Source organism: Larimichthys crocea, chromosome III (assembly GCF_000972845.2).
Source record: "Larimichthys crocea isolate SSNF chromosome III, L_crocea_2.0, whole genome shotgun sequence".
In the NCBI taxonomy this organism is placed as follows: Eukaryota; Metazoa; Chordata; class Actinopteri; family Sciaenidae; genus Larimichthys; species Larimichthys crocea.
In genome coordinates, this window is record NC_040013.1 from 11,016,894 (window position 1) to 11,161,072 (window position 144,179).

The following is a 144,179-nucleotide window of genomic DNA, read 5'->3' on the forward strand; positions in this document are numbered from 1 at the left end:
AATGCCACTTTAAAGATTTTATGCCACTGGTGATGACATATTTTACTCCACTGTTGAGTGATATAATTCATTATGGATACAATCTAAATATACCTGTGGTGTCAAAGTGAAAATACGATTCAGATCAGGCACAGCTGTCCCAGATCTTGGAGAGGAGCTTACAGTCTGCTGAGTGGCATTCATCTGCATACTCATTCAAACAACTCCAGATTCTTAGACTCTCCTCGCAGAGCATTACACATCGTTGTCAATCAGCCTCCCCTTCTCCATCACCCTCTCCTCCTTGCGCACTAAAACGAGGAGGAAATCATTTATTCATGACACCCGGCATCTAAAACCAGTATTTCTGATTCACAGGAATGAGAAGATATTATTAGACACACAACTCTATGCCCTAATGCTGCAACATTTTCATTCCCAGTTTGAGCTCGCGCCCACAGCTCTCTCTATGGTGTCCATAGCAGCTATAGTGTCTCAGCCCGGTAAGGCTATGGCAGTAACTTTTTGCAAACATTTGTCAAACATTGTTGTAAATGTGTGACATTGTGGATCAGTTAGATGATATATTCAGTAGAACGTTGGCTATTAGATAGTACACATAATTACACACATCTCTGACAAAGTGATGGAAATACTGTGTGAATCATGGAGTTTCATAACCCCTCTTAAACCCTGCTGCAGCAACATTGCAGATTTACTATGATAGTGTTTGTGGGAGATAATTAGTCTTTTAGCCATTACTGAACCATTACCGACAGTCATTCTGAGGATCATGAATTAGCTCATCGGTCTGATGATGAGAATCTTCAAAACAGCTCAGTCATTTGATGTAACCTGATGCAACTTTAGAAATTTCATGATGTCAGCTAAGTGAATCCAGTCGCCCTCGGTTCAGCATTAAAGGAGCGCTCCCGCAATTTAGTGTTGTACTTAGATGAGGTTGCAAGAAACAGATTTCAAAAAGAATGGTTAAAACTGCTGCATCAGAGACTGAGATATCCTTTTCCCCCTAGTATGAGTCATGTTCCTAAAGTGCTGCATCTTCGTTTGACTTTTCCTACCGGATAAACAGCCACATCATGCAAACCCAGTTTGTAATAATTTCTTCTATAAATTTATTTCGTTTACATCTTAGACTTTAGGAAGCTCCCACAGAGCCACAGATACTGTACATAATCATAACTGAATACAGAAGATGGCACCTTTCCCATCCAATGACAACAACAGGATTATAATTAAAGTTTGTTTGTTGTTTGTTTGCAGTTCAAGGTGTCAACAGTTTTACAGATATCTCTAGTGGGGGCCCATGGATACAATGTTTTTTTTGTTGCTGTACTGCGAGTGGCCACTGGGCAAAATTTGAAACCAAGCCGGGCCCCACTATTCTGACTGGTTCTGTTTTATCTATGACAGATACCATACAGCAGTTCTTACAGACTGATCAGTACTTAATCAGCAAAATATAAACTATAGTGGCAACCTCCGTGGCTGTGAACTGAAGCCTGGTTCAAAAACTGTTTTGGTCTCTACAGCTAATTTCACGACAACTGTACTGACTCTAAACAGGCAGGACTGCCACCACACACTGAGCTTCAACGGCTCTTTAGAAACCTGTCACGGATAAGCCGTCCATTCTTTGTATTGTCAGTGACAGAACCTAATGTGTAAAATTGCTGGACTGTGCCTTTAATCCACATGCACTTACTGTAAACTCAAAAAAAGATGTTAATGTTGGCTACAATGCTTGCAGGTGGAAACAAGTGACTACTTTGTTATTCCTCTTTATCCCCAAAGGGACATTGTGAGTTTTTCTTTCAAACAATCAGTGCTGGCAGAATAATGCATGAGAACATGTGTTGTTCTGGGAACAGTGACATGAATATTATAACCACACTGGCATGAATATTTTAAGCTTTAATAACCCAGTGGATCAATTGACATTAAAGGATAAGTTCGGCAATATATATATATTTTTTTTCTTATAGTTAACAATGAAAAGACCAAACCAACAATCAAATGATCCCGGTAATATAAGAATTCTTTAGCATGATTTAGTTTATTTTCCTGTACAAAAGAGCTTCATTGTTGTCCAAAAACTATTTAAAAAACATCTGTGTGCCACACTTTTGCCCTATACGACATGTTTCTTCATCACCACAAATAATTATATTTATATCAATCCTACAACCTCAACAAACTAGTCATAAGGGACAGCTCTGTCCTGGATTGCCCCCTAGACTCCATAGAGGAAGTGTCCATCATGAACAACTCCTCTCACCTCCTGCATGAGACTGTGGAGGCCTTAAACAGCTCCTTCAGTAACAGACTGCTACTCCCACCATGTAAGAAGGAGAGCTACCACAGGTCCTTCACTCCAAGTCAGACTCTTTAACACCAGCATGCATTTTTTTTCATACATTTCTTATTTATGCGTAATTTCTTATCCACTTGTATACGAGCTGCTGTGATAAGTGAATTTCCTCAGTGTGGGATCATTAAACTCACATAATCATACTGTCAGTATTCATTGTACATTAAATCTGCAGCTGGAAACAGTTCCCAAGCAGTGTCCAGCTGGTTTTGAAGTTACTCAGCCTTTTTCAATTATTAAAGTATATATTTGTGACCCATTTTAAAATAAAATGTCTTCAGTAGGTAGCAGTGGTTAGCACTGTTGCCTCACAGCAAGAAGGTTCCTGGTTCGAATCCCTCGGCTCGGGCCTTTCTGTGTGTTTGCATGTTCTCATGTTGCATGCACCTAACAGGTTAATCTGTGACTCTGAATTGCCCATAGGTGTAAATGTCAGTGTGAATGGTTGGTTGTCTCTATGTGCCCTGTGATGAGCTGCAACTTGTTCAGGGTGTACCCCACCTCTCTCTCGCCCAAAGTCAGCTGAGATAGACTCCAGGTAAAGTTGGAAAGTGTTGAGAGCTTCATGTGGTTTGTTGACAGTAGTATAGAGTATCTCTAACCCCTTTAAGGTAGCTGGGAATAAATGAGAGATTCTGTCCTTTTAAAACATTTTTCACGGAACATGGTTCAATATGTATACCAGTTTAAGTCGCATTGAAAGCTTCCAGCAGTCGTGTCGATGGTTTTCTTCTGAGGCTCATGTACGGGAATAAAATGTCCTGCTAGTTGCTCCAGTGGAGCAGCTTAGCAGCCCTACAGTGAAGGACTGCAGTTATTCTGGCATCTCCACAAAGTAAAACATCTATCAGGCTGGATACACCTAAAGAAAACAGCAATCTCAGAAAACTTTGTCCAAGAAAGTAATTTTTAAAAAAATAATTAAGAAGAAAAGAGTGAAATCAGTGAAGCCGTACAAACACACCACCATCACCGCCTTTCCCAGCGATGAAAATTTTGTTGTTGCCACGTGAATATTTATGAAATGTCTATTGGAGTGCTTCCAAGCAACACAAATGTGTAAAGCTCAACCCAGTGATAAATAAATCAAAGCTTTCAGTGGATGAGGGAGACAGTGAGTGAGCCATGTCGCTCTTCACACAAAAGCTATTCTGTTTTGCTCTCAAACAGAACTCAGACGCTGTGGGTGGAGAAAATCAATCTAGGCAACGTAGCACGAGAGAGAAGAAATGGGAACCGTGCGAGGCTTTGATTATTGTGATGGACTTAAAGTCAGCTCTGTGAAAGCCACTTCATACGTCTCTGCTGTTTATCAAATCAGAAATGCATTTGCATTACATTATTGTGGCTGCTTTGTAGGCCACAAGTGCCTAGATTTTTAAGAATTTGACATTTTGATGAATAGATGTATTTTCAGAGAAACCACAATTCAATCTGAAAGACACATAATTAACTGAAATGCAGCTGTCAGGAGCAAGAGCTTCAGTGAGTCAACAGAGCTGTCTGGGACAGATAGCCTCTGTCCGCTGGGCTGCGCTTCTTTTCAGCAGCTGAGGAAAAACCCAACAACAGTAGTATTAACAGAAGCGGCAGATGATACAGGGTTTAGATGACTTGTGCCTTGTATTTCAAACTGAGCTCGCAGAAAGAAGAAGCACACGTCCATAGCAACCAGGCTGTGCGAGTGTTCAGTCAAGGTCCCTCAAAACAAAGCACATGGCAGGCAAGCCTGTAATAACTTGCATCAGCCGGTTTTGCCGCGCAGCTTGTGCTATTCAACATGCAGTTGCAAAAAGTAGCAGCTGCCTTGAAAAATGAGCACATGAATCTAGTGCAACAGGAGGTTATTAATACATATATTATGGATAATCATGGCGCAGTGTTTTTCCATCTGTGGTGTGTGTATATTGGCATATAAGTCCAGTGTAGGAAGTCACTGTAGACACACGTCCAAAAAGTTTTTTAGCACATTTTCAGTTACACCTGTGTGCTCAGTAGATGGTGCTGCTTATCTCTCGAGCTCTTTCTCTTCTCTGATTACATTAAACGTGTTCAGCTTAAAACAATGGAAGGTAAACTAGTTTAGTTTTAGAAGTCAAGACAGGCTCACAGGTTATTTTTGAAGGTTTTTTTTAATTCAACAGATGTCAAGTGCAAGAACAGTGTCTGCTTACAAATACCAGAAATTAATCACCTTAATAAAATACAAGAGGTGCGAACTGTGCTGAGTCTGAACCAGATGGAAACGGTCTTCAATAACATATATAATAAACAGCATTCGTATAAAACTGAGCATAAACAGAGTCTGCTTACAAATATCAGAACTGAATCACCCCAATGAAATATTAGAGGTGTGAACTGTGTTGAATCTGAACAGAAACAGATTTTAATAAACTGAACAAACGGTATTCTTATCAGGCTGAACACAAACACCACAAGCACTATTTTGCATGTAATACCAGTGTGTTACATAACAAATAGACAATTGAGTTGCAGATGTCTTTTTCTACAGGATTGGCACTCTGGTGATGATTAGGGATCCCCAAATCACACATCATACACTCGAGACACTTTCATCTTATTTTTCTTGAGAGAATTCAAGAAAGAAAAAAAACACAATACAAAGAAGTCACTCGGCTCTAGATAAACACTTTTCATTTGGTGGAAAAAACATAAAAAAAATACATTAATATGCACTGGAGTGCACATAGAAAAGAAGGCTTTTAAGCTCTGCTGCCGTCTTGTTAGTTTTTATTTTCAGAAAAGCAAACCAAAAACTGCAAGAAGTTAGTTTTAATTGATTTCTTCCGCTGACAGCACAGCTATAACTCGGACACAAAAATCGCCGATGTGTATTTTGTTAAGCAACACTTGAAGGACAAAGGGAGAGGCAACAGTCGGGGGCTGCTTTGCTGTCTACTAGAATTTAAGTGCTCATGGTTACATTCATACGATACGGGTATGTGCGTTCAGCTTCTGTGTCTGCATCAGTGTATTAGCAAAGCTTCTGTGCTAGTGGAGTGTGCAGGAGAAAAGTTGCTCACTGGTTGTGGCTGGACTGTGGCTCAGTACTAGACTCTGCTGTGTCTTCAGGCTCACGATAGATTTGGCTGAGGTGTTTGACAAGGCTCTCCAGTTGAGGGTTTCCCCCAAACTCTTTGATGAGGCGGTAGGCCTCCACCTCCAGGTCCCGCAGAGTCTGGCGGGTGTAGGCGAACGAGCCTACTTTCTCCAGGTAGTCCACGCAGTATCGCTTGATGTCCATGTTCTCCGTGCGCTGCCTCAGGATGTTCTGAACCTGGGTGCTCTCTGGACGCGACCATATGGCATGGATGGTGGGGAAAGAGAACTTGCCCTCGGTCAAGTCCTCGCAGAAGCTCTTGTTCTCGCTGTAATCGCGAGATCTGAGGTTGCAGTAGTCGTCGCGGATCTGAAAGTAGAGGCCCAGTGTGTCCAGGAGGGGTTTCAAGTCCTGTTTCCAATCTGAAAAGAGCTGCATCAGGCCCACGGCCAGGCCAAAGAGCCCCCCAGTCTTCTGCAGCACCATGTTGCGGTACTCCTGCTCAGTGGGACAAGTGTAGGTGTCCCTCCAGTGGATGTCCAGGCCCTGACCGCGGTGCAGCTCCAGCAGCTGCCGGGTAAACACCCGGACAGCCTCGGGATGCTCCATTGTCAGCACTTTCTCCAAGCCCAAGAAGTAGACGTAGTTGGCCGAGTTGATGACGGAGGGAATGCCGTAGATGCTGTGGGCCACGGGGAAGCCTCGCCTCAGTGTGGAGCTGTCCTCGATGTCATCGATGAGCAAGCTGGCGTTGTGCAGCATCTCAGTCACCTCGATGACCACCTGGATGGAACACAGACATCATCATTAATTATGCAAACAATACTATGAATTATATTTCATAGTCGTTCATGTTTTTATGTTTTGCTGACTTGAAGTGATGGAGCTGTTGCAATGACACGTTCGCTGAGGGAACTTCCTTTTCCTGCTCATGTCTAGTGACAGAGACAGTACCAGGTTCTCAGGAGCTGTGTGTAAATTATGCATTACAACTTGTATACAGCAGGGGGTGCCATGTCTATACTCTTTCCTGTGCTGCTTCACTAGTCAGATCCTTCATCAGCAGACAAAATAGTTGTTGCTGAAACAAACCAGGGAGTTAGTCAGAGGAAATGAGGAGTTCAGCGAGAGGCACGCTGCAGACGTCGGAGCCTTTTCAGATTCAGAGATTCACTGCTGGACAACAGAGCGCAGTGGCCTGATGAGCATAGAGAAGATGTATTCACATGCTTGAGCAGCAACATGCGACACTAGAGGGCACTTCAGGGCTCAGTGCTTAAGCCATAAATGCCAAGTGTATTGACAACAGCATCGACCATAACACGCATGCACTGCTGTGGTGAGACAAATGCACCAGTTCTTTTTTTTTTTTTTGTCACAAAACAGCCAGGGTTGCCATCAGGTGTCTGCTGTCTTGAGCTGGTCGTGCAGCCTGCTGGAGTGCTCCGCTGATTTAAAAGACAAGTGGTGTTGCCCGGTAATGAAAGCTGTTTGTATGAGGCTGGGGAGCACAAAGAGAGGCTCAGTGGGTCAGGCAGATGGCCAAAGCTGGGCCAGTTGAGCATTTTATCCGCCAAACACAACCTTTCCTTCTGCAGGGTCCCGACACTCGCTCGCCCTGCAACCTCAGTGAGCCACTTACGAGCGAGGGGGGTTGTGGGTAAAGCTACAATGAACGCACACATAAACGCTGTCTGCAGAAGGTCTAGTGGCTGAAACGTCACATGGCTTTTTACAAATCAATCATCATGGGAGCGTTATCTAGTGTGCAGGCTTTACACATAGCGGAGTATTATGTAGCCAAAAACATACTCAAGGATTCTAAAGTTAATTGCAAACAGACTGTGGTCTCAGGATAAAAGGGACAAGGGCGCAATCAGGACAAGATTTGCAATTCACATCAGCGCCTGCCTCAGATAATAACAGCTGCGATCAAACCCAGACACAAGGACCGACAATTTTCAAGTTTTCAGCTCTGAGTGTTCAGGGTCGCCAACGGATCGAACTCACCAGGCTGTTGCTGTGTGATGCTGCTGTTTAAGTGGCGAAAGCCTTCACTGCTCCGCAAGACTTCATTGATTATCACCAGAGGTTACCGACTCAGAAACTCAATGTTTACAATCAGTAAGAATGCAGGGACTCCTTTCACAAACAGCCGAGTGTACGGAGTTCAATATACTGAGGGGGAATAACTCTAAAGAAGAAGAAGTGTGCATATATAAAGTGTCATTTAGAGAAACTACACCGCCGCAAACACACCTAAGTCAGACTGCAGGACTGCTGAAGTCTGGCCAAGGTTTTAACATGTTTATCCCACACGATCACACACCACGCCTACTGGGTTGCGTAATTCAAAAACGGTCTGTCATTCTTTTAAAGCAGCAGTTAAATATGACCCACCAATTTTTATAAAACGCTCAATAAGCCACACTATAACCTTGAGTTATGTTTTGTATGCATCAACTGCTGCGCGGCGAAGCCAAAGACAATTTTCCACAATGTGGACAATGGAGCCTGGAACTAATTAACTCAGAGGTCACGCCACTTCAAACACCTTTGCTGTCATACTAAAGAATTAATGCACTTTTATGATATAAAACATTAACATTTAGGGAAAAGAGCAAGGGAGGCATTTCAGCAAAGGTCATAAATTTAATGTGTGGCCATTGTTAGCCTGTCATTTACTGACTAAATCTCACCAGATGAGATCCGTCTGGCTAAACTACTGCTGCCAAACGATTTCCTGGGGAAAACCCTGCAATACAAATGCATTACAATTGTTTTACTGTAATACGATCTGTTGTCACGACTTCTTATCTGCCTGTAATGATCCTCTACATTACAGATTGTATCCAGGAGAAAGAAAGAAAAAAAAAGATGTATCATTACACCATCCATGACTTGCTACACATCATATTTGGCATGCTTTCCTGCAACCCAGGACCTAGTTATTCTCTCATGGAGGCAGCTACATTATAGTCTCACTCTGCATCAGGTACATTAAAACCTACAAGGATCTCTAGCTCTGAGGCAGCAGACATTCTCATGGAGACATATTTTCAAAGTAAAAGACTAGAATATAAAAGCTAACCTTTCGTCATTGTCACAGAGACGAAGAGGAAGACAGTCAGCTAAAGGTCGCAAACGAACTGATGTGTGCAGGGGGAATTTCCCAAACCTCCACAACCTTTGCTGCTGTACTACACTGTAGGGGAGCTCATATGAGGGGGGGCTTGATAAAAAATTAATCGCCAAATGAATGAGAGAGTATGCCACACTGTCACTGCCTCCATCTATCTGAAGGCACGGTTGTTTCCATGGCGGCGACTTCTTGGCAGCAGTGTGCTAATGATGACGAGAGGAGTCTGCATGTTGGGTTCAGCAGGAGTTTACAGAGCTGCTACACACTGAGAGTGGGGGGAGACAGTCCTTTAACGTGAGGTAAATTTCAACCTCAACTACCCGATGTACGTTAACAAGGAAATCCTGTCTGACGTGAAATTATCAGGAGAACAAGAGTCTTCTACAATCTGTGTGTGAATGGAGTCCACAATAACTGTCATCTAAAACAGATCTGTCACGCTCAAAACGCTAAGGTAACGTGCCATTGGAGTTTCATGGAGCATATGTGCTCCTGAATTGAAAACGTCAGCACGTCAGTCAAGAAACACTGCAGCGTGTAATGCGAAAGTAATCAAAAAACGCCACTTTGAATGTTGAGTCGCTCCTTTTATTCATTTTGCACACTGATTTCATTCATTTGAAGACGTACAACCCCCTGTAACAGTAGCGCTGTGAAGGCTGTGATTAAATTTATCTCAACTGATGCAAAGTGCGAGACGGATGCTGTAGCAGGAGGAGGGCTGACATGACAGGATTGATCCATAATATTCAATAATTCCTCAGGAGACTGACAACATTATTACACTTTCACACACTGAGGCCTGAAACAAGTCATCACGTCTCGGGAAGACTTTTATTGTGCACTGGAAGATGAAATAACCACAGGGGACAACGGCGTGACCTCTGAGCTGCTGCAGAAGCAGGACTCCTCTATTTGGGGAGGGTTTATAAAACATTCAGGACAAAGGAAGACCTGTTGAACAGCAAACCTAATGAGACCTGACAGGCTCAGCACTTAGCATTCTGCGCTGCAAAAAGGCATGTAGATTCAGAAAACACAGATTAGTCTCCATATCTTCATCAGTGGACACAGGACCAGCATTCAGCCACAACAATGCTGATGCTGTCAGTATAATAAGGTCAATGGCCTGATCTCCCTGAGCAGACAGCCAGGAGGGTCCTGCTCAATAAAACCAATAAATCCTAAAGGGCTAATTTGAAATTAATCTGAGGAAGAGCAGGAATGCCAATCAGCCCGCTTTGTGCTTCAACATGTCTGCTGCAATCTAATCAGGCAGCATCCAATAACATGTTACAACACTGTGATGGAGGTGTTTGGTTGCCTGGGACTGAAATCATGCTAATCCTTTGCTCACAGAGGTGATCAGGAACAAGAAGCTGAAGACGCGGTAGTCTCTCACTGGAGATTAATGTGGGTGCAGTATGTCTCAATTGACACAAACAGTTCCCTAAAAGGTGCCAAATATTTCCATATCACTCTCATTTACTGCACCATCTGGAATATCCGTCTATAGTGACACAATTATCTACCACGACCTACATATTTTCATTTAAAAAAAAAGCATAAAATAAATGCATTAGCTATAAATGCACTCGTTGGGATACAATAAACAAAACATCCTGTAGCTAGTCCCATCATGTTCAGGAAACCCCTGGATTAGAAACAGCTATCGCAACTGGTACAATTTCCTTTGCCGTGATTAGATCAATTTCATGTCTTACTTTTTTCATCCAACCTTAGAGACAAATCTAATGTGACAAGGAGAAAAAAAACACAGCGTTTGAATCAGTTTTGCAGCAATTTGCAGCTCACGTGTGAGTTCAAACAGCTCACATGCAGTCAGTTAAAGTGCTTAGTGAATATAATTTAGAAACGATCTAAACTCACAGGGAAGTCTTGCTTTCACTCTCAGCAGAAACGTTAGAAACTCTATTCAAATAGATTGAATATTAAGAGGTGAGATGACGGAAAACTCTGACTTGGCATCGGAGAAAAAAAGAAAAAAAAAAAAAAGAGTTGTTCAGCCAGTTAGTTGTAATAGAAAGGGTTGTGTGTCACATGACCACGGTGCAAAACTGGAAACAGAAACTGATGTGAATGAAAATGCAGTGAAGTGAATTTATGGAAATATAGTTTTAGTTCTTTAGCACTGTTACTTCACAGCAAGAAGGTTCCTGGCTCGACCTCGTCTAGGCCTTTCTGTAAGACGTCTGCATGTTCTCTCTGTGTCTGGGTGGGTTCTCTCTGGCTTCCTCCCACAGTCCAAAGACATGCACATAATACGTTGGTGACCCTAAATTGGCCGTGGGTGTGAATGTGAGTGTGAATGGTTGTTTGTCTCTACGTGTCCTGTGATGAACTGGCGACTTGTCCAGGGTGTACCCTGCCTCTCGCCCAGTCAGCTGGGATAGGCCTCAGCCCCACAATGACCCTGATGAGGATAAGCAGCTACAGATAATGGATGGTTTTAGTTCTCTTTTCCTTAGATTTATGACTTTATTTTGATTTCCTGAGCCTTTAATGACTATTATGTTTCTGTTGTACAGCACCTCATTCTGTTTTGTTTTTTTGTAGCCAACAAAAGCTCGTTAGCTGACATTATTCTACTTTCTTTTTAACATAATTTTGAGAAGTGCTCTTTGTGATATTAATAAATAAAGTCGTTATTAAGGCGACACACTGAGCAGCATAAAAGCCCTGAGTCATTAGTGGACACCTGGAAATGAAAGGGTAGATGTAATAGAAAGTGGCTTTTCAAAATGAGAGAGAGAGAGAGAAAACAGTGCAAGTGTTATGAATAAATCCACAGTGGGCCAGACTTCAGTGTTATGCATGATGTGGGAAGCTAAATACAATCAGTGATGTTTTCTTTAGATAATATTAACTGCAGTTATTTTCATTCATTGCATTCATTTCTAATTAATTCCAGGCTGCATTTTTATGTAAATTGTTCCTTCGTTATTCTTTATTCAAGTTTAAAAAAGGAGCTCCGCTGTGCTCTTCTGGAAGAGGGGGACTGCGGTAAAACGAAAGTCCTGATCTGACACAGCTTGGTATTGTTAGTCACATCAACTGTAACCCACAAGGCCTGTGATGGGCTTGGTTGTTAAACCAACTGGCTAAACGGCCATTCGCCAAAACAACACTGGACCTTTTTGAATCGCTCCAAAGAATGTATGATGTGGGCGGCAATTCAGAGGTCTGCAGATGGACTAATGGGCAGTGCCTTTGAGCAGTCAAACCTCACAGTCATCTCTAACGGCTGACAAAGCCACAACAAATTACTGTAACATTAAACTCTGCAGCTCAACACAGCTCTTTGGGTTCTTTTAGCTTCTTGTTTTGGTTTTGGGCCCCACAACTTTACAGGAAGGTTCAGTCTCACATCTGTCTCTGTCACATATCTGTCACAAGTAGTTATTTTCAGCAGAAATAATAAAAAAGCTTGCTCACTATACACCAAAGTATGGGAAAACTAGTCAACCATGCAGCCAGCTCAAGATTCAAATGTTTTTTTTTTTATCAGCAGTTGATGAAAACCAAACCAAGCTAACAGAGTAAATATTGGGCCTGCTCTTGTAGAGAGGGACATAAATGCAACTCAAATGGTTGCTGGATGCTAAAGTGGACAACTGTTTGATAACCGGTCAACTTGTTTTAGAGTTCTTCTGCCCCCTGGTAGCTTCAAATTGCTCCTTACTCCAGGCAAACTCTTTAAAAGTGTGTATGTAGCATCCACATGGGCAAAATGATTCCAACCTCAACAATACATGAAATCAGTAATAAGGTAAAATTGCATTTATCAGCCTACAGATCCCACAAATATACTAGAGGGCAAATGTTCTGTTTTTGAAAGCACCACTCCAGCCTTTTCATTTTATTCCACTTGATCCTCAGCTCCACTAACAACCTCCTCTAATAAATCATGGATGCTCTACATCCAAGCTTTACATTTAGATTCAGTTTGGAACAACTCAGCTGACAGAACGCTCTGCTTGCATTACCAAATAAATTGCTCATTCGGAATGAGCACGGCATCATTTCACCTTTGTGGACCTGTCTGCAACAATAAACATCAGACAACTCTGAATGTTGAGGGGCTTGAAATAGCTGCATGCTCACCTGCAGTTTGTCCTCTGGAACATTAAGCCAGTGGTTAAATGCTTGGGATAGTTTGGTTCTCACTTGCTTGCCTGAGAAAAGGGCAGAAAACAGAAGTTAGGTTGTTTTAATAGTTAAAAAAAACATTCATACTGCAGTATGCAAAAAAATGCATCTTGTGCTATTCATGGTGGGTATTATTGGGTCTCTAAAAATAATCAACTCATTCTACATTTAAGAATGGGGTCTTAATGTTTTTTTTTACCTTATGTGGTAATTTAGGAACACTTTGTTGAGGTCTATATTAACACAGCTCATGGGTCATCGCTATTTAGAGAGAGTTTTAAAAAACAATGTCGTGTTCTTATTTTCCTAATTTCATGGGATATAACTAGAGGTTAACATGACACTGATCTCACCCTCCCTGCTGTAGACATAGAGCACTCAGCTTCACAACACAGTCCAGTGAGACCAAGTAATCACACATTTTATAATATATCGATCCCACCTACCACAAGCAGGTACTTACACACTAAAAAATGCTGGGTTATTTTCATAACCCATCTGCTGGGTAGCTGTGGATTTTAACCTGATTGGGTTGTTTTTACCCAAGGTTGGGTTAAATATGTTGACCCAACATGCTGGGTTGATATTCGCGGTCTTTAGATTTGGGCGGGCGTTTAATTTTAACGGACTGAGGCTACCGTTAATCACTCTCCAGTTTGAGACCAGAGAAAACTATGTATATGGTAAGTAAAACTTAAATTATTATCCTACAACATCTAGTTTTGGTAGCTTACTGTGGTAACCAAATAGCTATGTTTTAGTTATTACTTAAAAACTTCACCTCACTCTGCGACTCCAGACATTTTTGCTAGCTATATTTTTTTTTTGTTCACTTTTTTTTCCATTGCTAGCTAGTTATTTTCACCTGATAAAAATACTTGTTTTCTTCACTTGTGACACACACACTTCGATAGACTATCTAAGTCTAGCTGTGCAGGCATATTTTTCTGTTAGCTGTGCGTGTACTCAGTTGTGCTAACGTTAGCATATTGTGCATATGCATATACGTTTTTTGCTGTGTGGATGTGAGTTGGGAGGGACGGAGATACCCCAGTGTAACGCACCTCGCCATTAGCGAGGTCTAGTTCTCCGCGCGCAAACCAACAAAAAGCCGCTCATAGTCACAAATAATGTGCAGTACAGCATTCATTTACAACACTGCTACATTCATTTAACCGTAACGGGCCAGTACGGCAGACAATGCTGGTCTAAAGGTCTAAATAAATAGGAAACCATTCACATCAATGTGTTTTTGTATTGCAGAGATAATTCAGAGTTAAACTTGCAGGTTGGCCTGGGCACACAACTCTGTTTAGGCAACAGTGGATGTGACCTGCTAGAGTAACTCGTGGCTCAGAAAAAGAAAAGTCCTGTAGCTGCTCAAAATGGAGCACAGGAAGTTTTCTGGTGTTCAAAGGCAGGGTTTAAAGAAGAAACTTCTTTGACCCTAGTGAAAACCGTTTCCAGCTGAGTGCCCACATCCACAATCTAAACACTAACGGGGTGAGTACGACTGTGTGCAAACCTATATACACACCACAAACCACAACTATGACAAATGGTTTAAAATACTCAAATGTTCTTTTAATGAGGATCATGTCTGTTGCAGGTCTTTAAAATAATCTTTTATGAGCCTAAAGGACACAGTGGCACTGCAACAGAGGAAAACATCTCAGCTAACTGAGGCTCTTAGGACTTGTTCTATTTACCCAAATAAAATTCCAATGTGAGGTCAGTCACTCTGACAAAAAGTAACCAATCAAAACTGAAGAAACAAATAAAGTCTGTCACCTAAACAGCAGCAAATGAGTGTTTGGTCAAGATAAATTAGGCTCAAGAAAACTGGGATTTTAAACATGCACAGAACTACGCACAGCTTGGTGGCTTCTAATTTTTCAAACTGCTCCATCATATTATCATTTGGAGTCATCAATGTGTGAAATACTGTCTTAAATATGAGTACTATAAAGACAAATATGTTCATGTTCAAACAGTCATCTACTGTTGTCAAATGAAAACCATATAACCTAGTCCTGAACAAAATAACATCTTTAACATAATGACACCATATGCTGCTGCCAAAACACAGATTTATTTAAATTTAAGAACAATATTAGTCAGTTGTCATGATTGTTTTACAAATGCACCGTGTTAAACAAAGTCAGCCTAAGCTAATGTGCCTCAGCACTAACAAACAAGTAGGATCTCATAATAACACAAAGCTAGGTGTTAGCACTGACCAACTAGATCAACAACTTGCCAGACATCCTCTCTCATATCATGTAGTTTATGGTTGATGATAAGTGTGTGTTTATGTGATTATGTCTGCTGTGCGTACACTAAAGCCTTTCATCACATTTGTCATTTTGTTGACGCCGTGATCCAGTGTGACAACCAAGAAGTGAGTGGGTCAGAGATTAGTGTAGCTGTAGGACTTAGCAGCAGTATATATGCTTTATGCTGACCCTTTAGCTGCATGTCTGCATGTCTCCACATTTCCCACCACCCTGCAGTCAATGACGTGGGAAAAGACTCACCTGGAAGCTGCAACAAGTACTTGTATGGTTCCAGCAGAATTCGCTCAGAGGTGGCTTGTGCGTCACCGTCCATTGCTTCAAGTTTACACAGATCTATATTGGAGGACAGAGAACACGAAAAACTATGAAAAGCTGTACACAGTTTTCTTTATATAAACGAGCAGCCTTGTGTTTATTTCAATCTAATGCTGTTTGTCAGCACATGCATATGCTGTATTATGCAGCATCATAAAGCTTTTATTTTAAAAGAAATTCAATTTGCACATCTAAATGCAAGGGCTGCGCAATTTAGTGAATATTAATCACAATGACGGTTTTGGCTTCTCAAAATGAAATAAACACGATCAATGCTGTATGTCAAATTAAGAGCATCCTTAACAGCCAGACAGCCACCGGGGTGATCGATTTGGCTTTACTTTTTGGGAGTGGTCATGCCACTGTGTGTGCAGCCTGCAGCGATAGCCTGTGCAAATATTTCCTGGATGTTTTGGCTGAAATCCAGAGTAAAACACAACAGAGAGCAGATGGGCGAAACGAAAAAGTCTGAGGCAAATGGTGAAGAGCAAGTCCACTGAAATGGATCATCATCTGTTGTTTTGGGAATTATTTGGAATGTAGGGCAAGGGATGTCCAGCAATAACAAGTCATATGCAAAGAGTACATGAGACTTGTGTCTGTGCTACAAAGCAACACGAGTCACTGATTAAACCACCTGGAAAAACGCCGCAAACTGCAGTAAGATGAACACATGAAGGCCAAGAAGAAAGTGAAAGCAGCACTCTGCTGATTTAATTTTGGATAAAAAGGTTTTGGTATATTATGCTTCTGGGAGACGCACTGTGAATATGGACGAGCCTTATATTGATGCATAGATTTGCATATTAACAGGAATGTAGCATAACACTGTAGTATTATTTAGATGTTAAAGTGCAATACAAATGTTTTGTCGCTACAAACAATAAATAACTGTGATCTCGGCATTGTATCGAAGGTCTACCCCAAACTGCCTGGACAACAAGAGACTCTATCGATGCTCAGAGCATGGCAGAGAGACTTTAATCTGAAAGATGATGACATTTCCTGGAACAATGTATGGGAGAACATCTTTCTCGCCTCCCAGAACTCAAATCACCAACTTATTCATTTTAAAGTGTGTCACAGACTCTACTATACACCTGTCACTAGGTTTCCCATGAAACTGATACCAAGCCCAAACTGTACTATGTGCCAACTTAATGCAATAAGATGTTACAGACACATGATGTGGAATGTTTAAAAAAGATGTAATGATTCTGCCGTATGTCTCACTCACTACGGTTCAATAAAAAAAGTTCTTAGCAAAAAAAATAACTGATCTCAATATTGATTGAAATAACAGTAATTAGCATTTTGGCCATAATTATGCGGCCATACTTCAAGCTGTGTTATCTGGAATTTCACAACAGTAAACAGTTACTTTCCATGAAGATGCTGTTAACATCACTGCCTAAATGAAAAGATGATTACTTCAGAGATTAGATGATGCAGGAGACTATAGGTGACTTTCTGAACTGGTGTAGCAACAGTTTCATCCCTCTAGTCTGTTGTTGATTGACAAACAATGGTGAAGAAATAATGGGGATCTCACTTAGCTCTGACAGCTGAAGTTAAAAGGCTCTTAGCCCACAATCACACTTAAACTGAAGTAGTGAAGATGTGTCTAAATTCTAATTAGTCATGCTTGTGGTGTGTTCGTGTTCGGCTACTTGTGTCTGTTATTTCTCAGCACCAAATTTAAATCTCTTCACCGACAGATTGGGGAAGTGCTCACTAGACAGATTTGTAGTTGAAGAAACTACAGGAAAGGAGTGTGTTGACATGACAAGAACATTGTCAAACTCGAAAGCCATCTTGGTGTAACTGACATCAGATACATAACTGCATAATGTTGCTACGCATTTTAGCAGCATAATGCACAGTAACTGTGAGGATATTTCAGACTGATACTTTAAATAAAAACAGAATTGAGTCAGAGGAAATGCAAAACGAACACGGTGTTTGTGCAGCTTTGTAATAAACATGCTCTGACGGAGGAAAATGAAAGATTTTGGAGGAATCAGATGAAATATTTTGCACTGTAATGAAATGCACCGTGTGTCAGTCATGAAATCCCCTTGTGCATGGTGACACACAGATCACATGATTGAGCGAGCGAAAAACAACCACATTACTGGTGAATCAAAGAAACTGGTGACAAGTGACGTAGCAGTAAAAAGAGAACAGCTGCCTGTGATCATCTGCAAAAAAAGGGACATGACTACATAACATGTACATCCAGTCACCTCCTAAACATCTATGACAGCCTAAACCTAAAACAAAGTGTGAAACATCTATCTTAAACTAAATTCAGTTGAAAGGGGAGACTGTTCAGTGATAACACTGATACGCAGCCTCACAGCTACTTGTTATAATTAAATTATCAGGCCGCCATGGCCTCGTCTACCAAATAACACAAGACATTATAGACATTACACTAGAAAGACTTGACCTCATCGGGTAATAATATTTACAGAGCAGTCATTACCTTTAGAAAGATGACAGGCCTGAGCATGTAGATATGGGGTTATGAGTTTAATAGGTACAAATGTATTATCTAACACAGCTGCAAACTTCAATAAATAAACTGGTGTACAACTTTACCTGCACATTTCAGGGAAGTGGAACACATGAATACACATTATTATCCACATCTGTCTGCAACAAGTGCAACAAGAAGTGTCACTTCCCACCACATATGCCAACCTCACTTTAAAACACAACCACTCTAAGAAACTCCAACACCCCACCTGGTTTTACACACTGGCTGTCTATTATACAGATGGAAAAACTCTGTATGTACAAACCCAATACACAAAATAGGTTTGAGAAAACATGACGACCTTTCTTGGCACAGTGTCACATGACCTACAACCACAGGGACTCTGACTTATCTGGCTATATAACTATGTAGTATGGTGTTGGGTTGGATTAACTTGTTACTCATGTAACTTTACCTCGCTCTGGAGATATTGCGACAACTTTGTCTGAACAGAATAGCTATCTTGTGAACTGCCTGGCAGCCTTTTTGTTTTTTTTCCTCCTGTTTGTCCTGTTACTGTCTTTGGAAAAAAAAAAAAACTATAAATAAAGTATATAAAACACAACCACTCAATATCTATTACATAGTTACAACCACAAAGCCAATGTTATAGCACTGAAACAAAGTATCCCAATCATACTGACAGTGTACATAACTTAAAAGTATATTAATGACTTTAAAGTTAACATGACCCAGATCATACACAGCAGACCTCGTCAACTAAAGCGCTGCTGTCGGCCTGCTGCCCTCGGTTGTCCCTAACTCCACCCACCTGGGCTGCTGTCCGTCAGTCCGCTAACTTGCCGCTCTTGTGTTAGCCAGATTGCTAGTTAGCTAGCGTTAGCGGGCTAACATAAACGCGTCAATATAACACAGCTGAGCGTTTCTTTCTTTTTTTTAAATCCAAAGCAAAAGCGCCCACGTCGACGCTGGTCGACTAAGGCACACGATATGACTGCCACATCCACACTTTCATATCATTTTAACTCCCGCGTGTGACTGGATAATTCACCTGATGCGATGCTATGCTACGCTAACATAACGTTCCCGCTGCGGGGTTTATAGACACTTCACGAATAAAGCGAGGCTCGACGAGCTGCCTATATATGCTTTCAGCTTCATCACAGAGCAGGCGCAGAGTGGGTGGGGAATGTAACATGGTTGCCTCGCATACTGTGTGTTGCAGTTACGTCGCTATATTGCCCGGTAAATACCTCCGACCTATAAGTACATTGGAAAAACACACCTCGCGATGTCGGGCCAGCCTGTGACACATATCGAACACACACATGTATTTAAAAACTGGGGGTTGTAGTTTTTAACTGTTTTTCCTTTCTGTATTGTGAGAGCCACCCAGTAGGATTACCTCGTACACCTCACCATGGATATTTTTCTCCCGCATGAGCCAATGGCGTGCCGCTCGGGCGTTTCTCTTCACCGTGCCATCCAATAGGAGGGCGGAGATTTGTGAGAGGCGGGGCTAGGTGTCCCGTCAATCATTCTCAGGAGGCGGGGCTAAGGATCACAGAAAGAGCTAGGCTAGAGGAGCTACTCAACAAGGCAAACAGCAGCGCTCTGCGAAAACGACTTTTACCCATCCGCATCCAACATCAACTGGGGGCCAACGGACGACGTTAAAACCTGTCAGATTTTTCACATAAATGTCCCTATGGATTACTAATACACTTTCGTCGAAAAACAGAAGTGTTTCTCAACTTGACAGAATAGGTAAGCCTGCTTTTGTTCGCCACAGCCATTGCTATTTTGAACATTTTTACTAACGTTAGCTTGCTTCCCTGCTGCTACCAAGCCAACCTTGCCGTTAGCTAACTTGTTAACTAATGCTGGGATGTGTTTAGGTGGGATTTATGCAATGAATGAATCAGGCGACCAGATAGCAAAAAGCTGACGGCCAAAAATACTGGGGGAAAAAAAAACTTGGGTCAGCTCGATAACAAAGTTATGCTGTAGCCAGCCAAATTAAGCTGATGAGCACGGTGAAAGGTTACGCTACTCCGGGGTTGAATAGTTTCTAGCCTGCTGGACAAGCGCCGGAGTGTTGTGTTGTTGAGCGGAGGAATCCTCGGAGAGGTTGGCGTCGAGCAGCGCCTGTCATGGTGTTCCCTAATAGCCCTCAAAAGTGAGATTACACGAATCCATTGGCGACCTGTTTAAGCTTGACATCGCTGCAGGATGTAATCTGTCGACTGAACGGTGTAATTTAACAGGTAAAATGCATTGTCAGGCTTTTCTTTTGTGCCTCTGGTTAACGCTAGCTTCTCCTCCGGTTGGTTGACTTGTGGTGACTAGTGTAGGTTTGTACCCGATGGGCCACCTTGTATGAAGGAGCTTACCCGTTTGATCAGTTGAGTGACTATATAACCAGATGCGAGGTGGACTATTTTCCCTCTGCAAAGCAAGAGAGAGGACTTGTGTTATTCTCAAATCCCCTGTGTGTGTGTGTATGTGCATGTGCGTGACCAGTATTTTGCACATTTCCGTAACTGGCAACATCACCGCTGACAAACTGACTCATTACTGAGGAGGTTTAAATGGGCTCGACGCTTTTAGTTAATCAGTACAGGTTTTTTAGGACATGCAGGTGAAAAGATGACCGAGGCTTAAGCTGTGTATGTGTGTGTCTATATATGTGTGTGTGAGCATTATTGTTGTTGTTGGTGGTGGCGGTGGTCAATCACTCACTTGCAGCGGCTGGTCTAGCAAATTGTCTGGGGCGGATGACATTGTATCCTCCGCGATCATTCAAGAGCCCCTAAACGAGCCGCTGCTGCGACCTTGGCTTGCGTTATAACAATAAAATGTTGTGTGTATTAATGCGATGTTGCTGCGTTACAAGTCTTCCTCGAAGCTTGACCTTGTTAGTCGACTTGTTTCTTTGTCAGAGGCACACACACACACACAAAAAGCCTCACTTAGTGAACAGTCAGCGAAATGCCAGGGACCAGTCGATAACGAGAACATTTTTGTGAAGAAACAAAGTGACTTTTAACGGGGGGCTTGCTCGACTCATTCCGACTTTGTTTAACTTGACGCTGTTATTGCGACACAGCCTTTTTTTATTTTTTTTTATTTTTTTTTTTTATAATAAATATGGCATTTCTTTAAAGGTCTGCTTCTGCGTGGCCGTGTCGCCCGCACATAAGCGGTGTTATTATCGCTCTATTTTCGCTGCCGAGTGTACTCTCCGCAGAGAGAGCAGCGCACCGAGACAAGGGAGAGGAGAAGCGAAAACGAAAATGAACGGTGTCGGGGCAGTTTTTCTGTAAAACAAACCAACCAAAAAAAAAACAAAGAGAGACAAAAACAGTCTTCCGAGAGAGAAATGGCTGTAACGGGGACAGGTGAATTGCTACCGCGGTTCCCGTACATTTCCAGTGTTTGTGCGCCGAAGTGTTCTCCTTTTTTTTAGCCGACTGTCAGCTACAGAAATGGCGTCATCCTCTGCTGTAGTGTTGGTATAGTCAGTGCAGTGCAGACAGCAGGCACACCACGCTGCCTGCCCTTAATGTTACTCAAAGAAGCGAGCACCGTGCGGGCTTTTTTCACTGGATCCACGACTTTCATCCTAACCCACTTTATTATCTGTGCAATTGTGTTGCACGAAGGAGGAGGAGGAACTCGTCTCTCTCTCTCGTTGGCCAGCGACTAGTTACTTTGTGTTTGCTCGCCCTTCGTAGCCACTAGCCAAGTCTGACTGCTGCTGACTGACGGACTACATTACATAAACGGCTTTAAGGGCTCTGCGAATGAGAGTGATCAGCCTGCCACGGTTTACTTTGCAACACCGATATTTTTGGGAATGTGTCTCTGAAGCTTGAACACACACATCATTAGCTCATTGCATTAGTTGCGATTATTTAAGCAACTTTTTTTTCCCAGCCTGTGCTCAGAATGAAACCCAAAAGAAGATTTCAGGTGTTTTTCTAAGCAATGTTAAAGTGTGTGTGTGTGCCGCCCAGCTCTTTCATGGCACCCAGCAGTGTAGCAGCAGAAGTGATGTCATCATAACATAACCGTGTGTTGTTGTGGCAGACTTGGAAGTTGGCACCGTCTGTAAATGCCCTAACAGCTTCTCCAACCTCTGTTTTCAGCTTCAGATTCCTTACACTGGTCACCCAGAGGACTCATAGAGAGATGAAGGTATGTTCATTCATTTTTTCTTGCATGTGTTTTATGCCACTACTACTCCTGCATCACCAGCCTCAAACTTGATTTCATTGAACTCCTTGTACAAACATGCCCTAACCAGGCTGAAACCAACTAAAATGTTAAATTGAATATCAATATTTTATATGCACGCCCTCTTCTTTTTAAGGCCAGTGTGAACTTTTACTAAATGTCAGTTTTAGTCTTGTTCAAACAGCATTTTGAACATAGGCCAAAGCAATATATTTATTTGATAAGCATGATATTGAGTTTCCAGTGGCTTCAGCTGCATTTGCAAACACAAATTGGGATCTGTTAGTTTGATGTTATCCTCTGTTATTGAATTACATGTTGAGCTCGGGGCCTGGACATGTAGGGAGATATGTGAATTTTGTTTTTTAAAAGCTGGCTTAATGGCGATTGTTTAACATAAATCAATGCCAATGCTATTGGTGCATAATAACACATGAATAACAGAATAAATGAGCTGTGAAAATGATGTTCTTGATATTCAAAAGTTCTGGCTTTGTTTCCTCTCGCCCTATTCAAATCGAAAAAGCCAGAACTGTCATTGTTTGGGAACTAGGTTGTGATAGCAAGCTATTTAATCTTTTCTTATAATTTCAATGGATCACATTTGTAGCTGTTGTTATGCCTGCAGGCTGTTATGTTCTAACTTGTTATTTGTTGCCATGTGGAGAGTCACATCCCGCAGAGGTGTTTTACTTTTAAATTAATTGGTAAGACATACAGCAACTCTGGTGAGAGTCTGTGTTTTTAGTGAACAGGATCATAGAAGAGAATAAAGTAAGCAGAATGTGTGAGCATTTTTAAAGGCTCTATGATTGGGGAAAGTAAAAGCAGCTCTTGTAGTGATTTGTAGTCTGTCACTTTGGCTCTAATGTTGTTATGCTCATTGTGGTTAATCAAACTACATAACCAACACCAACACCACCCACTAATGGACACCTTAGCAGTCTACCAAAGTATCCAATTAAAATGCATCCCAAAGCATCAGGCGATGTGAAAATGGTTACTAGGGTTATTCATTAAATTTGGTCAGAAACTTGCATGAGAAATGAGGAAATCATTTTCTTCTGGCACAAAGCTTTAATCTCTCTCTACTTCATTTCTGTTCCCTGCATTCATACTACGTGGCACAAATAATGCTGACTTGAACTGCGTGATGATGATGATGTGTGGTTATATAATGAATTGTTTGTGTCAGAGGAAGACAATGGGATTCTGAATGTCATGACTGGAAAGGCATTCCAGTGAACAGAGAGCATCTATAGATAAAACAGGAACAACAGGGGTTAGCACCTAATTCACTCCTTAGGCGAGCTTTGCTGCTTAATTTCCTACAAGTGTCTACTTGAATAAAGCCTAATATGTTAATATTCATTTAACTGTTGCCATTAGTGCTCATGACCATTCTGCAGTTATTATTCTCTCCAGCTGGATAGCAGTAAGAACTTATTAGGTGATTATTATCCTTTCACTCAGTTATTTTCATAACTGCTGACAGGAGTGATGTTTTAACACCGACGTTTCCGGGTTTAATGGTGTAGCTTTTTGTTGTTTTTGACGGTGCTCCGAGTCATCCGGCTCTATTGATGTTTGAGGAGTGCTCACTTATTTTACAGCTCTCTATAGTAGCGGCATCTGCTCAGTGCCTAAACTGTAAATTGCTCTGTAACTAGGACAACTTGTCATTATGTTTGCTTAGCATTTCATGTCACTTTGGCTTATGCTCCGCAGCCTTTCTTCATCACCTGCACACACTGCTTTAACAGTGTGTGCTGCATTAAAAACACTTTCAACATTACACTTCCTAAAAGTGGACTAATGTGCTGAATGTTTGTTTGAATTCTTAATGAATCTGCAAAAATCGTGTAAATGCCTTTGCTCAAACTGGAACAAATAAGCCGTTGCTCCAGCAGCAGTGTTCTGGTATTGGTATCTGGTACGCTCAGCTATTGAACACTGTCCCTGACCTTGGTAACCTGGACAAGATGTAGTTAAAAAAGCAAGCATTGATGCTAGCAGTCCAAGCACACACCTCAGTCAGTTTTGTAAAAGCATGTAACTGTGTATGCTTCTAAAAAATGCAGAAAGGGACGACTTATTTTACACAGGAAGTTTAGTTTACTCATCATGAAAAATACTACTCAGCTTGTAGTTTAGTTTAAATTGTGACAACTCTGTTTTAAATACATCTCTTGTGAGTCCCCAACTCTTGAGGAGTATACTAAAATGCTGGATTACTTCTTTAACTGCAGTTGGCAAGGTCACCATATCGTGTCAAAACAGGAGCCGTCCAGACAGTTTTTGATCAAAGCTGTTTGTAAGGTCGAGAGAGTGTGCCGTGGGAGTGAGATGTCATTTAGACAAGTTAACAGCATGTGGTGCTGTGGTAATATGGTCCATACTTAAACATTTGGGAAGTGAGAGACCCCTCAGCAGGCCAGGTGCAGCTTGCTGTAGTGGAGGGCGACCCTGCCTGGGAACCAAAGTACAAGTACTGAAACCCCCACTGAGGCCTCATTGCAAGTAAGAGAGTGCCACAATCCATTCAGAAGGCTTATGCAAAAATAGGCATTTGCATTTTCGAGTTGTCCATACTTTGGAGTCTACATTAATTACATGTTAAATGGTCAGGGTGAGTTGTTTTGATTTATTAGAAGTCATCTAAAATCTTTTTTTATCATATTCCTAATATCAAATGCAGGTATTTAATTAAACATTTAAAAGCTCTGTACTTGATCTGAAATGTATGTGATACTGCAGGACAAGTGGATATGCTTGACCACTCTATATATTGAGAAATACGTTCGTTAAAGAAACGTATTAAGATTGTTATTTTTCTGTAGTTTGAAGCTGCCATGGCATTGCCAAGGCAACTCCTGCTGAAGCACCAGTCACTGGAATTGTGGTGACTCTGCTTTGGACAAAGAGGTGATTCACAGCAGGATTATTGTACGTGTGAGCTTGGCTGGGAGCGAGCTTAATTCTTTCCTGCATGCCTCTTGCATGTTCCTTTGTTTGACCTGCAAGTCTATTCATTACTGCACAATATGATGGCTCAAAAACTATTGTTTATTATATTTCAATAAGTGCATGAATGACGTGTTTTTAAAAGCTGTAGCTTATACAGACATCAATATATTGTGATTCTCTGAATGGAAAAGAATTGATTTGTTACATCGCAATCTATTTCACTTGATTTCACTCAGACATTTAACTGTTATGTCTGTTTACTGTTATAATCATACAGTAGTGACACATTCGTCCTAACCTTTTAAGACTTTAAGAGTCACTCAGTCTGGAGTAGTAACAGTAGTGACCTAAATAAATTGAGGTTATCTTTTAAAATTAAGAATGCAGTGAGAGTGAGTTGAATCTGTGTGGAAATGAGACGAGCTGAAATTTTGATTTGAAGTGCAGATCGCATGTGGTAATGTTACTGGATCTCCAACGCCTTCAAGAGATTCAAAGGAAACAATTAGATGATGCACTCATACACTCGTTATTGTTTTGGTGCATGAGTGATGATGGTTAATGATGATGGTACGTATGTAGCGCCTTTCTAGTCGTCTGACCACCCAAGGCGCTTTACACTGCACATCACATTCACTCATTTATGCACATATTCATACACAGACGCCAGAGACTATACAAGGTGCTATCTGTAACTCATCCCATTTAAAAGCACTCAAACACCCATGGCGCAGCCTTCAGAAGCAATTTGGGGTTCAGTATCTTGCCCAAAGACACTTCGACATGCAGACTGGAGGAGACAAAGATCCAACCGCTGATCTTCTGATGAGTGGACGATCCACTAGGCTGAGCCACAGCCACCAACTCTGGGTTAACCAATAATTAGATGGATGGATAGATTTGCAGTGGTAAAAGTAGCAATACGCAGTGTAAAAGTACTGCCACAACTTAAAGTTCTGTATTGTTAATGTTACTTGAGTAAATGTAAATATCATAAGAAAAGTGTACTTAAAGAATCAAAAGTAATAAGTTAACCCAGGGTATATTTTAGACCGGTTATGCATGTCTGTCATAGGTTAATCTGCATACACGCTCTGCACTATGCTGTAGTTCTTCCACGAGCTATGAGTGAATCTGTCAAGAAAGCAGAGATAATCTATAATAAGCAAATAAATGATGCATTATATGATCTGATTCTAATAAATGATGAAACATGCATCCAGTGCTTACCAACCCTTTTGATTTTTCTGTGCCCCGCTGTTCAGTTTCCCCCATTTCCCCCCATATGATGAAATATCAAATATCATTTCTGCCCGTGCAATATATTTATTAGAAACGGTATCGCCGCTGTTTGTGATTGTGTTTTTTAATATTCTGTACTTAGTCCACATATTTGTGAGTTGTGTCTAAACAGAGATTGAGAGACACACAGAGAGGCAGGCTGGAGAGAAGGCTCTTCCTGCAGATCATCACAAGATTAAGCAATAAATCCCAAGAGGCTATGGTTTACAATGATTTTAGAATGGGGCGTTGTAACTTAGCTGTTGTAAAATCACTGTAAATCACAGCCTCGCTTGAGAGTGCTTTCAGGGCTTTCTGTCAGAAACCAAAAGTCAAATAACCAAGTAGTAGTTTTGGTGCCTAAACCCAAACAAATAGTGACTGAAAACTGAAGACAATAAAAATTCATTCACTACAAACTCCCTGGTGCGTGGACTTGTCGCTCCTTACACATGACCTGACTTCAAACATAGCAAATTTCCAAATGATTTTAGCTCTTTCAAACAACAAATTTAGTTGGTTTTCTCCTTGTACGAGTGCAGATATACAATACATTTGATGGAGCACATCAAATTCAGTGCTCCATATCACTATTTTACTCTTACACTGTTGTATGCCATTTTCCCCACAAAGTTCTAAAATACGCCATTGAAGCTTTCGTAATAGAGAAGTAGGCGTGGTTTCATCTTTTGCAGCTAGTTTAGGTAGAGCAAGGTCTAACCACATCCACTAGACAGAAGTAGCCCCTCTTCGTTATGCCACGTTTTGTCGTGGCTGTTGTTCTTGTGTCTGGAATTACCCCGTTCTGTGTCTGTGTTGCCTCTCCTCAGTGTTTGCATTGGCTTCACGCTGGTCTCCTGCCTGCATCTATGTCATGCAGGGAAAAAATGCAAATCAACACCCAAATGAAAAAAAAAAGAGTTTGATTGGTGACACATTGAAATAATCGATAATAAAACAATCATCTAAACAATCATAGGCTGCAAATAGTCGATGATAGTAGACAAAATGGAGCTAGAATAAGCACCAACACAAACCCAAACACAAGACTCATTGTGACAACGTCATCACGAGTGGCTGACCATGCAAATTCACAGGTAAAAGTTCAGCAGAGGTGAACTTTGACATCTGAGTCTGAAACACGTTATTGGATGATTTGCAGAGATTTGCAGAGACTGATGCAAATGTGACTTAATACATCAGAACCAGACATCCGCATGCTGCAGGGATTCTTTGAGCCACTCCCTGATGACTGATATTAAAGCGAGGCCATACGCCATAGTGAATTACAGTCCACAGTCTACACGTATCACCCCACAAATGTGCCATCACTGTATTTTTTTTATTTTTTTTTTGCAGCTTTTACTTTTGATAGCTTCAAGGAAGCATCTTTTTTTACTGAGTTGTAGAATGAAGTGCTATCGTCATTCAGGCTGTCCAAGAAATGCACTTTAAGCAGTAGCTGTTTTTTCTATGGAGTTGGCTGTTAAAATTTTCATGACTTGAGAGTCTTTATTGAGCAGAAACCGATCACATTCTGCTGTTGCCAGAGTCACTCCAGTATGTTTTTGTTTTGGTGAGGCTGGAATGATTTCAAAGCTCTGACTTAATGTAGCAGCAGCATCGCCTGTCTTGTCCCCTAAATAGAAAGGCTTAAATACTGGTGTAAGCTTCCAATCACTAGTATCAGTGAAGCTAGCGCTCTGTTTAAATTGTCTGCGTGATTCAACAGCCAGGACAGAAGTACTTTACGGGCGACACTGGTGCACCGTCACCCCTGGGATTTGTTTTAGAGGGTTCTTTTGTGGAGGGGGAAAAAAAAAGCTTTTATGACACGAATAAAGTCAAGTCGTTATCTAATGTGATATGCTTGGCTGGTGGGTAGCCAAGCAGATCATCCTTATGATTACTACCTGCACGTGCCTTTTTTCCCCCCTCTCTCTCTTAGATGTGATACGTTTAACCAAAGTCACGCTACGCGTTTGGTTCTTTCCGTGCCAACCGCAGATGCGTTTTGTCAGCCCATGCCAAGCCACATTTGTATGTGGTTAATCAAACGCATGTTCCTGGAGAGTATTTTCCACATCAGTGGCACAAGGTGAACAGCCAGAGAGCTAGTCTTGATTGTGCCACTGCTATTACTGTTCTGTTGACTTTTGCATGCAGAAGCTAAAGTGGTACTTGAGGCTCATGGTAAATACCGCTCTGCTCTTTTTTTATGACAGAATTTTTGACAAGAGCAGCTCTTGTGAGGTGCGTGGCATTTTAGCTCACTTAAAGTCGACAAGAGGATGTTACACCTCCCAAAGACACAGGAATTCCTCCTCTCTGAGCTTAGTCATCATGATTGGTTGATCTTCTGAGCGGGGGAAACATTTTCTGACGTTGAGTACTGGCAGGAGTGGCAAAAAAACACAAAAAAACAGTGTTTTTCTCTAGGCAGCTGGAGGCTATATGACAGTCTAATTCAAGGAAGGGAATTTTCTTTCATAGTTTTAGCTGAGTGCCGGGAGGTGGGGCATCTTCAGTGGGAACTGTCCTCTGTTTGTGTTGGCATGCGAGCATGACAAATGTAAATCTGGCCTCAGTAGTTTGTTATCACCACTGCCCTGTTAAGTTGAGGAGTTTTGGCAGCCACAGCTGTCGAGCTGCCCCCTCTGACTCAGTCGTCTGACTCTTCCTCTAAAAGGAAGAAGAAGAAGAAGAAGGGCACAGGCTCAGAGCAGCCCAAGCAAAAGGAGTATTAGTATGGTAGAGGTTTGTCTTGACTGACAAGAGCATTGGTTTGTCAGTGGATATGGCTTCTGTGTCATGTAAAACTGGTGTTGGCAAGGGCAGCTGGTGCTGAGGCCAGACTGCACTAAAGACTAATGAGGTGTTTATCTGAGAGGTGGGGAGGCTGAAGTGCACTGGACTCTGCCCCTGAATCCCATCTGTCAGAATCCCAGAGACACTGGAGAAGACGTGACTTGTCCTGGCCTGACTGTGACAGGTTCGTGGCCTTAGCAACAGAAGATGTGAAATTTGTCTGTGTTTCTATAGTTTTCTCAGTTTCAGCCAGATTTTTCGATGGATGAGTGTTTCAGTTCATCGTTTTTCTTTACAGTGATAACATGTATATAATATATATCCTCTAGTCTCTTTACAGAACAACATAAAAACTACAGTTAAGTCAACACAATTATTTATCAGCAAGCTGGACTGGTTTATTACAGTTGGCAACAACCATTTTTATTTTTAGCACGCAGTGCTGCATCTACTTATATCCTCTGATATCAGTCGGAACACCCCATTCGCTCCCCAACCCTTGGTTGTTCTGCACAATAACTTGGCAGAGACTTAATGTAATACCTGTTTTGATTAATGAAAAGGGAGAGTTTTCTCGACAGATAACCGGCCTGCCGATCCAGATAATCTTCACCTCTGTTAATGTCTCATAAATCAGATTATTTTCGTGTTTCGGGTCTGTGGCCTGAAGTTGCTAGGCTACTAAGATAACATGGAATTTAGCCCCAGGTTACAAATAAATTAATGAGGGATATGAAACTCTAAAAGTTAATTGTGGACAATTGGACAGCGGATTTTTAATCATGTTGCTGTTTCACCTGTCTGTTTCAATGCGGTGAGTTTCACCTAACGTTATTAACAGTTCAGATGATTCAGATTAGGGACGTCCTGATCATGTTTACGTGACCCAGATACAAATGTGAATATCTGCCAAGTTCAAATCCAAATGAAATATTTATATTTCATTCTCCAACATAACACGGTGTACAGCAGCAACATAAATAAATCCAATACGGTTGATATCCTTAATGTTACAGCATGTATAGTATCCACAGAGGGAGGAGAGTCGGTGTGAAACGCAGTGTAGCAGGACGGTATGAGCAGCATCGGACCAAATACAAGCTCATGAGCAGTATTCAGTCAATGCTAGCACTTCAGAAGCATGGTGCACCTGCAAAACGTTGCCGTAGCAGCTGTTTGGGCTTCTTTTCCCAAAGCTGCTGTGCTCACTTCTGCTAAAGCACTCGACGTCAATGTGGAACTCCTATAAACTGCTTCTTTTTCACTCAAGGTTTTGCTCACGTGTAATAGGCTGCGAACGGGTTCAAGCGTTTACACAAAGGCAGTAGTTCTTTTTTTTTCTGACTCAGAGCCCAGTGAGCTACAGTGAACAAAGGATCTGACTTGGATCAGGCTTTATAAAGTTCATGCAACCCAACACAAAAGGTAACCTGCAAACAGTTAAAACATGTCAAAGGTCTCAAACTCACAGATGCCAGATCAGTCCTCCATAGTGGTTTGGTCATGGCAGAAGTATGTGCTATAGAGGCTTACGGCAGCTGGTTCCAGTGATTAGTTCTTACACCGCTGGCATGGCGTTTTTTTTAGCTGGAATGGCAACCTGTACACTCTTTGCCCTAATTGAGGGAACAATGGACAGCTGTTATGTGCTCAGACACGCCCTTTAAGATTTCTGTAGTTGATTTGTATTGAAGTGTAGAAAAGAAATCCAAGAGTTGATTAAGTCTTACAAGTAACTCGCTTGTAGTATGAAATTTAACGTGCATCTAGTTTCCAGAAATGTTTTTTTTTTCTCACTGCAAAATGAACAGTGATCCATCAGTGGTGAATTTTGAAGCTAACATGATGTGACCTTGTAACAGAGCTTGTTCAGTCTGTTGAGCATAGTACACTCGGAAGATCCGTGCACTGCTAAAAAAAGGTGTGCTGCATTTATTTAGATTTTTGTTCTGTCCTGTCAGCAGGAAGTGTGGCCCACTCTGGGTCTTATTCTTGAAAGATGTCACTATTAGGTTAGGTTTTTTTCTGGAGCGTTAGTGAAACACCCTCAGTAAATCCAAGTCTACACTACATGAACCACAAACATCATCTTCCCCTAACACACACACACACACGTGCGCACACACAGAAAGTCTGTTTTCTCTGTGTACTCTACCCTCTGCAAATCTGTTCTTGAGGGGAGGGAAGAAAAGGTTTGATACACGTCCAATGATGACACAAGATGGTGCTATGTGTTTCGGATAGCGTCTTCTTTGTAGTCATCAAAGCAGTAGTGAAGTGGCCTTTTTGTTTGCTCCCTCAGAGTCTTGTTTTCCAATACCCAGAGCAGATGGTATGTGTTTTCCATGGTTGAATCACTGAGCCAGCCGGGTTTTTTTGCATAGCTGGCCTAGACTATGCTTGTATGCATGTCCTCCTGGCTTAGCTGTGAGAATACACCTGTGTCAAGTAAGCTACATAGATATAGATATAGATATTTATAAAAAGGCTTTGAATTCACTGTTTTCTTTTTACTTTATTTCCTCAGACTCTGGAGGAGCCCCCCTACTTGACAGTAGGGACGGATGTGAGTGCCAAGTACAGAGGCGCTTTCTGTGAGGCCAAGATAAAGACCGCCAAGAGGCTAGTCAAGGCCAAGGTAAGTCACATTTCAAAGTGCTCCTGATCCAAAATTAAAAATTTATTGTGTGTGTGTGTTGTGAAGTGGAATGCAGCGGAGCTAGAGGCTCTTGTCTTTGTGTGGAAGGTTTATAATCACCGCAGTTCGATTGGGGGCATTTAAAAGACAAAACATTCCTTTAGAGACCGGGTTTGTTGGGATGATTATAAGATCCTCTTATTAGATTTATTTTAAGAAAGTGTATTTAAATTATTTTCCTGTCTCTGATGTTGCCAAAAAAAATCCAGCTGCGTTGTTTGCATGCTAGAGCTCTAGCACCTGGTTTAGGTTGTTAGTACTGCTCACACAGTTGAAACACTGATCAGGGCCCCGGCTGTGACAGATGTAGGATCTTGCCTAACCCACCAGGTACCCATCACATACCCAGGCGTCCCTGCTGCCCACGGCTCCCACGTCTTTGTGCCGCAGACGGCGCGGCTGCAGTTTCCCCATTGGTTTCATGCCTTGCAGATGAAGGCATTGCATGATGCTCGTACTACAGTATCTCATTTCCCAGCGAGGCTGGAGCATCTGGATAATACAATAGAGACAGATCGCTTGTCTCTCGTTCTGCTAGAGTGTGTGGGAGGAACAAAGATTGGATGCTGGCTTTTTCACTGTCAATGCACTGTAGTTCCCCCCGTACAGACAAAAGAGCCGCGATGTTCTGCCATTCTGAAATCGTGACGTTCCTTTTTGTCTTGCGGACGGGGACAAACAACATGACAAAGTAGACCCTGTGATGTTTTCCGTTTAAACATCGTGGCCTATGATGAAGCTAATAGGACAGTCTCGGCTCATAAATTAATTACCATGCTAATTGGCTGATCGCGGCGTTTGTTTTTGGGGTAGCTGTAATGTGAATGTGAGCTCCGTTACACAAACGTTTGAAACATGGCAATTATTCAGTGGTTGTTGTGAGTCTGAATATATTCCAGTGTGATGAATTCCTCTTTAGCTGTTTGGTTCATTAATCTCTGTCTGCTTGTTTAACAAAGTTGATGGCTGCAGCATATGGCGCTGGTGTCTTGTGAGTGATTTTTAAAACCCAGGGAAAGATCTGTGAGACATTTTTTTTATTTATGATGATGATGATCTGTACTAGAAGACTTGCAAAAAAGTCAATTAGCGCCATGTCAGTATCACTCACTGTGACATGTTCAGCACACATATGATCAGTCTGGACTAACCCTATGGCACAGTAACAGGTACTCAAAGAACTGGGGCTGCATGCCAGCGACCACGTCTGAGTTTATAGTTGATTTCCAGCTGTTTTATTCATAAGTTTCACTGCAGGATGTAAATAAAGAATCTCTTAAATGAAAAAAATACACAAGAATATCCTGAGATAAGAATAAAGTGGAAATGTTTAAGCTTGTATATAAGGAAGCTGAGAACGGCCATGCTTGTAATATTTTTTTTTCTGCCATTATCTTGAGAGGTTGACAGGTTAATTATTTTGTTACTCAAGATAACAGAGCTTGATTTCTTGTGATAAGTTTGATTACCTAACAAAACCTGTTTTCTCTGCCTCTGTATGTACGGACTAACACCGTCTCAGTACTTATGGAGAGCAGATCAGCACTGATTTCCTCGCTTTAAAACATTTTGCAATTAGTGCAGGAAACAAAAAGAAAAGTTCAAACTAATACCAACTAAATCAGCCTGCAGGATGTTGCCTAATCCTGAACAAATGTTATGTTTTAAGTATTGTTTGGCTGCCTTACATCATCATCATCATCTGTGACATCAGATTTGTTGTTGCGGTATTATGAGCTGTGTTTTCCAAAAGACAGCAGAATGCTCCACATTTTATCTGTGGCACTGAATCTAAAGTACTTCCACATGTTATTTCTCAAATGGTAGTCAGTGTCATCATTATCCGTTGAGCATGGCACACTAGTTTCCTCCATTTTGTGTTCAAAAAGAGAACAACTGCAGAGTGTGCTGAGAGGGTAACAGGACATGCAATAGATCCGAGCGACAGTGAGTTTTATTAAATAAGTTTGGTCAGATGGAACGTTTAAATTTAGTTCAAAGATCTGGATAAAAAGTGAACGCTTTACTCTTGTCGGCAAAGAAATCAGAACATCAGAAGGCTTTATTAATGTGAGGAGAGGTGTGCTGTTAATTTTTTATTTATTTTTTAGCTGAGCTGTCATGCATAGATTCGTTTCCTGCTGTTAGCCTGGCTAAAAGACACAGAATACACAACCTCAGTCAATTTTAGTTGACTAACCATTGTCGTCAACAACATTTTCAGGCTTACGGAAGAATGAATCGGGTAATACAATTGACTGGGAGCTCCAGCTACTCACATCACATACATTTGCTGGACTGAGTTTCTATTTTTTATCAGAAATATGCTTTCATATCTTATTCCAATATTTGTTGTTGGGTCTAAGTGGTTGTACTGTGTGTGTGTGTGGGGGTGTGTGTGTGGTTGTGTGTGGTTGTGTGTGGTTACAGACCTCTGTCGAGTTTCCATGCAGGATCCAAGCTCCCAGTTGGGAGGTTGTCAGGACAGTCAGGTGTTGTTGACGCTCTCTTGCTAAGACTTAGGACAGCGAGAGTCACCCTCCCTCTGTCGTAAGAGCCCAGTGAAGAGAGGGATTCCTTTATTCCAGCGGGCAGGAATGTTATTATCTCCTTAACCGATGAAATGCTGCCTCAGGAATCTTTTCTTTTATGCCTTTCTTTCCATTTGCTCTTGTTTTATGTCCTGACAATTCAACAGCATCTTGCAGTTTATATTTCTTTCAATCATTGTCTTGATCCTGCCTTCACAGCGAGACTTTGATTGCTGTTTCTACTGTTATATTTGAAATTGACTGGAGGGAGCATTGTGTGAATTTGTTACTTTGTTGTTTGAGACTGGTTTTCCATTGTGATTATGTTACTATTTTACTAGCACATGCTCTCTAAAATACTTTTAATTTCCCTGAGGAAACGCAGAAGGAAGCACATGAGCATTTTGATATATAAAACGGGCGAGGGGCATTTGTAATGCTAAACAGATTCTTTTCTTCTGCTTCTGGCTGCTTCAACACTTTTCACATGTGCGCCTTGGAAAATATGTGACAGTAAATGGCTCCGTGTGTTTGTGTGTTTGTGTGTGTGTGTGTGTCCTGTGGTCTTCTCTGTCACTCAGTGTTGCCAGGTCACCATGCAGATGTAAGACTGCCACAGCGTGATCAGATTAAGATCTTCTGTGGCTCATTCAGGCGAGGCTGCGGATGCAGAGACAGAGAGAGAGAGAGTGAGGAGGGGGGAGGAGAGAGGTTCGGTCAGTTAGCGTAGCACTAACATTCACAGAACAGAAATCCACCACAGTTGGCGGCAACAGATGCGGCGCAGTTGCCAATTCGGGGTCAGCCGCTCAACGCTGCCAGAAATGAGCCATAGTATTAAATATTCACACACGCGCTGCTTGTCTAATGACACCAAAAAGTCTTTTCTAGTATCACAAATTGATTTTAGGCAACTAAACTGTCCCTGCCAAATATCCATCATGGTAATCAGTGTCTGGCATTTATAAAATCCAGCAGCGTTCGTTAGGACTCACTGTATCTGCGTAGTGGAACATTGATGTGGTCTGGTCAGGCCTCTGGGGAATTGTTTGTTTATCCTTGTTACTGATTCTCCTCCCCTGCTGCATCCCCCCCTCCCCAGGTGACCTTTAAACCAGATCTGTCCACAGCCGAGGTCCATGATGAAAACATCAAAGGACCGCTAAAGGTAAGGCAGGAAAGCTGGAGTCAGCTTGGAACATCGTCGTGACACACATATTGTCATAAATTACCCATGATTGCCTTTGTTTTGTTGTTTTTTTTTTCTTCTTCTTTGGCTCAGACCATGGTGAATGCAGAAAAAGAGAGAGAATCAGTCAATGAAACATTGGCTCTGCAATTTAATTTCACATCAATTATGATTCTTGTAGCAGGAACATCATTGCTTCATTACTTTAGAACACAACATTAGATATATCATTAGTAGTATATTAGGGTGCCAGATAACAGCAGTGTATCCATCCCACAGGTGGGTGCTGTTGTAGAGGTGAAGAATCAGGATGGAGTCTACCAGGAGGCCACAATCAATAAGCTGACTGATGCTAGTATATATACTGTTGGTAAGTCAATACTTTCCCTCCTTACTCAAAGACTTGTATTCTCCCTACAGCTAGTTTGTAAAAAAACAACAAAAAAAACATGCTGTGTGTACAATGGTTTCCAGGGTTTGTATTTTCCTTTACCTGAACATTATGTTTTAAAGTTGTTCAGAAGCATTTTCATTCAATTCCTCAGAAAAAGTAAAGAAATAATACTGAAAGGTGACTTTCAGATTGTCCAAATCTCCACTAGACTCCAGGCCATTATTGTTGTTTGTGTGTGTGGTTGTTAAAATATCCGGAAAAAATCAAAGCTAGGGCCAAACAGCGCCTACGTTATATTGAAGGGCAAATACATAAGAAAGATCAACTAATAAAACCTCTGAACGAAGAGGACAAATGATGAGGTAGAAGAATTCTATAAACAGTGTTCAACAAAAAAGAATATTCCACTTCAGTCTCAGAGGCAGATTGAGCTAGACTGCGCTATGCTGAGTCAACATGCACTTACCCGCTTCTACAACTAAAGATAGCTTTTAGTTCTGATTAAAAGCCTTTCTTCAAATTCAAAACATGGATTTAGTGGATTAGGTGAAAAAAAAAAAAGTCTGAAAACCTCCAATAACAATTTTCCAGAACCCAAGGTGACGACCTCAGATTGTTTTGTGCAGTCCAAAACCAAAAGATGTTCAATTAACACAGAAAAAAACGTTTGCATATTTAAGAGGCAGGAATCAGCAAATATGTCTCCTTGCAATTTGTAAGTGTGGATGTTGGATAATCCAAAGTATACAGAGTATAGGCTGCTGCACGGATCTGTAGTCTCTCAGCAGTAGCTTGGCACATAAGAGTGCCCATGGGGTTTTCCCTGCCTCGAAACATCCATCTTGGCACATTTCTTCTTCTTTTTATTCAACAATGAAAAAACAAAAACAGCAGTCAAATACATATAAACAATGAATAAAGACATTTATGGATTTACACATCAGGGGTTATCTTTGGGAGCGATGTAGCTGTAGAACGTGAAAAGAAGGTTCCTTTTAGCTTTAATATTATTGTTTTATTTTTATTTCTTGTAAATTTTACTACTCTAGAGATTTGATATCAGGCAGATGTGACATCTGTTAATACATAAACAAAGTGTTCCAGTCCACTCTCTGTGCAGCAGTGGGTCCTTGAAGCTCTGATGAAGCTGTGAGCTGAAAGTGCCTGCATCTGCCTGATCCTTAAATGTGGAAGCTTAATTTGTTTTTAACGTATCACCAATCAAGCAGACATTTTGTAACCGAGACAGGAGTTTATTTGTGTGTCTGTGTCTGTGTGTGTGTTGGTGGTCTCCTGGCCTACATACAGCAGCCTAATAGTTTGTCTCTTATCTCTGCAGTGTTTGACGATGGCGATGAGAAGACCCTGAGGCGTTCCTCTCTCTGCCTGAAAGGAGCACGTCACTTTGCAGAGAGCGAGGCGAGTATTGTGCTGTCCCGCAGTTTTATACCAGCCTCGTCTCTCTGTTTCCCAGCAAAGCTCATTTTTTGTTGTTGTTTTTTTATTGTTATATGTTATTTTACTTAGTCACTGACACTCTTTCATCAATACCCACAGTGCTCAAATTAAAACTGTGCTCATGAATGGTCCCATATTGGCATTTAGACGTGCAGCTGTGAAATATTTCCAGGAACTGTAAAGTGATATCACAGCAAAGCTGCCAAATGTAAGCTGTGTGTGTGGTGCTGTGTAAATCCCTCCATTTGTAACAGATGAAATCCCATGAAGAGAATGCCTCGCTGGTTTCGAACATAAATCTTTTGTTGTGCAGCGTATTGTCTGAGAAGGTGGCGCTGAGGCTGTCGTTTGTCTCCTTTGCAGACACTAGACAGACTCCCTCTCACCAACCCCGAGCACTTCGGCACACCTGTCATCGGCAAGAAGGGCAACCGCGGCCGACGATCAAACCCAATGTGAGTATCGTCCATCGTCTCTGTGCATCCTGCAGGACTCGTGTCAACTCTAATATATCAGACGTCTGCGATGCTGCTGCAGAGGGATTTTCTGTATTTGTATCATCAGCAACAGGCTCCCCACATTCTAAGTTTGCTGACAGCAGTTGAAATGAAAGATTTACTCTCATCTCCATTCCTTCATAAACAGCCCCTAAGGCCTGGAAGAGGAGAGCCTACCCGCCTCCTCCAGCTCTTTTAATCACACTCCTGTGTGTGCGTGCATGCTGAAGAGGCAGCGTGAGCGCTGCATGGTCCTGCCGAATATCAGGCCTTTTTTTTGGGGGGGTGTTTTTTTTTCTCTCCCCTCCTGGACTCAAATGTTTCAGTGGGTGTTTTAAGCTCTGATGTGCCTACTCCTGGGAGACTGCAGAGTTTTCATCAGGGGGATAGGAACTGCTGAGGGCTTTTTGGCGCTAGGTATAATTGTGGCTCCTTGCTGTTATAAAGAGGACACTCTGCAACATAATCTCATTTTCTGACACCCCTTGCTAATGGCACCGAGAGAGAAAAGTCAATATTACTCTAAACATTGATGCAATATTGACTTGGAACGGTCCCAGCTGCACATTAGCACCTTGGACCTTCCTGTGCACACTAATCGTGTCTTACCTCTTGAATTTCAAGGGTTGACAGTACAGTAGAGATTGAGATGATGGGGAAAAAGAACACAGGTACATCACTTGTTAATGGAAAATTGTGACATTTTGTCACAGAAGAGATGGGCTAAGATTTAGATGAGAAGATTGACACCACACACATGCGTGTGTCAATTAGTGGGTTTTATAGGTGCTGGTAGGACAGATCCAGGCTAGCTGTTTCCTACCGTTTCCAGTCTTTATGCTAAGCTAAGCTAACCAGCTGCTGCTTTTCTTCATATTTAGTGTAGAAGAAACCAAATGTGCATATTTCACCAAATGTCAAACCGTTCCTTTTAAATTACCTTCCCTAGTCTTATAAGTAAGAGTGACTGTCAAACATTTCCTGCTATAGTCATTATATGAGGGTCAAACTGTTTCCTGCATGAATTACAGTCCCTCCTTCATTGAGCAGTTAGAGTGCTTTAATTCACAGCTTAGATGTTGTTGTTGTTGTTGTTGTTGTTGTAATAGTAGTAGCAGCCTGGCTGATTTACTGCTCCTGAGTCGTGCCAGATTCTGCGTGTGTGTCTATGTGTGTGTTTGTACATAGAGTTGTGCTCAGAGCAGACCTAGTGAGGCATAAAAATAAAAAAAAAAGGGACCGAGGATCTGTTTGCCTGCTGGTGCTGCTTGAGTGATCACTCAGAGACATGGCTGCCTGTCTGCTGGACGCAGTGAGGGGCGTCATCCTGTGCATCAGGATGACTGTCAGACAGCGGAGACTGAGCCGTCTCCCGTCAATACACTGTTCCTATGATGAGTGAGCTCATCAGCGGTGCTGGCCTTATGTTCGGCTATGGTACATAATGATAAGACTTGAAAGTTTGTGGAGGCCTTTTGTTTGGTGGATTGTTAGTTTGAGAACCTTTTTGATGTTTTTCAGCAGTTAAATGAAAAGATGATTGGTTTGCAGAAGCCAGCGGATACTAATTTATTTTCCTATCCGGTTTATACTTAGCGTGGATTTGTTATGAAATGCCAGTATCTTTTGAGGTCTTATGCTGCAGTGCTACACTTCTGTGTAAAAATGGAGATAAGCAGAGCATTTTCCTCAATCAAATGTCAACACTTTGAGTTTAAATCTGATTATTTTAGGGGCTGCAACCAGCTCTAATTATTGCAGAATATATTTTAATGACATGCAAGAGAATTGAATGTATCATAGAGGCTGGCACAGCTTTGTATGTATATAGAAACTATGGATACACTCACACAATTTCATACATTATTCAGAAATAGAGGACTTGCTTTTTTTTTTTTTTCAAGTAAAGAGTCCCTCTATTTGTTTTTATTGTCTGAGCCAGAAAATTGTGAAAAATGACCATAATAATTTCCTAAAGTCCAAGGTGATGTTATCAAATTGATTGGCTGTGGGTTTTGGTCTAGTTTTAAATAACAAAAGACAAGAAAAGCAGCAGATTTCTCACAATTGAGAAGCTGAAACTAGAAAAATTGTTGACGTTTTTGCTCAAAAGTGACTCTATTATCAAAATCATCTTGTTTCGGCTCTAATTTTTAGACATATTTAATATGATAGTTCTTTACTACAAAATTTTATATGAACTGAACTGAGTTTACCAGATGTAATAAATGTAAAAGAGTGTGTATGAACATTTCACTGCATGCACACTCACTGTACCTTTCTTAAGTGTAGTCTGTTGGGTAAACTGTCCTTTCCTCCCACAGTCAAGAAGAAGAGTTGTCTTCATCCTCCAGTGAAGAAGAGGAGAGTGATCAGCGGCAGAATGAGGATCTGTTCGGCAAAGTGGTCTGTGTGGAGGGGGTCGCCACAGGGGACAAAAAGAAGACCACGTGGTATCCTGCTCTGGTGAGCTCATAGTTCATCACTGTGAACAAACAGGGACCACTGCTGCTGGTCCTCCAGTACACTCACATCATTGTGCTGTTTCATCTGAACGCCTGCTTGTGTAACCTCAGCAGGATTATCTTATTGCGTCAGAAACATGCCACTAAGCTGACTTGTGCAAAATAAGACAAACTTTTTGCACGAGCTTCCCGACTTCTATAGTTTGAGGAATTTCAGTTTCGCTCTTACTTTGGAGGACAAACACACAACTTGTTCTCTGTGATCCGTGCAACAGTGCAGCACAAACGCTGCTTCGATGTTTTCATTCTTTTTCAGTCCACTTCTCTCCACCCACCCTTAACTCTCCACCACGTCTTGCGCACAATGCAATAGTGACAGGCGTTGTTTGTTTATGTAAGTGTTACAAGTAGAACTGGGAGAATGGGAGAGGGTGGGGAAAGCTGTCCCTTTAACTGTGTAGTCAGCAGAGCCCCACCTCCAGAGTTTGTTGTTCTTGGCTTGCTGTTGATTGAGCTCCATGCTGCCTCCCTGTGACAGCCCAGAGAAGTACATTACACAGTAGCTTGTCATTGTTTACACTGTGACCGTATGGCAGAGGGGTGGAGTAGTACATTGGTAAATGTCTCTTACAGCAGATGTTACATGGCTGTGTGCTCTAAAGTCAAAAGAGACCTGTCTCCATGTGCGAGCCGGGTGCTTTTCATTTGCACGTCACTGGTGCAGCACATGTGTCAGACGGAAATGGTATCACAGAGTAAACATGAGTCATAGTGTTCAAGTAAAAGCCTCCACCGTGCAAGTGTGTGTGTGTGTGTGTGCTGTATATACAGAGGGAGCAGGAGCAGTGTCCTAGTGGAAATCAAATCTCCATAACGGCAGCGCTGCCTCCTCTGGGTTAGACCCAGGCGCTGGAACAGCTCCCACTGTTGTGCTCCTCGACTCCAGTAAACAGCAGCAGCACATGCTGCGTGTGGGCGCACACCCCGCACACACCACTCTTCATTTACGCTCGCCCGTTTGTCTGTTTCGTACACAGCATATTTTGTCATCCATCAGCGTGGCCTTTTGCTGAAACTACTTTAGTCACTGATGCGTACTCTGACACCCCCTTCTCCTCCTCCACTTTACTGACACACACACACCCACACACCCACACACACACACACACACAGTACCTCGCCTGACCTCTTAACTGTCTCCTGTTTCTGTTCAACAAGGTCATCTCCCCGGACTGCCACGAAGACGTGACGATGAAGAAGGACAACATCTTCGTCCGCTCTTTCAAGGATGGAAAATTGTGAGTCATCACTAATGCGCAACACCATGTGTGAAGGAGGGCTGCACTAATGACTATCAGCAGATTATTTGACATTTTCATTATCGATTACATGAACGATGTCTTTAGCTAAGAGGCAGAAAGCTGAGTGAAAACCAGTCTTACCTTTTGAGAAGCTGTAATATGCACACAATTGATATTTTCACTTGATAAATGATTGAAGTTGTTATTTATAAATTTTCAAGTCAATGAATCAACTAATCATTTAGTGTTAGTAGATCGTCCCTATAAAGGAGTGTTAAAAAGCGCATGCACTGCTTGATTTCAGATAACCTTGGTACTTTATGCCTTTTATATGTTTACTGCAATTTAGTTTGACCTTCTCACCCATGACAAATCTCTGTATTATCTTTTTATTTGAGGGAGCTCTGTCAGATGACATTTCTACCTCTTGACTAATTAACATCGTTTATGGCTTCAGAAGAACACGACCTCCGATTTTGTGAATTAACACTGTGCGCCTTAACTGTCAGTGCTGTGCTGTGTAATTTTATTTGTCCTAAGGCTATTACTGTTGAGGTAAGGTTTTGTAGCTTCCCTGCAAAGAGGAATAAGCCCCGTCAGGAGTCTACACTCAGCTGGTGGTTTGTTACTGCGGTCTCTCTGTATGTGGTAGAAACGTGGCCCACACTCGACATAAATGAATCTAGTGTTTGCTCCCTGCTCCCAGTCTACTTTTCTGTCCTTTAAAATTCCTTTGATGACAGAACAGCCTTGAGTCTGCATTCCTTAATAGATACCCCGAGTAACTCACCAGCATGACCCTTAATCTGCAGCAGAAGAAGTGTGAAAAATCTGTCTTATCGCTTTTATTTTGGCTAATAGTCAGGTGAAGGACGGATGTGGAGGTGATGCGAGGGATAAGATAAGAGACGATAAATCAGAGGAAGTCGTATATCTGTGAAGTACTTCCTGCCTGAGCATGGCTTTGGCAGCAAATTAAATCGCATTATAGAAGTTTTCATTTCTGTTCTCTGCCAATTTGGTTTCACTCATTGAAATCAGCATAGTGTGTCCAGGGGTGGGTGCAAGAAATAATAATGCAAGAAGTTGTAAAATCTATACTTTTGTTAATGACATTTTTCAGGTTTGTTTCCCTCCGATCCTTTTGGCTTTGCTGTGGATGGAATAACAATGATGAAAAGTGCATATCATTACTGTTACTCGTGATGCAGTCTGATCCACCAGGCATGACTTCATGTCGTGTTACAGACTGATCTATTGCAGCCCTTACAGGAAAATTAATACATTTTCCAAGACAAGTTCATATCCTTACGTGTAATCATCGCAGCATGATGAACATCATCCATACTGTCTTTTTAGTAATGCTACAGTCTTTATAATGCAGCACCACTTCCTTTAGACAGTTTTTCCATTCTTTTACGGCACACACGCTCCACTCGTATTGTGTTCTTTATCATTTATGCCAGCCTTTTTTCATCAATCATTACACAGTTATTCTAACTTGCTGCTCCCGTTGTGCGATTTGTTCTTTGAAGAGGGGTCACATCCATAAGCCATGTGACCTCTCTCCGCACAGCGTCGGGGTCAGCGTGTACACTTTCCTCTGGAGAGTTTTTTTTTTTTGGCATTGTTAGTGATAACCATTCAACACGCCTTTTCAAAAACAATGGCGCTGGAAAACATTTTTCAGGGAAAGCGAGGTCACATCCAGAGGGTAGACGGGAGTTTTCAGGAAGTGGTTATTCTTATTTTGCCAAAACTGGTTACCGTAGTAACACTGGATACAGAAGCGGTTTTTTGTTTTTTTTTCTTGTTTGGCCAGCTTGCAAACTTGTCTATTGTTGGTCATATTCAGAACTATTTTGATTAATCGTTTAAGTCAAAATGACATGAATACATGCGCTTGTACCGCCGCCTTAAATGCAAGAATTTCTATTTATATAGCTGGAGATTGAAGATCTATGAACTTTGAAAATAATCACTGGTTGCAGCCCTTGTTATGTTAGAAATTAGCTGTATATGTATGCCTGTAAAGTGTATATATATCTATACTATGTATCCTTTTGATTTTGAATCTAGCTGCAGCAAGAGGTTAACATCTGTGATTGAGAGTGAAATATTTTTACAATAGTGGATGGTTTGTCATAAAATGTTCTGCATATATTCATGGTCCTATATTCAGCCTCATCATCATAGCGACCAAATACCTGCAAAACTAATGACTGCTCTTTTTGTTTAGTTCTATTTATCAAATGCTAGCATGCTAACATGCTAAGCTAAGATGGTGAACATGGTAAAACATGAGCTAAACGTCAGCATGTCGGCATTGTCATTGTGAGCCTGTCAGCGTTTAGCTCCAAGCACCACTCCGTCTAACTGCAGCCTTGGCTGCTGACTCTTAGTCCTGTTTAGCCCTAGAGCTGGTCGCAGTGAAAACTAAACAGGCCAGCACGTTAGTGAACAAAATGATTATCTATAGCAAATGTAATGAAACCTCTAAACTATGAGCTCTTGCTTCTTCTTTTATTTATATATATATTTTTTTTTTTTTACTCCATGACAAATCTAGTGATTGGATCAGCTCAGCTGCCTACAGATGCCACAGCAAATCGTCTCTGGCACACTCGCCAAGCCTCTGACTGCTTCCAGCTTACAAGCTCCACTGATCCATCTATCCGCCAAATCACCAACACTTTGTCCAGCTGCTGTAGAAGATGTTGTGAGAAAATAGGCAGAGAATGCAGTCATGGCTGCTCGGGTTTTGAGGTTGTTACTGTTGCTGAGCTAAAAACTCACCCTGCCAGTGTTTTAATGAATACAGACCGCAGGGATAGATATCTTCATCATACATTTTGTTTTGAGAAAACAAAAGTCTGCTTAGATTTCTGCTGGTTGATACATCAAGCTGAACCTTGATGTAGTCACACTCAGTGCTGTCCACACGACGTCACTCCTATGCACATATTAATGAGAGTTTCTGTGTTTTGCAGTTACACGGTGCTGCGGAAGGACGTCCGCGAGATGAACAGCGACTGTCCTCCAAAAGCAGACGCAGGGCTCAAACCAGGTGAGTTTAAAGCGAAGCTTTTTAAGAGTCTCACTGAACTGGTGCATAGCGCGTACCCATTCCCCGACATCTGTGGGCTGGTCTGTGCGTTGACACACTTGGCAGAGAACGCTCACAGAGTGGGTTGCAGCTAGACAGACTGAAGAAAGAGAAGTTTTGTTTTTGTTCTGTGGAATGCAGCGGCGGAGAGCTCCTGTCACTTTGGAGTCTATTTTTATTTGAAGTCCTCAGCAGGCTTTTTTTTATAGTGCCCCCATTTTCCTGCTGCAGAGCTACGACTCTTTTATAATTACACTTAGGAAACTGCTTTTTATTATACCAGTCTTGGTACTCACAGGTGGTTGACTCACACTGTGATATTTTCTGTATTACAAAAGCGTAAAACAAGCATCTGCTTGAGTGGTTAGATGCTACTTAAATCCACCTGTGACATTGTGGCTGAATGCTTCTGTGCTCTGCGTCACTGCAAGTACTCCTGGCAGATTTTCATGCTGCTTTCTTCCTTGACTGCTCCTCTTCATGTTCATGTCAAAATGTCTTTTTTTATACTGTCCTATTTTTCTGCACAAGAGTCCATTTCTTTCAGCATTAAGAGAGCAATAACTCTAAACCAATACCGACTGTCAGTTATTGTATTTTGCTTGAAGCAGCTCTGGTTTTATTCAGTATAATTTTTTTGTCAGATTGCTTCGGTAGTTGGCTTGCAAATGCACATATGCAGACTCACACATACATGCACACTTCATACCCTCCAAACACACAGTGACGGATGTTATGATGTTTAAATCAAAGACGTAAAGTCTTGCATTTAGAATATTGATTTTTCATGTACAAGATGTAAAGAGCAATCTGATTGTAACCCCTGTTCATGTTTTATTTCTTACTATTTAGTGTGAAAATTGTTCTGTGTCTGCTAAATGATTTAGCTTGAGCTCAGTTTGCGAAACAACAGCAGCAGGTAATAATAGGCAGCCCTTATTGGACATGATTTATATGCACTATAACTCACTGTGTGTGTGTGTTTTGGCAGCACTGGACGCAGCCTTGGAGTTCCAGCAGCAGTTTGTGGTGCCCGGCACCTGGAAGACGGAAGTGAAGGAAGAAAGTTCTAGCAGCGAGGATGACGACGAGGATGAAGAGGAAGAGCAGGAAGAAGATGCCAGCGGGGAGGAAGAGGAGGTAGAGAGCCGTTCATAGCAGTGCACTTCATCTGCACACCCCCAAAGTGGCTGGAAAAAAAAGGTCCTCAAAACTGTGTTGTTTCCTGTCCGCAGGAGGAAGTGGAGCCCTTCCCAGAGGAGCGGGAGAACTTTCTGCAGCAGCTGTACAAGTTCATGGAGGACAGAGGTGAGCCCAGATGTTTCCAAACAACCTTTTGTCATTTTAGGGATTAGCTTTTTTATTTTTAAAGTTCAGGGTTAACTTTATCTTTATCTTTTATATATGTGGCTGCATTTCACCTTCTTTTGTCATTAAAACACTCTTTAAAATGGTGATGGAAATGTAACCAAGTGCAAGGACTTGGCTACAAATTAGAGGCACTTGAGTGTTTCCATTTCATGCCACTTCAAATCAAATCAAATTTTATTTGTATAGCCCAAAGTCACAAAACACATTTTGCCTCTGAGGGCTTTACAATTTGTACATGGAGTGTCCTTAGACTATCGGTTCGAGTGAGGAAAAACTTGCCCACAAAAAACCCTTTAACAGGGAAATAAGGTGGAAGAAACCTCAGGAAGAGCCACAGAGGAGGGATCCCTCTCCCAGGACGGACAAACGTGCAATGGATGTCACGTGTACAGAACAGATCAACACAAACATATTGTACAATTACAATGAATGACTTCATACATTTACTTCATGAGTTTAATATTGTGCTTTTTACTCAACGTGTTTATTTGACAGCATTAGATACACAAAATATGATATTATGTTATTAAAAACTCAAAAGTATGTAAAATAATTAATATCAGCTTCACTTCTTCGGACTACAACAGTACAATGGTACTTACATACTCGTACATCAGTATTAAACATCTACTATTATACACTTGTACTTGTCACAGGATGGGAGTGTTTTTAATTAGCAAGGTTGTTTCCTTAAGTAAAATACTCTGCAGAAAACTAATTTAGTAGCCTTAAAAAAGTTAAAGAATAAAATGTAGGCCGTGCTGCTTTACTCAGTTTAAATCTTTCAGCAGATTTCTTAAACTGTATCTTTGTGCCGTGTTTCTCCTCCTCAGGGACACCCATCAACAAACGACCTGTTCTGGGCTACAGGAACCTGAACCTGTTCAAGCTCTACAGGCTGGTGAACAAACTGGGAGGCTTTGATAACGTGAGTGTCACTTTATCAGCGACTACTCTTAGTGGTCACGCTTGTCTCGTTTCATCGTTCACTGACTCGACGCGTGCATCTTCCTCTCTGTCTGTGTTTGAGCAGATTGAAAGCGGCTCCGTTTGGAAGCAAGTCTATCAGGATCTGGGAATCCCTATACTCAACTCGGCCGCCGGCTACAATGTCAAATGTGCTTACCGCAAGTACGTACAGATGCTGCCTCCACAACTCCTCAAAGCAAATCTGTTGGGCAGATGAAGCTTTTGTTTCTTTAGTTTTCCACCAAGACTGACGTGCGGTTTCTAGTCTCTTTATTTTTAATGTCCATTTGGATGTTTTACAGCCTCCCTTTCTCCTCAAGATTTAAGTAAGCTTCTGTTGTTGTGAGATTAGCTTTGCAGGAGAGATGGAACATCTTTGAGAGGAGCACTAGAATTAGACTTGGTGGAGATTTTCTGGATATGTTGACTGTTGTTTTTTTCAACCCAGGTACTTGTATGGATTTGAGGAATACTGCACCTCCACTGCCATCACCTTCAGGATGGACCTCCCTCTGAAGCAGGGTCCCAAGGGGGAGGTGAAGTCTGAAGAGGAGGCAGTGGGCACAGCTGCCACATCGTCCAGCTCTGAAGAGCAGACAGCCCTGGTGGATGGAGAACCTTGTAGTGCATCGTCCGTCGTCTGCAAGGTGGATTATTCTAAGCACTGTTTGAATCCTTTGTTGTGTTTTGATATTTATCTATAAATTCCCCAGTTCATTATATTAAAATCATCTTTCTGTCACAGGACGAGAAACCCGATTTGACCCGAAACAAACTGGAGTCTGAACCACCGAAAACTGAGGCAAAGGACAGCGGAAACGACGACAATGACGAGGACGGTGGTCCCCTCAAGGGAGACGCGGACGAGGGCTCGTCGACAGCTCGCCTCGGTGCCGAGAACATGAAGCAGGAGTGCGACGAAGAGCAGGAGAGCAAGGACAACTCTGGGTAGGTGGTCTGAAAGGATGATCCCTCCACCAGGGCGGTAAACAAAACAAAAACAAAAAATCCTCATGGCACAAACACAAGCTCCATGCAGGAGGGCTTCTGCATGGTGAAAGTGTGTTAATATCCAATCTGACTTTGAATGCAGAGCAACTTTAAAAGTCTCTCCAGACAAAAGGACCTGAGGTATTCATATTCCTTGGTGGCAGTTAAAACCTAAAAGACCATTAGCAGATGAGGACCCTTCTGACCTTAATGACACTAATTCCCAATGTACCCACAATCCACCTGTACCTGCTAACCAGAGAGAAGAAAGCTCTCCTCTCTCTCTGTCTTCTAACTAAGCTCTTACCCACTGCCCTCTGTGCTATTATTATTTCTCGTGGCTTAGTCGGCATCAGCTGGCAGAGACATCTTAGAGCACCAAAGCCTGACTGCTACCTTTCACCTGGCATGTCATGCTGTGCTCTCTCTCTCTCTCTGTCTCTCTATCTCTCTGGTCTCTCTGTCTGTCTCTCTCTGTCTCTGTCACTCTGTCTGCCTGTCTGTCTCTCTCTCTCTGGCTGGGATTGTTTGACCGTGGCCAGGCTCACTCGCTCAGCGCACACAACATGGCTGTGCTCGTCTCAATTTCTGCCCTCTCCTGATCTCTTATCTCCGTCTTTCTTTCTCTCTGTCTCTTCTCTTATTTTTTTGGCTTTTCGATGTTCAGCTTTATTAAATGTTCCATGTGTGTGAGTGTTGTTGTCACCGATCCATAAGTACACTAGACGTAAGAGGTAGTAACCTTTTTTTTTTTTTTTTTGCGGTGTTGAAAGATTGTTCTGGGTAGTTGTGTGTTTTGGTCTCAGAAGCCTTTTCCTCTGTTGTGTCCTATCCAGAGCATCTACATCAGTGCTTTCTGTCGAGTTTAAACCTGTGTTTGATTAGTCTCAAGTTGAAACTTGTGTTAAAGTAGTTTGACCTACAGGGCACAGGCTAGAAAACAAAAAGGTTAACTATCCACATACTTAAAATACTACATTTTTTTAAATCTGTTGAAAGGGTTCGTCAACTTTAATATTCTCTGATCGTACCAGTTTTTATCACCCATGGCCTTGGGCACGCTACGGTACGATCGCACCGATTACCATCACATGTAGACGTCCTGTCAGTCGACAGGTTCTCTGATCCCTTTTGACTTTGTCGGGATCAGTGGTTCTCGCAGCAGATTACATGGTAGTGTGAGGGTTTACAGATTCAACCCCGCAGGCTGATCTGATCTGAGCTTTCCTGATGATATCAAAACCTGTTCCATGTTTACAACCCGTAAGCTGGATGGGACCTGGAGTGTGTGTGGCGTGAGGATCACATTTTCATTCCAGCTGCGGAGACCATGTGTAGTCACTAAGTGAGAAAATTGTGTCTTGATTTATATTAATGAGACCAATTAAGTATATAGAAGAAAACTCCTGTTCTATAGTGATTGTTAAATAACCGTCTAAGTACTATTTATCTTTTTTTTTTTTTCTGATGAAGCCGACCCAACTGCTCGCAGCCCACCTGGAATGATGTTTTCAATCCATAGTGACTCATATCACAGAAGCTGAATTGTGCTTTGAGGAAATTAGAAGTCCTGGCATAAGTGGTGCTTCTGTGTAATTTGTTTAGGGCTGCAACTAACGGTTATTAAATTGCAGATTCATCTACTGGTCATTATTTGAATAATCATTCATCTTAAGGTCAGAAAACAGTGAAAATGTTCATCGTAAGCTTAAGCTATCTTCATCAAATGTCTTTTTTTTTCCTTTTTTTTTTTTATCCAACCAACAACCCCAAGCCCCAAAATATACCATTTATTATAATATAGGATAAATAAACCCATGAATTTTCCACATTTGAGAGCCAAGAACCATCAAACGTCTGGAATTTTATCTTAAAATATGACATATAAATCAGTTATTAAAATAGTTGCAAATTATTTTCTGTCGCTTGGCTGAACTGATTATTTGACAAATTGTTGCAGCTCTAAATGTGTTATATCTCAGTATTTGTTTGTGTTTCCCGACCCATATTTATCACAGAGGGGTGGAAAAGGTTTACGAGATTGATCATGCGCGGTGTGTTTTTTAAAATCGGTTGACGTTCGGAGTCTAGTGTGTCCCAAGTCTTAGGGCGGTAGCAGCCTCTTCAGCTGTTACACTTGGACCGCTGCACAAAGAAGTGCATCTTCTTCATTGTGGCTTGTTGAGAATTACCTGTCAGCAGAAGGCACACGCTCGGAGCAGTAAGGTATGAGAGGGATTGTGTGGAGTAGCTGTTCTCCGTGGCAGCAGACCAAATTGGATGTGATAGTCATTGCTTCCTCCCAACACTGTAGTCTTGCTTTAAGTTGCTGCACTGCCTGCCAAGTTGTGCTTTTGCCGTGCTAACCTGCCCCTGTGGCTCCTGTGGCCCCTGCGCCTAAACCACTTACTGGCACTCCTGCACCACCCGTATACCCTCCAGCTTCTCGACATCTCCTGACTGTTTCCCACTAGCTCCTCCTTGTGGCTGCTTTGTTTCTTACAGTGTGTGTGAATGAGAATCCCAAGTATGCTGTGGTGTGTGTGGATATAGGGTTAGATAGCTTAACAGTAGTGTTATTTCCCATGCAAGATGATTGATTTTTGCCATGAAAGAATTCTGTTTTATTTACTGCAACACTCCATGTACTGTTCTTTGACTGGCTTACTGTAAATGATTCAGTTGTTAATACTGCAGATTGCTGTAGGTTACACTGGATTACAGTTAAGGCAGGACAAAAATGGGAAGTTTATGTTTCTTTATAGGTAAGGGTGGTGTTGTAATGGGACAAGGAAGGCAAGGGTGGAGCAGATTAATTAGAAAAAAACGGGCTTCCTAGCAGCAGGCAGTGAGTTGGGTGGCTGGGTGTGGGTGGGGTTCTGTGGTGTTCAAACGGGGCAGCCTAGGGCCAGGAAGTGCTGAACTGTTTTTCTTGCAGGGATGACAGCAGTCAGGAGGGGGAGGAAGGGGAGGAGTTTGAGTGTTACCCCCCGGGGATGAAGGTGCAGGTGAGGTATGGGCGAGGCCGCAATCTGAAGACGTACGAGGCCACTGTGAAAGAGGCAGACGTGGAGGGGGGAGAGGTGCTCTACCTGGTGCACTACTGTGGCTGGAACGTCAGGTAAGACAGGACCTGGGGAGAAATCACCTAACGTCTATATTCACCCTAAAAAGAAAAAGAAAAAAAAACATCTTTTAAACCTTCAATTCAACTTAGGGGATAACCGCTACATGGGTATCCCCACAGCAGTAACAGATACATCCCTTCCTCACAATTCTGCTTCACCTGATCCAGTCCCATGGTCAGTACTCTGATTATGGAGCGCACTGGGCCATCTAGTGGCAGAAACAGAACTGAGTATTGGGTTGATGTGGATAATTCCTCAGCTTCCCATACTCAGTTGTGTCTGAATCCCCTGTCTGTCTGTCCCCCAGCTGTCTGTCTCTCTACAAAATCTACAGACAGGCTTGAATTCGAACCCAATTAGTGGTTTTGGTTTAGAAAATCTTTAGATCCTCCGAGATGATATATTTTTAACGTGAGCTTACCCTTTGGATCTCTGAATGGCCAACTAAGATGCTGCTACACTCACCTCTACCTCTCAACCCTCTCCCCCCTCCCCAGTGGGTCAGGGTTAATGCAGTGTTAAGTAGAGTGTTAGGGTACCATGACACAGAGGTTAACTAGTGCAATTAGCATTTCATTGTCTCAATGTTGTTGTGTGGTCCTCTAGCACTCTATTAAAGACAGTGGGATGTTCTCTGCATTGTGTCTGTCGTGTGCGATGTTGTGAAACTTTTCATTTATCCTCATACGACCCAAGTAGCACCCTTGGTACTGTTGGAACTTTGTTGAATTTGATTTGTGTGGTGGTCGGTGTTAATATTGTTTCTTTCTTCATCGTAAAGGTTTGTCTTTTTCCACCTAACACCATGGGATTTCTTCCTTTTTTGCTGTTGAGGCTTATTGTGTCACAGCAACATGTTGGGGTCAGACAGTAGAGGTGTCTGTGTGGTGGGTGGTGTGAGAGGATGTTTCATAGCTCCTTTCAAAGATCTGATTGATGAAATTGTCTCTTGTCTTTGTACTTGATTTTTATTTTATTTATTTTTTAGATATGATGAATGGATCAAAGCAGACAAGATTGTACGCCCCGCCAATAAGAACGTACCAAAAATAAAGCACCGCAAAAAAATAAAGGTACGAGTACACAGAGTGGTCACCTTTCAACTTGAACCTGGTTTTTGATGTCGTGAAGCGAATCACTGACTGTGTTCAATTCTGACAGAACAAAGCGGAGAGGGAGCGAGACAGGTTGGAGAGGCTCAATGACAGAGAAGTCCTCGGCCCTTCATCCAACTCGAACCGCGTCCCACGCTCCAAATGTGGCCTGAGTCAGGATGTCTTTTCCAAGATGGACGAGGGTGAGGACAAAGGGACTCAGCAGTCTCCAGTCAAGTCTATAGAAATTACTTCTATCCTCAATGGCCTGCAAGGTAGCAACACTCATTAGCCTGTAGTCCTCATGCATACTTAAAGCAGATCAGGACTGTTTGACTCTGAAGTGGTGTATTTGTGCTGATATCCTGCTGAGACTAACACAAGTTCTGTCTCCTTTGCCTCAGCCTCTGAGATGTCCACAGATGAAAGCGAGCACGAGGATGAGGAGGAAGAGCATAATGAGGAGGATCGCCCTCCAGGTTGCAGAGGCAGCCCCAGAAAGGCCCCACCAGAGCCCCCGCAAACAACCGAACGCTGGGAGAGCGGAACCCCTCCTGAAGGATCCAAACCGTCTCCAGTCTCAGGAAAGAACCAGGATTTAGTCAGCACAGAGAGCGCAGACGTCGGGAAGCGCAGAAGCCAACCAGAACCAGAGGGAGAGGCGAGCACCAGGAAGAGGAAATCTGAGGGTGCAGCAGAGAGGACCCCGAAAGGCCAATCCAAAGCTAAAACCAGAAACACCAGGAGTGCCGACTGGTTACCTGGAGGCTCTCCCAGGAAGCTGGAGGAGAGAGTGGCTGGTCCCGGGGAGGAGAGGGGCGCCTCGTCTAGCAGCAGTTCAGATGATGAGGGTGCAACGGCGGCCGAGGCCCAGGCGGAGGAAAGTGAGCGAAGCCGGCCAAAAACCAAAGGGCCCCCTTCCAAGAAGTACAACGGCATGAAGGAGAAGACCAAAGCTGGCAGACAAGCTGGGTTCTGGGAGATTCCTGAAAAGAGAGCCAAAATGTCTGGGAATGCAGAGGAGAGGCCAGCGGTCCGCTCCAAAGGACAAAAGGATGTGTGGTCAAGCATCCAGGCCCAGTGGCCCAAGAAGACCCTCAAAGAGTTGTTCTCTGACTCAGACACAGAGGCCGCCAATTCACCTCCTCCACCTGTACCCTCGTGTCTTGAAGAGCCGAACGTCGAACAGGATGCCGGACCTGAGGACGAAGCCTCGGAGGAGCAGATGGAGAACGACAAACTCCAGGAGTTTCCGAGCAGTGGCAGTAACTCTGTACTTAACACACCACCAACAACGCCAGAGTCCCCCTCAGGAGGGGGCAGTGCTGTGGAGGAGTCTGGTCAGGCACAGCCTTCCTCCCCTCCACCGTCCATACCCCCCACCTTGCCTTCAGAGCCGGTTTCTGACACTCTTCCCCCAGGACCCATACAGGAGGAAGTGGCAGGTGGGCGCAGTGAGACAGACAGCAGCACAGTGGAAGTGGAGAGTTTGGGTGGGGAGCTGCAAGATCTGCCTCAGGATGAGGGGGCAGGTTCCCCCTCAAAGGTGTTTGACGTCAGCCTCTCCTGCAACAGCAGCAGCAGCTGCAGCCTAGAGCTGAGCAGCAGCAGCCAGCAGGAGAATGAGCAGAAGTCCAAAGGTACAACCAGTATCCAATCTACTCTATCCACTCCTGTGAATCTTTTAGAAGCATAGAGTGACAACTCATTTACAGTCTGCCTGTTTCCTCACCATCTTCTTGTGTTTTCCTTTGTAGCGTCTGTGAGTCAGAAGCGGCAGAAAGAATCACAGACAGGTGGAGCCTCAAAGAAACACAAGCCAAACCGCAAGAGCCTAGGTGTGCCTCCCAAAAAGAATAGGAAAACAGGTACATGGAATTGCTGACACCCCGATAGCTTTCCAATTTCAAATGCACACAAGTACTTTCATATTTATTTCCTGACACAAAAGTACAGGTTTCAGGTGAGAAAGGAAATTTGATTTTTCCTTCATCGCTGTCTTACCCATCTCTGCTGTCTTCTCTCCTGCAGCCAACAGCAGTGACAGTGAAGATCAGTCTGTTGTTGACGGCACTGCCAAATCAACTGCCTCTAAGAACAGCGCATCAGACGTGAAAGCTGCCACTTCGCCCAAGTGTCACGGACGATCTCCCCCTTCGAGCCATAAGTACCACAAGCAGGGTGACGCGGACCACACCCAGCACCGAGACAACCACGGAAGATCGCCGCGCGTGTACAAGTGGAGCTTCCAGATGTGTAAGTGTCACACAGTGAGCTCATTTGCATAGTAATTTGTTGTGACTGACGGTGTTGAATTGTTAAAATCAGCCCTCTTTTTATCTTGTGTCCTGTGACCTGTATCAATGCCCTGAATTATTTCCGTTCCCCTTAGCTGACCTGGAAAAGATGAACAGTCTGGAGAGGATTTCATTTCTTCAGGAGAAGCTGCAGGACATCAGGAACCACTACCTCTCCCTCAAGTCTGAGGTGGCCTCTATTGACAGACGACGAAAACGCATGAAGAAAAAGGAACGGGAAAGTGAGTCACTGATTACCAGCTTTTTTTCAGATGTTTTAGTTTGTCAGCAAAGTCCTTCCTGAATTCTTAGTAACTACCAGCTGATATACTAAATCTGGTTGCAACATTAAAAGCGAGTTAAAACCTTTTTTTTTTTTTGTAATGTGTAGCATCACAAGCTGTAGCGTAACTTTCTAAAATGATTTGTGTTGAACTAAACTGCTTAGTATTTGTAATTTCACGTATTGCTTTGCTGTATTTATATATGCACAGATGGAGAGATGAACACTTTCGGGATTAGTAATCACAACATTCAAATGAGAGGGGAAAATCTGATTGTGCTAAGCTCACCAACCCCATTTAGTCTGTTATTGATGCAGTTAATGTCTTATTTTTGAGACCGTGTTAAAAAGGTAACCTCGTTATTTGAGTCAGGTCAGACGATTCACTCTAAATGGATCATCAATTAGTAAGCTAACATTAGCTTTGTCAGTTCATTTAGTTCTTGATGTAACAGCTGCACCTGATAATTACCATGTGTAAATATTCAGCAACAATTAATCTCTTTGTAAGAACTCATTTGTGTGGGGCAGCATTTTAATTTAGTGGTGTGTAAATCCTCACTAGGCTAACACTGAAGTCCCACTTCAGGAGTCTACTATATGTCGTCTCCACCAACCTGTTTGAAACTGACCATTACCAAATCTTTCCTCTGTCCTGCAGGCACAGTGGCTGCTTCCTCTTCATCCTCCTCCTCCTCTTCCTCCTCACCGTCATCCAGCTCACTGACTGCAGCAGTCATGCTGACACTGGCCGACCCTCCGGTGTCGTCATCATCCTCCTCTTCTCAGAACTCTGGGGTATCAGTGGAGTGCAGGTGACAGGACAAACCAGCGAAAAAGCCACCGCACTAAGCACTTAACCAGCACCCCGGGGTCACCGCCCCCCCATTCCCTTCCAACAGGACGGACAATTCAACCTACATACTGTAACTACTGGGGCACAAAAACCAGACCAGAGACAAAAAAAAAACAAGAAACAAGCACTATTTTCTATTGACAACTGTTTCCTTGGCAAGCTATTGGCACTTAAGTGCACTTTTATGAAGATTGTGTGGGGGGATGAAATTTGTCAAAAAGAATATATACAAAATTGTCTTTTGCGTGCTCCTTAATTGAACATTTATAAGAATTGTTTTTGCAAGCAATAACTGTTTCCATTTGATAAAGTTGTATTGGTAAGGGTTGTTATCCAGTGAAGACCCCTCTGTGCTCTGTCCTCATAGCCCGACATGGTACGGCCTGTGCTCGCCATGTTACCGTGGGGAATTCAGAGGAACACTGCCACATTGGCATTAAGGGCGTAAGGAGATGTAACTTTGCCACGTTTCTCTGTCCACTCTCATCAAAAAGGCCTTCATGTGGTTAAACCTCAAGTAGTCGACGATGCTCATCTCCCGTACAGGCGTGTGGTCCTGTACATGTTTGCATTGAGTCATACAGACAGGTGTTGATGCGTTAAGGGTTTCAGACCATCATAGGTCCACTGAGCCACCTCAGTGGACGAACATGGAATGATACTGTAGTGCCTTTTTGTTCTTTTCCATGGGGCACTTTGAGAAAGGACAGCACTTTGTTTTCCTGATCCTCTTCTCAAGTCGGAGGGTCAGCTGGAATAATGTGTCCCCTTTTTTTAAAAAAAAAGAGAGAAATAAAAAAGACTGAAGAATGCTGTATGAGTGAGCAGGCAGTGAAGGGCTGAGTCTGACGGCGTGTGGTAATATTTAAGTATAATTGTGAAAGCAGTACTCTTATACTGGATGAATCTACTACTGAATACTCACGCAGCTTGGGTATAACTGTTAAAGTTTGGCAGTATGAAATGTGCAATGACGGAGGTGGTGAATCCAGTGGTCACATTACTTCAGTTCATCAGCCCATCTGCTTAATTTTCTTAGATTTTCATCACCCATCTAATCCCCTTAACAATGTTGCACATCTGCAACTGGATCAAGTTAACTTGAAGGCAGCCATATATAGGTATTTACAGCATGTACTCAGTACTGCGCCACACACGAATGAAGCTGATACCCACATTTGCAGTGTTCCAAACAACATGAAGATATTTAATTAAGTCTATTTTTGCTTTGGCATCTCTTTTTAATTTTACTCATGATCATTAATGACATGTCAGCTTCTTCTCATACTCACCCCCTACCAAAAATGTTTGGTTCTGTTTCCTGTACTATGACCAGATTAAAGGTAAAGATATTGTAAATGTGCATTTATATCATAAAGTGACGTATGTGTATACATTTCTGAAGACATCTCCAGTGTTTCCTTTGTATAGATCCCCTACTGTATGATAACCTGAAGTTACATTTTGTTTGGCACTATGTAATTGTATGCTTTTGTTATACATTTGTATATTGAGAAGTGTTTTGAGTCAAGCTATTTAATATCTTGCACTGTTAATAACATGTACTTTTCTGTACAGACAGTTTTACAGTTTTAACTGTAGTTTGAGTGTAAATACTGAGGGTTTTTGTCCTGTTCTCTTGTAGGAACAGATTTATTTGAGTTCATTTGTTGTTTCGTTCTGCCTCTTTCATCAGTTTCAATAGTTCTTTTATTTCTTTCTTCCCTTTTTTAATTTCATGTTTGCTTTAGTTGGTATTCTGTTTTGTTTTTCTATAGCTTGTGCTTGTAAGAGAAGAATGGTGGTTTCGGATGCGGCTGAACTGTTTTCCGACCTGTACATGTCCTGAAGCTAAAGCTGTATGAACCTGTATATGGAAAACGGTCTGGATCATAGATTAAGAGAAAGTAATGGAGCTTATTGAAAAATGCTCAATAGTATTTATTAGGCTCATCTGATGATGGTCATTGTGTAATTTATTGTAAAAATGTAAGCAAAGCAGAAGCCTCTGTTTGAAATAAATGCCATAGTTTGTGAAGTATTCAGTGTCTCCTGCCATCAATTGACATTTACCACACTTACAATACAATTTTGAGGTATTTCTAGTTTATTTGAATATTTTTTAATATGCTGTGTACTTTTACTCCTTTTCAGAGGAAAACTTTTTTGACTTCAGGTAAAATTGTAATTTATGCCCACATTCATTTGACAAATTTACTTTCAGTGAAGTGAAATGAACTAGTTATTTTAAATAATTAATGATTTAATTCTAATTATTATGGTTACTACATATAAAATAAGATAAGATAGACTTAAATGAACCCACACTGAGGAAATTCACTTGTCACAGCAGCTCGTACACACAGGGTGGATTTAAAAAAAGAGCAGATACATTTTGCTAGTAGTACCTTTTGTTTATTTTTATTTTTAGTAGTAGTTTATGTGGCAGTGTGTAGGATTTAGTGGCACCTAGGTGTAGTTGCTGATTGCACCCCTATCGCCTCATCGAGAAACTACGGTGGCTGTGAAATGTGAAAGACCCTGTGCAGAGCCAGTGTTTGGTTTGTCTTTTCTGAGCTTCTCTAGAAACATGGCGGTTCAACATGGTAGACTCTATGGAAGAGGGTCAACAGTAACAAAAACATCATGATTCTTATTTTTAAGGTGATTATACACTGATGAAAACATAGTTATGAATAATATTTTCCATGTTTGCCATATTCCACCAATACAGCTTCTTACATAGATCTTGCACATTGAACTTGCTTGCAACAGAGCATTTTAGACTCTAGGCTTCTCCCCTCGTGCAGGTTATTTTAGGCAGACATATTACCACAAACTTTTATCACACAGAGAAACCTGGGGCTTTTGCACTTTGCCCGGTTGGTAATCTTGAAGTATCTGAATAGCAGTACTTGAATACCCCATCATAGACTATATAAACCACCAACAGCTCTTATGCTGTCATTGTGGATTCAAGACTTGTTCAGCTTTTAGCTCATACTGAGCTTCTCATTTTGAGTGGAGGTATATTTAATCATATTTAACCATCAAAAGAATAGACTGCATAAAACAGGTTTTTAAAAAAAAAAGGTGTATTCAAACTTTTTACTTGACCTTATAACCTATTTATATGCTGTGTTATGAGCCTATATGTGTTTATGATTGATACAAAGTGCATGCATAATGGAATCATTTATTTAAAAAAATATTTTTTTTTCCAGTGGCCAACCCTCAAACCTCCCAGGCCTGGTAGCGGGACCCAAGCTTGGGAAGGACCCAGATACCACCCCCCGCCGGGGTGAGAAGGAGATTTATATATATATATATATATATAATATATATATAATCTTATTATATTATTTATATATTTATATATATATATTAATTAATGCTTGCAGTTTCTCGTTTCATTCTGTTATATTTTTTTAATTCCACACTTAATTGTTGGTGAGATGGTCAGTTATTCTGCCAAAGTTGGCGGACCCCCTGGGGGTCACGGACCTCTAGTTGAAGACCCCTGACTTAAGTTACTGCAGTGTGGATATGAGAGCGTTGGTTTTACGACATGCGTCACGGTTTTACGTACTTCCTCTCCGTACTTCCTTAGCAGCGTGCTAGCTGTTTAGCTGCGCGCCGTGCGTGTGAAAAGTTTCCAGACATGATGAGCGGGAGGACCGGGGCGGTCGTCCTCGGGGTGTGCGGGGCCCTTTTCGTCGCATATTGTATTTATTTCGACAGAAAGCGGCGGAGTGACCCTCGCTTCAAGGAAAAGCTACGTGAACGTAAGTGCCTGAGTTAGAGGAAGTTAATAGCTTAGCATGCGGTTTACCGCCGCACAATGTGTCCATGTGACAGAGACACGACGTCAGAAACAGAGAGATATATTTACACTCTCTATAGATATACTCTCTCTCTCAACTCGTCTCATCTTAGAGACTATGAACACTTACTCTGAGTCAAGTCTCCCCAACTGTGTCGCAGGTTAAATTACCTTAACTCGTGGAAGAAACACGCAGCAGCTTAACGGTTCAACTTGTGACCATGTGTTCATGCGCACGTTTTGTCTCACAGGTAGAAGAAAGAAAAATGTTTCCAGTGAGAGTTCCACACTGGCAAAGGTAAGAGCAAACATGAAGACTTTAATTTCAGATATATATTTTTTATATTTTAATTTATTTTATATGTTTGTGTCTCACTGTGGCCTAATGCGCGTTTCTGTTCATTCCTGACACTTTTTGGCTTTGCAGCTGCCTGATTTGAAGGACGCAGAAGCTGTTCAGAAATTCTTTCTGGAGGAAATCCAGTTGGGAGAGGAGCTTCTGTCACAAGGTTAGCCACATGTCTGCTTACTGCTTAATCTGATGGAAGATTTGGGAGTTTATGTGCATGATCCACGCCTACAGGACACCCCCACAGAAAGCTTAGAGAGCCGTTCTCTAACTGTGTCAAACATTAAATACAAATAGACAGCTTCATGTCTTTTTTGTTTTAAAAAAATATGTCAGACACCCATAACTAACCCACACACCTCTTTTTTCAACTTGCTCAACCGTTAAATCTAAACCCTTTTCTAACCCTCGACCTAGGTGAATTCGAGAAAGGTGTGGACCACCTGACCAATGCCATTGCAGTATGTGGCCAACCGCAGCAGCTCCTTCAGGTACTCCAGCAGACGTTGCCACCTCCAGTCTTCCAGATGCTGCTTACCAAACTGCCCACCATCAGCCAGGTGAGGATTCCCTACATCTCCATTTTTAAGATTATTTTTTGTGTGTGTGTGTGTGTAGCATCCTTAATAAACCCCCCAGTTGTCATTTGTGGTCTCTGGGACAAGAAAGGGTGCAAGATCAATCTTAGAATCATCCAAAGCTGAGAGCCATTTGTCAGTAGCTCTCGGTTATTTCACCTCTAAGACAGAAATGCCAACAGTACAGATTTCCTGTGTAGTTGGAAATGGTGCGTTTAGCTGTTCTGTGCTGTACACAACTGAGACGATCTTCTTTTGTTTTTCAGCGAATCATCAGCGCTCAGTCTTTAACAGAAGATGACGTCGAATGAATGTGTGTTTGTGTAAAAGCGTTTCAAGCACTGATATTTGGTATGTGTGACAGCTGGTGTGTGTGTGTGAGAGTTGTGAGCCTGATTGTGAGAGAGCACGACCCCCCCCTCCTTCCTTCAGTCCTTCTGTCGCTGCACCGCAAGGTTGAAGAACTTCCTGGAGGTTACGTTTTTGGGAAATCCTAAACACATTCCATCTTTCTAATCTGGTTCCCACCAGACTTTTTGTTTTCTCTCCATCTGTTCTATTTATTTCCCTCAAAAGTAATGTGTTATGTTTGAGGGGACGAGGGGGTTTGCTGATGTTATGTATTAAATAAAAATCAAAAGTATGTAAATGATTTGTTACATATTGCTGTGTTGATATACCTGTACGAGTGCCTACTACACTAAACAGAACACTTGTTTATAGAAAATTGTGAAATGTCTTGCAATGTCAGTTAAATGTTATTTTTATAATCCAGCGTTTCATATCTGGATGTGTTGTTTTTTTGTGTGTAAAATCCTAAAATAAATCACAAAGACACACTTTGAGTTTGTGAATTTCCATTTGCCAGTAGATGGCAGTAGCAATGCACAGGAAAATTTTGAAGCATTTACAGTTTTGACTTATGGAGTGTGAGCAGTTTTTATCTGTAGGGTCATTTTCTGCTGAATGGAAAGGTGTGAAGTTCACATATCAATGATAAATGTGCATCAGCATTTAGTTTTTAAATAAGTTATACAAAAAATGATTGTAAGGAACATGGAGGAAGGTAATGTGATGCAGTCTAATGGGTCTGAATCCACACATCTGTATGCTGGTCCAAAAGAACCTTTGAATCCTGATGTTTGACATGTTGATGAATCCTTCTCACTGGTTAATGAAACACAGACGCCGCCAGAACAAGGTTGAGTTTCCACCATGAGAGTACAATATTTCTGTTTCCAACCAGCATGGCCAAACATACAGTACAAGCTTGTGTGAGTACGAAGCCACGATGTCTTTATTGTGAATGGCTTTATTGTGCGTGCAGGAGGGCGAAAGTGGAGCAGCTCGTAGGGGAAGGGAGTAGGTCGAAAGTGTGTCTCTTGGAAGACAAATAGAGCTGTAATTATTTTTATCCCCGTCTGCAGCTGTTTTTCTAAGGGCTCTGGCCAGAGCAGCCCGAGCCTTGAGGTTGCCAGGAAACGAGAGCAGGGGAAAATAGTTTTTCTACATTAGGAATGAAAAATGAAAATTGAACATCGGCCCAGAAATGTCGAGTGAAGACTAAATGGTAGACAGTGTTCCATTTTCCATGAACTCATGGGCTCGCGCTGCAGTCTTTTCTTCAGCACTCCTGCTATTTTGCCATTTGGTGGAATAGGAGAAGCCTGTCAAGAGGCCTGCAGAGTCTGGCCCAGAGTGTGTGTGTGTGTGTGTGCAGAAGAAATGACTCGTTGTTAATCTGTCCTTTGGGGGAGGCAGAAAAGAGAGAGAGAAAAAAAAAACAAGACTGTGTTGGAGGTCAAGCTGGAGCTGTGGTCTGGGGTAGGAACAGGTTCAGAGCCCGTCCACACAGCGTGCCACTGGCCTGCTTCTCCTGTAAATAAACACTCAGCTGCTGGCCACGTACTCTGTCCCCTGCAGACTGGAGAGAGCTGAGGGGGTCACTAAAGGATACCAGACCAGTACTGCCTGCCTAGAAAGCACTGCATCATAAATCAAACCAAGTGAAACAGACCTTGACATGAGGCCATGACTCTTTGATTTCAGGATGACACAGCAAATCTTTTGTTTTTATCTAAAACAAAGCCTCCGCATCCTGAAACCCTGAGCAGAATATTAATGCAATGCATGAGGTGTTTACTGTGCTTCTTTGGATTTAATGTCTCTCTTTAAATAGAACTGCTGCTCTATTTGAGTCTGTACGAATGCATTATGAGTCAGCTCTTCATATCTGATGTAGCAGGCAAGGAGGGAGGGGGCAAATAAAGAAACTCCCTCTTCTCGTGCAGTAGGGGGAACTGTTGCTCCAGGCTGTGTTTGCAGACTTCTATGGTGTTCCACTGAAGGACAACTGAATGGAGAGAGCATAGAGCATAACAGCTCCAGTTGACAGCAATAACAATGGCTGTGTCTGCAGCACGGAGACCATGTGCTCGGGAGGGGTAATTTTTTTTTAACAGTTCCCAATGCTTTCTTCTAATGAGCTCATGTTGACAGATGCACTGTGTTCCTTCGTTACAGGTGCGGGGAAATAAACTGCTATTGAAGGCAACCTTAATATTCCAGGATTAGACATAGACAGGCTCTAACCAGCCAGACAGCACCAAAGCAGCCTGACTGCCATTGTAATTTGTTTGCATGGATTCTGATCATATGTAAGATGTTGTATTGGGAATATTATAATCACTTGAGCTCCACAACTCATTACGGGAAATCCTGTGAGCAAATTATCCACAGCAGTAATTACCTTTGCTGTGTTATTCCACTTTGTGAGTTTGAATGTCAAAGCTTGATCACTGCTCTGTATACTGAGTGCCATACATACACAGATTGGGTATCTGCAGGAGCAGCTGTGTTTGTGAGTTTAAGGCAGCCAGAAATAACTCTGTTGTATGTGGTTGCTATGGCAGCTCCACGTAGCTCTGCAAAGCAGCAGACTCTCTGCTGCACCGAATTGAGATCCTCTGAGTGCTGCCTCTGAGCACTAACCTCCCAGTGAGGTAGTCGCTGCCTGTAGCCTGCAGATCGCTGACTGTTTAGGTGAAGGTGTCCGCAGAGCAGCTCCTGCGTCTGTGTTTTGGAACATGTTTTCCCACCGCGACATGATGCTCAGAGCCACACTGTCTGTGCCCTGTTGCTGATGTCATGGCTGTGGTGCCAGAGTCTGCAGCCTACTGTACGTTGTCATGGAGAGGGCAGGCTGGGGAGAAATATGAGACATGTCCAGGGCTGTGCCAGGAGCTATAATAAAGACTGCTGCTCTCTTCTGCACTGCCACTTGTGTGCACAGCAGCAACACAGTGTATTAATTACCCAGCGCCTTCTCTGTGTCATTCACCAGCGAGGCAGAGAAGAGGAAAAATTTTCCAAGGCACGTCCTTAAAATAAAGCAGCACTGTACGTGCTCAGAGTATTAACTTCCACACAGATGACCCATTTTTCCATCTAAGAGGGTCTGAGGATGGGTGGAAAAAAAGAGAGAGGGGGGAGCAGTGGAGCCAATCACGTGAATCTAAAGCAGGCTACAAATCCTGGCGGATTTCTCTTCCTCTGGTGGGGCAATGCCTTACTGTCATCTGTTTTTCCATTTCTCAGCCGCTCTCTCTCTGGTAATTTAACTTCTTCTGCTGCCCTTCCTCCCACCATGTGTAGTCCCAGCCTGTCTATTCAGCTCTGTTGTTTACATTCCCTGTGAGTGTGAGCTGCAGGGTGTGGACAACAGACACCCCCCCTCCTCCCCTACTCCCCAAGCACCCCAACCATCTTCCATCTATCTCCTCATCACTAGATGCCTGATAAGGCGGAAATTCAATAGCGCACCACTCAGCCTGAGAGAAGTAAGTGCATCACGTGGCCAGTGGATTCCTGTTTACGTTGGGTGGTTTTCATATTTTGGTCTGGTTCTTGGAGACAAAGAGGATAGCAGCAGCTGAACGAGAGACAAAAAAAACAATATATCGTTCAGCATCGGTTCTCATCCTGTCATCTGTCATCAGTGTTATCTATGCAATCTGGGCTTGGAGTGAAACTAGAAGAAGGAAGTGACACATACACTGAACAGGAGTGTGAGGAAAGGGTTAACTAAGCAGACTGCGTGCACAGTTATCCCCCCCCCCCCCCCCCTCTCTCTCTGATCTGCCTTCCTGTCTCACAGGCAGTGCAGTGCACTGGCTTTGAAAATCATGAGAGAGTCAGACAGGCTTGTTTTGCATACTGTAGGTCTCCTGCATTGACTTGTAGCAAATCCCTGCCCTCGGGAGGCATGTCAGAGGGGATTAATGGGAGGGCTGGGGCCTCACAGAGTTTCCCATTGTCGCAGCCCAGCCCTGTGCTGTATTTTCATCCCGCAGAGTGAGAAAAGAGCGAGCAGGTGGGGTGATGCTGGTGGAGGGAGGGTTGAGCGTTCAGTGTGCAGTGTGTGTGTGTGTGTGTGTATTGGTGCATGGGGGAGAGAAGGGGGGAAGTTATACAGTGGTGTTATTTCCCTCTGCCCTGATTCTTTTGAGCTGAGCTGAAGGGAGGGGAGTGTAAATAATGTATTTGCAGCAGCAGGGTAGAGGGAGCTGGAGCTTGACCGAGCTAAGAGCGGGGAAGGGAAGGGAAGGGTTGAGCGGCCATGCTGCTGCACAGGAAACTGGGGGCTGGGGAAGGGGGGGGCGGCGTGGGTGCAGGGAGGGAGCAGAGGAGGAACTGTACAAGCTACAACAGCCCTGCTGTGGTGCTCTGGGGAATGTGGGGCCTCCGCAAGAATGTAGCAATCCTCTACTTCCGCTCTATCCTCTCAGTTTTACCAAGACAAATAGTTTACTGCTGCAGTCTGCCATTAATAATGCAATATAAATAATAATGTGGTCATCTGAAATGCTATTTCACAACAGGCCTGAGGTTGACAGGGATTCAAATGATGTCTCAAGAGGAGCAATGCTCGGAAACTGGAAACCAGTCGTACAGTTGAACGGGATAATAGATTCATCTCGAACCCGTCTTTATGTAGTATTCTAGGCTGAAATGTTTGTGACGTTTGGGGAAATAAGCTTATTCACTTTCTTGCCAAGAATTAGATGTTAGAAGGGGGGTGGGGGTAGCCAAGCAAAGCAAATTTTCATCTCATGCTGTTCGTGCAGATTTGAGACATATTCAGCTTGGACAGAAGCATCAGTTTGTGCTGCCCTGGGCGATTTCACATCCTTTCTTTACTTTGGATACAATCGTGGTACAATCGCCTCTAAAATAAATATACTGTCTGAACACACAGTTAAGCTTGCTAATTAACATGTTACATCTTGTTTGTTTACAAAAAAAATAAAGTGTATGTAGGAAAATTCACCAGTTTTAAAGGTTATGTGCTGGACTATTTCTTGGCTTTGAACCCAAAACAAAATGTCAGACAAATTTACTACTTGCATGGCTAGCTCTTCTTCTCATGGCACACAAACATGAGCGTGGTATCAATCTTCTCAACTAACTTTGGGTAAGAAAGCAAATCATTTTTTATCCCCAAATGTCAAACTATTCCTTTAAGGTTCGCCTCCCTCAGCAAACCTTTGTATGAATGTGATGAAACTGTTCACTTGTGCTATTATACCAACACCATCCTTATTTCTCTCCCTATCTCTCCGTGTCATTCTCTTCTGACTCTCCCTGGGCGTTCCAGCTCTTTTTTTCTCTCCCACACCTGCTATGTTTTATGGCAACGATTAAAGGGACCTTAACCTTGAAACATGATAGAGCAACCCCAACTCCCACAACTACAATCATCTAAAAAAAAAATAGGAAAAAGATCACTCCTGTTCTCTTTTACACTCCATGTAACCTTGGTGTAACTTTTGTATTTTATCATATTTTCTTGGGCTCGCAGAACTCTGTTGCCGTATCACCCTGTGCAGCTCGGCAGCTACAACCCACTCGTTCACCCGAGAACTACAAAGTGGGTTTGACGCCTTGCATCTTGTGTAACCGTGGTCTTTGAAGACTTTGGCTTTGAGCTCTGTGTCTCATCAATTCCCTACGCAAAGCTAAATTTGAATCTGAGGCGAGCACATAAGGGGGTAGCTTATCTGCCCCACTCGTTTAATGTTATTCATTCATGCGCACTATTTTTATGACAGCCTGTGCATGCCGCAACTTTTTTTTGTTGTTGTTGTTTATGTAACCATCTTTAGTCTACTTGTGGATATGTGTGTGTGCATGCTCAGAAATGACAATACAATATCCTTTTAACTTACATCAGGGACAGAAAACACTGGTTGCTCTTTTAGGATGCATGGAAAGTGATGGGCACCTTGCTACATTGTTTAAAAGACAGAAAAAATCTGATCATGAACCTTGCCAGTCTTGGGTCTTTCTGGGTCATGCTTTGATGTTAATTCCTGTCTCAAATAGAGGGAGAGCCAAATACGGAAAAATGGAGTGACACAGATATCCCTCTTTTTCCTATTATCTATGAGGGAGCCACGCCATAAAGTGAGTGGTACTTATCGCAGCAAATTCCTGACTTATTTGTCATCTGGGGCCCAGGATTTGTCACATCAAATCTGCTTTTCTCAATGAACTGGGGAGGAAGATTACAGGCTCATACTCAGTGAGATAATAACGGCGAGTCAGGCTTTGGCTCTCAAATGAAAGTCCTCAAGAGGGTGACGCGGAGAATAGAGCCACGTCGTAAGCAGCGTCTGATTCTCACGCTACAGCTGGAACATTAGTTAAAGAAAACAGCTGTTAGTCTGTTGACTTACATACAATCCATTGGACAGTTTCAGAATTTTCCCAATATTTCATCTCATATATTTCAGCTCTTAGCACTAATTTTGTCAGATTCTTAGTCCTCTCCTCCACACGCTATTGATTTATGTAAGCTCTTAGCACATCTGACCTATTTTGCAATAAAGCCTTGATCTCCCTCTGTGTTTGTTTGGAGTCTATTTGCAGCTACTGTGATGATTTCATGTTATTACCTAAAATATGAGCAACTTGTTATGTTTGTTTTCATACCACGCTACTACTACTTTCATTAGCATATAAAATGCTTTAATGTTCCTCTTCATAAATTATTTCACAGCATAGGGGAGTCAATCAGACAGATAAGTTCTTCACCCAGAAAGCCTGCATTCCTGGACCTGATTTGAATTTAATGGACTTGTAGATGATTAATGAATCAATTATTGGATATAGCATCTGATGTTTGGGCGGCTGCAGCGGTGACACTGACAGCTTTTCAAATTGAAAGAAGCACAATCATTGCAGAGACTCGCACGCTGCCAACTCAATGTGCTCCTGTAATTATAAATGCACGAAATAATTAACAAACAACTCCACCGCGAGGCCGCTTACACGTCAGGTCATTTAGGGTCAGCAGCAAGGGATAGAGAGTGGAGCTTGATGATTGCACTTTGTCTGATAGGGACAGTAACGCAGATTGAGTCAATCTTGTAGCGAGAAATGCACTGTAGGCTTTTAGTCCAGATGACGCTCAGTATGAGGCCTCTCGTTTACTTAGCTCAGTGAAAAGCTCGGTGAAAACAACTACCACCATCCACACCCTCTCTCCCTCCACTCCCCCTCTGCTCCATTCTTCCAGAGAGATGGCTTGTTGACATCCATTAGGAGGTTTCCCAGCATTGAGCCAGGCCAGGAAAGAGGGCTAATGATGTAATTCCCTGAGAGATGACATTAAAATGTCAAAGTGCTGAAGTGACATCATCCATTTAGCACACATTTTCCAGTGATATACATTTGCCCCCCCTACTCTCAGCTTTCCTTCCTGGAAATTGGGGCTCCCCACCCATCTCAGTGCCTCCGGGCTGTGCTTAGGTGTGCAGCCACATGACGGAGGACAGCCTGGAATAAGGGGGGATATCATCAAAGCGTGTCTTCCCCTGCAGCTATAAATGCCCTGCTCCAGAAAGCAGGGTTTTGAACAGGCTATGTGTGTCGCGTTACATTCACCCCTCCCTTTTTTTAAGCCTCAGCTGATGCTAATTCGTCTTGTCTCTACAACAAAGACCCTCATGCCCTCATTCCTGCACCTCTTTTACTATTCCTGCCACATGTAGGAATGGCCACTGGATGATTTTAGGTTAGCAAGCTATATTTATCCTCCTTACAAAGAAAGAATCGATATGATTTTGATTGTGTTGAGATATGTAACAGAATAATGTGAGCATCTTGTACCTTTCCACCTGCCTCACGCTGGTCAACAAACACGATGTTTTTCATATATAGAACCTGAATTATATTTCTAGGAGGCAGACTTGACAGCTCTCTATTCTTCAGCCCAGTGAGTGGGTAGGCTTAGACTTCAATAATGGATGCTTGAAGGCAGAGTAAGTAGACGTGAACTGGAAGCAGAGAAGGAGGGCTGCGCCTCAGTTAATAATAAATCAATTGATCCCCCTGCAGATGATGGATCGGGTTGCTATGACGACAGATGCAGTGTTACCCAGAGCGTGGAGAAGAGGTTTGTTTCCCAGAACCATACAATCAAGGCTGTGAATGCATCTCGGCTTTTAAATGTATGGTGACTCAGGACGTGACTAATAAAGGCGGTGAAAACAGAAAATGTTTGGAGGATAGGACAGGATATTCTCCAATGTGGAATCAGAAATTTATCACATAATTTTGTACATTTCCAAATCTATTTTTCTATTTATTTTTTTCCCCATGAGCACAGATATAAAGATGCTGCAGGTGCCTGAGATTACATCCAATCATTTCCACATGGCTGTCCTCCTTTGATGGATGTTACAGCGCTGAAAACATATTTTAGTGCATGTAGCGCTGGCTTCCAAAAATCAACATGTTTACCGTGTCTGCATGTGTGCGTTCTGTTGCCGTGGCAACGCGGCTGATGCTGGGTCCAGCTGGGACCACGTTGCCAAGTAACAGCTGAGTTATGAGAGTGGAGGAGAGGAGCGTGGGCGTTGGGAGGAGGGGAGAGTGAAGGGAGCGTCGAGGATACGAGGACTTCTACAAAGAGAGCGAGCAACAAAGACTGGAAGCGTGAAGGGGAAAATAAAAAGAAAAATGTATTTGGGTTAGAGTTCCAGATTGAAAAATAAGATGTTTTTCATTTCTCTCTTCTCCTTCCTGCCAGAGAATATTAATACTTGGGTGCATCAGAAAGCATCTCTACTCTCTGGAAAAGACACACAAACAAAATAAGCTATGCCAGACATAAATGATGTACTCCATATTAAACAGCAGCAGCAGGGGAAACTTTGATAATTCCTTTCATGAACAGAAAACTGGAATAATGAGCGTAGTACTGTGCGTGCATAGGGCTGGCTGCACTGACCCTGCCTCTAACATGACTACACAGAGGGCTTGCAGCCTGTAATGACTCACACGCAGGCAGAAATATCGGAAATAGTCCAGCTCCAAAGCCCTCGGCTATAAATGATCGTGTGTCCTTGTAGGCCAGGAGGTTCAGGCACGAAGCTGCAGCGAATGGCCCGTTGTTGAGTCAGCACTGGTTAAGCATACGGATAGGGAAGGTTACAGTGAACTCATTCTTGTGGTTCTACTGTGGAAATGTGGCCTGTAATTCATTAATGAGTTAATGGTTTAACAGCAGCTGGTCATGTTTTTCAGCTGCCATCAGGATTCTTTCAAAGACAGGTTACACCCATCAGATGATTACAATCAAATAAAGACAATATGTTCTTACTATCCATCCACCTCCAGTCTGTTCAATCACACACACACACACACAGATACTCCCACGAATAATCTGAACCCAACCTTAAATCTGCCTCCACCTTCTTCCTCATACTCAACATGATTATGCAGTTTTACTGTCATATCAGTATTGTCTCTGGCTTCTGGCTCAAATTGCTTTTGTTCGTGCTCATCAAGAAACACATTTTTCCTGCTTCCACCGGCTGAGCAGTCTGATTTGTCACCATGGAAACTGATCATGAAGTGCCTTGGTGCTACATTTGGGACTAATTGTCACCCCCCAAACAAACACGCACGCTATTTAGACTCACACTCGTTCGCTGAAATAACTGTATTTGTCGCTCTCTTTGTTATAATATTGTCACGCTCCAGTACTTCTCGACAATAAAACGGCGACACAAAGCGCTCCAAAATCCTGTGCAGGAGTGAGTGAAAAAGCTGAAAACAAACTCCACAAAACAAAGCAGCTATTGGAGTTGTTGGAGTTGTTCCCAAACTGCTTGATCCAAATATGCTTGATGAATTTTCAGCCTGGGAAATGCGAAATCTGAAGCTCTGTGCACAGCTGACACATTCTGTCCTTGGGTAAAGGTTGCGCTAAAGTGACATGTCAAGGATCAGGGGACATCGTGTCCGTCCACATTTGTGCAGTTCAGGAATTACAGACAGGACAAACCAGAAAAACAAAAACAACGGAGCCAACGTGGCCCCATCTTTATATAACAGAGCTTGCCTGTGGCGATTGTGCAATGCGGTGCAGTTGTCTGGGCTGATGTAAACAGAGCCTTAGTGCCTCTGGAGGCTCAGCCATGTGCCTTGATGCAGCAGTTATGGGCACATGCCCTACTTTCATAAATCAGAGCTGGAAAAAAAAAAAAAAGGAAACAGTGTGAGGGGCTGAGGAGGAGGAGGGGTGAGAGGGGATGCCGAGTGAGCAGGAGAGGGAGGGAGAAGAGAGTTTTAGAGGGAGGGGGGGTTAGGGTTGCTGAACAAGGCTCATATTGATGTTCCAAACACAGCTGCAGGCGTCAGCTGACTAGCTGGCCTGGAAGCAGCCCCAAGCTCTGCCTCCTGCCTTTATCAGCTTACACTGTGACCTTTCTCTCTCTACTGGAATAGATCCCCCCCCTCTAGACCTTACCCCCACCCTCCCTCCCCCTCCATATCTGGCCCTTTACCACGCACTGTCCACACAGCCCTGATGAGTCCGGGACCCTGTCTGTCCTCTCTGACATCTGACTTCTGCCGGGGGTTTTTTGTATCTGCATGCCTCCAGAAACACTGGCTCTCTTTTCGGCGCATCAGCACTTTCGTTTGTCTCACATGGCTCGTTTTTCAAGCCTCGCCCCACGCTCTTACACAACTCACCATGAAGTCACTTTTACTCCTCACGTCCGCACCCGATGATGGAGGATAAAGAGAGAGTGGTGATGAAGGGCTCGGTTACTTTGCAAATACATGTCAGTTCAGCAGGATTGTTAGGCAATGTGCAGTCCTCTCGTGTCAGATTTCTGCAAAGTGTTCACCGAAAACAAAGACGACGAGATGGATTTGGATACCATGCTTAAGCTGACAACTCAAGTTTGGACATATTTAGTGAACCTGAAGTTAGCAACAGTCCAGGGTGAGTTTGAAGCGGCAGCTGTCGTCGAGAGTCTGTCCCTGAGGGGCAGTAATCAGCAGAGGTAACTGTCAATCACAGGTCTGCAGCCCTCATGGGCTTTTTCTCAGAAAGACGCCCCCTCCATACACACACACACACACACACACACACACACACCTCCCCTTGATGATGCTCTTCAAGTGTTACTGGATAGTGTTTCTATGGAAGCTGTCCACCCACACACACAGCAGCGCCTCCCTCCCTTCCCCTCCCAACTGTTTGCAGGAAACACTCATCCTTCTCTGGAGATGTCGCTCGCGGCGGCTCATGCACTCATAAATCCTGGGCTCCTTTCTGGGAAATGAAGGGCTTGAAAGATACATACATACGCACACTGGGAGTGCGGGGGGGGGGGGGGGGGGGGGCGGCACAAAACACAGTTTGCCAAGTATATCTCCAACGCCTTTTTGACACTGAAGAGGTTGGATAGAGTGTCTGCCTGCTGTGGGAGGCAAATAAGGAGCATATTCTGCGCTTCCCCGGTTACTGTGCGAGAATCTGAGACACTGCGGTGTCTAGGCAGACCTCAGCGATACCAAAAACATCACAGGAATGAGAAGTGTTTGGCGGTAGAGGACAAAGAGGGACGGATGGAGGGAGCAAATAAGAGGGAAGGCGAGAAAGAATAGAAGCGTTTAAAGACAACCATCGCTGGCTTCAAATGTCAGTCAGCTCCCGGTTAGACAATGGAACACAGCTGGTGCTAAGCTTTGAACTGCAGCTGTCTGTCTTTTGTTGGCACTATTTGTGTGTACATGTGGTCACGGGTTGTGTTTGAACATGGGGCTGCTATAAAGTATTATAGGAAGATTAGTGTGTACAATATTCCAATGTAAAAGGGTGGATCGAGGTCACAGGGAGTTGCAGAGAGACACATGAGTAGGTGGCGAGTATGTCAGATGTTCCTGATTTAGAAACCCTCAAGCAAGAGGCAGAGATGAGGTGGGGTGGGGTGGCAAACAGGCTGCGGCGCTCACTCTGGAGTGGGCTGTAATGGTTTGGGGTTGAGGGTCAAAGAGGGGGGAGGGAGATGAAGGACATGGCCGCGAAGGACATCTCACTCACAAAGAGAAGTTTGCATCTGATAGAGGGGTCGAATCTGAAAATGAAATTAGATCGCTGTCCTCAGCTGATTCGTGACTGAAACGGCCGCCGTGTCCGCCACGCCTGAAAACTCCTTCAAGTGCCTCATTATCGGTGTCATCTGCAGATCATCGGAGAACATCTCATCCTCATCTCGGCTGCTTTTTGATCATCCACCAGACAATGCGCCATTAGGCCTGGGCTGATTTTCTAAAGCACAGCTCAATTACTCAAGGGGAGACTCATTAGCATATCAGAAAGCACAGGCGTGACTCTGCAAGTAAAAGAACACATTAGATCCCACCCTACAATATGGTTCAATTATTGGTATAATGTAAGAGTGGGTAGATAGAAACAAATCTCACCTTGATTTGCTTTCATCTTAAGAAATTAACATTTTCTGAGCTCTCACTCCAACATGCCAGCTCACATTTTGAAAGTTTTACTTGAGCCGGTGGTGTGTTGGTCTGCTTTGTCGTACACAAGCAATTAAGCAGTCTGGCGATACGCCCTAGTGTCAATATTCTTAAATGTCACTTTTCACGCTACGCCATTTTGTCACAGTAGTTAAGAGTGCCACCCTGGGTGCCTAGTCAGCGCCTGCTCAACTACACGAGGCAGGGCTCCTCAATTATTCATAAGTGGGGAAACATGTGGTCTCACTTTGCATGTGTGTGTGTGTGTGTGTGGTTGGGGGAGGAGGGGGCGACAGATGATAGCATTCCCCAGAAATGATGCTTCCTGCTCTGGCATTTTAAGAAAAACCGGTGTGATGAAATAGCACACAGCTCCACAATGAAAATGTCAGTCAGAGCCATTCATCCTAAAAACGCCATCAGCAGCCGTCGCCATCCAACCTGATGACAAATGAAGGCACCTCAGCCCGAGCGGATCAGATGAGTCAGCAGTATGTTACAGGAATTTGGATGGAGGGAAAGTAGCCGGAATATCGACTCTGCTGTTTTTGTAGCACAAAGTTAACAGACGAGGCATTGTAAACTTCGGCTGGAGTAAAGAGGGAATTTCCCTGAATAATATATCAACCCTTTGACTCAACCTCTGTCTTACTGTTTTTTTTTGCATGCATGAGTAAACTCCTATGTGTGTCTGTCTGCCTGCTGCAGTGCAGGGCTCTGCGTCGCTGCTGTTGTCGTACATAAAGAATGTGTGAATATGTGCATGTGTGTCAGCCGCTGACTTTGTGTTCATTCCACAGTAAATTGATCTGGCTGCTCACTAGACTGGATGGAAAAGTGCCTGGGGGCGAGAAGTGCACACTCTTTCAGCAGATGGGAGAGCCCACTGTGTTGCCATCACAAGGCATTCCTCCTCACTGGGCATGCTCAGTGGGCCACGCCCCACGCACCATCACCACCACCACCACCCCCTTTCCTCCCAGGGCCTGTTTGAACCAGTCAGACGGGGGTGGTGATGGCGTTCACTCTCTCTCTCTCTCTCTTGTTTCTCATCTGACCTTCAAAGCCAGCCACGGGGACAGTAGGTTGACAGGGGAGGAAGGGAGGAGGGGTGTTTTTCTAAAACCTCTTTGGGTAGCAGGGCTGATATGTCACTCATTATTTCCACTCTGTGCTTTGGCTCCCTGAGAGTCATGCAACAACCCAGTGCCTTGCACGCAGAGCTACTGGAGGCTTCACAATGGTTTGGCTATCAAGAGGAGATAACTGAATTTAACACAATCTATCACGATCAGCTTTTACTATAAACTCCTGGTTGTTTGATTAGAAACTAACAGCTGAGTAGGAGTCTTAGATATATATTCTTGACATCATCAGAAAATACACAAATATATAAGCCGATTTAAAAGAGGAACTTACAGGGAAGTGAAATCATGTTTGTCACTGTGTGCTTCACTTACGTAACACGCAAGTTGTTCAACAGGATAAAAATAAAAATGGAATTAGTTTAAATCGCTTTAAGTCACACATATGATGCTTTAAAAAGAAATGTGTGATTAGAGGTTCAGCCCTTTTGTCATAAGGTGTAAATCCAGTTCACAGCAGCAGCCTGATATTTCACATTGCTCATTCACACCGTCGCAGTTAAACAAACTCGATATAAAGATTAAGATAAAACGCAAATGATGTGTAAACATGAAAAGGTAGAGGATTATGATATGATTACATATTATAAGTGTCATCATTCTGTGGTCTCCTGTCTTATTATTACCAATACAAACACCTCATCACCCTTATCATCACATGCTGCCTGCTGACAATGCAGAGGACTGAATCACAAGTTGAATTCCTCCATGAGTCACATGGCGCGCTACAAACAGAAACCTTTTTTTTTTCTTCTCCTCCTCTCAAATCTAAATCCCTCAGGCTCTTTACACATTCTCTCTTTGTCTTGCCACCACATTCGTCTCCAGTCCTTCCGTCTTTGTTCACTCCCCTCTCTGACTCGCACGACTGACTTCCTGTTTATGTCAGGCGAGCATCAAGCCAATCAGCTGTGAAGGCTGTGATCCTCCTCGTAGCTATTTACTACCCTGTGGTCTGTTTAAAAAAAGACTGAAAGCGAGCTAAGCTTGGTGCATGCTGCTGAGTAAGCAGACACGCAAAGCTCAGTCCACAACTGACCTATATACATCTCTGCCCTTCTGCTCATGAAAGTGTGTGCATGTGCCTGTGTTTTTTTTAGTTGTTTTTTTTTACTTTCCGAAATATGCCGCTGCTCGCTTGGTGAAGTGTTCATTTATTTGCTTATCGTGTTTCTCGCAGCGCAGCAGGATCTGCACGCTGACATTTTTTGTTGCCGCTGAGGGCTGGAATGTGCTGGTTTGCAAGTTTTGAAGATAACAATGCAGCATGAGGCGGCTGCGTATAAACTTTGGATGAGGTCACGGTCCGCCAACACAGCATGCTGTGACACAAGAGGGGATTTTGTTCTGAATTCTCCCTCGGTGGTGTCATACCTTTGCTCTGTTTTGCTATCGTCTAGTTTTCCTTGTGCACATCTCATATTCCAATTGCAGGTTATCAAAACTTCAAGCCTGAGCTGACATCTGTTATTATATGGTTGCAGTAAAGTGAAGACTGCATTTGAAAACAACAAGAATAGACCATGTAGAGGCCTGCTCACGAGTCTAGCCAGTGCCAGCTTTCTCTTGGAGTTCACTATAAATCTGTTAGTCGGAGAAAATATAATCAGGGCTTTGCCGGAGCATTCGAGTTCACTGCAGGCATTACACGAGTACTAATGCCTGATTCAACACTGGCTCTGGGAAACATGCCTGACATTCAATGTTTACACCCCTCAATGAAAGCTGCTAGTCAGACAGTCTGATAGCTCGGCCTGGAATTAGATTCAGGAAGTCATGAGATTTCCAGGTGGCTTGGCTTTCCTCGAATCGTTAAGCAGGGATTTTTCAAAGCGTTGCCAACACACATTAAACTGAAGAAACCCTTCTGTAAAGAATTACACGATACGTTTCCTGTGCTTATCACGCATGGCAATGTTTAAATCCAAGAAACAAAACACACAAAAAAACACTGCCCCACCATGCACATAAATAAATAAACCTCCTCACAATTTCTGTTATTCCACATTTGAAAAAGAAAGAAAATACAACTGAGTGAAAATAACAAAGGAACATTCAAGAACATGGACCTTTTTAGAGGGAAAAGAGGCTCCCCGGTGCCATCATTTGATACACAGAAATGCATGAATAATGAATATGTGCTGAACTCCTGCTGAACCTTTTGCACCAGGCAGCACCCGAGCCAAAGATCAGCACATGCCATCCAACGCACACACACACACACACACACACACACATACACATGCACCCAGTGACCTCTGCAAAGCTTCAAACATGCAAGCTAATCTGCTGTGGAGTATTGTGTCTGCTGTGTGTGAATCATTACACTGAGCTGCACCTGGCTGCAGTGAGAGAGAGGACTTTTCCTTTGATAAACCTGGCGACCGTTGCGGGGTGGAGGAGGACGTGACCAACCAAAGTGGAAAGATAAACACAAACTGTCGAGCAACCGGTGCTGGAGCCGTTAAAGCTCGCACCCTTTTGGCAGCAGAGATGTGTGTGTGTGTGTGTGTGTGTGTGTGTGTGAGCGGTTCAATGTTTAACCTTTGCGTCAACAGCATGCATGTGTCACAACAGCATTCCTGCAAGGCACTAGTCTTGTGACAGAGCGGTTTCATAATGGGAGCACTTCTCTGACCCGTGTGCATTGTTTTTTGTGTCAGGAGGAAGGAGCTTTGTGTTGGTGTAGGATGACTTGTAGCCTGACGAGTTTCATGCCCCTGCATGTTGCGTTAATGAGCACGGTTAACTCGTTCAAACAGCAAACACAGCACCCTGTTTACCCAGAATAAGCCTCGTTCTGCTTTCTCCACTGTAAATGGTTAACTTGGCAAGGATCATGTGAGAGCTGGAATTTTTTTTTTTTTTTCTTTTTTGGCAGTTACATGGGACGTGAACTTTGCTCGCCTCGTTGTTAGGCAACGGCTTTTTTTTGTTCAGAGCGATTTTATCATGAGGAGAAACACAGAGACGGGGGGGGGGGGGGGCACGTCACACACAGCGCCAGGAAGGAAGACAGAAATGATTCTCTGCAAAGATGTTTCTTGATGAGTAATGTAGATTATGTACATTTCAGGATAGAAGTGTGAAAACAAAAGTGTAAGGGTGGTGTGTTGTCCTTTAGAGCAACCCTGGGTGTGTTGCCAGACTTGTCAGTCAGTGTGAAACCATTTCCACTTCAAGGCTGTCTGGCTCCTCCCTCCCATTGTGTGGCAATGCGGTGTAGGTGAACTTTATCCCTCTTTGTTGAGTGAGAGAGAGCTTTCAAATGATTTGCATTGTGCAAGGTCAAATTACACATCTGTGGGCCTGCCGAACAATGTGGATCCCATCACTTAACACGGAGGAGGGGGAGAAGTAATCACAACCTTTCATATGTTAAAACACTTTGAAACCTGCCCAAACCTGTATGTCGACTGTGTAAAACAACCTCAATATACACCCGGTGTTACGTTACCATCACAAACTGGAATTGCATAGATAACATCCACCACTCCCAGCTCGACTTGCCCTTTGGACAGGCAGGTTTTCTTCAAACACATGGCGTAAGATGGCTCTCTTATCAGCGGCAAGCTTGTAGTCGTTACAAATTTGCGCAATCCTAACACGCAGGGTTCATATCACCTTGGGTTTATCAGACTCCTTCAAGGGCAATGAACTTTCCCACAGCGCTCTCTCCGCGCCGTCCTTTTGTATCCCTTTGGGACTTTACTGTTGCGTCAAGACTCTGCTATTCATCCCATGTGCTTCTCACATTATTACTGTACCAGTTCAGCTGGGCTTGTTGTGGTGACTATGACTAAACTATCCACTATGTGCCTGTTAGGGATAATGAATATACGTATTACAACATATATCAACCGTCTTTGTTGCAAAACTAGTTTGTCATTCACAAAGTTCCAGTTGAGGTAATGTGATCTTAAGCTCCTGAATAAAGGCCGTCATCACTTTCATTTTGGTTTAAAAAGAAAAAAAAGGGAGTGTTTTCAAAAAAGTGTATTTATTAATTATTTACATGGCCATCATTAGTTAAACTAACTGTAACTTGTATAAAACACTCTATACTTAATGTTGTTCCCCTGATTTGTGATGTCTCATCTCATTTAAGCAAAATGCTAACGTTACTGTACGTACACAGTTGCATTTTTAAAATGATTTTATGATATAAAATTATATTTTTTTTATATCTATGACATTGAATCCAAAAAGCTTCTTCACACTGCTTCACAGATGATTTGTTAGCATGATTGGAAAACAGCTTACTAGTTTTCTCCGTTGGATGACTAATTTACTTCTGTCAGCATGGCGCGTAATGGATCGTTACCGACATTATCGCACACTTATCTCTCACTTTCAATTTTACTTCATGATAAAGTCATACAAAAATGTCAGACTTGTTCTCTTGCTGACTTTGCTGTAGCAATGTCTTCACGTTCCAGTTTTTTCGAGAGTATAATATAATCACAGGAGTATGAATAAATGGCCAAAACTATCCTGTGATTATCCTTTAACCTGGCTGTCAGTTCACACGCACACAGTTGTACTGGTCATTCCAGCTCCATTTCTTATTTCATCTGCTCACTATGAGCCGTTTTCTGAGACAAGGCTTTGAAGCGGATGAGGGAGGCGAGGCATCGTGTGTTCAGATGCCCAGACACTGTAGTTTTAAGGTGGCTTTATTACACAGACAGGGGAGGACAGCACTCTTCTCCTGCCCTCCCATCTTTCATTGCAGCGGGAGGCTGAATGCGACAACCAATGCTCCCCAGCTGCTCACGAGGCCAGGCCTGCAAAACCACAGGCGGATAATGAATGCCACACCATCGTGACAACTAGGACTTTTATGGAAAGGGGAGGAAGGACATCTCTGGCACGGACGCACATAGCATATGATGAAACATCCTCCATAAACCAGACAATCAAAGAGAGGGCAGTGAAACATCTGTGGAATCCAGGACGGGAAACCTCAGCTGATTTATGACCACGACCAAAAAAGGGCTGTTTCCAAGTAAATGTGTTTAGAGCTTAATTGCGGGAAAAGAAATATCACTTTCCAAATGTAACCGCAACATCTGTAAACGATGCATTACAGTTGCATTTATACATGATCTTCCCTACTTTTCTCATTTGAATAAGCCACATGCTATCTATGAACAATTTCCCCCAACATTCAGAGGCTTGAGGTTTTCCAATTGGGTCAGTATTTGCTATTCTTGGCTTTCCTTCCTCTCACAGTCATGTTATTTAGTATTCTATACATCACACAAATTTCTCTATATACCATTTTGCTTTCAAGGCAAATGTTACTGGAAAAGCAGTAGAGCTTTGATCCTCTTCCAATAGCAACCCTGAAATATCTTTTAAATAAAGGCGTTATAAATATGCATGTTCACTCATATTTTTTTATGTATTATTCACCAGGGTTTTATGCAACTGTTTGGCTGAATTAATATATGCAAAGGAGTAAATGCAAATCACTCAGGCATTTTACCAAATGGCAAAAAAGGACAGCACCAAAGTGAAAATGATGCCCACACTTGAATATATGACATTGGCGCGTTGTGTCAACTACTGTGCCGGGGATGTCGGGAGTCCATTTTCTAGGCACGCAGCTCAAAAATAGACAGGAGGTCTGGTAATAAATAAGCCTACTTTGGGGAAGTTTTTTTTTTTTTTTGGCTCAGAGTAAGAGGTTACATAACACATGAAAAACTCCTTCTTTCATTTTGGCTCGACAAGAAAAAAGCAACAACAAAAAAAAGTAACCGTTGTCAAGATAAGATGCTGGAAAAAAAACAGTGTCCAAATATAAACATAATCACACATTCACACACCCGCTCTACATACATATTCATACTACTGTATGCTCTACAAAGATCTTGATAATGAATCTGGATGTGTCAGGTTCCTCTGGGGTTTGCATGAGGATCAATCAAGGTGTACGAACAAACCAGTCGTACAGAAACTAGCTGTAGGAGTGGCCATGGATGATGCTGTCCTTCTGGGAATAACAAATGTATGCACTATGTGTGTGTTTGAGAATGCAGCAGAATGACATTTTGAACATTTTGTCTGCATCGGTCATAAAGCTGAAATGACTGCACGGCTCAGTACAGTATGCTAAACATAACAACTATGAGTCAGGAGTGAAGCTTCCTTTTAAGGGCAATAAGTAAGAAGTCATTTATATGAGCAGGTAATGTTACTCATACTAATAGTAGCTTATGAATTGGACCACCTAACCTGAGCGAGTTCAAACTAGGTGCTGATTTTGCTCAAAGAGGCCAGGGAAAGTTTGTTTAGGCCTACACTGGTTGTAACTGAAAAAATCTGGGGGGTTTCCACTGGACAGGAAATGATGTTGTCAGCTCACAATGCATGCAGGCTTACTTAAGCATAACATTACAGAGGCAAAGTTCAGGTCTTTCTGTTCCTGTCTGCCAAAATTAACTCTGCACGGCAACCTCCTGAAACTACCTTCTGTTTAAAAATGGATGTGAAAACAAGGTTCATTTGAACATTTTTCTGCGGGGATTATTTCCTCCACTTCCCCCTCTCAGCCCTCTGATATTTACCGAGTCGTCTGTCCCCTGACAAGCCCGGCAGATTAAGAGGAGATGTTACCATCTTGGGTTTTTTTTTTTTCTAAATGGTTACACATGTGGCACATCTGGGTCCAAGCCTGACTCATTACTCACTTTTTTATGTTCCATTCTCTGCAGCCATGGCAACTGCTGCATGTTTGGCAGAAAGCTTTTGAAGGCAGTGGAAAAAGAGAGAGAGAGAGAGAGAGAGAGAGAGCCCAGGGAGGGAGCATAAAGGGAGAGGGAGGGAGGGAGGGAGAGCGCGAGCAAGCTCTCAGTAGTTGGCCTACATCCAGTGTAATCATGCCATGGAGCCGAAATGAGGCCTTTGGCAGCACACCAGGTTTCTGAGAACAAAGATGTGAGCTTCTAATGTTGGCGGAGGGGCCTGCTTGGCATCCTTTGCCATTTCCCAGCAGCCCTTGCCTTGGCCGACTGCCAGTCACCCCCCCCTCCGCTCCTCCCCTCTCTCCCTCTCTGCTCTCCCCACCACCCCCACTGGAACTGCAAAGAGGATCAGAATAAAGAGAGAGACTTGTTTTTCACTCGCCTCTTGCTCTGGCCCAATGACATCACCTCTGCAGCCTCCAGCCCCCAGATTCCAGCCGCCCAGCACATTTTTCCCTTTTTCGCTGTCGACCCTCCATTTTATTTGAATTCCACCATTTTATACCTATATCAAAACAGACTCCTTAAAAATGTATGTTTTTGCCGGTTGTGTCCGTGGGCGTATGCTGCACGTCACTTCTCGGCATCATGCAACCAGGATACAGAGTGAACCCATTCAGAAAATCAATGAAACATATTCGAACATTTCATAAAAAAAACACACAAAAAAACAGGAAGCAGTTAATAAGACAGACGAATGCTTTGACATTATCTCTCAATGCTCCCCAAAATTATCTGCGCTCTAATCCTTGCTGTGTAAATCTGTGGCTAAAAATAGCACCGTAAACAGGATATATATGGTAGTTAGGGTACCATGGTTACCTCTCCCTGTTACAGACACAGGAACCCTGTAAGGTGCATTAGTCTTAACATTTACTCTCCTGACATTTTCCAACCTCTGTGTAGCTATTAATCTACAAGGCAGGTGACTACAACAGCTGCTTTGCTTCAGTACTATGTCCTCTCACTGTCCTGTTATAACCCCCCTCTTTGTCTGTTACAGTTTAGTTTTTAATGCTCACCTCAGCAACTGGACCAAAAAAGAAAAAAAGGGGAGGGGGGGGTTATATAACATGAATGTTGTTGTCATGGAGGAGAGTAAAAGACAGAGAAAACATCCAGTGCTGTTCTCAGCTTAGGCAGAAAACTTCAGAGAGAATTTGTAATGATTTGCTTCCATGAATAAAAGATGGCCAATATAAAATTTAACAGGCTCAGAAAGTGATAGAACAAAAATAACGTCATCTCGTCAGCCTGCGATGCTGTCACATGCTGGGTATTCCCCTGGCCGTCACCTACCTCTCACTCTTTATTTAGCTACTTCATGTCTCAATTTACATACCGCTAAAAAAAAAAAAAGTTCAAGACAGCGTTATGCAGCTACTCCCATCTGGTTCAGTGGCTAGAAATGAGACGGCTGTCAGCCGGGTCACACTGTGGTGATTTTACTGTATACATGGTTCATATTGCCAATCAGAGCCATCTGTGCATGTCTGGCTTCCTCTCAGACTTTTGTCGCCTCTGCTCAGTACAGTTCAGCCTTTGCAACAGAAATCAATGGATCTTCCTATTATAAATTTAGGTCATTTAGGATCTAATTGAATCCCAGCATGCCTCCCTCTTACATAACAGTTTGTAGCTATCTGCTTGCACAAACATCGACTGAGTGGAAACCAAAGGATCAAAGCATTAGTCAACTGTTTCCCACCAATCCTAAAGGAAAGAATGTGTTTATTTTGTCCCTCACAACAGACGTTTCCTAACTGTGTCATAAAGCCCGACAACACTTCCTAGTGTTGTTCAACCAACTGAGATTTGAGTGAAAGCAGAGATAGGAAATGGTGTGTTAATGCAGCAGTTTACAGTGAGAGTAACACAGAGGGCACTAAAACCTAGTGACGTCTCTGAATCTTCTAAAGGGAATATTTTCATGTTCCAAGGAAGGGTGTGCTCATTCATATGTTGGCAGTATTACAAAAACAATCATGAATAATGACATGGTATCTGCACTACAATTACCTGCGATGGGTGGCAACAGATGAGCAACATAGCTTCCTTATTTACTTTATGGAAACCCTTTGAAGGACAGCCTCATGCCACAGTACAAGATCATGACTGCAGGCACAGATCCAAATGGTCTGATGTCCCATACATGGGTGAGGCGGATGAGGGTACGTGACTAAATATCTTGCTTCCTCTTTCCAACGTCACATGGGCTTGCACAAACATATCCTGCTTTGTGTCTGCAGGTTACAGACGCATTGCCTCACCCAAAGCCTGAGGCTAAGCTGCAATGAGTTGGAATGAGCCCAGATGAGAGGGAGGAATCTGAACTACTGGGACACTCCTCCAGTTCAAACCTACACTTTTACTTCAGGGGATTTTCTGACTGGTTTCTCTGGCGTGTGACTTGATTCTAGGAACATATTTATTCCCATCACGGGTAAACATTCAACTTAAAAGTGCAGTCATTAATCTTGTTACACCACTCAGACTAAAACTGCTTTTATTATGTGCTTTTTTCAGCTTTAGTTTGACGGTTAGCCTACTAAAGAAAAAAAAAAAAAGGGAGTCTGAATGGCTGATTCATTCCAGTGTAATTTCATTTAGTGGTGGCAGATCTGGATGACTGACTGTTCAGTACACGAGAATAAAATGTGGGCAGAGCTATATTCATGCTGTAAACCCCAGTCCATTCAAGTTTACAACACACTGGCTGGAAATCCCCACCTCATGACAGAGCTGCTTCCTGGTTTACTGACTTATGGAGGCGCTTTTTTTTTTCTTTCTTTCTTTCTCTTCTGTGTCAACACGGCCGGGGGGAATATCTAAAAACCCAAGTCAGTGCATGTTGAGCTGCAGAGAACAAATAGTAAAATATATTCAAATTGTATGACTTCATGCTGCTATAATAAGAATAATAAAATATTGTTGAGCTTCTAGGTATATTTCTGGATTACAGTAGCCTGGTTGTTGTTCCTTTTTAAAAGGTCGACCCACCTCATTCATTGCACAGCAGCAGTAGTAGTAGCAGCTCATGGCGTCGAGGCGCTGTGCATTGAGAAAAACAAGCTGCAGCGAGCGTTTTTCAGCCTGAACCGGATAATGCTCTGAATTTAGGACAAAGCAGCAGTCAACTGGAGGAGCTGGCGACTCTCTCTCTCTCTCTCTCTCTCTCTGTCTCTCTCTCTCTCTTTCTGTTTTTTAATCCCCTGGCGGTCTGCTGCTTACCTACAGCCACATTTTCCTCCTCTTTGTAAAATTCTCGCTGTTGCTGTTATCGGCGGAGTATTTGATAATAATAATATTAATAATAATAATAACAGGAGCTGTGGGTTATTCCTTTCAGACAGGAGGCGGTGGTGAACTGGCTGAACTGGGTGCAGTTTTTTTTTTTTTTTGGCAGAGGTACAAGTGATTAAATTAAAATAAAAAATAAAAAAAAATAAAAAAGTGAGTGACAGAGGCTGCAGTAAACCGGTGGAGGGGAGGTGGAGGAGGGAGGGAGGGAGAGAGGGAGGAAGGAGGAGGAGGAGGTGGTGGAGGAGGTGGTGGTGGTGGGGTCTGTCGAAGAAATCAAGTCAATAGAAACTGAAGTGGAAGCAGGCGTTTAGAGGTCCGTGGTGACGTCACTGCTCCACATTGAGCCAGTAGTAGAGAGTCAGTGGAGATAGATAGAGGAGCGCCGTAGTAAAGTACACACCGACATGAACTTCTCCCTCTAAAACTTCAACGTTGTCGGGAGAAGACTGAGTTTGTGTTTTTTTTTTTCTTCTTCTTCTTCCACTGAGGGAACTTGCTCTTTATTGGCTTTTTTTTAAAAACAAAGGGAGGAAAAGCAGGAGAAGAAAACAGCATTTTGGGTTTCTTTTCGGGGGGTAGACGACGAGCGCTATGTCGTCCGCGGCGGTCGCTGCTTCTTCCAGGAGGCAGTCGTGTTATTTATGCGACTTGCCCCGCATGCCGTGGGCCATGATCTGGGATTTTACCGAGCCCGTCTGCAGGGGATGTGTCAACTACGAAGGAGCAGACCGCATTGAGTTTGTCATCGATACGGCAAGGAACCTCAAGAGGGCTCACGGGTTTCAGGAGGGCAGGTCTCCCGGGCCGGGGAAGTCGCAGCTCTCCGGGAAAGAGATCCAGGCGATCAACCACGCTGCGACGGGAGATCCGGGCTCCCGGCCGCCGCAGCCGCTGGACCGCTACCCGCTCTCCTCCGACCGACCGCCCAGGCTGGGTCCAGAGTATCAGTCTGGCAGGCAGTCGAACGGCATTCCCGTCCCCAATGGATTTCCTAAGCCTGACGAGCCTCCAGAGCTGAACCGCCAGAGCCCCAACCCGCGCAGGAATAGCACTGTCCCCCCGAATCTAGTGCCTTTAACGGTTAACGGGAGCTTGCCCCCGGTGCACGCAGTCAACGGTAGACCGGGCCAGATGGGGCTTCCTTCCGCACTGGCCGGCGGTAGTCCCGCCGACATGGGCAAGAGACCCGCCTCGGTCTCCAGCACCGAGCACGACCGAGAGTTGAAGGAGAAGCACAGACCGGACAGTCTCACGCCGGAGATCTCCGAGAGCCACAAAAACAGGGCAGACGTGGACTGGATGGGCAAGGGCAAAACAGTGAGGGACCTGATGGCTCTGCACACTTTCGACAGCAGGTTCAAGAAGGACCATGTGAATCCAAGGGGTATGAGCTATGAGCCCAGCGCCACCGCGTCCAAGTCAGGTAGGCATCCCGGAGGGTTTAAATTCAAGAATTATATGTGCTATTTTTTATTTTTATGTTGTCTTTGTTCACCCAACCGAGCCCAGGAATGGGTTAATGTGAGCAGATGATAAATATAGTATCATGTCTGCAAAATTTAAAGCTGCATACATGTTTTTTTTTCTTTCTTATTTGTTGTGTTTGTTGTTATTGTTTTGTACCCTGTGGTGCAGCGTGGAACAGCAAAAATGCATGTCTCCATTCCAGTGTAATTGTTGATGCTTGTCTGAGCTGTGCAACTCAACTGTTTTGTTTAACCCTTTCCCACCTCCAGACAGAGGAAAACACCCCCGGAATATGAAGAGAAAAGCGTCGCCTGAACCAGAAGGAGAGGGGACAGCTGCCAAGCTTAACGGAGAAGGACAGCAGTGGTTACCACCACCTACTGACGGACTGAAAATGCCTCCAGTTCCCCCGCCAAGCTTCGCCTCACCCCCCTCCACAATATCCCCCCACTCCCGCACCACCCCACCTGAGGCAGCCCAGAATGGCCAGTCCCCTATGGCGGCGCTCATCATGGCGGCAGACAATGCAGGTGGGAACAGCTCTCCCAAGGACGCCAACCAAGTCCACTCCACCACTCGGAGGAACAGCAGCAGTCCCCTGTCGCCGTCCTCCATGAATCAGAGGAGGCCTCCGCAGAGAGAGGCATCTGGTGCAGGCACCCCCCACGTGCCAGGCATGGACCAAGTGCACCCCCAAAGCATTCCGGACTCCTCGGTACCCGGCAGCATACCCCTGTGCTGCACGCTGTGCCACGAGCGTTTGGAGGACACACACTTTGTTCAGTGCCCGTCTGTGCCCTCTCACAAGTTCTGCTTCCCGTGCTCGAGGGAAAGCATAAAGCAGCAAGGTGCCATGGGTGAAGTGTACTGTCCCAGTGGAGAGAAATGTCCCCTGGTTGGCTCAAACGTACCATGGGCTTTCATGCAAGGAGAAATCGCCACCATCCTTGCAGGAGATGTCAAAGTAAAAAAGGAGAGGGACCCTTGATTTTGTTTGAACACTTCTTTGGGGAGGGGAAGCAAAAATATGAGTATAAATATATAAATATCACATACATACCATTCAAACAAACTAACGGACTTGTACATATTGGACCCAAGGGAAGAGTATACTTCGTAAACATGGTTGTATAATTTTTGATTTTTGAATACATTGTGTTTCTATATTTTTGAAGATAAAGGTATGTACTCATTATAATGGACGACGTTCCTCTTTGTTGATGTTTAACAAAATTCTTGATGTACTTCTAGGTCTGGTGGCAGTTCCTGTTTAACGTAGAATGTGACTAATGCTACTCTAAGAGCACTTGGCAAAACTGAAATGCTTTTAGTTGTACTTGTATGCACTTGTTTAAAAAATTGCCAAATACAATTTCTGATCTTGTATGAACTTATTGTCTGAGCTTGCTTCATTTGAGTGATTAAGTTACACAGGTCTGTGGACGGATGATGAGATAGGACTCTGTGTTCTGATACGTAGGCTTGTTGTGACGGCTCAGGAGACTTGATTTACGCTGCACAACATAAGTAGGCTACTGTTTCATGCTGCAGGACGGCAGCTTTTCTGCATGCATACCTTTTTCTTTTTCTTTTTTTTTTTTGGTCGTGATTCGTGGAGAAAAGCATGGCTGGTTTAACAAAAAAAAAACAACTAAAAAAAAAACCCCAGACACATTGTTCTAAATTTGCTCCAGTTTGTGCATCACTGTTACTGATTGCAGCGTACAGAAGTAGGTGCCAAGTCATGTTCTGTTAGCTGGAATCTGTCGAGTCAGTAATGTGAGAAAGTGCATGATTGTCAACATGACACCATAGTGTAAGCACGTTGTGTAACTGTAAATTAGGACTTCTGCTGAACATTAACCACCCTGAATAACATTCTTAGCTTTTCTACTGCCACAACGTATTTCCAAGCTTGTGTGCAGATTGTGTTATAAAGGTGTTTATTTTCGTCAGATCTGTTCTTTTAAATATCCATACCATACTATTGATTCACTAAGCTGCTGGCAAATCACAAATATGAATAAAATCTGCATTTCAAACTACTTCCAAGCATGAATTAGGCACATTAGAGCTGCAGCAACAACCCTTTACTTTCATTTTTTGTGTTTTATGTGGTGCATCATGCGACGCTAATATATATACTACTACATTCTCCCACATGCCAGGAACAGATTTCTGCCTCAGTGTGCAGTGCTCTTTCAGAGTAAACAATAACGCTGTTGCTGCCTTACATACCAACCTCGGTCTATATCTCTTCAGATGCAAATGTAATTGTTGCAGATTCATGGAAGCACAGCCATAAAAACAGCAATTCTGTCTCCCGTTATGGCAAAGCAAGGCAGCCAGACTCATCTCTACAAAGCAATGAGCGGCTTATGGGGTCGTTAAGAGGCAAACTGCAGTTACTGTGTCTGCAAAAGAGAAGCAATCTTGAGACTGTTCTTGCTTTCCCTCAGACAAAGAAATGTCACTCCCATGTAGCTGACGCTGCAGCAAGCGGACACTGACATGGAGATTAATATCTAGCAGAGAGGGGGGACATGGTGTAGTTGGCCGTTGCGTAATTATTTCTGCTTCCTGCTCATGTTTTATCGAGCTGTTGGTGCAGCCCCCAAAACAGCAGATTGTTTATCTTTTTAGGTAATTAAATGCCCACAGACGGCCGCAACGCTGCTTTATTGTGCTTTAGCTCACAAAACTGTTCATCACATGAGGATTTATTGACCTCGCTGCACTGCCAACAGTGTTCTAAATGTATTTTGGTAGGGATTACCTACTCTTTAATAAGCTGCGTGGTGTCTTGATTAACAGATTGATTCATAATGTTGAATGAAAACAAAGCCTTTGCACCCCACTGTTTAGCCTAACTAAGAAGCGCGTGGATAATTATTGTCCCCTAACTGTCAACATTAAGAAGGGATACAAATGAGCAAATCAGCAAAACATTCAGAGCAAATAACAGCTTTTGCAATGTGAACGACAGAAACCTGTTTTTCATGCATGCGTATTACGAAGACAGATGTTTGTTTATAGTCCTTTTCCGTTCTTTGGAAACTTATCTTATCAGTTGGACCTTAAACGCAACCCAGTTTGATAAAGGGCAGCGCTTTACTGTGCTCACCAACAACACACCCACTCCATATTCTTACATACTGTTCTCTCTGGGATTTTTTGATTTATTAGTGGCACTTTGACCTACTTGTTCCTCATGGCAGTGTGCTTGGAGCCAAAATGGAATGGCTGCATCTAGGTTCCAGTAAACTGTCATTAAGTATGATGCAACAAGAAACAAAAGAACATTTCTCTCTCACAGCGTGAAGATTTATCGCAGCAGAGCCAATACCTGTTTGTTCAGTGCTGACTAAAATAGCATACACCGTATCTAATACAGTGATAATGTGTCCCTGGAAGTGGCTCTGTCATAACACAATGCTCTGGTGTTGCATAGTTACCAGTGCAATCGGTGCACAGCAGATGCTCCGGTGCAGCCTGTCGATTCATATGCAGGAGGGGAACATAATGGGGAGATTTCAGTAAACAACCAGCATGTGAAGGCAAGGTCACACAGAGTTGATGGCGTAAAGTGCAGCTTTAATTTTTATGATTATAGTTGTTGTTTTTTTTGTTTATACTACTACTCCAGTGAAACATCTCCTCTGTTTTCAGTATAATCATGCAGGAGCCATTTGTGGTTAATGACTCACAGGCTTTCATTTTGTTTACTTATAAGAACCTTTGGGCATTTTTAATGTTTAAGCTCCTGCTTATGACACAAACAATGTTTGACTTTGATGTGCTTTTACCCTGGAAAGCTTTTTATGGAAAACCTAGTAAGAAATATTATCTGAAGCTGAGCCAGGTGAAGTCCAGGAGAAACTGATTTCTCCTCGTGCAAAGATTTATTCAGATTTCTTCCTCCATGCGCTGCTTTATGATAGTATTTTGTCTGAAGCAACATTACTGGCTGGCTTACAATTACGCAGTTTGCAGGGGTAGATGCTCCAGCTGTGAAATATCACCGCAACCCAGACATTCTTTATCAGGCTGCTGCAACACACAGCCTAATCAATGGTCATAAAATCCCTCATTGGCTGTTTGATTGATTTATTGGACACGGTCTTGTTAATCAAGCTCAAGTGAGAGGCAATAACAGATAGATGAAACCTAGAGAATGTTTCCTCCCTGTGTCTCCTTTTAATGGTTAACTAAACTGTAGGCCGGTATGCAGCAATACACAAAGATGTTGATGTGATGGTAAAGCCGTAACTCGGTTGGTCAGAGTTCATATTTGTTGTGTTTGGAGCATGAGGTGTGTTGAACAACCCTGATCAGATAAGCATGTGACTGTTTTTTTTTTCATGGCCTTGAATGAATAAAGAAATGCTCTAGTAGTCTATAAATAAATACACTTAGTTAGAAAGAGAAGATAACCATAACGCTAATGCTGACAGCGTCTACACCAAAGAGCTCTATAAATTCTAATCCTCAGGCATTTATTTTACACTAAAATGTTGAATATGGTGCAGTGGGGTGGGTGGAGGGAGGGAAGGCCTGTGTGGGAGACAGTGAAGCGCTCGATGTAGCCAGCTGTTTCACTAATGAATCTATGTTTAGCACAATAAATCAAAAGGCATGCTCGTGCTGCTGTAATCCCCTGAAAGCAAGCAGAGACAGGGGCGCGCCAAAAGGAGAATCTGGTCCACATTTCTCCGCTCCCAGTATAACTGATCCGCTTGGTTAATTTTAGACCTGTCAGGGAAAACAAGGTCACAGCAAATGTTGTATCGAGGACACGCTCGGAACTGCCTCTTTTTTCTTTTCATCAATCAAAGTTTCCCTTTGGAGTTGGACTCGGGCTCCTGTGAGACTAGTAATGACGGTTTCTCTTCTCAGCGCCGGGGGAGAAGCTGGAGCCCCAACCAGCAATTAGGAGGAGCACGACTGAATCCGCAGGATGTGTAAAATTTCCCTTCTGATTCTTGGCTCGCTCCGTAGAGGGGGGTTTTTTACATCTGACTGCTCTGGCCTGTTTACCATGAAGGCCTGCAAAGTTAAGATGATTATAATGCAGAGTGCCAAATTTGTGTTCTCTCAGACTGGTATGAGACCCAATTGCTGCTGCAAAAAGGCCTACGAATGGTCTGATGTTTTTCTGTGCTGGAGTTCAACGAGTTTGAGTCTTTTTTTGTGCAGCGGTTCAGCTATTTTCTATGTAGAGTATCAGCTACAAACACAAAATAAGGGTCCTCTATAGGTCACAGCAAAATGCATATTTTTTTCATTCCTTTATGTTTGTCTCTGCATTTCTCTACATACGCCATCATCCTACTTTGTAAACCTAATTTTCCTTTTTTTTTTCTTGCAATCTAAGACCCGTGTGTGCCTTTTTTCTACCCTTCCTTTTGTCTCTGACTGGCAGTTACGCTCACACTCACGATATTCCTGTATTCCTTCTTTCTGCTGTGGTGTTGCTATGAATCAAGTCTGTGAAATGGAAATGAGGTCTCTCTCACTCTCAGCCTCCCTCTCTTTCCAGACATCAAAACGAGGCTATGCCTCCAATGTTTTTCTCAGATCTTGGAGTGCTGCCAAATCTTATAAGTGGAGCAGAGAGAGAGAGAGAGAGAGAGAGGTGGAGGAAGAGAGTGAGCAGAATGCAGAGGAAGGAGAGGGGGCGCAGGACAAAAAGATGAAAGGAGAGAGGATGAAAAATGAACAAGGGAAAGAGGCAACGTGAGAGATGAGGACAAAGCATGGGACTGATCCAAGAGCATTTGGGCTTTTTCTCATATTATAGCCGAGCCCAGCACAATCCCTCCTTTTTCTGCTGAGCAACTACTCCTAGCTTCTGGCTCAGGATCAGCTGATAAGATGGCGTGCCGCTACTGTGTCAAATGAAAAATAGGAGGCAGGAGAGGGGAGCATTATCTGCTGCAATCGAGAATATTCGGTGCATAACAATATGGCTGCAGAATATAGCCCACGAGAGGTTCTAAATTTACTCCATTTTGTTATGTAAAAATACCCCATGCAGACTTGAAAAGCTGCAGAGATCCAATTGTGTTAAACAAAAGTCGAGACATCCCCTTTTCACTGGCTGAACTCTACCTTCCAGACATATATTTTGGGCCTTTGGGAGGGGCATGCCAGTCACAGTAGTAAGATGCTTGTTGCCACCTCTGACATGTGGAGCTAAAGTTAGATTTAGCTGTCAATATGAGCGTGCTAAAAGTAAACATGTGAGCAGCTAGCACAGCTTTAATCTAGAAGGATCCTCGGCCAGCTACTCTGCTGTACACTTTGGCAAATCACAAATTAATCACAGTTCATCAACATGCAATGTGTATTCTGAAACACAGTGAGCCAGACCATTTCAGAAACACTGATGCAATAACAGCAATTGACTGTCTGCTGCTGTCTCCCTTTGTATGGCTGGTGATCAGGCTTTTGGCTGAGCTGTCTGCTTTGTGGTGTTTGTGGCGTGTTGTGTGTGTGTGTAAAGGCATGGAGGGGTGGTGGGTGGTGGGGGTTGGGTAGCAGGTGACTGTCTGTCTCCCTTCACCCCCGAGATGTTTGTTTGGTCAGCTGAGTGCCTGGATTCGAATGGATGTGATGGCTCGCGAGGGCCATCTGTGCACATACTTTTATGCTGAATACCGACACAAGCCATGTAAGGAAGCACAGAATGTGCCTGAAAATAACAGGCTGCTACAGAGATTCATGTTAAGATAAGGTGGAAACAGTGATATGATGTCGTAAAATATTTTGGCTGACCATCTGAACACAAATTGTCTTTATTTTGCTGGTCCATGTGGGCTGGTGGGCTTGATACATGGCTCGGTTTCTCGGGTGTGTCAGCAGATCTGCGGTGATGTATTATGGGATGCTCATTTCCTCCTGTCACTGTCTGTTCTCCGCTGGCTCCTCCGTAGGGCCTCGGCCACGGACAATTATCGCCAGTTCAAGCTGGGACACAGCATTTAGTGTCTGCATGCAACGAAAATCAGCTGCCTCCACCGCAACCACACAATTAAGCTTTCACCATCGCTTTGCCAAACAACAAAACGCCACAAAAAATGTCTGAGACAACTTTTATGTGCTGCGTAAATCCAAGATCCCCAGTGTGTTGTACATCGTCTTTCATGTCCTTGAAGGCATACAGTTGTCAGAAGATAAGAACAACTCTTAGATATTCTGTCACTTTTGTTTTTATCTGGAAATACATGTGTTCACCACCCCACACACACACACATACGCACATGCACACTAATACCCATCCACACGCTCGCTGTAGTGTCTTTGTATGTTACATAACTGTGAGTGGGAGCTATTTTTCCTGAGTATTAATGTTGTTGTCAATCAAGACTTTATAGTGGCAGCCACTGCACAATCTCTGCAGAGGCAGAATAATGCTTTTATCGCCTTTGTTCGCTCTCTCTTGCCAGTCAAAGTGTCCTATTCTCTTCGTTTTACCTCCACCTCTTGTTCCTCCCCCTCTTTGTCTCTGCGTTTGTTGGAAATAATTTTCCCGAGAAGTGTTTATGTTGTCTCCCAGCCATGGAATATTTGAGTTGGGAGTACAGGAGCGAGAGGAGGTCAGGTCAACAGAGAGAACAAGCAGGGCCTGTGTTTGACAGGTGTGCGCTATTATTGGAGCCGGCGACTTCGAGTGTATTACACAACTGTGTCGCTCGGACAGGTTTATTTAGACCGCGAGCGGGGCCTTCGGAGTATCTGATAACTTAGGCAGAGCATGTCACAACAGGTGGCGGGGAGGCGTGGGGGGGATAATGGTACAGTAAATAAGAGATGGGTTTTTATAGCTCAAGGTTGATCTCAAATTTGGAGCGCCTGGAGAAAGCATTCCCAAATTTAATTCTGCGGTACTGGCAGAAGGGCGACCCACTAGGTTGGATCCAACAAAAGCACACTTGTATTTAGCCATCATCAAATAAAGTATGCTAATGACAGGTTGTGCGTGATATACTGTATACATGTCTACTGCTTTGTAATGATATAATCACAGAGGAGAAACGGCAGCCACTCCCCTCCCTTGTCCTCCTCTTTGGCTGGAATGTGCAGGGGGAGAAAAATGATCCAATGTCATCCGGAGTGATGGAAGCTTCTCTGTTGAGCCAGAGGGATATGTTCAGGAGCGGGAGGGGGGGGGGGGTTGAGCGGATATTTCTGGTTGAGTGTGAGTTTGAGTAAGTCCGGGCAACAAGCCAAGCATGCCGATGAAGGGGAAGGGAGGGGCGGAGGGTTTTGTAGAGAGAGAGAGGGAAGAGAGATAGAAACCCTTTTGGGCTGGCGCACTGTCAGCTTCACTAGCACACAGCTGCTTCTGGAAAATTCTGCACCCTGCCCTACTAAACCACCAGGCATGACATGAATAACAAGAATGGCCTAGCCGTCAACAGCAGATACTTTTTCTTTTGACGTGGGCCTAACAGACTGGTACAAATGCCCTGGCCTTGCACATAGTGGAAAAATCAACAATGAGGGGGACACCGGGGCACAATGTGGAAATGAAATCCCGGGTTTAGAAGGCTTTGTCTGGACAAGGACGCAGTTGACACAGACCCTGAGGGCTTTGGAAAAGGCTGTGTAACAAAATGCCAACTGATGTGTTTTGATGGGGTTACCAGCCAGTCACTAATTGGAGAGTAAGAACCCACTAAATTGCTTTCAGTCAGCATGGAGCTTTTGTAAATTTCCTCCTCGAGCTGCATGTGTCATATATATACCCTTGTGCCAAGACAGCAGCGGCAAAACAAAGCCGGCAGTTAAAAAGGCACGTACTAGCTGGTATGCCTTGCTATGTTTCTAACATGACCAGTCAACACTTGTCCTGCGTCTAAGTACAGCCTTACCAGCAGTGTGTGAGTGTTGCTCTGCAGATGAGATAATACTAGCTCTTATCCCTCCATGAGGTTGTTAGCCATGGTGTTGACATTTCCCTGCCCAACCTGTCTGAACACATAGGGCCATGGAGTCTGTCTGTATCCATGACTGATAAAAGAGGTGAGTCATCAGCTCATCTATCCCACTCTCCTCCCCCTCTGCCCAGCAATACTCTTACCCTTAAGCCCCCCCCCGGTCATCCTCGTCCACAAGGCCTTATGTGTACATCCAGCACATGGTGGATTGTATGAATAGCAGCGACCGCGTGGCTCGCCGCTGACACCTGACATTTTCATGCCCCAGCAAGCCGCTGATACATTTGGCGCTTGGCACACATTCCTCTCCCGGGTTTATCCATCTGTTGATGCAGAGCCCAACCCCCCAGCCACTACTATGTTCTTGTAACATAACACGAGGCTCGCCTTTCCCTCTATTCATCTTAACATGCGAGCACTGCATGGCACAGAGTTGGCCCCTCCCTCCTCCATGTTTTTCTCGGGCTCTTACTCGCTCTCCCTCCCCGTTGTGCTGTCTTTCTTTCCCCTCACACACACTCTACACAATCTACCCAAGTCATTAGTCTTCAGACTGGCATTCAGCTGGTCTCAGAAATCCACTAAGATGGAGAACAAAAAAGTGAGATGGGAATTTGCGTGAAGCTGGAGTGATAGCGCTGGCAAAAGACAGAATGTGAGCTTGTGTGCAGGCAGGGGGGGCTTCCTGGCTGCCTGCCAACTTCCAGCAGCAGCACTGCAGCATGTCAATATGTCCGTTGCCAGGGAAACAAGGAGAGCACCCACGGCAACACAGTCCACAGAAAAACCTTATTGTTACACCCTCTTTTCTTTAGAGTGTAAAATGCTCAATAAAATTGTACTGCTCTCCTGTGCAGCAAGGAGCATCACAAAGATGTACACGGAGTTTACGTTAAACCGCCCCAAAATGCAAACCCTACAACCAGCAGGAGTCGCTAGTAGTGCAACAACTCGGATATGATCCCTCACTGGCTTCCCACCAATGACAATCTACAACAGGGCAGATTGTATTGTGAATCAAGTCTGAAATGTCACGACCAAGGATTGATTTGGGGTCTTTGCAGTGGTGGCTCAAAAGGTTTCAGCCTTTAATTTAAATGAAATACTGTAGCAGACAGTATTTTCACCACCGAGAGCTAGTTTTGGAAAAAGTGTGACTTCCAGGAGCAAAGTGGTGAGAGAAAAGAGAAGTGGTGTTGACGCAGTGCTATTCTTGGTGATCACAAAGACTTCCTGTACACACATTGCTTCAAAAGGAGTGAAAAAAATAAATGTCATTATCTTCTTTAAACGACAGCTTGTGTTCATACATGACGATGTCCTTCGTGGGCTTTGCGGGCTGTGAATCTCCTTCGTGTCCACACTGCGAAAGTTATCAGGTTGGTGACTGTGCCCTGCAGCAAACAGCTTGGCTGTGAGTTATTACTGGTAGGGATATACTCCTCCATCAGGCATTGTGAAAGAATGACCTCAGATACATCAGGCAGTGCGGTGGCTCTGTTGCAAAGTCACAACTTGCAACATAAGTCATGCGTTTTAGTCTGTTGAGCCACAAAGTGCCACAGAAACCTAATCAGTCTGTCTCAAGCTGTGACCTTGATCGGAGCTATCCACTCTATCTCCTTGTGGACACTATAATGCCCCATCCTTCAGTTAATAGTGATAAAGTAAAATATATATATCATTGTTTCCTTTATACTGTGATACAATCCGTCACAGGAACAGCCTGTATTGTACTCTGTTTAAATTATATACTTTGTAACACAAGCTGTTTAAAGTGACGTCAGCAAGAAATTGCTTCCCCTTCATTTTTCTACTTTCTCACAGTTCTGTTTATATTCAGTCTTTTCATTAACAGGCCATGATTTATGAGTAAATGCACCTTTTTCCTGAAGATTTGTGTGTAGCTGAAGGACAGCTAAAGGACAGCGCTGTCAGCCACACCTAGCCTGGCACTCTTATCCAAGTCTGGCTCCGTCTGTGCTCGTATCACTGGAGGGGAAAAGAGGTGTGCCAACTATAGCGCCTTAGTACTTTTCAGAACTCTATCTGTGCCTGTGAGTGGTCTAACAGCTGCTGCTGCAGTGTCTGAGCTTGCTCGGGGATGCAGATGAAAGTGCTGATGTGTCCTGTTATTTTGGGTTGTGTGGTGCCCTGGAGGCCAAGGAATTTTTGGAGGAGACCAGGCAAGATAGTTGGGAGGTTGTGGGGCGTGTGGGGCCGTGCCCAGAGGGGATCTTAGCTGTGAGTTTCTCCCAGAATGCAATGTGACCCTCATTGCCACATGGCGCTGTGGGAATCCTGGGGGGGGGTGTGGAATTGCTGACAGTACCAGCCTGAGCGATGGGTACAGACATGAGCTCAAAGATGGATGTCTCTGATGATTGGCGGTATTTCTGGCTCTCTTTTGTACTCCAAGGGAGAGGCTGCTGCTGGCGTGCTTTAAGTTTGCCTGATCCAAATGACATTTTGTCTTGAGTTTCAAAGCCAGTCTTAACACTGGAAACAAAACAAACTCACCTCAAATACCATTTTGTAGCACACACTCTTTATCAGCAGTGTGAGTCTGAACTTTGAACTTTCAAGCCAAGAAATCTGCCTTATGACTGAAAGCTTCTAAGTACCTACTTTTTGGACCTGGAGGTGAGATTGTTTTGCAACTACAATATATCTATGAAACTTTTCTTATCAGTAAAGAGTCTTATACAGGCCTTTTAATCTTGTATTATCATATTAATAATCATATGCTCACATATTTACAAGGTGTTTTATATTATATTATATGTTTATTGTGTCATAATAGGCCATAATATGAGGAGCAACTTTTTGTAAGAATTCATAAAGACTTTAATATTATAACCATTTTACACTTGTATTAATATAATGGAAGACTTACTAACATAACAGATTCATGATTCAAGAGATTTAGGAGAGCTTTATTGTCTCAGATTGATGATATTCGAGCACCACAGGACTCTTTTTGATATAGTCTATCACAGCGGCGTTGTTGCAGTCTGTATTATTGACTTGTGATTTTGGTGATACATGAATTACATCAATCTAACTCATCTGTCAGAAGCCTTCTTGCATAACAGCAGCTGCTACATGTCTGAAATGTTAATGTCAGACATCATCCTAGCATTAATTAACTCTCTCTGCTGGCTGTAAATGTTATCATAGATCGTTGCACAGAATTTCCATTCATCTCACACGTGGTAGGAATATAACAGCCCGTTTGGCTTGGCGTGTGAGAGAAAGATGCCATGTCATTTACGTAATTACACGTCCCCCAAGGCTAACACCTTGAAAAATACTTGATTTATTTGGTTGCCACTTGCTGAGAATAGTCCACGATTCCCAGCATCTTCTCATTCTGTACTTCATCAGAGAAGCTATGTGCATGTACAATATGACACTATATTAATTAAGAGGAATACTCACAGATTGCTCCATAAATCATTTTTCCCCACACATTTTCATGCTTGGTCTAACATTGCAATTTGCATTATGTTTCCCTCATAACAGTCTACAGCTCTGTGAAGAGGCAGGAAGACAGAAGACTTGCGAAGGCGGTAGGATCATTGCCACGTTATCCTCAGAGGAGTTTGACAATAACCTTAGAAGAATGGATGACAGTGCTGACTCACTGATGCTGTTAACCTCGACATCTGGGACATTAAACAGGCACTTATGCCGGGTTGAAAATGAAAGTCATGATGCAAATTTCTGCTTCTAACTAAATCCCAGAGAGTCACTTGACATTATTTCCACAGCAGGGCTGTATAGGATTTATTGATCAATTTTTGGATTTAACGTTTGCACCAAGAAAATGCATTAATGAGCCCTGTGCAAGTATTTTATAGTAACTTTGAGAGAGAAAAGCAAATTCTCTGTCTCCACGGATCCTCCTTGATCAATATAGAAAGAGTGTGTGTGTTTGCATTGTGATTTCAGCAGATCTCATCGGGGGATTCAGATACATTTTTCTCCTTCACTCACATGACAAAGGTTTCCACTTCAGTTGTCTGGTTATAATATCTCTTCTTATAATATTATTATTAGTTAAATACTTTAAAGGATCTTATCACGTGACTGTATGTAGACAAAGGCCCAAATCAGATTGCTTTGTTATTTTAGCCGCTCATGTGATCAGTACTCAACACCAAAGGGCTACTCTCAGCCTCACCCCCCCACAATCCTCTGCAGACCGACACAGAGAGAGTCTGTTACCAGCGAAACAAAGGTCAGTGTACCGTGTCGTCACATTTTCAACTCACAGGACGAGTCCTGAAAAAGAAAAAAGGGCCGCAAACAAACATCCTTTGTTTTCACTAAAACAAGACGCTGTTTGTTGTTGCGCTCTGGGCTCTGATGTCATCGGCATGGTTCACCCTCCCTGTGACCTCTGGGCTGATGATTCTCAAATAGCTTCATCAGGAGGTACGTGCACCAATTACGGCACTGATTTTGTTTCATTGTCACACCCGTGCACAAATACAAACATGCATGTTTTCATCTAATATCAAAATAGATCAGTGAGATAACTGTTCTCTGAATCTGGCTGAGGCTTTTTTCCCAGTGGGAGGCTGTGCTACATAGACTCTGTCTGCTGGGGCTGCACAAAACTCTATGATCTGTGCTATACTGTCTGAGTGCTGTCATTATCTGAGGCAGAGTTGAAGCTGAGAGACATAAAACTGATTATACTGCAAGAAAGCACTTTGACATTTTACAGTTAACTTTCAGAATCACAGCATGACTGAAAGAGTGAAAACAACTCTTTCACACAGGAAACTGTGAGCTCCTAATGTACCTGACCTTTGATGATACATGTGATGTAATCCTCATGATAGATGCGTTAGGTTTTGGCCTTGGGCTGCTCTGAATGTTCTACTCCCCGAAGGCCTAGCAGGCTAAACGGGCCAAAGCACCCCCCATCAATATACGACCAAGCAACGCTCTGCATCACCTCAACTGGTGCAATTAATCTTGGCCTTGTAACAAGTTGACAGGGCTTTATCCAAACAACAAACAAAACAGGCACTTCACTGCCTGATGACGATTGCGGGGGCCAGATGTTAATTTGGCTGCAGCTCTGTGGTTATCATCCTAATAAGCGAGGTTGCACACCGCCTTTACCTGAGATTAAAAATTCAAACACAGTGTGATCAAAGCGGGATTACTCCGCTAAGCCTGCTGTAACAAAAGAAGAGGTGGAATATGAACACTGGAAAAATCATGTATTTCACCCTCTGGTGCAATGCTTGTTAATGTGATTTATACTGGAAAAGATGTTGGGTTTTTTTGGGTTGACCTTATTACCACGCTGCTCAGGCTGAATTTCCATAACACTTGAAGTTAAAGCCACCTGAAAGATGGATGTAACATTCACAGCGTAAAACTGACATTGTTAAAGGATTATTTAGACATTTTTGAAGAAGAAAGAATGCTTACTTTAAATATTTGTGAAATAAATCTATTTACTACATTTGCAAGATAACATACTTGCTAGTTAGTTAGTGTGCTCAGCTCACTGAAATTCCAACTTTAAAGTGTAGCTTGAAAATGAGGACACAGTTTCTTTATAGTTAACCTAATATTCAGTCTGTCACATGAGTTTCCGACAGCTCTTAACCCAAAATGTAAGTATGACAGTGAAAAGGAAAGTAGTCAAAATATTGTAATGGTGTACTGTAAAATGTTCTACCTGACACAGTCAAATGCTGCTAACGAGGAATGGAGGGAAAGAGCTAGACTTCCATGAATAACAGTAGCAGCTGTATCTGACATGTCCGAAAATATAACTGGAGTATGCTGTGCCATTTTAAGTAACCCTTCCAGTTTTATGTAAATCTTTGTGCTTCTTTGTCACAATGAGCTGTGGTCTGACTGGAGGATGGCCTGCTTTAAATACCATACACATTTCAATGAAAGAGAGAGGTTAAGAATACATCATTGTGCATTGTTTTTCTCCGTTAACACGTTCTGAACTTATTAAAATGTGATTTGCTGTAATGGCAAATCACATCTAGTACATAATCAGCTGAGTACGCCATGATTCTGGAGATTACATAACCTCAATATTTCATGAGACTTCTTTGGTGTTGCCTCATTCTTGGGAGTGTTTACAGTCAGGGGAATGCAGCTGTGAGTCAGCACAGAGGAACGGCGGCAAAAATCAGTGTGATACTGAGGTTGCATTATACAAGGTGATGTTTTAAAAGAAAGTGTTAACGTCATCAGCTCAGTATGTTCTGATAAAATCCTGTGTGTAACTCAAGTCCGTTTTTACTTTGGCTGAAACTTGGTTTCTATTATGCAGCTTTGTTCTCCTGTCAAGAAGGAAGCTGTGTCGATTTGCTTAATTTGACCACATGTTGACTTGTTAATAAATAATAAACGGGTGAAAATGAATAGCTTTTATACAAATAGTCACTAAAAAAGCCTGATAGTAGCCCCACAAGCAGTCTGATAGCTTTTAATATGTAAAAATCTAATTCAAAACCAGAGAACACAAAAGAGTCATCAGGTGGTGCTGGAGGCTAAAATCCAGTTCTGTTATTGTCGAGGGGCTGACACACATGAAACTGACCCGTTAGATCTCTACACCTGGGAATTCATTAGATCACAGCCTAGCTACTGCAAAAAAACATGTTTAAGAAAACAATCCCAATTCAAGGTACGCCGACCAGCTTTGAATCATATCTAACAGTTATCATGGAGGTGGATCTGTTGATGATTAAAAAATGATGCTGAATATTTTCTCAACTAATTGATAAGTAGTCCAGCCTGTATAACATCTGAAAAGATCAAAACGGCCATTGCAATGTCCTGCTTACCGATGAGATATCATCAAGCGTATTGTTTTGACTGCTTAAAAATATCTCCTGAGCGCACATGTTGGCTGATTCATTGCAACTAAGCAAACTACATCTGCAGATGAATGAATCTGTATACTCTGATTTACACCAACATTAACATTTTCTTTTCTTCTTCTTATGATTTCATTTTAATAATACATTTATTTCATCTTGTTAATATTGGTTTAGTTATATTTATAATGTCTCAATTCTTTTCTGCATTTCTTTATTGTAATATAAAGCGCCTACTGAAATATTAAAACCTATTCATAAGCTTCATGTTACTCCTATACTCTAAACATGAGGGATTTGCAATTGTATTACCATTACCATTACTGTTTTTTTTTATTACTGTAAAATAGAAAATAAAATGAGTTGCAGACAGTGCTAAATGAAATCACTAATCCGAATCAGCTCATTTTAACCCTCTTGCCTTTCACAGATGTTACTTTCCCATTCGGAAAGCCGAATGTTGTGATGTTTAAATCTCAGCAAATCTGCTTTGTGACCATCGACAACAGGACATACAGGACACATAAAAAGAACTCATCCTTTGAGGCCGTTGTAACCACCGGGCTAGCAGAGCCACATCGAGCACCAGCACAGAAAGCTTGCCATCAACTTGCTGCCCTGAACACGACGAAATAGTGTTATGTCAGCGCACAGAGAAATAGCAGTAAATTGGGAAGCAGAGAGGTACAAAGAGGTGTGGAGGGAGGTGAGGAGGAGGAGGAGGAGGAGGAGGAGGAGGTGGGGGCTCTGAGATTCAGGCTGTACCTGAGGCATGGAGGGGTACATCATTATTCAGAGCAGCACTTTGATGTTGAGGCTGGGTGGATCTCAGAGAGCAGGCAAGAAGCAGTTCTAATTAAAACAGTAACAATGCAGCCCGAGTTGCCCTGCAGAAACGCGGGCTTTGAAGAGTCACTGAATGCCCCATTTAGAGCCGGCTGCCCATAGATAACAGCAGATATTACAATGACGGACTCTAAGGCCTCTGTCGCAAAATGCGTTTTTTTTTTGTTTTTTTTTTACCACATTTCATAAAGCATTTCACACAGTGTGTGTGTGTGAGAGGGTGTGTATGTGTGTGTGCTGAGTTCTCAGTGTCCTAGTTTCTGGGTTCTTTGGTGGCGTTGTGGGCCTGACAGCAGTGACAGATTGAGATGGGCTGCTGCTGGTACTCAGAGGCCAGGCAAAGACAGGAAAGCCTGGGGGATCTTGGTATGACAGGTAGACAGAGGAGGGACAGAACTTCATTATAACTGCTGCAGAGAGGAGCTTTGAATATCAAATTAGTGTCCCCAATCAACACAAGAAAAATGTTTGTGGGTTCATTTTGTGGGTGATCTATTTTAATAAAAACACAATGAGACACGACAAAGCCCAGTATAATCCAAATGTTTCCCGCATCACATTGACTCTGCTGTTCCCTGGCTTGTATAACGCAGATTTTCCTCTTGTCCGCCAAGCATGTTTATGTCTCTCCTCATATCTATTGAGGCATATTGCACAGAAAGGCCCAAGTGGGCTGCAGAGAGAGCTGAGTGATGCTCTGAGACAGTAGCAGTTCAAAGAGACTGTCTGCATAGAGAGAAGGGTCTAATTTTAACTTGGAGACAGAGGGGCTCATGAAACAGCTCTCCGGCTGACTACAGCTCAATTATTCATCAACACAAGAAGTCTCTCAACTAAAAAGCCTGACACGTTATTCATTCCCCCTCCAAACCCACCCCTCATCTCTCTTTTCTCCCATGCCTTTTCATTCAAACACACAACCAGCCACCCACGCACAGACCAAAGCTACCTTCCCTACCCTCGTCTTGAACCATACAGTGCCCTCCAGAAATGCATGCTTTGGTGAAGGTGAGTCAAAAACACACATAATGAGGTGTAGGCTGTGCAGAGGAATTTTACAAAAACAGGTTTTCAAATAGCTTTGTTTCCTTTTTTTTTTTAAGTAATAAAATGAATATCATGAATCTGATATCAACAGATCAGGTTGGTTTATTATTGATTGTGGTTCATTGTGAATTATTCTGTTGACTAAATATAGTCAAGGTGTTGATAGTGGCTGTAACCTTAAAGACATCTAATTTATCCTGCATAAACACCAGAATCAGGATATGAAACCAAACTCAACTTGTTTAAGGTGTGGATGTTTTGCCTGATGACTCACTTTCTGTTTTGGACAAGTTGCAGCAGGCGTCATCGCTCAGAGATCACATGACACTGAGCTGACTCCACCAGAGCTGGTGATGTAATAGGAGAAATTACCGAATGAAGCAGTTTGTTTAGTTTCCAGTCATACTCTTTTTTTTCCCCCATAGTCCTCAGTACGATAGCCTGGGCCGCCCTTTTGTACTTTCTTATCTCAGTGACAACAAATCAACAAAGAGGCCATAAATCTTTTACTATTATAATTTCATTCCAGTTCAAGCTTCAAACCTACTTCCCTCCTGTTACTTGATGACTTCTCTAAAGCTGCAGAAAACACTGAGACCTAATTCCGGTTATTAAGCATGTAGGTTGAAAGCATCAGCTACTCGTGATCATATGACTGCAGCTGCATATGAGCTCTGTGTGACTGGGTTGTGACCGATTACAGGGGCAGCTACAGATTCCTGGTCAGCCCAAGCAACAGCTCGACTGTACACCTCTCTGACCGACGTGAAACCTGTTGAATGTTTGTGACAAGTTTACGGCTTTGGGAGTTGCTAGGTGGTCTTAGCAGTGCAACCTTAGGCAATCTGGGAAGAGATTTGCACCTGCTGTGATAATGACACCACTTTAAGACCCATCCAGACAAGCTGACAAATTGATGCTGAGGACGTGTTTTCATGTTTACTAGCGACTGCTAGGCATACACAGATAAGCACATGGATCTCTCTCCCTGATGGACAGTGACAGAATGATGATGTGTGTGAATTTATGTTTCATTTTAAAAGGCTAATATCAAACCGACTGAAGACTAAAAAGGCTTTGTGTAAATATCTCACTCACGATGCCAGACACATTTTATTTGTTTTCAGCAACAGACAACAAATCCAAGTGTGGGTGCATAAATCTGCAGGATCAATAGAGAAAATACAATAACGCATCCTCAGTAATATTGCTCTGCAGTAAGTACTTCCCTGAACATTTTTCATAATGAAAGCTGAGATTTCTCATTGATTTCCCTGCCACAGCATGTAATGCTGCTGAACTTTGCGGTGTGTTTGCGTTAATGTGGACAGCACGGATGGATTTAGTACGGCCTAAGTCTATCTGTGACAGGCAGCAGGTGCTGTAGATCATGTAGAGAGGGAGATAGGGCTAGCTGAAGACAGTCAGGTGTGGTGCTGTTTGTAGATAAGGATACAGAGGCTAACTTTAGCATCTGACACAAGAAAAGAAAAAAAAACGCGATTTCTGTTGGATGCTCGTTGGCTGCTGATGGTGATTTCCGAAACATAGCCTCTCTGGATACATGTCAGCTTTAGACAGGAAGGCAAAAAGTCAGGAGAACTTGACCATTTGCTAAAGTTCTGCCTCAAACAGCAACTGTCCAACAGCTTAGCAACTAGTCACAGCAGGCCTGTCAAGCCTTTTAGACTTCTCCACATGTTGCAGTGCTGTGCAATGGTGCTGTAGTAAGAGAGTTTAGAGGTTGATGCCTTTACAAAACTGAAGACTGAAAGTGTAAAAATGAAACGTTAAAAAGTGCTTCTCTCATAAGCCACAACATATCCCGCTAATTATGACGTACAGTAGTAACCTAACGTTACTTCCAAGGTCAAGTAGCTTTAATTATCTTTAATTATACTGTACAAAAAGCATAATAAATTATAATTATTATAAATACATCTGATAATGTCTGCCAGCAACAGTTATCGTTTAAGCCGGCAAATGTATGCTTGCTTTTGTCAACCTCTGTTTGAAATCACAGAGCCATTGTTTTAAAACTCACATGTAAATTTGAGTGATAAATGCCACTGTTGTCACTGTAAACCTGTGTGTACCTTGTGCAAACAGAAAATTTGACATAGCAACATTAACTAAGGGCAACGGGGCATGGCGAATAGTCAATTGTAACATTTACATTATCAGGGATGTTGAGGTCATGATTAATGTTTATTTATCTTGCCACTCTAAGACAGTGTGAATAGTGTTTTTTTGCCAAAGTGGAAAGAGATAGAGTCCAGGACATCGTGACAGGGGACAGACTGCAGGACACTCCAAAGTTTCCTGGCAGCATGGAAACAACAGGGCACCCCCGCTTTTCACAGCTCCGAGCCGTTATCTGCTGTCTGTCTGTCTGGTGGCCTGGATAAACATGTGTCGCAGCGTGAAAGACTCTGCCAACACCCTTTATCCTCACAGCCACCTCCACCTATTAAACCGTGTTCAAGAAATAAATGTCAGCTTACATGCTAATGACATGATTCCGCCTTGCAGATATTAGTGAAATTGCGTGTTGTAAAAATGTCTTTGATGTCTCATTCCTGTTTTTAGTGCCGTAGGAGTTCATCCAGAGTTTTATTCCTGCACAAGTTTATTTTTCCTGTGTTGAATCTTATGTGATGGTTCGGCGTCATCCCTTTAGAAGCTGAACACAGCACCAGGCAAGCTAAGTATTTGGCCGCAGGCGATGAGGGCAAGAAACTTCTTCTTTGCTTTGTGAAATAAGCAAACCAAAGAGACACAGTATTAATTATTCACTCCTCTTGCACCAGTCTGACATTCTGATTATGACTGGAGGTGGTTACAGTGTATCAGTAAGGTTGCAGAGTAGGCATGACAGGGGTTCATACTCTAATATGTTTGCTGCCAAGAAATATAGGCCTCTATGATGTGTAAGCTGCCTGCAGGGCACCAGAACGAATGGTAATAATTAATCTGTTGAGAATGCAGCCTATTTCATGAGCCACTCCCCTGGAATGAAAAAGACAAGGAAATTACAAGTCTCATTATTTTGTGAATGACGCTGATGGTCATTTTGTTTCCTTACTTAAAATAGGCAGTGCCAGACTGATTATTGTATAAGGCGGCAACCAGTTAGCACTATCCGTATATTTATGTGACACACACACAGACAAACACATAGATGTAGAAACTGATACTCTGATGCTTGAAAGAAGGGTGTTGGCCTTTCTGGTTTGATTACAGGTGAGCAGGTTTGTCAGTATCTGCCAACTACGATCTCTGCCAAAACAAGCAGCCTTGAACTCAAGAGGGTTGGGTTTGGAAAGCTACCAGTGACTGAACACACTTTGTGGAAATGTGCTAGTGGGGTGGTTTTGGGCAAACCCAACACAGTCATCTTTGTTTTGCTGGTTCACAGCATAAAAATACCATTGTGTGCTAGTCACATTATTGTTGTTATCAGTGTTTGCATAACATCACAATATGATTTGGTGCAACAGCTGCTCTGACACAGTTTGTGGAGGGCAGGGAGTTGACTCACCGAGCAGCCAAGGTGGAGTTGATTGAATTATAAAAGCCATTTACAGCTGTCAATGACAACAACAACCTCAGGCAACTAATCAACTTATCTACCATCCCACTGCTCACAAAAGCATTTTTTTTCCCAAGAACGACGAAGACAAAACAAATCCACATCCTGATGGTAAAATGCTGCAGCAAGATTATCAGCAGCGTCAGTACTTGTCTTTCCTGTGGTGTGGAAGTTAAACTGAAGTGTCGGTAGTCTTGGCAGGCCTGCACAGAGAGGGGTACACTGTGAAAACTGGCATGTTGACGCTTTCATGCCACTGTCACGCTGTTCACAAGGTGCCCTGGAGGAGTGTCACAACGCATTCTTCTCACTTAGTAGAGCGTGTCCCTGTCACACTCCGGGTTGCCGTAGTCAGACGGCATTCCCCTCCTGCCATCTGTCCCTGGTATTATAGTCACATGTGATAGTTATTCAAGTTACCTAGGTTCAAGCTGTACTCTGATGTGGCGACGTGCTGTGCTGTGTTACGCTGATGCCAAAAAAACAACAGCAATCTTCTTTTCATATTGAATGTGTCCACGTGTCCAAATTATCTTTGTTTTTCACTCACTCCACTAAATATCCTGAATCCTTCATGACTGGTTATGATGAAAAATGGCAGCTAGAAGTCACCAGCATCTACAACCAACCACATAACAGTCTGCATGAGTCCATTTCTACCACAGTGAAAGGTTCATATGTCTTGTTAAGCCAATAGCTAATAGTAACCCAGACTGCCTGTCACAGTCTCCAGTTTAAGTAAAGAGGAAGTCCTCATGTAGTAATTTATGTGACAAACGATTACCCCACACTAACCAAGTCATCCCCACCTGGCACTGGCTGGTGTGACAGTGTTATTAGTACAACATTTGTCATGTTGTGGTTTCCTAACCAGTGCTCACCCCCCTCCTGTCTTCCAACAGTCTCTGAAGCTGCCGAGAAGCAACCACATGGTACGTTGAGCACAACACATGGTTTCAGTTACAACCAGGCTGCAGAAGAGTTGTTGTAGAAGCAGGGCAGCACAGTTTCTTCATGCCCAAGTCATGTGCATAAACATTGTGAAAGGTATGAAAATCCTGCAGATGTTATACCAATTTTGCATGCAGTCACATGGGCGCTGTTTCCATGTATTTGCAAATGCTTGGTTGTGTTTCGCGTGAGTCAGAGGAAGAGGGTAAAAGGTGAGCTTAAATTACCACTATTGACTGTTTTCTAAGTACAGTATGACATGATGTGACTCAAACTAATCTAAATATGTGCTCTTTAATTTCATGCCACACATTACATTTTCAATATACAGTATAAATATTACTTCACATGACACCAATTAAGGCTTAATTCCATTTTTCATGCAAAGACTAGCTAGTTTTATTTACGTTATGATCCCCTGCTGTTCAAATAAGCATCCTGTTTTGTTGGTCTGTCACGACAGCTGCAGCAGAACATTGGTTAGCTATATACACCAGAGATGAAAGTGAAGCATATATACAGAACCTAATTGCAATCAGGACTTAAAAGGCTGCAGCTTGGCCAAGATGGCAGAATATATGATGTGATGAGTGCATAAATCAGACATAGACTAAATGCATTATGCACAGTTCAGATAAGATGGACATCATTTGTCTACTTCCATTTAGAGTCCAGGCACTCAAGGCAATTTGACTACAGTGTTTCTCTTCAGAGGGGATCCATTAGTTATTGGCAGAATAGCTCAGGGCCAATAAAACACATTGACTTCAACCTTTGCGTCCTATTTCCTTTCCTGTCTGAGCCCTTTCATGGTTCATGTTCTCCCATTACATTGCAGGGAACATATTGCAGGGAACACATTTTATGTCCGTTTTCAGTGAGAATACATGAGGGGTGTCTTTGGAGTTTTTTAGGTAGTTCTTAAAGTGAACATGAACCACATCTGGGAGTATGGGTAGTGTGTGAGTGGCTTTTGGATGGTAAAAAAGTAATAATTTGATGTGTCACCTTGGAGATGGCAGTTGACAGCTGTTCGATGCACAAGCTGGGTTTAATTGGCGGGGAAATTAGCCTGACCTTGACTGCGGCGGCGAGGCCGACGAGCGCCGCTGCCTGCCACTTGAAATGACATTGTTGTAATTTTCGACAGCAGCGAGCAAACACTCTGAGCATTAATTATATGGTGGAATGTGCCTTGGTGCAACAGACGCACACAGTGAATACTTATGTAAGCTGTCGCTCCAGTCTCCATAGTAACCCGCAGCATTCTAACACATGCCTCCTCCAATCTACCTCCCCTGAAGTGGGCTGTTTCCATGGAAACCAGGCAGCTGCCTTTGATGATGGCTCTCATGAAATGACACCCGCTGATAACGCTGGCTCCTCCGAGTCTCTGAGAGGGAGGATGGATGGGCGGGTGGGCGGTGGTGGCGCTGGGGGTTTTGCAGAGAGAAATTATGGAGAAAGACAATTATTTCTTGCAGAAAATGAATCACATAACCATGGCACAGCCTGCCTCGCTTTCCCAGCTGGAGCGGTTTACCTAGCACCAAAGCAGGCAGCGACAGGAACACCGTGAACCAGATGAGGCATAGCGGAGACTGCTCTCAGCCGCATCAGGGCCGACATGATTCACATGCCTCATGTTGGTTCATGTGTCATAGAAAAAGTGTCATCAGATTTTTGTGCCTTGGCTTTAAGGGTAAGAGAAATGTTCAAGAGAGGTTCACGCACCACCATCTGCTCCTCTCTTTTATCTACTAGTGCTTGTGTCTGAATACATTCCTCCTCTCCTTTGTGTTCGCGCCATTTGCTCTATAATCATCTGCCAGTGACAGTACAACCCATGTTTTCCACTTCAACTCTGTTTCAGCTTTTTGACCTTCCTTTCATATCTGAGCACTTATCATGTGTGAAAGATCTTGTTGCATCAGGAGCAAACTGTTTGTGGTTAGAAGTGACTGCTATTCATCGCTGTTGTGCAACATCCTCAAATAACCAGATACTGTCCTTGGCTATCCTAACTGAAATTGAAGTTCGACTCCGCCTCTTGTTTAGCCGTAAGCCGTGCAGCGTGGGTTTAGTAGGAGCAGTCTGGGTGTCAGTGGGCAGATGAAACTCTAACCTGAATGTGTGTCTCCTGCCTGTGGGCTAAAGCTGCCTGCACGCTGCTCGCTGGGTAGAGAAAATAGCTTTGGCACCGGCAAGCAGATCAAAGTGATCAGACAAGTAATCCCCCATGAGTCAGAAGGGAACCAGCTGGGGGGAAGGGAGGTGTATGTATGTCTGTATGCACAGGGGGGAGGCCAGAGCAGCTTTTATGCTACTTATTTCATCACTTTCCCTCAATGACATTCTGACACTTTAGATGCAAGAGTGTATTTTTGTTTAGAAGTGTTCAGACACATGAAATCCTCCTCCACTGTTTCAATTTGATCTTCCTGTAAGATAACTTTGATGTTAAAGGGTATTTTCGCTTTGACTGAATCAGAAACCCACCCACTGAACACTGTAATTTCCCCATTCGAGGAGAGCCAGCTGTGTCACTACATGTCTCACTCTGAGTTGCGGCATATTTAGCAACTGCACACACAAATCTAATGGCCCGATGAGCTTATGTTTCTGAAACTGAGACGCATCACTCTCACAAGCCAAATGATTTAACCGCAGTGACACAGACGTTACCAGTTTGTGGTAGTGCATCACGATGGAGATCGAATGTACAGCCCCAGGAGGAACGAATAGAAAGAAAAAAAAAACATGAAAACAACAGCATGTAAGAACGAGAGCATTAACTCACTCAGACAAAGATGTGATTGAGTTTTAAGCTCAGCTGCATATCTTGACCACACGCTCTGTGTTCAATCCGTCTTTCATTAACTCTGTCTACTAGAAGGCAGCACTCAGCTCTGCCCTCTTTGACTGATATGTCACAGATATCTAAGTTGTCTGGCTGCTCAGCGCTCCAAGATGATTGTAAACTTGCAAAGTTTTAATTGTGTGGCTGAGGCACTTTCTAATAATTAAAAGAAAGGTTCCAGGGAGCCCTCTGTCGTGCCTTTGTGTCTGGATTAGTTGGTAATGGAGAAATGTCATTAGCCAGTCGACTCACTGGGAATTTCACAGAGTGTCTGTGTGTGTATGTGTGACATAAGGTCTCAGCATTTTGAGGGAAGTGTTTTGATGCTTGGTATGACTCACATTTCCCTCAATATAACTTGCATATCCGTAGGTGTACTTGCCTTCCCTCAGTAACAACTAGTCAGGCACTGAGGGCGGTTTAAAGCACAGGTGCAAGTGAAAGTATTATCCATGCAGAGGCAGAGCCAGCCTGGGTATGGTGATGTTTGTTTGGGGCTTTGTGCCAAAGAGGAAGTTATTCTGCTCTCGAAGGCATGGTTGTGAAAATACAGTATACTCGCACAGATGGCCGCGATGAGTCACGTCACAAGGCTTCCTCCTTTTCTGCTGGATAATCCTCATCAATTAGCTCTATTGTCAGCTGGCTTTTCACACTAGTGAAATTGATGCCCGAATGCTTGACAGCAGAGAATCTGGGCCTCTTTTTTCTTTGAATGGTGACTCACCCGTCGGGGAAGAAAAATCTTTTATTGTCGGAGCTTTTCTCTTCAGTGAGTTTGGATGATTTATTTACGAACGCGCAGGCGTTTGTAGCTGAACCCTCCCACCGTGTACTGTGTACTATAAAGACACAGTTGCATCATAGTGGTTTTTCATCAGTTAACACCAAAGGCACACCCAAAAGGGGTATAAAAACTGCACTTGTGGGAGAGATGGTGAACGGGCTCTTACCTGTCCTTGTCCTGCTTTTAGTGTTTGAATGAGGTTTTTGTTATCTGTGCGATTGCTTTCATGGTATCAGTGACGGGAACTGGATACAGCCACATGAGATTTTCTGAGGCAGATGTGCTACTGGGAACGTTATCCCTGCCTCCAATACATACAAAGACACACACACACACAAAAGGAATGTCAGAGCCCATTGAAAAAAGACACAACAAGCGAGACAGTATATTACTTCCTGTGCTAAACTTGACCTTTGAACTTAATGCGTAGTGATATTTCTGACAGTTGTGGTAGGAAAAGGGCAGAATAAAGAAGCAATTATATTCTGTGTCAGAACAAATCTGTTGTTGTAAGCTATCACACACATGACCCTGTTTCCCGACACTGGCGTAATAGGCAACTACAAATATATATGTTGCCAAATATCTGATATCACAATTCTTTTTAATTCTGTTATATGCAGAATGTGTTTATCACCTACATTATGTTAATCTACACAACGCACACATTTCTCAGCATAGTGTTGAGATATGTTGAGTATGTGGCAAATAAACACTTAAAACGGTGTTTAAATCTGCATTAATCAGTATTTCTATGAACAATAGCTAGTAATTTCAAGTGTTAAAAATTTCTAAGGAAGATTTTAGCGTCTTTCAGCTCATTGTTTTGGTTTTACAGTCCACAATATTACTGTTTCTATCAGTCTCAATAGTGTCGACATTGACTGCAGCTGGCAGTACTTGACCACCAAGACAAGAGTTGGTGGAGACCAAAACACAGCAAAAAGAATATTCAGCTTTTTCATTCTCATTTAATTTCATATTCGTCAGGTGTCCAGACACAAAACTCCAAAATGAATGCTAATGTTCATACACGCCAAGGCATACGTCAGTGTTTTCAACTTAAGAAAGTAACACAGCTTTTGCTTTCGACTTTAGAGGTTTTTTCCCCAGAGCGATGTGGGAACAAGAAAAAGAAAAAAAACAAAGAACAATTTCAAAACAGAAAATTGCAAAACATAGTAGTAAGGAAGTACAAAAAAAGAGGAATATGCTCAGTATGACTATTATTGAGCACGAAATCATCATATGACTGAGGCTATGAGAGGAAACTGGAATGAGGTTCTGGATGCCAAATTTCGACAGCAAAAGACTACAGCACTTACTTCCTTTTTCTTTAGAAGCAGTATGTACAGTATTAGTAAGTCTTCATGCAGGAGCAGGAGGTGTGTACTTCAGTGTGATTTATAGTCTGACTCTGTGAGACACTGCAATGGTATCTGTGAATGCTACAAACGCATGTGTTGTGGTGGTGTGAACAACACTTACATCATGATGTAGGCAAGCGTGTGACAAAGAAAAGCTTTGCTATACGAGAAATGAGGACACTGCATCTGTTCACTGCTGAAAGTGGGGCGGCTTCAATAACTTACTGCATACATGACATCAGTCCACGTTTTTTTTTTTTTTCTCTCCTCAGGAAGTGCACAAATTTTGCTTCTCGTTTGCTACTAATCTGCACAGAAGCCTTGAAAATAATTTGCAGGGCAGGGGCACGATGTTGGATTTCGGAGGGCTGTTTCTGTTGATTCAGGGGAAAATCCATTTTACAGCATGTGCAGCCAGCCAAGTGTCCAATTAGTGCTGTAAAAAAGAAAGTCCTCATCGAGGCAGAATTGGAATTACATTCTGTGAATTCTGGAGCCGTCCTTGCCAAGGTCTGACACGAGGGAATCAATGACTTCACTGAAATATGTGAAACTGTGTCATAAATTATAGTGTTTCATTGCCTACAACCTTGATCCGCCGGAGTGAGGCAATTTCACCGCCTTTGCTGTTGAAGATGAGCCGCAGCACTCCGGCTGCACTCCTGCGGATATTCAAATAATTGCCCTCCGCTCTGTGTGTGTGAGAGAGAATGAATTTGAATAATGTATTGCAATGGGAGTGAGGCCACAAGGCCTCTGAGGTCGTAAATTCTGCTGCTACATCAGCTCAGCCCACGGGAACGGGGAGGCACACAGGGTTGTTTATAAAATGCCCTTGGAAAAATGAGTCTAATCCCCAGCCAAACCGTAAGCCATGGGGAGAGCATTAGATAACCCACAAGCTGCAGAGTAATGAGAGTAATGAGGGAGATGGAGAAGCAGAGCCAGGACAGAGAGAATGCATCCATTTATTGGCTGTATGATCTGATTGCCCAGACCATTTGAGACAAACTGGAGCCTGACACTGTGCTGGAGTCCATTTCGTCTGATCAGCAGCAATAAGCGTTTTCCACAGCCAGTGAGTGTTCCAGGCTGGCTGCAGTCATACATCATGCACATGCACACACTGACTTTCAGATGTGACAATCTTGACCTACAAATATTAAATTCTGGCAGGAAACACTAAAGTTACTCTAGGTTTTTTGGAAGGATGTAACATCATTGAAAAGTCAAAACATGCCTCAACTAAGAAAAACGAATCAACTGTCGCCTTCTGCCCAAAATGTGTTTCGTGTCACCACCCCACCTCTGTTTTTACACTGCGTCCAACCGGGTTAGAACACAATCTGATACTAAGGGGGATGATGCAGTCACAGACGAGTTTCGGCTGCAGCCAACCTTTCTAATTAAACACAAAAAATTTGTCTAGATGTACAAGACGAATGCACTTTCACCACGTTGCTCATGGTGTAAACCACAGCATTACTACTTCACAAGGGAGTACAGAAAAGCAAACAAAGGCTCTTTGCTCACACACACACACACACACTCAGCATGACAGACCGGCCTACCAGACCAGCCTGTACAAAGCGAGCCCAGATTCCCCAGCTCCCCTTGATGTCTCATTAGCAGCAAAAGCAGGCTTCCTCCTGTTTAGCCAAAAATGAGAGAAGTGGGGGATGTGTGTGTGTGTGTGTGTGTGTGTGTGTGTGTGTGTGTGTTTTGGGGGGGGGTGTCCTGAAGGGTACTTTTGCAGAGTACAGATGAGCCGCAGGGCTGGCTGGCTGGCTGGCTGACTGCAGTGTTATTGCCTCCAGAAGGGTTCCTGTAAATGAGGGCTGCCTGCCTGCCTGCCGCTGCGTCCCCCCAGTCTTCTTCTGGCAGCCCACCCCATAAAGCCTGGGTGACGGAGCAGGTAATAAAGGGCCTGAACGCAATGAGTCAGCACTTTAGCCTCCATTTAATTTCATCTGAATGCAGTGCAGAATCCCCCACCACCACCACCACCACTACCACCACTCCACACACTCCCTCCCCACCCCCATCCCTACCCCTTCTGTCTCCCCATACCACCACTCCTCTCTCTTTTCTCTCTGCAGTAGACTTAACCCATTCCTGCCTCCTGTGTCAGACCTAAATGACTGCATAGCAGCGCTTCCAAACCTGCAAAGCAATCGCCGTCTCATGGCCGTGTGTTTCTGTACCGTGTCACTCCCTGGAAAAAGCCAGTAAATCATGACCATGTGCTTCTAATGTTTCCGTCCTTTATTGTTTTTGGTGTGCAGCTTCTTAAACTTTGCCGTGCTGACAGTGAGTGTTGGTGTTGGAAAAGCAGAGGCGGGGGCTCGAGAGAATGTAGGCCACACATTCCTTTCCTAGGAGCTGTCTGAGCACAAGCAAACACTGCTGCACAATCAGACCAGGATTTCCGCTATTCCACAGCGTGGGCCAGACTCTCTGAGTTTTCCTCTCACTTCGCACGAATCCTCAGCTCAGCTCCAAGCTGATGCTTGCAGCTCCCATGACGTGCGACTTTCCGTCCCTAAAACAGATCCATCTCCTTCCATTAAAATGATTGCCTAGCTTTTACTCTTTGTTCTGCATCTGAATGATAAATCTTTCCAGACCGGATGCTATACAAAGTGTGTGTCACAGCTAAATATGCACACTCAGTCAAACCTGCAGTGTTTGTTTTTACCTCCAACATCCTGCACCTACAGTTCGCAGATACTTTTACAATGTGGGTTTGTTCTAGTTCCAGTTTTAACTCTATATAACACTTTCGTCATCCTGTGCCTAATTATGGCTTGTCCCTGTGCTGTTCCCCTCTTCTGCTCCACTGGGCTGTCACATTTTTACTGATTGTTTGTGCCGTTTCCTGGGAAGGAGGGATGACATTGTCCAGATCTCCTCTCTCTCTTCCCACTTCTCCCCCTCCCATGATAACTCTCTCTCTCTCTTTCTCTTTCCTCCTCCTCCCTATTTCCAACTCTCTGCCTTTGTGTCTCATGCAGCTGCAGTACAATAACAGTGTTTGAGTGCAATAGTCCAGACAGGACTTTGGTTTAAATAAGCACCCCCGGGGCCACGTAATAACCCAGCAACCCCCTGTCCCAGTCTCCCAGCGAGTCCCTCAGTGCTGAGGCCAGCTCCACAACACATTCCTCCTGGTGCACCCTGCCAGCCGCTCAGCCAGCCAGGCAGCCAGGCAGCCAAACCACCATAGGAAAAATACAGAGCATGGAACTGTGATTCACAGCACTGATATAGAATATCACCTCCTCCCTTCTCCCCAGTCCAACAGCTGGTTTCCTGGAAGCAGACTTGTGCGGTGGGAGTTTGGGCTGGGGAGGGAAGGAGGTGGAATCGAGGAGGCTAGGACTCTGCTCCTTCAAAGGCCTCTCTGTTCACATCTGCAGCTCCCTGCTGCAATGTTCCAAACGTCTTCATGAGCAGCTTGTGTTTATATGAAGGGAAAAACATGCATTGTAGGAAAACAGGCTTTGACGTAATGCAGGTTATCTCATAATGACATCAGCTAAGGTCTTGATTTTCCCATGCTGAAGGTCCCTGAATGTTTGGAGGTGAAAAGGTGAAGTGGAGGTGGGAGGGTTTCTTTCTCCAGCTGTCAGAGATAGATGACTTGTGCCTCAGAGCGGTGCACACTTATGGTTGCTTGTATTGTTGGCGATCTGGGAATTATTGGCTTATGAGTGAATAAAACCATCAACTAAGTGTCTAAACTGTCAATTTAATTATTAGTGTCTGACCGTGACAATACACTGCCTTGTAACGATAAACCTCAATTTATCCAAATTCCTCTGGGATCGATGTCATCCATGACAATAAAAGAATCATTTTTCCTTTGTTGCACGGTTTAAATAGTGCTCTGCATCTTTTACATTTGCAAGTAGAGTACCCTTAACCTAGTTTAGAGAGCATGTCAAGTCATATGTCTGTGCAGCCTTTCCTGTCTACACAATGACCTTCGAGTAGAGCAGAAGAATAGGAGCAGGGCTCACTTCCCTCCTGTGCATGAACAGCCTAATTTAGGAAAGCGTGTCAGTGTGAACCTTTGTCACATTGCCGGGCTCAGAATACCCATTGTTCCCTTGATAGAGTCATTCCAGAAAAGGCTTTTAAGAGAGCGAAGAATATCCTGCATCCTCCGCCCGCACAGACACATCTGCATTTGTATGCATGCACCCGGCGAATTAGTGCACACATACTGGCGGGACCACTCGCTTACATCCGAGCACACGTGCATGATATAGGGAGATTAAGAATGGAAGTAGGGTAGCATGAGATCATGCATGCACTGGCTCATTAGGTACATTTAATATAGTCTGCCTGGAAAGCCATCTGTTCCATGCGGATGGTGCCAGATATGATGTGATGCTGGCAGCCATGGCTGTTCCTGTTTACCATTTTGAAAGATGGTTGTTATGTGTTGTTAGGCTAGACTATACTCCTAAAAATCCTCTCGTAAAAAAGTTGAGTAAGAAAACCAAGGCCTCTAGCCTCGAAGGGTTAGACGAGAAGACTGATAGTACTCTCAGAAGTCTGCAGCTAGTTTAGCAGACTTGAAACATGGAAAACAGCTAGCCTGGCTCTATTTTCAGCTAACCCATTCTGATAATGTTCTTCATATTTAAAATGTAGCATTTCTGAATTGATCTGTCTCTGTAAAAGAAGATGTGTATGAATGTGTATATGTATATTCAAATATCAGTTAAGGTGAACTACTAGTCAATTATATAACCCTCAAACTGTCAAATGTATGACATTACAGAAAAAAATAATTAAAATGAGGCTAACTCCACTTTAAAAACATCCAGCGTTTGAAATTATGGACGATAAATATCTAAGTAAAGACCTTGCTATGCATGCTACAGTTGATTTTAGTTGGCTTCTATGTGTGGCTTCAAAGACATATTCTTTATTTTCACAAAATTCAAATGTCAGATTGATTTTGGTTGGCAAATGAGGACGTGTTTCATATCTCTGTATGTATGTCTGTCTGTTTTTTTGTGGCTGTATGTGTCACTGCAGTATGTGTGCCTGCGCGTGAATCCGCAGAGACACAAAGCCCCCGTGCCTCTGCCTTTGCCAGCAGCCCCCCCTCTTCCTTCGTCTCTGGCTGGGAAGGTCTTGGGGATTAACTTTCCACTTCTCTGATCCACTTTTCCACGGAGCCAATAGCGATGCGAGGTCTGGAAATGTGTTATGTGGCTGGGTGAGACAAAAATCAAGGCCAATTCCAAAATAATTTATGACCCCTGCCTCAAGGTTATTTCTGTTCTTTACCTTTGCTGCCTGCTCATTTAGATGACATCATCTCCATTATGAGTTCGGCCATAAACAAGGACATAAATTACATCCGGAGGACATTTATAATTGTACAGAAAACGTGACTTTGTCTAAACATTGCCAGTATATTAAGTTTCTCACTCTTAGCTAGCATTAAAATTCATCTTCTATTTATTACATAAGCTTGTTTTGCATATTTCCATTAGTTTTGTGTTCACGCTCCATTCCAAATCACAGTAATTGCTTCCTCCTCTTGCCTTTTTGAGTCTGAAGAGATTACGTTCTGCAGCTGCAGTTGATTGTTTTACAATCATATGGGGAATCCAAAATTAGGATGTGTGAATACATAGTGACAAAACTGAAGTTTCATACTCTAATTTCACCTCCAGCTAACACAGCTCCTTATGCACTGCGTTTTATTAGGACGGTATATCTCTGATTTTAGGTTAGCACTGTAAGATTTCAGCAGAGTGTCATTCAAACCGCAGGGTAGAGATATAAAATGGGTGAGTCCTTTAGGAGACGGGAATGAAAGCCTCCATCAAGGCAGCCAGGGAGGAGGGAGCTGAGGTATTCCTTTGAAGTGGGTGGCTCAGATATTAAATAATTGAGTTGCAGGAGATTAAAGTTTCAGAAGCTAATTTGGCCCCCTCCACGGCCTGTCACTCTGGGGCTTAAAGAGTCTGCAGCCAGCAGACGACTAGTGAATAAGTGTGACTCACTTCCTGTGTGTGGCTGAGCTGGAGAAACCCTATATCTGTGGAAGACTGAAACAGGAAGTTCATCCAGGGCACGCTCTGTGTCTCTGACTCAGAATGAGGGTGACGCCATTTTTGCTGTCCGAGTTTTCAGGAATCGCAACGCAATCCAGTCCAATGTGCTCTAGCAACAAAGAGGCACAGAGAGGTTTCACTTCCCTACGTTTTTTTTTTTTTTTTCCTCATAAACACTCAGCATAGTTGCTGACAGCTCAACTGTTATGTGGAAAGAAGTTCGTTTGCTGATGCAAGAGGAATACGTTGCTTGTGTAAGCCTGGATTTCAGTGTTATTTAGATGGGAGGGTTTCAGTTTCAGTCACTGCGTGCTGCAGGAGAGGCTGAACAGCCCCGGAGGTGAAAGCTCTGTTATTTTCGTCTGGAATGTGCCTCTCAGCTGACATTGAAACCTAATTTTCAAGCACCTTGAGGATGACACTGCCCAAGTCGTAAAGTAATTGATATGTATGAGGGCATATAAACACATTCACATTGTCTTTGAGGACAAACAACAGACTCTGTTGAAGGAGGTGTAAGGACATGATGGTGACTTACCTGTGTTGCTTTCTCTGCTGTCACTTTGTGACTTATGCTGGTGTGCCCGCACCACAGTGGGCCAGGAGTCTTCCACAATGACTCTCAAACCCCTGCGGCGATAATGAAAAAGAACAACTCCATCTTCCTGCAGCTATAGATTGGCTGGATAACGCCTGGGTGTAAGGGGCTGTAGATTTGTTTTCCTGAGTCTTTAACCTTGCAAAGGTGTCAAGATGAATCAGAGTTACAGTAGATGTGGCCCAGCTGAGGCCTGAACTGTCTCTGTGGCTTTGAAATATGAGAGTCAACCGTCTGGTTCTGCTGCTCTCCCCACAGCCCTGATGAGCTCTTCTGTTTACAATTCCTTCTTAGAAAACTGTTATTGAACAAAACAAATATGTGCTATCTACTCACCTTGTATATTTAAATCTCCTCCAATTGACATCATGCTTGTTCAACAGTCACTGTGAACACACGCAGCATCATACCTCAGGATTATTTGTGTTGCTTAGTGTAAAGCTCCTGTCACCTGAGCCAGTAATATGTTTTGACTGTCAAGGGTCAGAGTTAGCTCAGGGCGGTGTTGCTATGTTGCAGGGAAAAACAGGCCTCCTGTTGTCATGCGGGCCAGAGGGCTGCTGGGATGGAAAGCCAAAGCCCTGCGGTGAGATCAGTTTATGGAGGAGGACTATGTTTAAGAATGAGCCCCTGTGGGCTGTTTACACCATGCTGAACCAGCACTACTCTCATTTAGCTGGAGGAAAAACAAATAAAGCTTATAAACTGAAACTAAAAAACACATTATTATTGCTGTCCTGCTGTATTATTACTAGTTGCTGTCAGTTGCATCATATACTAAACAAACTGCATGCCATTTAGTATTAAGTGTGTTTGCAGTCTGGCGAAATATACTGAAAAATGGAGTATGGTATTTTATTGAATGTGTGCATTCACTGCAGTTTCCCTGTTAAAACCTTTATTGAAATGATAAGAGGTGTGTAAGGAGCTGTTTGCAGCTGAGTTTATTCGTGTTTAGTGCAACATTCTGTCCGAAATGTCACCACACAAACCAAACATCTTATGTTAACTCATATTCAGCTTTCTGGGGGACATAATACCACGTGTTTGCAGTTTTAGTTTAACCATTAAGATGATATATTATTTTGCTGTGGCGTTGAATGACCTCCCTAATCTCAATAAGGTAAGTGCCATGAGTAATATGTATATTTCACACACACATATACATACACACAACAAAGAGTTTGGCAAATTATCCCACATTAGTACATTTTATTCCTTTTATGCCCAAAATGTTACAACAGCCGCTGATAGAACAGCACAGCTGTCTAATATCAGTCACCAAGGGAACATCAGCATGAGCTCCAGATAAACACACAGTATTATGACTAAAACAACAACCCCAACAACAAACACAGGGGTAGTCTTCAGCGGAGAGCCACGGCCTCTCGCTTGCAACCCCCTTCTGTTCATATTATTCCAACCTGAAAAATGTACTTTGTACCTCACAAGAAAGCGCCAAAGGGCTTCAGTGGTGTTTTCAGTAAGGCACTTAAAACTACCTCTGTCACTTTACCTCTCGCTTTTACTCCACTGAGATAATGTCTTCACTGCCTCGGGGAAGATTTGGAGGACGAACCCTACAGATGAAAGAGAGCAGTGTGACGACAGGTGAAAAAAGAGAAGAGCAAACACAACCTGGCGGGGTGTTTTTTTCGTGGTGGTGGTGGCAGCTAAACAAAAGGCCCACAGCAACGTAGATCCCTCCCTCCTCTGGTATTGTGGCCAGGCATGCTGGAGCTCTGTCTGCGTCTGTGCGTCCTGTGCAGACTAGCTCCACTTTGGCTACAGGCTAGGAAGGAAGGAACGGTGGGCAGGGTGTGTCTGCTTACCATGAAAGCAGGTGGGCAGATTGCACTCAGAGGTTGAAAGGAGGGGGAGGGAGGGAGGGAGGTAGAGCAGGTGGTGTAGTGCCACTGGCTTGCTCCCAGAAGCCACGGAGCTCCAGGTTGATGTGACGCCTGTGCTGACGAAATCACGCAGACGTGTGGTGCAGCCAGTCTTTTCAACGGGAGAGACAAAGGCATGCCACGTGAAATGAGGTAGAGGGTTGACATTGTCCAAATATGTCCTTTCAGACAGAGATATTCTGAATATAACACCTGCTCATCGTTCTCAGAAACACATTGTATATGTAATAGTATTAATATCCTAACTACAAGTTAAAGACTTTAAAATCTTATTTCAGTAAAAGTGCGGGAGCCAACTCAGCAAAATGTACTTCAAGTATCAAAAGTAAAAGAGACTCAGTCAGTGATATGTTATTATATATATATTATATTACATTATTATATCCATATGTTTTTACTGTTGTACCTGTTTAATGTGCTGGTTTTACTTTATACACAGTTTAATCCATTGGTTCCTAACCTAGGGGTCTTACTACCTCCAAAAGGTCACAAGATAAATCTGAGAAGTTGTGATGTGCATAATATTAATATAATACACTTTAGTTGTGTAGCACTTTTTCTAACAAAGTTACAAGGTTACAAAGTGCTTTGCAGAGAAAACAAAGAAGCAAATAATAAAACAAAATGAAAATAAAAACATTGACATACTCATGGGAAATAAATCAATCAATAAATGAAGATGATGAATTTAAAAGGAGCCCCAACTAATGCACACCAAAAGAACTAATCTTTAACAATGTAATGAACTTCATAAGCTTATCAAAGATTCTTAATGTGAAAAAGGAACTAGTCAAAGAAGTGTGTGTCAAGGAGTTAAAAGTACAATATTTTCCTCTGACATGTAGTGGAAATATAAAGTAGCAGAAAATGGAAAAACAGCAGTAAAGTGCTTTAAAATTGTACTTAAGTACAGTCCTTCAGTAAATGTACTGTGTAGCTCGTTGAGGCGAAGCTTTCGTCTTGGTCACTTTACGAGACATTCTTTTTTTTTCCAGAGGTTGTCCCAGATATCTGGCAATGTTTGATCTAGGCCAGCTCCACAGCAGGGTAGCCAAGGGGAAACCAAGGAGCCAAGTTAACTGGTTCATGTCACTCATCAACTTATTTTAACAGATATAGGTTGCATTTAGTGTAAAAAAAAATAATAAAATAAAATAAGGCATAAAGAGTTTCTACTTAAAAACACATCATGACCTGTTTTCAGTAACATCTTCTCACAGCCCAGAGCGACACCAAGCAGCTTTTATATACATAGACTGTGTGTATATATACTCATACTGTGTGTGTGTATATGTATATATATACACATTCATTTACATTCACTTTTCCATTGCGTTTGCGAGGTCAAGAAAACTGAAGAGAATGAAGTTCAGACTGGGGCTAAACAAAGCAGCCGCTGTCACAAGCCATCAAATTCTAATAAGGCATAACCTAGTCCTGGGTGGGCGAGGGAAGCCGCTGTTTTTCTGCTATTTCCATTTATAGACTGCACCAACGAGCCCCCTGGGAGATTGCTCGCCATGACTCATGTCTCCAGTGCTTCTGGTCCAGACTGGACTCTCTCCTTCCTACATCATCCCTTAGCACCGCTGCCCTTTTCTACCCAGCAACTTGCTTTCCGTTTATCTCATCGTCCTTTATTTTCATTATCTGCTCCATATTTCACCGCTTGGGTTGTCATTCATGCAAAGTAAAGCTTCGTAAGCATTGACAGAGAGAATGAAAAAAGAGAAAGAGAAGAGGGAATCAATGGGAGGAGGGAAGGTTCAGACCAGCCACCGTAGCTGATGATGAAAGCGATAAGCGGGCTGAATCAGTCCCATGTAAATAGTAGCTACAGTACAGACGGCGGCCATTTCCCAGAACTGTTGTTGTGGTGAAACGGCAGCATCAATATGGGGGGATGTCTCTGTCTGCCTTTCCCAGCACAGCAGCCTGCAGGCTTTTCAACATCACGTGGTATGCTTGTCCTCTCCCTCCCCTTCCTCCCCCCTCTCTTAGGTTATATTCCAGTCACGGCACTCCCCCCCCCTCACCCTCCCACCATCGCCACAACCCCTCTTTTCCTCCACCCCACCCGCCCCGCCCCTCTCTGCTCTGTCAGGTCACCCGCCTTGTTTGTTCAGATGGAACAGAAGAGGAAATGAAAGCCAGAGTCCACTGTTAACCCATTCCTGGGACTTTGCTCCACTATTGTTTGCATTCCTGCTGTTTTTCACGTTGCTGTTTCCACGTTTTGATGATGATTTAAATCTACATTGGAAGGCAGTACCCGTGTTCGTCCTTTTCTAGTATAATACGGGGAAAAAATAACCTGCACAGAGGATACAGCTAAAAATACAAGCAAGCGTCTGCTGCTCCAGATACGACACGGTGAAAAAGCTCCACCACAGTTGAAGATAATAACTGTGGTCTACTTAATATGCAGCTTGGGATATTCATGCATGACTTCACTGGAAAAATGCTGTGTCAGATGAAACTAAAATTCATATCTCTGTTATCCCTATCCCTATATTTTGTTTGTAAAGACTCTTTCTCAAACGCATATGACCTGCTCTGTGTGCACAGTGAAATGATGTGTGTGCGTGGGTGTGGGTGCATGTGCTCATGCTCAAGTTTATCCTCCAGTCTGCTGCGTTCTTGCTTAGTTACTACGCAACCATGTCAGAACAACATGGACACCACAGTAGCTGAATGGCCATTTTGGGTAAAAGCTTTCTGCAATAATAAACAGCTTCTGGCACTGAGAAGTTGTTTTCCAGCTGCAGATCTGTGCCAAAATACAGAATTAACTGCAATACCATTTACTGCTGTGGAAAAACATCAGCCGTCCAAACCCACATACCTACAGAGGCTTTGAACAGCTTGTAATCCCTCAGCAGCTAGATGGCTCTCAGAAACACGCCAGCTCAGTCTGCTGCCAAAGAAATTACTGCGCAGTTATAGTGTTACGTTTGTGTAAACTAAATCATTTCACTCTGTTGGAGGGAGTTTTGCAGGGGACAGAAAAAGTAATTTCGTGATCTTAAATTGTTGCTTTTTTTTTTATTTCAAGTTGGCCACAGCTGGCTATTGTGTTTGCTGGAAGCCCGGAGATGTCTTTACATGGGGAAGATAAGCCTTAGAAGCATAAAACAGCTGCCTTGGATTTTTACAATGTCGGAGCAGGAATTCTTCATGCTTATTTTGAAGTGGCGCCAAAGATATTTGGAGTGATTTGAGGGGAGATCAACTGAACTTTACCCTCTCTCAGAGGAAGGGAATGGAAACAGAGACAGTGCTGCTGCCAGAATCTGTGAGGCTCAAATGAATTTAGAATTAGACAAAGTGAGGCTGTACGGTCAAACATTACCATCCCATGGGTCGCTCATTTATTCACGTGTTTCATCTTAACCCACCATTTATGTTCTGCCAATTATCTCTTACTGACTTGAATCAGTGTAAGCACATGCGTCAAGGCTACAGTTTGTGCTGAGCTGTGACTATAAGGGATGTTCTGTGTTAGCCTTGCGTTGACATGTCATCATCATGGCCTCCATGACCATGATGCTGGGTTTCTTAGAAGTGCTGGGAACATGACTATTTTTCCTGGCAGTGTGCCATGTTAAACAGATCCGTCACAGAGTGTGTTTTGTAATTGAATCAAATAAACAGGATAAGCTTGCCAGTAAACAGTGGAGGGAAGGCAGGGCGTCGCAAGAGATCTCAGGCGTCTCAGGTGATGCTCCACCCTCGCCGCTTGAGGCAGAAAGTGTGTGTAGGCCCTGTACACATCGATGTAGACAAGCCGAACAAGCAGCATGTGCATATTTCTGAGCCAATAGCAACATGCAGGTACTTTAGCTTCATTGTGCTACTTAGAACTTCTGTAGCCTGGGGTCCATGGGTGTTACAACCTGAAAGAATAATTTGACAGTTTGGGAATTAGCTCAGCTTAGCACTAACAACTAAAAGTATGGGGACAAAAACTAGATTAGCTCTTTCCACAGATCCACTAAGAAATAATTAGAGCACATAATTTCTTCTGAAAACTACAAATTATTGTTTTTACATTTCTGTTTGTGTAGAGCAAACAAACAGGATAGATGTTAGTTATTGGAGAGCTAAGCGCCATATTAACACACGGACAATCTTCTTGTAAAGCGTATCCCTTTTATATAATATGGAATAGAAGAGGATATTTTTAATGTTAAAATTTGAATCTGATTATCTTGTGTCATGGATTATATTACAGAATTGTATAGCATGTTGTGAGCTAGTCAGGAACCGATCCATCTGTCTTTTGCCTTTTCACTGTTGTTTGTACAGTCCAGTTGGATTTACTGTGCACTGTAGATGCTAGTATTTATCCACAGTTGTAGGCAATTTAGCTTGGCTCACTTTAGTTAGCTGAAAATAGCATCATGTGATGATTAGCTGCTCATTTTCCCATTCCTGATTACAGTTTGTCCGTGTACACTTCTGACTGTCAGGGAGGATGGTGAGCTTCAGTTGAGGTCTTTACAGTTTATTTTTCTCTAAGCACGAGTCAGATCTTTGAAATTGTTAGTGAGTATTTTGAGTTCAACCACTGGTTGTTACAATCTAGTGCCTTTCAGTATTTAATTTAGAGCTTGTTGTTTTTGTGGTGTAAGTGACCGACTTTAGGTCAGATCAGAATATTGAACCAGAGGTTAGAGAAGTGAAGAGAAATCCTCTGATCCTACTGGACAGAATGGAAGGAGTACACAGAGAGGTCACCTTTGTGATTTGTGGATAAATACATGATGCCATTGTGCCCTGGGATGTATCCAGACAGGACTACAATCTGCAGCCGCCCCTCCCTCTTCGTGATCAGTGGGCCAGGCTGTTGTGACTGGGCCAGTCTGACAGATAGACCATGAGGACAGTCAAGGCTGAAAGCCAGGCTCTGTGACTGCAGGGCCAGACCAGGCCAGGGATGACGCAGGCCCAGGGAAACAGAGAGCACTGTGGACAGCCCTGGCCCTGGCCCTGGGGCCCCCCCTCCTCAGCCCCTCCTGTGCCTCGGAGCACTTCCTGCCTCTGTCATTCTACCAGCAAATCCAATCCCCGATCAAAGGCCAAGGAGAAAAAAGGGGGAAGAGAAGAGAGAGGAGACAGAGAAGTGAAAAGGGCGAGGGAGATTGACGTGCGTGTTGGGGGGGAATAGGGAGAAAACAACAAACCGCTCTTTATCTGACAGGGGAGGCAGCTGCTCGGGCCGGGGCACCTGTGTGCCTGCTGCCTCCCAGGCCGATGCCAAGCTCCGCCCTAGTGCCCACGAGTGCCAGATCCATGAAAGGTTGCCGTGGCAACACCCCTGGCCCACAGTCTGAAATAAACAACCTTTCAACCTCATCTGAGGAGGGTAACCTTTAGATGATCTGTGGCCAGGCTGAAGTTGTGCTGCCACCACCAGCATGACTAATTACATCTCACGGTGTACCTATTTTATGTGTAAATATCTGTTTGCGGAACATTAAAATGAGAAGGGCCAATTTCTGATGGGAAGGAGCTAACCCACCTGTTCCTGCGCCTGCCCGAGGCAACACCAAAATCCTGCAGGACTCAGGCAGCATTGTTTCAGGGCAATTACCCCGGCCAGATTAAAAATCAACTATCATTGAGCAGATGTCCTGGCTCTTTCTCCCAGCATGGAGGGTGGGAGTGTGGGGGGTCTTATTACATCTCAACAGGCGGGGTACGGACAGTACTTTCCTTAGGATTGGATATGTCCTTTCTGTTTAGAGTCTACACACACACACACACACACACACACAAATGCTCACCGGTGTAGAGGACAAGGCTTGTGGTTCTAAGCAGAAGTGACATCCTATTCATTTGAGCTGGTCAGGGTCCGATGTCCCCCATCTTATCTTACAAGGCTTAGTGCTGTGAAATGACATTGGCCTGGCTCCAGCAAAGACCAATGCAGTGGTTAGCATCTCTGAAGCTGGCTCACTCTGCACTGCACACATACACACGCACAGCAACACTCTGCTGTCTGTCTGCAGCTTAATACTGTGTTATGGTTAAATGCCGCCATTCAGTATCATTTCACAGCTGTTAATGTTCCGAAGCGGTCACTGTCTGTCACTGCTAAAAATACCCCTGACAAGAGCTCACTAATTGATGTCAAATGTGAAGCTGAACTTGTCAAGTAATATGAGCTGATTGCTTCATAGATTGTACACTTCAAACATTAACTTGATCAAGTCAGCAGTATGAATATAAAACAGGCTGAGATTGCTGGGCTCACTTGGCTAAAAAATATTTTACAGAAGATCCCCAAATCTAAATTGCGTGAATGTGTTCTCTGGCTTGTTTTTCTCAGCTCTTGGTGGTCACTTGCCGGCAGTGATGCAGCAGGATGAGGAGACGGTTGCCGTGGCAAACATACTTAGAGGAGTAAGAATCTTTTGTGTGCAGTCCTCGTGACATAATTGCCTTCATTAATTTTCGTGTGGGGAACAATTAAAGATGTGCTAATCTACAAGTAGACACACAAATCCTTTCTCGCAGATCGTAGTATTCAGGCACATACACAGACATAAACAAACAAGTAAATACAGTTTGTGAACATGATAAACTCATTCCTATTGACTGTACAGTATATGCTCATTGTGTGCGAATAGGTTAGCTGTGCACGTATTGAATCGGAATAATTAGAAACGCATGACATTTTAATAATATGTTGTGTGTTCAATCATCACCAGCATCACACCGTGTTGTTAGACAGGATGTAACAAATGAAATCCCATCAGCGTTACCGTACTTTAGCCTGCTATCCATGTTAGTAGTGTCATTTGTCCGGCTTGTCTGCCTCTGTTCTCCTGAAGGTTTTACTCTTTCATCCCCCTTCATTTAATCTCGCCCGTCACGACAGCAGCGCTCCTGTCCCCGTGTTTCCACACAGGGCCGGGGATGAGTGGAGTGTGGGAGGGTGGATGATTGATACCAGCGGGCCAGCAGCTCTGGTACAGTGTGGAGCAGGGAGCATGTGGCGCCACAAGATGATAGAGGTGCCATATGATAAACGAATAGGTGATGAAACAAGCCTTTGAAGGGAAGCTATTTCTGTTCCTACCTCAAGGGTTCATTATTACCTTTTTTTATTTTTGTGTTTCGACCAAGCCCAAAACCAATCTTCAAATGCTACACAGCCCTGAGGAAGTTGTTGTCCTTTACCTCGAATATCATACTTGAAGTAAAAGCTCTAGAAAAAAAACAGCTTGACTAGTTTGAATATCACTGACGACACTGTTTGACTTCATTTACATTCACTCTTTGCTGCATCACATCCTCTTGATTGCTGAATAAATCTGCCTGGGCATTGCTTGTGCTCTTCTCTGCGTAGTCCATTAATATTCCAATCATCTCCTATATCAGATAAAGGGGAGAGACAAACTCCTCTTCATCTCTCAAAACACCAGCTGTGCAGAGCCGTGAGACATCCACACATGAACATAGAGCTGTAAACAGAGCACTACAGACGCATTAATAGATTCATACATGCAGGCAAACGTATATAATTGAGGAGTTTGCAGGCAGAGGCATCAATTTTGCATGCCGTTCATCCTGCATAATTCACAACGTGCGTAGACTCTTGTTCTTTCCTCCAAAGAATTCACCAATTTCAAATCGAGGCACCTGCACACTATTGGAAAGGAGAAAATGTGGCGAGGAAGTGAGTGCCTACATGGGCAGATATCACCTCCTGCAGTCAGGTGGGTGTTGATATGCTGCTGGCACCCCCAACAGTCCCTGCTTTCATATCCTACTCATCTCCCCCCGTCTTCCTGCCAACCCTTCATTTCTCAGAGCCTCTCTGTCACTCACGCTCCACACTATCCTTGTGTTTTCCCCCCTTAAACTCGAGAACTGCAGAACTGCCCCTGGGCTCTGCTGGTCCCCGCTCCTCTAAAGCGATTAGTCACTCAGGCATCGAGTGGACCAAAAGTCTGGAAGCTTCTGATAGAGGACTGCTTGCAGCCAGAGTGACAAACTCAAGGGCGTTTTAGCGTTGTTGTTGCTGTTTGTTGCAGTTGTTTATGTGTAGGGCTGCGTGAGTGTCCAGCCGAGTCAAGGCAGTGAGCCATGGTAATTACATGCCACTTGTCACAGTGGTTTCTCTCTCTGCCCTGACCATCGCCAGCAAAAAGCTAACAGCTTGTGTGTTATCTTGGTAATGATTCACCCATCAGTTCACATGGACACAGCACTCTCCGGTTTCCCTGGACACAAACACTCGCCCCATACTCAAATTCACCCACTGCACTGCTGAATTTAAATGCATGGTTGGGTCCCTGTACATGATGCAGCTCGGTGTCACAAATATCAGGCTCCATTTCCCTGTCTGAATTTTGATTTCCTGCACTCCATTGCTTCATTTAGTTATATTTAGGAACAGCTAGACGTATCTGAAATACAAACCCATCAGCGTGCATCTTAACACACACAGGGTAAATTGGTAAGGTTGCTGAGCAGTACAGTGGGTTACCTTGTTTCCCAGGAAACAACAAAATCCAATTAAAGGAGCCTATGAACCATAGCAACATGTGGTAAACACAGCATGGCACTGCCGCAAGGTTGTTATTCAATCATCAGAAGTAAAACAAACAATTACTGCAGAATGACCCTAATGCAGAAACAAATGAGAATTTATGCATGAGGAAGCGTGGGTTGGGAATGGAAGTGATCCATCCCTCATACACGTTGAGAGACTGCTCAAGCTCCTTATTCACAAGAATAATGATAATACTGATGAGACAAGCATTGTGGGGAATTTATTATTTTGCTGTCTAAATGTCTTTCATGTCCAGGACAAAGCATTTCCAGTGGTTTTGCATTTCAAAGAGAATCGGTGGTATTGTTGTTATTAGGATTGATGGAGGTATGTTACCAATGCTAATTAACCAATGCTAATTGTGCGAATTGAATAAATTATAAGCAGAATGGCGGCTTCTTACAGTTGATTCATTTTTCATAATGTATGATGTTTTATTTTTAAATGTTAAGGCGATCGTAACATCTGGGGCAGGACTGCTGACTGTAGGTGGATGAGAAATACAAAGGGCTGATAATTAGCTGATAGGAATTCATACGTCTCCACCTCAATTTATGCCTTCAATATACATCACCTCTACAGATGGATGTGTATTCTTGTCACATGTCGTGGTGGCAGTGAGAAATCCATATGAATAGGATTCATTGTAATTTCATGGAGGAATCACATTGCAAAGCTGGCTCACTCTCTACCAGTTGCCATGGCAACAGTTTAACAGAGAAGGGGTGAGATGAATGGATGGGTGGATGAGTGGACTAATGCAGGGAACATTGATCCACACTGCAGATGCAAACACTTAATTTAATTCTCCTTATTTAGATAAAATAACATCCATATTAAACCCCATTATTTAGCATTTATAAACAGTATATAAACACAAATGTAAGGACATCTTTAAGCTTAGAATATTTCATGTATTTGTGCATTTGTCAGCTTTAATGTAGCATCCACAACTGATGCAACAGTTAATACATGTTTGCTATCACAGAGCCCTAGTTAGCAGTATGCTATGGGTGTCTTCCTTTTGTCTTCTTCGGGAAATAAATGATGTGGAAACGCAACCTGTCACACCCTAAATGAGTAATGTGATGATACTCCTGCCTGCTACCAAGGGATGGGAGGACAACGTGAAGAAATGGCGTCAGATAACACTATCAAACTCAGTTAACAAACACAATCAACAAAATCGTCAAATATGTTACTCACCGTTATTTGAAGACATTTCTTCTGCCCATTTGCCTGTTACAAGGTGTCATCAGGCTAGAACTAACCTAGATAGTGTGAAAGTTATTATTAATCATATGTATAAAGGTTCAAATCATGAAGTAGAGATAGAATTACAACCGTGTTATCAAACATTTATTAACACATCAATGCAATTTCATATCTTATTGTATCTTGTTAGGGTTTTATAAACGTTTATTCATTGATTATATACTGCTTATATTTTTTTATCCAAACGGTTATTGATTTTTACTTTTGTTTTAGGTTAATTATTGAGATATGGTACAGTATATATGAACACATGAAGATGCTGAGGCAATTGGGGGGAAATTATCATGCAGTAACAAAACAAACTTAATGATTAGTGAATATCTTTTGGAACTGCTGCACACTCATCATGTCATGACCCCCTTATATTTTCTCTTTTTGGCTGATAGGATTGCTCGTGAGTTAGCAGCCAGATGGCCTGTGTGCATGAAGCTGACTCACAGTAACTGGTAGCAGAGACGCTTCACTCCAGGCTGTTAATCATGCTATTCTGAGCCACAGTCAGACATTGCTCCCTTTCCCCTGATATACAGTGTTTAGCAGAACGGCAGCGAGATGATTAAATCTTGTGTTGCAGAAATGCTGTACAGAGAAAGAGATTGCCTGTGTGCAGCCGAGCTGATGCTGGATGTGATTGAGTCGTCCTTGCGATTGGAACCCGGCCTCCCCTTCTCTCGCCATCCTCCTCATCTTGACGCTGGTTGTGGCTAGTAACCATGGCGACAGCTGGTCTTGTTACCTGCTCAGAGGGGGAAGGGGGGGAGCTTGTGACTTCGAAGCTTGGGTTACTAGCCACGGCGCATGGAGGGAGGTCGAGTTGGGGGAAGGGGGGACTTCGCACAAAGACCATACTGTTCTCTGCACATCCATTCACTGCTCGAGCAGCCAGCGAGGGAAACAAGATCAATAGCATGAAGTAGATGATTAGAGTAACTCAATATTGCGACTTAAGTTTCCAGAGATGCTTTTAGACGAGCTGAGAGCGGCCATATCAGGCGGTATCTGTCTATCTTTCATGTAAGCAGACAGAATCATTGCCAAGCTCCACACACCATGAATACACTCCTAAACATAGGATTGACTTCATTGCTCCCAACGGGAATCCTAGTGACACATATTTACCTTAGCGTCACAGTGCAATCACATAGCTTACACTGAAAAGGAGCAACAGAGGTTAATGTGCTCTCCCCAGAGATCTGGAGCACTTTTCGTTAATTGTACACACAGAAATTACAACGTGTCATCAGCAATCAAACAAATCATCTTTGAATTGCTTTAGCGTAAGTTTTCTCTCATTAGGCTCACTAATTTGTCATCCTTTTTGTAGATCTGCAGCATGTGCCTCACCCTAACTAGTCCGACTTTAAGGCCCCCTCCAGTCTTTATTTACACATTGACTTATTGTAGAGAGGCTGCTTTACACAAAGAAGTAATTAATTTTTGACCAACGATGTGCCAGTTGCTTGACAACAGCAATTACATCTTAATGAGTGAAAAGCTTAGTGTCAAATGATTGAGATGCAGCTGGATTGGTGCTAAATAGCTTTTAAGCCTTTAGAAAAGCCAATGGTGACAACATGCGCATGCTTAAATACATATTTTCATCTTCAAAGTTACGTTGCAGGGTGTGATTTATGGGGGGGGCACTAAAGTATGTGCTCAGTGAGTTACGTTTTTTATAAATGACTGAAGAAACATATTTAAAACCTGAAGGGCTGCAGACAGGGAAAAGTCTTTAAAGAGTTTTCTGAGCTTTTCGACTATGCCTGTCAGAGGCTCACCTTTGTATTTGCTGTGTTGTTTACTCTCAGCAGAGCGAGGTGAAGTCAACTCAGCGCAGAGCAGCTGCGCAAATGGCCTCAGGTTTCCCCTAGAAACAGGCCAACGCATTCCAGAGACGCATCAATGGGATTTGTTGTTATGATGGAGCGAGGCTGGCAGTGGCCAGATTTGGAAGAACTGTTGCCATGGAGACCACTAGAGGGGCTAAAAGCAGCTGTAGACAGTCAGCTGATGCCCTTTGGGTAAATCCTTTCAAACATGATTTTCTTACTTCTTTATTTATTTATTTCTCTTTCAGCTAAGAGAAAGCCCCTCACGATGCACGGATCACTTCTGCCATTTTGTGTCCAGTGAGAGGATGTAAGCGGAAAGCTGCAATATCACCCCCTATCTGATTTTAAATAACATGATACACTGAAATGTATAATTCTGACACTCAACTCAGGTATGATGCATCACTATAGCGGTGCAACAATTGCCTGATTAATCAATTAAACACTAAACATAAAGTTCATTAGCAACTATGTTGACAAAAAAATTTAATTTGAATCAAGCAGAAATGTCAACATTTGCTTCCTAAATTCAAGTGTTTTCTGCTTTCCTTTGTTTTATACCATTGTATATTGAATATATTTGGCTTTTGAACTGTCAGTTACACAAAGCTGAATGTGTCACCTTGTGCTATTTTCACCAACTTCTTCCTCTTCAATAGTTGCAGCCCTACATCATTACTCGTCATGCTTCTGGAAAAAAAGAACGCACTTCCTTGTGTTACACTCCACGTTAATCTATTAAGCATGTCACCATGTGAGTCACATGTTACATGTGTTATATGTGCCGTCTCCCTCGAACAGGCCAATGTCTGTGCGAGCAGCGGAGAATTGGACCTGTTTGAACAGATAATGCGCCCTAGCACGTCAAAGAGGACAATGTGATCTTTTTTCTGGGCCGGAAGAGAATGTGTAACACTATCTGCAGCTTAAATGGAGCGAGACAAAGAGTCAGGGGATCGTCATGTATCACTACTGCCACTATCCTGCAGGAGACAACAGTGGGTGTGTGTCATCGCTCAGTTTCCAGTTGCTGTTTTGTGCAAGTCATGAATGATATTCTTACACCATGTGATCCAACCTCGCTTTATTATCACCGAATATCATGCTTGGGTCAAATAAGACTGATGGTGCGCAGCAAGCCTTTCAATTCAGGATTTGTGGCCAGACTACCTTCCTACTAAACAGTATAAGTAAGTATAAGTATAGGAATCTTGCTGAGCTTGGGAAGTTGACTCGAGTACTCCTCAGCTGCTTACAGCTGGTGGAACTCAATAAGGCTGAGACATACATGATTTGGCATCATCATTGTTTACTCTACAAACAGCCTGGGGAACAGGTTTATCTTTGTGTAACTTATTATAATTGGAAATGAAAGTTAACTTTGTCTTCATACAAGTTCCATGGGCTTTGGAAATTCCTAACAAATGACTTATAAAACTAGTCTGAAAATTTCACTGTCCTACAAAACTTATGATCAGTTCATAGCCTGGAATAATATTTTAAAGGTATGACATTTTAACCTAAGGTTGAGGTGGGTGTGGGACTGTGTGTGCAATGATGGCGTTTGTTTGTGCTGCAACTAATCCGGCTCGCCTTACATCACTCTACCAGTAATCGTGGGAAAGAATGCAGCACCTCTACTGTACTTGTTTTCCTTTGTGTCAGAGGTGTGGCTGGGTGATTATGCGCAGCGCTGCCACTGCTTCTCAAGACAGTCATGCCTTCCAGGTGTCACCTTTCCAGATCATGGTGTTGATACTGTAATGGGGAAAGACTCTGAACAAGCTGAAGCTGGAGTGACCTCATTTGCCTTGGGAGGTTCACAGAATTCAGTCGTGGTTTCACTTTACATTCATCATTGTGTTCTGAAACCGTAATTAGTGTGAAAGATGACTCAGATGGAGGTGGTTCAACTCCCGTCTCGGTATCAGAAATGATCTTATTGATAAAACCTAATTAGAAGAAATTATTTAATGATGCAGATCATTACACTGTGTCCAGCATGAAATTAAACTTACTGCATAAAATTTGCATTTATAAACATGACACAAAGAATTAATAACTAAAGCCTGAAACCATAATTCAAATAGGTTTTAGTATGCACAAGTGCTTGCGCAACTTGCTCTTCTGTGCACATCAGCAAAAAGGCCCCAGAAGGGTAAATGCTGACCACTTGGCCAAGCTTTGGTAGTGCTCCGCCACATTTGGGCCCATTTAAAGCAATGTTTCCCAGCCGTCAGCAGCTGCTTTCCATCTAGTGGCATTTTCCTTGTCTACCCCCCTCCAACACCATCCCCTTTTCTCCACTACCACTACCACCACCATCCCCTCTTTCTTCACGTCAAACTTGGCAGGCAAGTTTACACTCTGATTTTCAAAGCCGCCCTGTTCTCTGTCAAATGTTGCGTGGCAACATCAAACGCTCTGCCGGACAGAGCCTTCCTGGGATTCCAACGTGGTGGGCGGATAATTGGAGGCAGGCCTCAGCGGATCTGGCAGATGTGTGATGAGTTTTTACTGGAGCTTTTTTTTTTTTTTTGGGATGGGGTGGGGGGAGTGCTGTGTATGTGTGGGGTGTGGGGGGTAGAGTGAAAACATAAGGGCTTTCTTTGTTGTCGTCCCTTGCTCCCTCCCTAAAGATGGCCACAGGGGCGTCTTATTGGCTCAGTGGCCAAGTAAGGGCTGAGTGTGGCAGTAAACATTGCATACAGACACGATATCTGAACCCAGCATGTGGAATTTGATGTCTTAGGTCTGACTCACAAAGCCTTTAAGCCTCCAAACATTTCCACATGTCCTGTCCTTTTTCTCTGTTTCACTTTTTCTGGAAGCTTTTGCAAAATAAAAAACACCCAGATAATTACTGGGCACTCTTGTCTGGGGGTTGACTGCAAGTTTGGATGAAGGTCACTGCATTTGCTGTCAAACATATAGTGATTACAAAGACACTCAGGAATTCCCCCACTTTTCCCTCCACCCGCTCACCCCACTGTAAAAGCAGGAATGCTGCACTTGGATTCTTAGTTTTCCTGTCCATCCATCATTGAGCAAGCATAACAGGGACCCAGACCAGCTCCTCCCATGCCAAGGGTGGGCTTCCACTGAAAGTGCAAGAGGCCAGGGCGCAGTGGAGGGCTGCAGAGAGAGAAGAGAGGATGGGGGGGGGGTGTTGTGGGCTCGGGAAATTGTTAGACAGAAAAGGAAATGGACAAAGGAAAAAAAACATGCAGACAGAGTTCCAAAAAAAAAAGAGAATGAAACACAGCCCTCCCATGTTTTTGTTCAGTCCCTTGGGCTAATGCAGACAGTATTAAGTTAATTTTTTTCTTTTTACACAGGAAGGCGGTGCAGATGTTCCTGAGAGCAGGCTTGCGGTTTCCCTGTTTTCCTTTTGCTAGTCTGTTCCCGGCTCTCCAGCGTTGCCAAGGCGCTCCCTTACTCGGTGCTGGCGTTTTTGTTTTTCCTGAGAGTGGGGCTCCAACAGGAGGGTCATCTCCAGGCCAGCTCCAAATGAGAAATAGTTGGCCGGCTGCCCTGGCGGCCGCTCAAATCCGCCCTTTTGAAAAGAATACTGTGCTGCTGCTGCTGCCGCCGCCTCCTGTGGGGCATGCCAGATCTGCTGAGGGGAGAGGAATGTGCAGGAGGGCTGAAGGAGGGAGGGAGAGGGGGGCACCGGGGGGGCCACATTTCATTTGACCTCTTTCAGAAAGTTTTTCTCATTACTTTTCTTCTCCCTCTCCTCCTCAAATGTTTCAATTTGTGCTGCACAGAACAGGACGTGGACTGTTCCCAAATAAAACCTGACAGGGTTTTTCCACCCAGCCAAGAGCTGTGTGACACAGTCCAGTTCAGCCGACTCCCTCCCCTGGTTGTCTTTTGGCTGCTTGTTTTTGTTTCTTAGGGACTAGTGATGAATGATCGATTGATAGCGTTAAGGCCCATGGTGGGACTGCCGCAGGCTATCTCTGCTAAGCTGCTTTACCTGATAGGCTGCTGACTGTGGAGACTCCAAAGCCGGAGCAATAAAAGTTGATTTGCGGGGGCATTGTGAGAAGCCCCAGACACTTAAGAGAGGTGTGCATGTCTCCTCTGGCCTGTCACAATCAATACTACCCCACCACCACTGGGCCTCTCCGTCTCCACCGTGTTTACTCTTAAATAATGCATCACACTCTCACACAAATACCTTCCATTCACACTCGGGATGGAGACCATTAGCTGTGGCCATGTGGAACAATGAAATACAGCCTCTGCGTCCTCTTTCTTTTTATACAACCAGCAGATAGAGCATTTTCCTTCTCTTGAGTGCTTCTGCGAGGCATCATTTTAGTGCTGCCTGACCTAATTTAACAACCTCAGCATCCAATCTTTTCAGGCTCTGATTACACACCCGCCTAGTTTCAGCTCGGATTAACCTCTGAAAAGCACTCTATAACAATTAGTAGAACAATGAAGATAAAAGGTCCTGCCTGAGCCAGGTTGTCTGAACCTGACATATTTTGCCCCTCTTAACTGAATGCCCTGAGGGGACACACACACACAGTTTCCATGTTGTATTTATGAAAACAGTTACCACAGTATATAAAAGATTAGGCGTCAAGGTGTCAAGCAAAGGGTAACACACTCAGCTATAATGTATTACTATTTATGATTTTCTTAGCGATGATGTTATTGGAGACATTGATAAATGCTGAGTAATTACATCACTGCTCCACTATAAGAATGTTGGAGCCTCCCCAAGGATCATTAACTGCTGACGGATTTGGAGTGATGAGGCCTTGGTGGGTGGTCCTTATCTCAGAGTCAGGAAATAGGGCCAGACCTATAAACACCCTACTCACCACAGAGGAAGCCCCTGCGTGTGGGGACCACACCCTAAGTTGCTGTAAACCTCGAATGTGCCCAAAACATAAGAAAAAAGAGAACTTAAAGCTACGCCCAAATCTCTGACTGTCACAGCACTTCTGGGAGCAGCAGAGGCTGAAAAAAACAACAACAACCCAGCTTGGTTTAATTTGCAAGACTGGTCTGTTCCAGTAAACATCACTGTGCATGCAGGCAGAGTCAGAGCATTGCTATCAGCGTGTCTGCTCCACGCTGACACTATAAGAATAGCAGTGTGTGTTCCTGAGTCACATCATCTGCTTAGCAACACGCACATTGGGGAGAGCAGGACAGAGCGATGTGATTGGGGGAGACCAAGACCCTTAGGACACTGAGCGCTAATTGCAAAGCTGTTTTTATCTTCTGTTTTTAACAGATGCAATACGCCAGCCACAGAAAAGGAGTTGCATAACAGGATTTTACAGCAGATACCCCTCCTCCTTTGTGGCTCTGCCTACATTTCCATCCTTTTATGTACGCCCCCCCCCCTAGCAACGCCATCTCGTCCTCTCTGTCCTCTCATAACATCTGGATCTGAGCCAACTATTTCTAATGCTATTCTAACGATTAAAGACAGACAAAAGAGTGAAAGATTCAGAGGTATTTTTGTACGTTTTTACTGCAGCCTGTGTAGAATGTGTACTTATATGTGTGTATTTTGGACACAAAAGAAAATCCTTTGTTAATTGGTTCAGAGGCAGTGTTGTTGACCTGACTTGGTTCTTTGGCAGTCATGACAAAGAGCTCAGTGTGGCCAGCCTTTGTGTTGTAGAGCTGGAAGAGCGGTTTCCATATTGGGACAATATGCGCCGTGACCTCTGCCCCTCAGAGGCGGTGGCTAAAGAGCACTCGGAGATTCGCTATCCAGAAACACAAAGCATCACAGGCTCACACACAACTACAAATAAGAAAAACAGAAAACATGTTGGCACAAGTAGACGGCGCACACATGCACACCAACTGTTACTTTTCGTTCGTCAACCCTCCGGGCCAAAAATTACACATGCAAGCATTTTGCTGTCTGACGGGGGCAGGGCAGACTTGGCTGAGGGAGCTGAGAATATTTGCAACACGTACACACACGGACTGATGATCTCACTATGTAAGGGAAGGCGAACATGAAGTATTTGTTGCCACAGGGCCAAAAGAGAGAGAGAGATAGAGTGTGTGTGTGTGTGTGTGTGTGTGTGTGTGTGAGAAAGAGGGATTTGTTGTGCTTTGTGGGAGATGGGAGAGGAAATTAGACATAGCTGTTGTATGACTTTTTGTTCAGTATAGTTTCCACATCGCTCCCAGAGAAAACAAAGAAGAATTATGCAATTCAAATGTTAACCCTGATTACAGTCTTTCATGTGAACACCAGGAAAAGGACTGGACTGTGTGCCAGGGAGTTCGCACAATGAATATACAAATGATAAAGGACATCTGCTTTTGCGAGAAAAAAAAAAAACTTCTCTCAATCTCACTGATTCAGAAAGAGCCTCCACTGTTTTGTACTTTCACTTTGTGCATGCATGCATGTTCATGTGTTAGAGTGCATGTCCCCTTAATCCACTCTTATGCACTCTTTGCATGTTTGGCTGACAGTATCTGCCATCCACAATAACACTCAGAGTGATGTCCAATGTGCTGAGTATGTTCTGATGTTTGTGTGTTTGGTTAGCAAGCGTGGGGGGGAGGATAGTCCAGAAATAGAAATGTCTCATGAAAACATCAGAATGGAGAATCATTTCTCTGTAAAGGCTAGTTTCATAATCGCCCGGAAGAAACCGACGCTTGTCTGTTCCATTTGAGCTCCCTTTTTGCCCTCATTCACTTCTGCAACTCCAATGTATTTAACCCAGTGTCAGCTCTGACTACCCTTGCTCTCTTATCTTAGCCTTTATTCCTGTCAGGTCATGTTTGTTACAAAAGACTGGAGGGTTTTTTCTTCTGAGGAAATGCTGTTAACATCAGAGGTATGATGATGACTGAGTTACAGCATATGAGCTAGCAGTCATCTTCCCTCTGAATGCTGGTCAGGAGAGGTGAGCACAGACATGAGTAAACAAGGTTTGGCTCCACTGAGATGGTTTTCAGAGGAAACTCATTTCCCTGACCAATCAGTCTCTTAGTCATTCTCTTTTTAGAAGATCCTCCAATGATTTGTGTATCGCACTGACAGCAGCGCTCTCCCAGAGCGGAGTGCTTTGAAATAGACTTGTCAAGGCTATGGGCATAACAGAAAATGTTCATGTAAGTGTTTAAAAATAGACATACATTTTGTCATGTTTAACATTAGACATGATTTCACCATGATTTAACCAACTTCCTCAACACAGCAACAAGATTTTTTTCAGTGTGGCCTCTACTTGCTGTTTTCAGCAATGCTAGCACCTCTGTGAGGCTGGGACAGTTAAGTATTATTTATTCATGTTTTTATATGTCTTATTGTTATAATTTTGATTACATCAGATCAGCGGCCTAAAACCCATCTCCTGAAGCAGGAAACAGATTTGGGAAGCGTAACTGTTTGTCACAGCCAAGAAACCCAGAAAATGTTCACACTACAGTGTTACAACATTAGCACAAGCCCGCCATTTCATATATATGATGTCCCATATGACTTACTAAACATTATACTGCATAGTGTGACCAGTCAGGCGCAAAATTGAATCACATATTTCATAACATGAATGAACAGCAGCTTCTGATGAATGCAGCATTTCAGATGCTGCTTTATTATTGCAGAGCCAGCCAATAAATCCCACAGGGGTGTCTCTGCTGACGTAACATAATGCCCCTTTCATCATATACACATAGTGAATATGTAAACTGTCCCACGCCTACCATCCTCGGCGTCTTCAGTAATGTGAAAGCCATATACTATGAGCTGTTTATCACTTGGATGTCCTCACTTGCATGCGGATAGACAGGTACAACACAGGGCCTAATATATAAAGGCCCAGTGTGTTATGTTAAGCTTTTATATGGCCCATTGAGCTTATGTTTTCATGTTCTGAGCTTGCTTGATTTAAGCTAAGCTATTCCTCATAGAAGACCACATGCTTTGTTCCCTAAAAATAACCCAAATACAAATTTGAAGGAAAGTTCTGATTGTTATATAGCAAATCCCACTCCCAAATGGCCAAACCCATCTCCCAACTCGCTAACCTAGACCGGCTCCAGCCTGAACACCAGATCAATCCATATCCAGATCATTTGGCTTATTAGAGCTGCAGTTGAGTGGTGAACAAAGCCGGTTAGCTGAGTCTCCCCAGCAGAAACACAGGAAAGGTCACTAGTCACAAGGTCATTGCGCCCCAAACAGCAGTTCCTGGCTGTATATACTAAGGCAGTGCTCACCTTCTCATATGATTAATAGAATTGGACTCTTGGAAAGATTAATCAGCACGCTCGTTTTGATTCATGCAGAAATCCCATTTACTTTTAATCACATTCAGCTTACACTATGCTCACACTGATGTTTAAAGGGAACACCAAACCCCTAAATTTGTAATTATAAAAACAATGAGGTTTGCTTTTAAAATGTGTTGCCCATGTTTTAAAGGTCAATAAGTGCAATAAGTCTTCATTTCAGACTATTTCTGTGGACTCCCGAGGCTTGGCAGTTAAGTGCAAGTTGATGGCGAGTCGATGACAGTCAAAGAAGGTAATGTTCTCCAGGCCATGACATGAATGAAAAACATGTCTTCTCCAAGAACATGTCTGAAGACCAACCAAAAGACACTCTTTGTGAGACTTTGTGAGTTCTGCCTCTATAGGTGGCATAAGACTGTATACGTGGAGGAAATGAAAGAGATGCATTCATTGCCTTCAGGGTCATTTCATGATCATGGGTACCTCGGGCCTTATAAATCTTTTCAATCAGCAACTTAAGACCTTCAGTGACTAGAATGATCATTCACTGGTATATAAATTGGATTACTTAACAGATTAAGTGCTTCTATTCAAGAATATTTATTGAATGAGTCAGGTTTAAGACAAATGGAACAAATGCTGAATAAATAGTTAGCGAGGTGCGTGTCCTTGGTGAACATTTGAAAAAAGACAAGATAAACACTGTGAGTTTCATGTGAAACTCGAGATGACTGTGTTTAATTGGAAAAGCAACTTTCCCGAGACTTGTGACACGTGTGTGATTACCATCAGAAGACTGAAGATAAATGGGCTGCTCTTTCTCCTTTCCCACAGAGATATAGGCCTTGTGTTTTGATCCATGTCTTGTGAAAGGAAGGCTCTCTACCCAATACTCTATATCCTGAAACCCAGTTCTAATGGGGGGAGTAGGTCTGTCTTGGTCAGACAGACCTACTCCCCCCCCTACTCTTGGTCAGACAGACCTACCACCCACCTGCACAATGGCCACCTTTGACTGGGAAGCCTGTAAATGAATTGGAGGCGGGAGCAGAGCAGAGGCCAGGGGAATATCTGATGACTAAGAGGCTGTGAACGCCACTGTACACGACTGTGTGATTAATGAATGCAGCATCATCACAGACTGGCCTTCACTCAACGCTCTTAGGTCATCACCTCCACTCTTGCTCTTATGTTACAGTGTGGATCAGCCACGATATATCTAAAAAGGGGGAAAATGTTTAGTTGAACACATGGATCATGTCCTCTAAATGAAGCAAACTTGCATGTCATTTGGGTATTTTTTTTTATAGAGTCAGTGAGGTGTGCTACAGTCTGCGGATATTGATCTGGAGCCTTATGTCTTGTGTGCTGGCTCAGGGTTTATTTGCAGCTGCTGTTACTGGAAATGGATCCCTCGAGCGATCTGGATTCAGCTGATCCAATTAAACGCTGTGAATAATTGATCTGACAGTGAAACTGAGCCCTGTCACATGGGAGCGGTGACATCATCATTTAAGGGTTGAAACCATACTCCTGTGCAGCTGGACTGCCCCGGGTCGTTTGTTCCACAATCAGTCCACTGTATCTGATTACCGCCTGTGAAGGACACAAAGCAGACCATGAGGACTGAAGGGGAGGTTACACTGGCATTATCACGCTCAGCAAGACTGTACAAAGACAACAGGCTCACTGATAGCCAGGGCCTGGAAACTCATGAGATTGTCACATGTTGCAGTCTGCAAACTTGAACCTACTAAACTTTGAGAAATTAAATTCTGATTTCATCCGGTTAGAAAAAAAAGTGAATTTACTTTCGATATTTTTATTTCCTTTCTCACAGTCCTTATTTGCCTCTCGTCAAGGTGCTGTGCGAACTGTGCTGCATTGCGTGCTACAAAAGCCATTCCTACACAAGACCTCCATGTGAACCAGATGGACTCTGCGTGGGTCGATTATCTTCCTGGCCATGAAATAAGGTGCAAATAGGAGCCATCTTTGACCCTGGCCTTGGAGGAAGCTTAGATTGTAATATCTAATGAAACCCCTCCAGAAAGGTCTGCTCCTGCCGCTCGCCACCTTTTCATCTAGATCTGCGTCGCAAATGAGAAAAGGAGGCTGTTGAACATCCAACATCTTGTCTGAATTAAACTCGAACCCTTGGGTAGGAACAGGGGGAGGTCTGCTCTCCACGTCTCCCCTTGGTTTCTCACGGAGGGAGGAAAGGGTGTGGGGTCCCGCTTACAGCTGACTCTCATGCTGCAAACATTTTGCTGGGCTGGCACTTCTGATCTGGTCATAATGAACTCATGGGCCTGATGAAATCATCCAGAGAGTTCCTCTCCATGTGGCCACACAGTCATTATGCATCA

At 43.2% G+C, this 144,179-nt stretch overlaps 4 protein-coding genes and 1 non-coding gene across 11 annotated transcripts; 4 read left to right on the forward strand and 1 right to left on the reverse strand.

The window, feature by feature from the left end:
* Positions 1–4,484: 4,484 nt before the first annotated feature.
* On the reverse strand, positions 4,485–19,191 carry ggps1 (geranylgeranyl diphosphate synthase 1). Of its 5 annotated transcripts, XM_027278438.1 has the most exons (5): positions 18,671–19,047; positions 18,314–18,418; positions 15,282–15,374; positions 12,700–12,770; positions 4,485–6,215 (listed from the first exon to the last, which is right to left on the reverse strand). In XM_027278438.1, exons 3-5 carry the CDS (start codon positions 15,352–15,354, stop codon positions 5,412–5,414), a joined length of 948 nt encoding a protein of 315 aa, XP_027134239.1. In that variant the 5' UTR covers positions 15,355–15,374; positions 18,314–18,418; positions 18,671–19,047; the 3' UTR covers positions 4,485–5,411. The 5 variants fall into 5 exon arrangements, with proteins under 5 accessions (XP_027134239.1, XP_019121853.2, XP_027134240.1 ...); XM_019266308.2 differs by lacking the exons at positions 18,314–18,418; positions 18,671–19,047 and adding an exon at positions 19,145–19,191; XM_027278439.1 differs by lacking the exons at positions 18,314–18,418; positions 18,671–19,047 and adding an exon at positions 19,073–19,093.
* A 230-nt stretch (positions 19,192–19,421) lies between these two features.
* Positions 19,422–57,822, forward strand: arid4b (AT-rich interaction domain 4B). 3 transcript variants are annotated; one of them, XM_010729856.3, is made up of 24 exons: positions 19,422–19,626; positions 22,011–22,059; positions 31,682–31,792; positions 35,486–35,551; positions 35,852–35,942; positions 37,306–37,385; positions 37,788–37,879; positions 40,246–40,387; positions 41,605–41,684; positions 44,678–44,754; positions 45,785–45,933; positions 46,029–46,101; positions 46,998–47,092; positions 47,198–47,295; positions 47,582–47,780; positions 47,879–48,081; positions 51,062–51,244; positions 52,240–52,324; positions 52,413–52,620; positions 52,750–53,985; positions 54,103–54,213; positions 54,377–54,601; positions 54,738–54,884; positions 55,587–57,822. In XM_010729856.3, the coding sequence occupies exons 2-24, from the start codon at positions 22,054–22,056 to the stop codon at positions 55,742–55,744; spliced, it is 3,915 nt and encodes a 1,304-aa protein (XP_010728158.2). In that variant the 5' UTR covers positions 19,422–19,626; positions 22,011–22,053; the 3' UTR covers positions 55,745–57,822. The 3 variants fall into 3 exon arrangements, with proteins under 3 accessions (XP_010728158.2, XP_010728160.2, XP_010728161.2); XM_010729858.3 differs by having other exon boundaries at positions 52,413–52,548; XM_010729859.3 differs by lacking the exon at positions 51,062–51,244.
* A 1,545-nt stretch (positions 57,823–59,367) lies between these two features.
* Positions 59,368–61,370, forward strand: tomm20a (translocase of outer mitochondrial membrane 20). The gene is made up of 5 exons (XM_027273639.1): positions 59,368–59,566; positions 59,856–59,902; positions 60,032–60,113; positions 60,371–60,513; positions 60,798–61,370. The coding sequence occupies exons 1-5, from the start codon at positions 59,443–59,445 to the stop codon at positions 60,840–60,842; spliced, it is 441 nt and encodes a 146-aa protein (XP_027129440.1). The 5' UTR covers positions 59,368–59,442; the 3' UTR covers positions 60,843–61,370.
* On the forward strand, positions 60,569–60,703 carry LOC113745729 (small nucleolar RNA SNORA14). The gene has a single exon (XR_003462358.1). It is a non-coding gene; the product is annotated as a small nucleolar RNA SNORA14 (small nucleolar RNA).
* A 23,560-nt stretch (positions 61,371–84,930) lies between the features above and the next one.
* irf2bp2a (interferon regulatory factor 2 binding protein 2a) lies at positions 84,931–87,430 on the forward strand. Its single transcript, XM_010729861.3, has 2 exons — positions 84,931–85,994; positions 86,308–87,430. The coding sequence occupies exons 1-2, from the start codon at positions 85,163–85,165 to the stop codon at positions 87,024–87,026; spliced, it is 1,551 nt and encodes a 516-aa protein (XP_010728163.1). The 5' UTR covers positions 84,931–85,162; the 3' UTR covers positions 87,027–87,430.
* Positions 87,431–144,179: the final 56,749 nt, after the last annotated feature.

Excerpts from the sequence above, each read along its gene's own strand:
- irf2bp2a (XM_010729861.3), top strand. The coding sequence starts at position 85,163 with ATGTCGTCCGCGGCGGTCGCTGCTTCTTCCAGGAGGCAGTCGTGTTAT. Across the intron at positions 85,995-86,307 it reads CGCCACCGCGTCCAAGTCAG|ACAGAGGAAAACACCCCCGG; the intron begins GTAGGCATCCCG and ends TCCCACCTCCAG.
- arid4b (XM_010729856.3), top strand. Across the intron at positions 51,245-52,239 it reads TACTGTGGCTGGAACGTCAG|ATATGATGAATGGATCAAAG; the intron begins GTAAGACAGGAC and ends TTTATTTTTTAG. Across the intron at positions 52,325-52,412 it reads AGCACCGCAAAAAAATAAAG|AACAAAGCGGAGAGGGAGCG; the intron begins GTACGAGTACAC and ends CAATTCTGACAG.
- ggps1 (XM_019266308.2), bottom strand. The coding sequence starts at position 15,354 with ATGGACGGTGACGCACAAGCCACCTCTGAGCGAATTCTGCTGGAACCA. Across the intron at positions 12,771-15,281 it reads GTACTTGTTGCAGCTTCCAG|GCAAGCAAGTGAGAACCAAA; the intron begins GTGAGTCTTTTC and ends CCCTTTTCTCAG. Across the intron at positions 6,216-12,699 it reads TTCCAGAGGACAAACTGCAG|GTGGTCATCGAGGTGACTGA; the intron begins GTGAGCATGCAG and ends TGTTCCATCCAG.
- tomm20a (XM_027273639.1), top strand. The coding sequence starts at position 59,443 with ATGATGAGCGGGAGGACCGGGGCGGTCGTCCTCGGGGTGTGCGGGGCC. Across the intron at positions 60,114-60,370 it reads AGAGGAGCTTCTGTCACAAG|GTGAATTCGAGAAAGGTGTG; the intron begins GTTAGCCACATG and ends CCCTCGACCTAG. Across the intron at positions 60,514-60,797 it reads AACTGCCCACCATCAGCCAG|CGAATCATCAGCGCTCAGTC; the intron begins GTGAGGATTCCC and ends TTTGTTTTTCAG.